Source organism: Saccoglossus kowalevskii, chromosome 12 (assembly GCF_978046115.1).
Source record: "Saccoglossus kowalevskii chromosome 12, keSacKowa6.1, whole genome shotgun sequence".
Taxonomy (NCBI): Eukaryota; Metazoa; Hemichordata; class Enteropneusta; family Harrimaniidae; genus Saccoglossus; species Saccoglossus kowalevskii.
The window spans coordinates 31,043,938-31,164,677 of NC_140652.1; the positions used below are offsets into that span (position 1 = coordinate 31,043,938).

A 120,740-nucleotide genomic window follows, 5' to 3' on the forward strand; every position below is an offset into this window, starting at 1 on the left:
GTCGTGTATGCACTCCATCAATATAATATGTAACTTTATCACGTTTTATAGTCTGCGAACGCCCTGGCCAAAAACAGTTTTTAAGTCCTGTGAAATTAGGATTAAGTGATAACTGATCAACACAACGAATTAAATATCGATGGAAGGTCAGCATTCCACTTGACTTTCGTCTACAGATTTTTGTCAGATTTGAAAGTATATGATCTGAATACTGTGAATAATAGTTATGGTAATCACTATGGTAACTAAAATAATAATTAACCAATTTACATGTATGATATATAAAAATGATATCCCAGCGATGTTTTGTAATTTACTAATACATTCAGAAGCCACAAATCACTCCAATAACAAGAAACCCAACGTACACGAGTTAAATGTGTTGATTATAAAAGTCTGCAACTACTGTTTGAGAATATTTATTTATTCAATGTAAAACCGAAGGAAGGTTAACAAAAACATTAGATATAAATAAATATATATTGCCATTGATTGATACAATATATTACAATCCAAAATTTGATTCAAATAAATTCAAATAATATAGTTTATTCTTATATAATTGAACTATGTACATCAAACAAATCAGTGATGATGAATGGGACATTTTCAACAAAAGAAACTCAATAAAGATAGAATGTGAATTTCACATTTGACATTTCCCACATATTAAGTCCATGAATGGTATTATTTTTCTGTATATAGACATGACTTATATATTAGCAATCCTTGATTTGGAAATAAGTGACCTCTAACATCAGTGTACTAGTATGTGGGATCGCGACCTTTATATCACAACTGTTAAATCTTTACTGTGATACTTTCTATGGCTATATGTTATTTTCTGTCTGTTCGGAGAGATATAACAGTCAACAATTCTATTAATGATTTATATAGCTGGTATCAAAGATACAATTTGCTGTGCCTCGTTGCTCATTTCATGGCGACAATTTTATTGGTTATTACATTAGCATGCTTAGCTACCTTTGTAGAATGTCTGAATCAGAAATCATAAAAAAATACAGGTTAACAAGTAATACTTACTATAATTTGCGACTACATAATTCCATGTTTAAAAAGGCAATTTCCAACTAGAAAACCGTCACATGGGTTAGCGACATTATTTATACATTTATCATTTGTCAGAATATGAGATATATGCTTACCATATATAAAAGTGTCTGATAACTTGAATGCTGGAGCTGTCCGGATATTTCCATGCATAATGTCCTCATGTATACTTTCAAAATCAGTTTTTTCAGTACTTATGCCTAACAGTGTGGTGACATGAAGAATGTTATAACATTATATAATTGTTTCCACTTCGTGCATCATACATGTCGCAATGTTTGTTTAACAAGTACATACGCACATGCACTGTATAAAATGTGTTTCACCATTGCGTACTATATTCGTGGTAAGACACTGAGAATACAATGTTACACATCATATCATCCAGTGTCTCATCAATCAGGGTATGACAATATACAGGTATATATCATGGTAGCATGACAGGGTGAATACTCGGTTAAATCATCATATGCGGTGTATTGTTTACATGTTATATGCATGTTATAGTTTACTACAACATTTTCATGATAATCACATGACTGAATTGAAATGTTTTAGTAACTTTTCACTATATGAATATGCGATATAGATTGCAACACCAAGTTGTAATACCATGTTCAAGAAAATAATAATATTAAATAGCATGAAATACATATTCTCTGGCACGGTTTCAAAATGTGCAGAATACCTCTGCAGACACGTCAATTCTTTTTAACAAAATTATATTAAGTGTAGGTATTTGAAATGCCATATCTCATTTCACTATGCCAAAAATTAAAAATGTTCAATAGCAAACCTATTTGAGTTCAAATTTCACAACATAGTAACATAATGTAAAGTGTGAACTTCAATCAAAAGGTGCATAGATATGTACATCCTTATTAAACTTCATTATCATTAAAGATAGGAATACAAGATTTACTTACGTGCTTTACGTTCTTTTATCCACTGACTACATAATTGTATTGCTAAACACGCATTACTTTTCTGATGATCCCCTGCTTTCCAAGTTCCATAGGTTCTCCCTGCCAATCGTAGTCCTTCAAGTCAGATACAAGCTCAAGTTGTGCCTGTACAGATATTTAAGTATGAAACACCATTTTATTGATCAGTGAACGTTTTGAACACCTCAACAATACATTAAAAATTGTGAAATGAAAAACAAATGTATCTCATATATCTCAATGTTGGGTTGTTCAATCCGTGTCAATATTCTCAACATAATCACTCACAGGCTTTGATATTCTATGATAGATAAGATATCGTTATGTACTCATCTCGTGACTCGGTAATTTCAATTCCTACTGATTATGTCATATTGTATTGGTGCATAAGTAATATCGATCGGACACCAATACACATTTTTAATTGTGTGTAATATCGCCACTTGCATTAATACGTATTATAGGTGCACACATAGTGTATTTCATTGGCTCTAGCAACCACGGTCTCCATGGCTATCTTTGCTTGTTGAATTGTTAAAGCTGGTCGACCAGGCTGAAAAAATACAGATATTTGTTGCAAATTGTACTCATTTTTTTTCTGTGTGTGATATAGTGAACAAGAATACGGATGGTTCTGTGAAGTACGAATACACGTATGTAAAGATAGTTGTCAATAATAATTTCATTTACATGATAAATTGCATATTAAAAAACAAATATGTTCGTAAAATATATCTCCAAAAAGGTTATATATCAACGGATTTTCTTGGATTGTAATTTATGTTTCCACCTTAAATATACCAGCTTTATGGCATGCTATTTTATCGAGCGTATCTCCCAACAAGTCTGTATGATCAATATCCAACAAGCTGATACCGGTCACTGTATGACATCGCAAGACATTAGTAGCGTCATAAGCACCACCAGCGCCTACTTCAAGAATAAGAACATCGACCTACAAGAGAAGTTGAAGTGTACCTTTTATATACCATTATTTACACTGTATATTGTTATATTTCAACGAAAACAAAAATAATGACAAAATGCTAATAAACACGTGGATTACGATTCTTTGCAAGTATTTTCTGAATTCGGGCAGACCCTTATTATTATACCACGATTTATCATCAGATAGATTATTATATTGCATACATTTGTTCAGTATTTCTTCAACTTCCTGTTAAACAAAAATATGCTACAAATATTATAATGAACAGACAAGAGAGTCAGCTGCACGAAATTTTGCATGGGGGGGGGGTCTGCTCACTAACCTTGCGTCCAAGGCATGCTCCTCTTTAACATTTTTTAAATAAAGATCCTCTGAAACGCTATTTCCCGCATTTTGAGGAGCAAATTTTGTTGACACAAAAGGTTTCAGCTTGATTTTGGAGGGGCGACCGAACAAACAACGCAAGTTAGTCCCACTCGCCCGTCACACCGAACAAGGATAGTAGATTAAGGTGAACATTTCGCTGTTAAAGACATATTTTTGTAGAAATAATAGAGAGTTCGTTATCAGAGTAATTTATTTCAGACAAGGTCACCCCGTGATACAACGCACCTCAGGTAACTCATAGTAATAAAGACTTTACAATGCGACAATACAGAGACATTGAGACATAATGACATTTATATGTGCATACAATCAAATTAATTAAAAATATCTGAGTAATTTGAATTGTTTACATATTGAATCATTTTACTCATTGTAGGAGTGGGCCACGTGGATAAATGAATATTTTGTATTTCAATATAATCTGACAATGGACAAATATTCATGTACAACTGTCCTACAATGACAAATGGTGAAACAATCAATACAAGTTTCACTGGTTACTGGCAGTTGTAAAGGGCGGCCTGATATGGACACAATCAGCATTTGACGTACATTTTCTGTTGTATTGGGCAGTCTGAAACGAACACAACCCCAATATTGTGGTATGCATCTGACACATATATTCAGCTGTCTGTAATGTACACACTCATTGACTGCTGGCAAACATTTGACATTTGTAGTGGTCGGTCTAAAATGTACACAATTACAAATCGGTGGTATAAATTGCACTGACCAATCTGAAATTGTCATAATCACTGAATGATTACGTATGCACATTATATTTGCAGTAGGCAGTCGTATACATATTGCATTGCAGTGAACAATAGGAAATGTACAAAACCACTGAGTGATGGTTTCTCACAGTAGTTCAGCTTTATTACTAACGAACCTTCTGTCTCTATCGTCGGGTTGCCTACACGTCCAATCAACAACCACTCGTCTCTGGCCGAGTTGCAAACTAACTTCTTTCTTTTATAATTCGACCCAAAATACAATTATTATGACGGCGGGCAAACCCATTGACCAATATACATTATACATATTTATATATTTATAGACATATATTTCTGAGTCTTTTATTAAAAATTAATATATATTGGTTATATACATTACGGAATTCATTGCTTTATTGTTATCTACTGAATATGTAACGTACATTAATAAACTTATGTAACGTTCATTTCAAAGGTTAAGAAAATTAAGCTATAATTAAAAAAAAAGTAAATGACGCAATGCTAAACATGTATGTCGACCATGTTAACAAATTTACCTGGAGCATAGTTAACTGGATATTAATAATAATATGTACATTATAGACAGGATTTTGTGCAATGTATAATTTAGTACTGGCTTAGGCTTCTCGCGTCCTTTGGTAAAGACCTAATGTGCAAGCATTGAGGTACGCTGGTATATAAAGATGGTTTGCACGAAATAGATTATACGGGGTTCCAGTGACTGTAAAATCCACTTGCTTTTTTTTGGACCTTGCTATTGGACTAAATCTCCAGCCAAGGGCGTCTCATTCTTTGTTTATTTTTTATTAGTGCGACATTGAGGGATGGATCAATCGATCAGCCAAGAAAGGTGGCTGCCTAGCAATCCTGGGTTCCCCAAGTTGTTGTTGGGTTCCTCTGAAATACTCGCCGTGGAGCCACGACATCCAAGTCAAATCGGGCAGCCCGAGGCTAGTTCATGTCTCACGATTATTATTCTGCTCAGGACTAGATAGCATTGTAATGGCTGGTCCAATCCGAAGATCTCACTCCGGTCCAGACTGCCTGCTGGGAAATTCAAGTCATTGAATTTCACCTAATATGTCAGTACACTAAGTGAGAATTCGGAGGTCTTATCTAGATGTGCTATTACTTATTAAGGGGTTCCAGTACCAAAGATTTTTCAAATGTATCGTCATCTGCGGAAAATCTAACACAAACACTACTGCATAACACCCGAGCAGTTCATATCTGGCATACAAAGACCTGGTGACCCTATGCTATTACAATAGAATGTCTGATAACCATTATACTTTGAGGCTTTAGGTGCGAACAATTCAGGACAAAAAATAAAAAAAGATAATTTAATAATCATTTTCCTCAAATAATGACACATGTTATTAATTTCGATGTTTCATCTAGAATAATAGCATGATTTCTACAAATATTCCCAATATAATAATAAAATAATAAATACAACATACCGGTTAACAGAATTTAACTGAATGTATCTACATGCCAAATCATTCTAAGCATACTTAAGCAAACATCTAGGTCTCATTACCAACTTGGTTGGTATATAAACTTTGGTAATTATATGTTTTTCAAAACACTGTTTGAGGGAATGTTACTTGCAAAAATGTACGAAATTGATAACTGAAATCATCATACAGCTTAGTGTGTGAACCATTAGATTCAATTTGGAGGATCAGATCAATGTATGAATCTGAATCTGCTGTTAGTTGTATCCTTAATGACAAGTTCTTCAAGATTAATCAAGTGAAAACAAATCGACAAATCCTTGTTGTGTAAACTCAAGAGATCATCACAATGTATCTGTCATTGATGTTGCAGCCTTTAGCAAGCTTTTCTTTGACTCATCATTTCATATAAATTCAGCCTCATACGAATTCAAGAATAATTCTGCTGGGAGTGGTGCACAATTCGTGCCAATTAGAATGCCAATAGTCTGTCTAAAAACTAATCAATCGAACAAATCAATCAACTTCAACATCAGCAAATTCATGTTTTGCATACATATTTTTGCTCAAATATCCAGGGTTATGTGTTATGGCAGTTTATTTATTTGTTTACCATTTTTGTAATAGAAGCTTAACCATTGAAGCTAGTCTAGATTTAAGTTTATTGTGTGGTATATATGAATGTAAAATACAAATAAAAAAGTAATATTATTGAAATCATTAATACTTTGTTCAAAAATAGTATCTATAAAATGTTTGGAATTTTTATTAATCCAAACTAGATCCAACTAGTTTCACAACCAATCAAAAGCATTCTTAATAGTATGAGGTTAGGGAATCACCAGTTAATCTGGCCTGGGGGTGCCGGGCAATTCTAAGGGGGGCTTTCCATTTTCTGTATATGAAAAGGGGGGCTAACAATTCTTCCGAGAGTGAAGGAGGGGGGGTTATAATTTTCTGGGTTTATTCACATATATTGTATAGACGACGGCTGCTGTGATGATCATACTGCAATGAGAAAGAGTTATTGTTTGTTTGTTTTATTGCACAACAATAACTTAATCAAATTAGTATAAAACATGAAACTTCATTTGTAAACAACAGAATAAACCTCTGTAAATAGCATAAAAAAACTTACTGCACTTTCCACTGTATGAAGAAAAACAAACCTTTTAAACAAGTTTGTGAAAAGCAAACACACCAATATAACACAAAATATAAAGATAAAATATATTTATATAGTGTAATATTTTGTATGTAAATAAATAAAATATATATAAAAAAGTGTTCATATTTTTTAATAAAACACAACTTTCTGAGGAACTGTAGATATTGAACCTAGGCATCTATTTTTGATCCTCTCCATTCCTATCAATCTCTATTCTCATCGCAAAGAATGTCAGTATTGGCACTATCACCAGGATCATTAGAACCACTTTCACCATCCTCATAACTATCTCCACTGGAACTATCAGACAGGCAATCATATTTTAACTTCAGTTCTTCATACAGCTTCATCATCTGCTGCTTAGCTGCAGCACAGAAGACATTGCGATGAATGAGGTATTGCAAATATACTGCATCCATCTTTGACAACTTCAAATTGGCTTCAGTTTGATCTGAGATTTCAAAATCTACTGAACCATGTATACAATCAGGGAAAAATCTTTGTACAACCTCAGTGGATGTTATCCTTTGTAACAAAGCTGTAACTTCTCTTGCAAAACGATCTCGTTTTCGCTTCTTCACTTTTCTCTACTTATTCTTCTTTTACTTACATCTGACAGTCCATGAAATACATTTCTTGACCAAGTCAGTGTTTTATCAAGATCTGCCATGAACTCAGTAGATTGACTGCAGTTCACTCACCATGCTGTCATTGTAAGCCGTCTGTTCACTAGCCCACTGTTTTAGGTGTCTTCCATAACTGGTAAAAAGGTCAGAGTAACTTTCCCCAACCAGTGACAAACAGTGAGAGGCCGTACCACTTCTTAAGCTTGCATGAGACCCCATGTGTGAATAGTAATAGTGAAAAAAGACAGCCAGATGATTGGCAGCCGCGTTTCAACATCAAAAATGAGCTTTTATCTTTGAAGAATACTGAGAGCATCAAAGAATTTTCTTCTAAGTATGCAGTGGAAGAGCAATATGTCATAGACTATTTACAACACCTTACCACACTAAAGCAAATGAAAACCATTAGGGAAAAAGGTAGAAAGAAACAACAAAAAAAGAAGCAGGATTATGACTGGATTTCTTTGGTGTTGAATGGAACACTAAAAACATTGACAGCAGCTGAGTTGGATAAGTACCTGGACCATAATAAGCTACCAAAAAAAGAAGACAAAATGAAAGCAATTACCAATGATGTAATCAGAAAATCATATAAAGATCAAGCAAAAACACATAAAATCACTGAACATTTACAAACTGTAAACACCAGAATGTACAACACTGACGAACTGACTCAGAGGACTCTGATGGTGATGATCTCGTTGACAGTGCAGAGGAAATAGAGACTGATGACTTAATAGTTCCTTAAACTGTAGTGACAAGGTCAGGGAGAAGAGCTGGAACCTAGAAGCATGCAACGATGCATTAATGTAAATCTTTATTGTTTAAAAAAAATTCATGGGGGAGGGGCTATCATATTTTGTCTTTTTCTAAGGGGGGACAGCCCAATTTTTAATATACACCTAGGGGGGACTTGTGATTATTTAACAATATCATGTAAAATTCACCGGCACCCCCTCGGTCAAATTAACTGGTGATTCCCTTATTACGAGGATACATCAGTACAACAGAAGTATCGGTCGATGTGACGTGTACTGAGTGCATACTTTTCGGTGTCCTCGCAATAACGTTATTATTATACACCTTTTCCTATCAAGGATACATCATGGGAATGCCAATATCGAACAAAATCGGACAAGTTTAGAACAGATTTAGTGAACTTCTTTGTATGGAGCCCGGTCAAACCCTGGGGGCTGCTAGTTTTGTTTTTATTATTAAGAGAACGCTCACGCGCGTAATCGCTCCATATTTAAAATTTGCATTTCCTAATATGGTAGGATGAAAATACCCAGTGCAATACCGCAAAATTATGGCACGCTGTAACTCACAGGAGCTCGTCGACTGACCGAGAAAGCCTCTAGGCGAAAACGTTCTCGAGCCCCTGAGCTGTAACTTATGGTTTTACGTTGACAGAAGTATGATATTTGCTTATATTATTGTTAATAATTGAGATAACTGACTGGTTGTACGTCGACTCAACCCTGCTAAAAAGTTTTACGTTTTTACAGGAAATAAAAATGAAAGTTCCATTTACAGTAAAAAAAAAATACTAGTAGGTTTTCACACTTTACAGATAAAGCAAATTTCTAATTACATTTTCATAATATATTTGATAATTTCTGTTTAAGAATCCAAATTGAAATTTGTGTATGATTTACGACATTTAATGTAGATATAGTGAAGTCGTTTTAAGTTCAAAATGGACCTTACTGGGAATAAATTTGTACCAAGTTGAGTTTGGTATCATGGGAAGCGCAATTTTAAGCTGAGTAACATATCCAAAATCCACCGAAATCCACCCATGGGAAAAATTGTTTTGTCAATTTTACCAATGGCACTCGTTTTGCCTAAAATTAAATACTGGGTACTGCATTTAAGGTAGCGGGACTATTATTTGCATACTTGTTTTCATCTTCTAATTGTGACTAAATGACTACAAATAGACCCGGGAAAGTATATATTTTTAGAATCGCCAGACTTCAAGCTTTTCAAAAGTGTATTTTGCATGCCCGTATCTGCATTCTACGACGCGTTACTCAATCAAAGGTGAAAAATTACTTTTTCTGTAAAAAAAAAAAAAAATACGCATTTATGCTGGCGATAAGAAGTATTTTTTTCACTTTTCTTAGTTGTTCAATAGTCTGGTAAATTGAATGTGTCTGGTTAGTTTTATTCAAGCAACGCGTTTTAAAAAATAGTGTCCTGAATTTCAATTACTGGTTTAGTCGCATTGCCCCCAACTCAAACCACAGCTCGTTGGTAAATAATCGATGAAATAGTTTGTCTGGACACATTCAAGTTCCTCTCATTGTCACCTTAAAGCTGTGAAAATTTGGTGTTAATCCGACGACAATAAGTATACGTTATTTTTTGTTAAAGACCTTGTATTTTGAAAAACATAAACTCCTAGAAAACGTCCATGAAGTAACAGCAAAGATTTTTAAGCTTGTTTATCGGCACAATCAATTTGTTTTCCCATCAAGGTCTGCTTTAACATGTGTAGGGACATCCAAATGTGTAAGGCTATTGGAAACCAAAAATATAAAGGAATGGGATAGCTATAATTGGATAAATTCGGCATATGAAAACACCAAAATCAATGATTTTTTTTCAGTGGCTGTGTGACCTTGTGTCTGAAACATTCATATGCAAATGACTAATCTGTGAAACAAACAGGGGCGGAGACAAACCACTCAAATGATTGGAAACACTCAATGTGTGTCAGATAGCTACTGATAACACATCCTAACATTGCTTTGTCTTGAGTTTATCTTTGAAACTTATAGGCACACAGATTAAACCTGTGTTGTTGATTTTGGAAAACACTACTGAGGCTGCCTTGCTTCCCTTCAGAAAATCTACATTTTAACCAACTTACATGACATTCTATGTTATATTGACTTTATCATATGAAAGTTTATGGTGCATTTCATCAATTAATAAATAAATGTGAAAATCGTAATTTTCAACACAAATAATAGTCTCGCTACCTTAATGTAGATATAATGGAAAATACGCTTACAAAAAAATCTTTGTACAAATTACGGACAAATAAAATAGCTGATTACATGTTACAGCTTGCACATGTCTACGAATTTACGTTTTTTTATTCATTTAAATTACATTATCACGAAAATAAAAACAATGTATTACAAACAGCTTACGAAAATGTCCCTTGCCGACCCTAAATATATAGCAGAGTATGGAATAAATCTGTTTACCCTAAGATTTTGAAAATCGTACACTTCCGGGTAATAGGCGGCGCCATTTTGTTTTTTCACATTGTGCAAAGAGAAATAGCTCATTCATGATAAAGCATCATGTTGTTAAATGGTAAGTAAATTGTTTTCTGGCAATGGAATGAAAATAATACATTGAATGATGGTAACACATAAATGTGCGTGTGGCGTTGTCTTGAATAACGCTCAATTCACACATAAACTAATAACTTCCCACAGCTAGTTCATTTGCTTCAACATGTTATGGTTACGCCATTTCTATATTCAGTAAATCAATAAACTATTCGAACGCGTCTTCTCACAAGGCACTGCCTTCTGCATATTATATTATCCAAATTTGAAAGAATTGAATAACAAAACCCATTACAAGAACAAGCGACCTTGTGGTCGGTAAAGCTCCACTAAAATAATTGAGAGAGAAATTTCTAAATTTCAAAGCAATCTGACAAGCTGTAGTGGAAAAAATCATTTTTAACCATAAGTGACAAAAATATTCCCAAAAAGAGAGGTTTACATGTGATATCATGAAATGAACAAGTCTGACAGAGGACCATCCCAGATAGGTGCAGTATGAATAGCAAGGCAATCCAGCTGACAGGTTTGGAGAAGAAGTCATTTGAATGAAAAAAGTTGACGTACGACACATGACGTACAACGAACAGACGATAACAGGCGTGTCAAACCATGATTCCTGCTTGGTCATCTTCAATGACAGTAGAGCTAAACATAGTTGAACTCTGGTGACCTTGCCCTTTGCTATATAATATTATTCCTATTATCATAGTTTGTTTCAATATGAATATGCATTGTCATAATTAATTTTGAATACAAACAAGTTTTGAGGTTGAAACAACAGTGGGGAATCAGTTTACCGAATGTCCTTGATAGATGTAAATATCTTACAAAAACATTGGTGCCTTATTTGTTTAATTATTTTAAGGGACATAATTTCAAGCTTTATTCAAAGTAATTCAGATATCTTAATTAGTATAAAAACAAATGTTTCATCTCAGTGCATTTAGACGTGAATAGATTCATAAAACATGCAAAATAATAGGAAATCTTAGCTGGCTATTGTCCAAGTATTTTCTACAGGTAATGATTCACTAAGACAAATATGAACTGCCTTATTGTATTCATTGTGTGACTACTGTATTATTTGAAAAGTAAAAAAATAGGCCAAAGGCCTGTTGCTCAACGGCTATTGTACAAAAGATTAGTGCTGTATATGCCACAACTTTTCGTTTAAATTTGTACTTTTGAATGAAATATCGCCAAACAACCACACAAAGTTGTCAATGGAATAATAAACACATGTATGCCAAAGCATTGGAAATAGTGGTTCGTTGAAATTCCATTTTTAACCAAAAATGACAAAAATATTTGCCAAAATTAGAGAATTAAAGATATGGCCATGGGATGAACAAATCTAGTAGATGTCAACACAAGGTACATACACACCAAGTATCAAAGCATTCAGGCTACCGGTTTTGAAAAAGAAGTCGAAAATAGAATTTTTGACCAAAAATGACCATTTTAAAATATTCGGCAAAATTAGGAAATTGAAAATTTCCTTACCAATTTAACAAAACTGATAGATGACAACCCAAGGCGCATGCACTATCAATATCAGCACTGTAGACCACTTAGTGTCATAGTAGTGTAAGCTACACACACAGTAACTGTAGGATACAAGTAATATATCGGGGCAGTGGGCTAAATGTTGAGCCAAAAAACGCCCTCTATGAATAGCTATCATGTTGAGGGCTCTGCTTTGTAAGCAAATCAACTTAAATTGTTAGTTGGTGTCCATTAGAGAGAGAAGTCAACAGTACTGTTACCTCCCGAGAATCTACATCTTCAAACACTGCAATCTTTGTTTTTGAAGTGTGTCATTAAATTAGTATTATAAAAACTATCATTCTGTTCTAATAGTCAACAAATTTCTGTGAATTTTCATTTGTCGAATGAACTATTTGTCAAATACAGGATACATATTTTTGAGTATAATTTTCTTTTCAAAATGTGGATGCAACATTTTGCTTTTCATGTATTTGTTATGTATTGCATGTTTTTGATTTGATAACTTTGAACTAAACAGATTTTCTATTAACTTCAGATCTTGATCAAAGTTTGGCACACAATTCATAGGAGTGTTTATATTGATTATCTGACTTCTTGTTTTCTGTGAAGATTTTATTGGTAGGTTTGCAAATGTGTATCAGACTGTGCAAAAACTTTCTCTATGAGTTGGTTTTGAAACCTAGTCGAGTATTTCCATGGGATTTGGGAAATACATTACGGAGGATATTATTACAAGATAAATGATTTGCTTCATTGAACACATATAACAATGCATATTTCCACTGAGATCAGTGACTTTTGAATGTCTATCACCAGTGATCAGTCAAGTGGAAACAGTCAAAATATTTTATCAGATTTTCTCAATATTAGCATGATATTTTCATGCAGGACAACTGTTGTTCATACTCAGGGAAGACTTTATATTGATGAATATAAAGGTGACCAAGTTTGATAAAGTTTGGAATAGAATTGGTAAAGTTATTGTGCACACAATAACAACAACAACAACAACGACGACGACGACGACAACAACGCCGGACAAAAATCTTTCCCTTAAATATACCTTTCCTTTCCATCTTTGATGGTACGGGCAAGGTAAAAATACTAGTGTAATCAAAGTATGAGCAACAGGAGGCTGATATGGGGTAGCATAACCACGAGGATGATAACAATAACCACCTTTGTCTTATATCATGTCAACCAGTTCTACGAAGAATATTCACAGATAATTCTATCATGATTACACATTTGCTTGAATATATAATTAAGAAAAACAACATCAATTGAAAGAGAATAAATTTATTAATTATTTCAGTAAATGAAAATTAATATTAAGGTGTAAAATCAATAAACATATTCAAATTCTAAATATGTCATGATTAATCTGTATAGTGATAGTTCAATGAATTTTAAAATATCATAATTATTACATTCTGAAAGCAGTCATTAATAGTGATACACTGGTTGAGACTACCTATGAAGTAGTCATGGTTACCTGACCATCACTATAGAAACTGTACAATATGATTCATATTAAGGTTTGAGGAGATAAGGGCAGGCAACAGATGTGATATGAGAAAATTTGAAGACATACGTTTGTAGCAATATTAAAGCAGGGGAGTCATCCCCTGCACATGCGTCAGATGACCATAGTGTGTCATTATTGATAAACAGGGGTCTACACCCATGAGCCCATTTTTAGCACGAGTTATCGTTCACGTACGTTTTTTCTGTTTTTGCAATGTTATTGTAATATTATGCCTTTATAGTGATAATCATATTAATTTCTGTCAACACAATGGAACCATTTTATCTGTCCACTGCATTCTGTCATGTAATTGGTGAGAACTGTGTTGATTGCATGCACTTACGTGGAATGAGATATCATCACTTATCACCATAAATGGATATCTCATTTGCATACCCTTATCATAAATCAAGGATCATATTTATATATATATATATATATATATAGGATACACAAACACTAACTGATAAGTAAAATTATATTGTCAGCAAAATATATTGAAAGCCCTTTCAATTTTGAGTACTTTGGCCGAAAATCAAATCAGAAAGTTGACTTCTGGTTTGTACTAATCAAACAATTTATCTAATAACTTATTTATTGTCTTTACTACAATAAATCCCATCATGCATTGCTGTTTGAATTCTGCTTTGGGAGCATACTAAACTCAACTATAGTGTAAAATGTTTGTTGTTCATTTGGACATTGTCATGACATCAGTGATATGGTCGTCATATTAACACGAAGGGACATAATGAATATTCAGTATACAACTCGTATTGTTTTGTACAGTAGTTAAAAATGCTTTAAATTGAATATTGACTTTGCAGTAAAGTTTCTTTTATTGTTGAACAGAGAATCCGGATGATAAATTATTTGTTTAAAATATTAAAAAAAGTTCGACTTCAATAAAACCCATATATACATCTATGTGTGATCAAATAAAGTCGACGGTGACAGACTACAAAATGTACATACTTAACTAATTCAAAATAGGTCAGATCAACGACACTACAAAATACAGAGATCAAAAATATTCTCTGATGTAATGTCTTTTGGGTTCTGAATGTAACAATGAATGTACAAAATGAGAAATTAACGTCAAATATTCTTAGTGAAGTTACACATGTATCCCACATAAAACAATATTTATGATTGTGTTAATTTTTTGCTGAAATAATTTCACAACAGAAACAACCCTATTTTAACACATGCTGTAAAAAGTTATGGTCTTTGATATAACATGTTTCTGAAAAATGTATACTTTTAGAGGACTCAATCGAAAAAATGACATACTACAAATGGGAAATTAAATGATAACATGATTTTAATATTTTTTGTATTAAGATTATTTAATACCACAACAAGATTAACATGTATGTTCGATGTTTACCATTTATTGCATGTTTTTGAACATATGCATTAAAGGGTGCTACTTGAAAAAAAAAACATTCTCTGAAACAGAAAACATTTCCCAATTTTCACTTTAATTATTGGCAAAATTGTACAAAAAATGTGCAAGACATAGGTTACATGTGCAATGACAAGAATCAAAACCTACTTTATTTTCTTTAAGAATAGTTGAATTCAAACTAGCAGGTTACAAATTTACATGTGCAATGACAAGAATCAAAACCTGCTTTGTTTTCTTTATGAACAGTTGAATTCAAACTAGCAGGTTACAAATTTACATGTGCAATGACAAGAATCAAAACCTGCTTTGTTTTCTTTATGAACAGTTGAATTCAAACTAGCAGGTTACAAATTTACATGTGCAATGACAAGAATCAAAACCTGCTTTGTTTTCTTTATGAACAGTTGAATTCAAACTAGCAAGTTACAAATTTACATGTGCAATGACAAGAATCAAAACCTGCTTTGTTTTCTTTATGAACAGTTGAATTCAAACTAGCAGGTTACAAATTTACATGTGCAATGACAAGAATCAAAACCTGCTTTGTTTTCTTTAAGAACAGTTGAATTCAAACTAGCAGGTTACAAATTTACATGTGCAATGACAAGAATCAAAACCTGCTTTGTTTTCTTTATGAACAGTTGAATTCAAACTAGCAGGTTACAAACTTACATGTGCAATGACAAGAATCAAAACCTGCTTTGTTTTCTTTAAGAACAGTTGAATTCAAACTAGCAGGTTACAAATTTACATGTGCAATGACAAGAATCAAAACCTGCTTTGTTTTCTTTAAGAACAGTTGAATTCAAACTAGCAGGTTATAAATTTACATGTGCAATGACAAGAATCAAAACCTGCTTTGTTTTCTTTAAGAACAGTTGAATTCAAACTAGCAGGTTACAAATTTACATGTGCAATGACAAGAATCAAAACCTGCTTTGTTTTCTTTAAGAACAGTTGAATTCAAACTAGCAGGTTACAAATTTACATGTGCAATGACAAGAATCAAAACCTGCTTTGTTTTCTTTAAGAACAGTTGAATTCAAACTAGCAGGTTACAAATTTACATGTGCAATGACAAGAATCAAAACCTACTTTATTTTCTTTAACAACAGTTGAATTCAAACTAGCAGGTTACAAATTTACATGTGCAATGACAAGAATCAAAACCTGCTTTGTTTTCTTTAAGAACAGTTGAATTCAAACTAGCAGGTTACAAATTTACATGTGCAATGACAAGAATCAAAACCTGCTTTGTTTTCTTTAAGAACAGTTGAATTCAAACTAGCAGGTTACAAATTTACATGTGCAATGACAAGAATCAAAACCTGCTTTGTTTTCTTTAAGAACAGTTGAATTCAAACTAGCAGGTTACAAATTTACATGTGCAATGACAAGAATCAAAACCTGCTTTGTTTTCTTTAAGAACAGTTGAATTCAAACTAGCAGGTTACAAATTTACATGTGCAATGACAAGAATCAAAACCTACTTTATTTTCTTTAACAACAGTTGAATTCAAACTAGCAGGTTACAAATTTACATGTGCAATGACAAGAATCAAAACCTGCTTTGTTTTCTTTAAGAACAGTTGAATTCAAACTAGCAGGTTACAAATTTACATGTGCAATGACAAGAATCAAAACCTGCTTTGTTTTCTTTAAGAACAGTTGAATTCAAACTAGCAGGTTACAAATTTACATGTGCAATGACAAGAATCAAAACCTGCTTTGTTTTCTTTAAGAACAGTTGAATTCAAACTAGCAGGTTACAAATTTACATGTGCAATGACAAGAATCAAAACCTGCTTTGTTTTCTTTAACAACAGTTGAATTCAAACTAGCAGGTTACAAATTTACATGTGCAATGACAAGAATCAAAAACTGCTTTGTTTTCTTTAAGAACAGTTGAATTCAAACTAGCAGGTTACAAATTTACATGTGCAATGACAAGAATCAAAACCTGCTTTGTTTTCTTTAAGAACAGTTGAATTCAAACTAGCAGGTTACAAATTTACATGTGCAATGACAAGAATCAAAACCTACTTTATTTTCTTTAAGAACAGTTGAATTCAAACTAGCAGGTTACAAATTTACATGTGCAATGACAAGAATCAAAACCTACTTTATTTTCTTTAAGAACAGTTGAATTCAAACTAGCATGATTAAATATATGTGATAGAGAAAATGAATGACATTGTCTACAATTTTCTTAAGTCATTAGGTTGAAAAAAAATATATATCAAAATTTGAAAACCATTCAGGATTAGCAAGATTGTACATAATAAATAAAAAAATTAACCACGCTGACATTGTGTACTGGTGACAATTCTTCATAATTCATCTTACAATGCATGCATGTCCTACATCTGCATTTAATAAAAGAATGGCTTTTTAATTGTTATCAGGCCAAATGAAACAAGTTTTGCGTTTACGGTAAAGATCTTAAAAAATTCCAGCAGCATGTTTTAATTTTACTTTTATTAGAACATCATGTTTTAACTAAAGATGTGAAAAATGAAATCCAAGACACTTTCAGAATATATATCTTCATTTACTACATAGAACAAAGTACATAAACACACAAAATATGCCGGTAACATACCTGATTTGCATTTAAAAAAATAATTTGGAACTCATTTGCATTTTCAAAAAAATGGGGATGTGGGGTAACTGGAAACACAGAATTTAATTTAATTTGGCCTATGTCTGGATCAGTGACATTCTGTGTAGTTGAAATTCACCAATGTTTGTTTTACAATATACAACAATACATACTTATTCATGCAAGACACACCAATACAAAACTTGAAGAATGGAAGGTAACTAATAGTATAATAAACATTCACTAAATATGACTTACATAATAATGACAAAAATGACAAAATGGTTTTCATTCTTATTATTTATGCATGTACCAAACACAGAAACATTCCGTCTATAATTTACACCCTGAACATCAGAGGTACGAAAATAAATTTATCAGTAATACTATCTTTAATATCCCACTACATTATTAATAAACAATATCTAAAATACTAAGAGTACATTAATTTAAAAAAATGTTTAAATGAAATAGTATTTTTAAAATGTACAGTTATGAAACATCAAAATTGTTGTAGTAATTTTTAAAAAAAATCTCCTTAATAATAGTTTAAAAGTATATTTCCTAGTTTATTTTTAAAAATATACATCAAAAGTGTAAATTTGTGAGTAAAAACCACCACAAATTTACACTGATTTACAATTTCTTCCTGACAAGAATCAAGATGAGTTTAATACTGGCAACAATGTACAGTGATCAGAAAGTTTTTTTTTTTGATTTACAATATAAAAATTCAAACCCTTTAAATTTATTTCTACTGTGATTTACAATATTCATAATTCAACAATACAATCCTACTAAAAATATGTTTGTTAAAATTTAGAAAAACGTGTTAATTTATTATATAAAAAACCAATGGTAGTATGCTTTCCCATGTTTACACAGAGACTGTAGCAGCATTGCCATTACCACCACCATCTTTTAATTCTTTTATTTTGCTTTGATTTAGCTGGGCTCGGTAAAATGCTTCTTTTGCTAGGTAGTTCTCACGTTTTATTTCATCTTTCACTTTTGTGGGGACGTCAGGGATGAGGTAATCAATGAACCACTTCAAGAAAAACACAACATGCTGCAAAAAATAGAGAATAAATGGTAACAATAAGCATGCACATTGTCAGAGTTCCTTGATTCAAATGTGACATTGGGTATTAAATTGTAAGTTATTAAGAAATATTACTGAAAACAAGTCATGAATGTCACAGTCTCCGTTATTGAATTATAAAATAATCATGTTAAAATAATACATGGAACATCTGCAAACAATTGAATTAATATGTACTCTATGTGGATACAACTCATCATAAAGTTATTTCCCTTAATCTGAAAAAGGGGGGGTTGACGGAAGGAAATAAGGCTACGCCTGAGCAGGGACTAATTAGACTGATGTAATCACACGATGTCATTCAGCATATAAATCATATCAAATATGGACAATATGCGCAGATAATTTGCCTCACCATTTGCATTACTTTGCTGAAGCTTTTCAGTGATTTATTGTGAATTTCAAGGAAGTTCATTCCCTGAATGAAGAAGCCTATGCTAACACGACAATTACAAAACTTAGAATTCTCACCTCAAAGACGACAACAAAAGCCAGCCTTGCAGCTAAGACATGCCAATGTTGTAAAGTACGTGCATATGGCTCCATACCCCATGGTGGTTGCCGATAATCTTTATATCTGAAAACAGATAAAAATTACATTGGAAAAAAAAAAAATTCCACATTTTTGTCATTTAATTTTAGAAGACAGGGAACCTACTAACAATATTGTAGTCTTAGAGGAACCAAATTATGAAGATGAACTAATCCACATCATTAAAATCTGGTTGTGTGGAATATTACTGTATCTCTCATACCATTCATATGTTTCCAACACAATACCATATTTCTCTATTGGTAGTGCATGTGCTAACAAACATATGTGTGTAAATTATAGATACATGTACTGGAAAATCTAAATTAGAAGCTGCATCGTTAATAAAAGCCCTACCAATTTTGTTTTTAAGAATTTACAACCAAAAATTCACCATTTCTTATAAGTGTAGATGCTTTAATAGAAACTACATTCCCTCTGTTACATTGTATCATTTTTACTACAGATTTGACAGTAATAATTATAATTTATAATTTTATTATATAGATAATAATTAAAAAATATAGAAATGAACAATCAAATCAGTATTACATACCTGCAGATAGGACAATCTCCTACATCTGTCCATGGACAACTTGTGTCTTCTGGTGCAGTTCCTTCTTCGAAATCATTTGTGTCAAAATAAGACAAAGAATTGTTGACATATCCTGTCAATGAACCATCCATTGAGTATCTAAATATGTACACTAATCTTGGAACGAATTCCGATGTTATGGCAATCACAAAGGCCTGTCAATATAAATGAAACATCAATGTTAAAGTAGCAAGCTTAATGCTGTAATGCAGATTTAGGATATTAATATTCATAATTTCATTATGATAGAAAGATGGTCAGACAGTCTTCATGTAATTCCTAACATGAAATGTGGCTTCTGTGGCAAGAAGCAGATGCAATTTTCACATAAAAAATCAAGAAGAAACAACATTAACACTTAATGTACAGAACTGCTACCTTGCACACAAAAACTAAAAATTAATAAATTATGTTGTTTTTTTGAAATTGAGCTGTACTCCATTGCAAAATCAATATTTTGGCAAATGTTCACTTACATTTGTAACCACCGACAATTTACCAACACCATCCAAGATACCATACCATATACCTAGAAAGATAAAATGTCATGACAGAGATGAAAGTTACAAGCATGGATATGAGATATGGAGGTTAGGAGATATGGCACCCTGGAAAACTGAACAACAGCATGGGAATCCTTGCATTGCAAAAATGATCACTCTGATTTTCATTGCCAGTATATAACCCACTATGCACGAGTGTGCATAATAGCATGTTCTACACATGTATGCGTGATACAACAATAAAACTCCCCATAGAGGATAAATATATAATATAATTATAACTTTAAAAAAAACAGATATTATACACTTGCAACTAAAGAGTCAAGCACTCATTTAATAGGTCTAATTCAGCTACAGTGGTAATGGCAATGTTAAAAATGTTGGAACATCAGACTACTCGCAATAAATGTATCAGACTGCTATTTCTAAAACCAGTTGTTTTTTTGGCTAAAATTCAATTACATGGCTCGCTCATTCTGATACAATACAAAAGGAAACAGTTTGAAATGCAAGGTGAAATAGAGAAATTTATTTTCAAGAGTGACTGAATGCTCCAGTGCCTTGGTACAATTATTTGTGTTGTGAAATGGCATGTCATTTTATAAGCTTCACAAATCACACATATTGATTCTGAATACCTACCAATATCTTGAGCTCTGGCTGCTCTTGGTCGTCTGAACTGAGTTGTGAATTTGTAAGCGTCTAATCGGATTTCAATAATGTTATTTATCAAAGCAAACAAAGGAGCCAATGAGAATGCAGCAACAAACAGCGTGACAAATCCAAACTGTAGTACTGAAATGAAAGTTCATCCAAGTAAATAACACAACTCAATAATCTCTTCAATGAATAGATATTTTGTGTTTTTATTCAGGTAATGGACATAAAGCCCATATAACCAGAATACAGAAAATTACATTCCAAAATGTCATGAAATAAAGTTAGAAATTAACAACATATACATATCATGATTAGAAGTTTGCTGTCATTGAACATGTACATTCGTACATGTAGTGGTTTAGAACAGTTATGTAGAGAACAAAACAAAACACAAGTTTTAATTTCCCTGGGAAGTTGCTACATTATTATAAACTTGTGACAGAAAAGGGGCATGTTTGAATAAACATGCGTGTATTTTGTTCCTCGACAAATGTACATATAGATTCCAACTTCATTGCATGTGTATGAATGAAAACAGATTTACCAGATTTTACGAACTATCAAATGTAATGCTGATGCATACAACACAGAACCAACATGGCTGAACGTGGCTGAAACATAGTAAAATTTCTGCAGAAAATTTAGTAATTCTGTGATCAGAAATTAATGAATGTCAACACTACACACCCCACCCCCACCTGGATATGGTAATAACGCCGTTATGTCCCCGGAATTGGTCTAAAACTTGGTTTAAATCATTATAACAATCAAAAGATTGTGTTCACACCACCAACTCACGTGAGAATTCATGTGATTTGTAGAAAATTAAAAGAAAATTTCAAAACTCACCCATTTCTAAATACTCATCAAACAAACCATGTTTGTTAGGAAGTCTAAGGTCATAATCTTGTTCCCATCTTGAATACACATCACCCTCTTCCTTTTCCTTCTTCTTGGCACTGCGAGCGCTACACCAATTCATGAATTTACTGAAACGTCAACAAACATGTAATCAAAATTAAGCTATTTTTTTTATTATGCAGACAGTTCAGGTAGGAACGAAACGTTTTACTATCGAACTGTGGCACTTTGTTTGGGTTTGTTTGCGAAGTCAATGTTTCTCAAGGGAGTCTTTTACAATCAAACTAATAAGGTAGGGTTCGGGTAAGCTTAGGGAGGTAATCTTTCTCCTTCCCAGAGTTCCTTGCGGTTAGATTTTGTGGTGAAACACCACAAGACTTTTACTACGCGTGTCATTTGCGTATTTTTGTTATTAGAGGGCTCTCGTGTTGATTTATTCCTACTGGAAAACAAGTTTTAAAATATTTTATCGATAGCTGATAACGATTTTTCCGTAAATCCACTGTCAAGGGTGAAATTGTTATAATTTACAAAAGAAAATAATTTCATCGCGGGATAACGGTTACTAAGGTGTTACTTGGTTCATCAAACTGACCGTCCTGTCGTTTGCCAGACAAAGAAATATAAAGAAACGATTGCACTTAGGGGTATTGACGGCTAAATCGTCCTACTGTCACACAGAAAGAAAAAAAAAGCTTCTAACTTTGAAAACGGCCAGTATATGCAAACATCGCGTACACATTCGTCGGGTTCGAAAATCGAACACTTGCATGGCAATGTTTTGGTGAGCATCTTTGAAAGTAGTTCCACTGTGATGCATCGACCAATCAACGACAAGCATAAGATCGCGTGGTGGCAGAGATATATTCATAATAGAACTCTGCCTGGGAGATTGGGAGGTAATGTCATACATGGGAATGTTTTACTATCAAACTAAGGGGTCAGGAGTAAGAGCCAATATCTAAAATAAACTTCAGGATTCTCATGAACTGTTCAATATTCAAGGTCCTCATGCAGGAGTCAGTGAGAGGTTTTACTATAAGTCATACAAAGTGGGAATACAACTTAATTATACTTACGGAACCAGAAGTTCCTGACAATTATTGTAGGCTTGTTTACCAACCATAATAATAGCTAACTGAAGACAGAGTTCAGGTAAGCAACCACCTGGATCACACTGTAATGAAAATATGAGAGATGAGAACTGAGATGACACAGGAAATATAACTGCGATGACACAAGAGTTATAAATGACATAATACAGAAGTTATAACTGAAATAAAACAAGTTATAACCAAGATTATATAGGAGTTATAAATGAGATGACACAGGGGTAATAACAGAGATGATACAGGAGTTAGAAATGAGATGACAGAATATAATTTAAAGTAAACATAATTACCTCTTCAACTCTAAATCCAAAAATAGTGTCATACTCTCCAGGGTAACCTGTCAATCTGAAGATAACAATAATTACAATCACCTTAAGTAGACTTTAAAGACTGTGTGTTGGGTGCACAGGAGGTGTAGGTGTGTGTAGAAGAGATGGGGCAATGTAGTGCTATAACAGGTGAGTCTCTTTAGAACAAGTCTTTTTTTTTTTTAAGTTTTTTTGTGCCCGGCGACAGTTCCGGACATTGAATGACACTGTTGTCTCTCCTGACTTTTTTTTTGTATGTACAAATTGCAAGTGCTAGTGCTGCCGCAGAAGTCATATTCATGTTTAGGACTACATGACAGGGCTGTGCGGCCATCTTCCTATCAAATGGCAATTTAATGTGCTATTCTGGCGTCAACCAGGCTCGTTCGAACACAAGCACCTGCGGACCAAAGTCGCATTCGTTAGTGAATGAATCTCAGCCAGTGGAATTGGCCTTCTCATTGAGTCTGTGGCACACTAACCCAGGGTAAGGGTTGACTCTTTTGATGTTCAGCCTAAGGTAGGATTTGAACTTGGCTCTACCTATCATGAGTCTGATGCAACAACCACTATGCTACCATGCAGTGACCGGTCTCATTAGAACATGTCTGTATAACATTTTTTAGACAAATGAATTCAATTGCAACAATCTAGCTCAATGTACTGTATAATGTACTATAAGGGAATTACCAGTATGTCATTGACTACAAACACTGGCACAGGCAGGACTGTTTGCTGGTATTTTACTGAATCATTGCTATCAATTACTGTTATGATGTTAAGGTAAATGTTACTCTTCAATTGTCTGACATTTGAAACATACAAATTTTACTTACTGTCCTTTGAAAAATGCAATGTAAAAGATAGAGCTATAGTAGTTAACAAAACTGAAGAGATACATCTTGAAAGTAAAACTGTCTTCCCACTCAGTTTCAGTTCGATGCATTTCTGTGGAAGTTAAATAAATGTGATCATTAACAATAGCCCTGTATTTTAAGCACACTCGCTGATCTTCTGTTTTCATATATGTATATGCAAATAAATAGATAATATTTTATTTTCAAGGGCTATCATTGTTGGCTAAGACAGATCATGGGTATTGGGGCATGTTTGGCCATAAGATCTGGTATTAAAAGTGTCATAATAAGGGTTTTCAATAGTTTTTAACAGTTGATTTTAAATGATACACAGTCCCTGTTATATAACTGAGATGACATACAAGTTATTTGTACAAGGCCAGACTTTTTTTATTCCTTGTTTCTCGAGGAGGGCGAAAAAAAAAAAAAATTAATTATTTTTTCCATTAGATTTGTGTGATTCTCAAAGAATTGTAAGTAAGATCATTGATTGGAGAGAAGAAATGAAATAAATTTTTATTCCATGTATAACCTGGTTGGCAATGTCGCCAATTGGGGCACAATTTTCAGCATTAATGAGGGATTTCTCGGTTTTTGACGACAGAGTTTCACAGCATGTCATCACAACCCACGCCGCCGTCATATTCGCCTAGTAGTCTCAAGTAGCACGCAGAGAGGTCAATACCTGAGATTCACCGTCAGCCAACTCGCATAAAGTATATATCTGCGCGAGACTTCGGTACTTTGATCATGATACTCCCATGAAAATGCAACTTGGATTTGTTAGGCGGCGGGCGAAAAAAAAAATGAAGATTAAAATAATTTTTTTAGCAATTTTTTGCACTCACAAGTTGGAGGGCGCAAGAAGTTACGCTGAAATGAAATTTTATTTTTATTTCATTTTTGGCTCCTTTTCATTCGGCGGGTTCGCGAAACAAGGGATAATAAAAATCCGGCCTTAAGAATTCAAAGAAATATGAAACTTCAAAAAAATGAATAAAATAAAATAAAACCAGAACAATTTTAATGACAATTTTAAATACAATTATAAATAAAAAATAAAATTCAGCAGTGACTACTCACCCATATCTGTCAACCAAACAGCAATCTTTTCATAAATCTGAAATTAAAAACAAATATAGTGCATACGTATTCTCTATGACTTATTATCTACTACAATTAAGCTATTAACCATGGTCTTAATATGATAAATTAAACATAGTGCAACTATTGTGACCTTGCCTTATCAGCCCAAGGAAAAACTGTTAAGCCACAGCAATCTGTTTCATGATATCTTAAACTTTTATAAAAATTAGGATAACAATCACTGTAAAATCTGTATTAGAAACCACATCTTTTTATTAAAATGGTAAAATGCAAATGAGGGGATGCAGCTTCTATTGGAACATCTACACATATGAGAAATTGTAAATTTTTGTTTTGACAATTTTTCAAAAAAGTATGGATGCGACTTCTATTAGGGATGTGGTAATGAAAAACAACAACAATAATAAAAACAGACATTTCTGTATCAATTGCTTCTCCCTTATAAGTAATAAATATAGAAAATTGTTTTATTGAATCATAAAAAACATACATAGTATTTGTATCTGCAGCCTAGTGGTTACCTTGCTCCAATTATGATTCAGCAATCTGCTAATGTATTAATTCATTTCACTTACTTCTCAGAATTACAATATTTTCGGATCACAAAATGTTGCAAATCATTTGAACTGATGACACAAGTATTGTACATACCTTATTAAGAATCATAATAAGTACTAAGTTGATGACTGAGGCAGTACAGGTGGTAATGATTGAAGAATAAGAGCTGACAAATCCACTGGCAGTGGCTGCAATGGCAGATGATACGGCAATACGGTATACAATCACACCTAATACACATGCCAATACAAGACATAGCTAGAATACAGAGAAAATAATTCAAATAATCAGAAATATGACATTGTTAATAAACACATAAATGTAATTACAGATGTAGACAAGACAAGTAGTATGATCTTCATATGGAACATTGTTATCCTAATATGGAACATTGTTATCCTAATATGGAAAACTGTCATCCTAATATGGAACATTGTTATCCTAATATGGAAAACTTATCTTCATATGGAACATTGTTATCCTAATATGGAACATTATTATCCTAATATAGAAAACTGTTACCCTAATATGGAACATTGTTATCCTAGTATGGAACATCGCCATCCTTATATGGCACAATGTTATCTTAAAGTTAGACAATGTTATCCTAATATGGAACATTTTTATCCTAATATGGAACATTGTAATGCCAGTATGTAATATGAATAAACATTATGCGTTTCTCCTGGTAAGATGTTAGAATACACAATGAGATGTTGTCTTACCATAAACAAGATACCAGTAATTGCTGCTAGAAGTCTGGGAAATCTTTTATACCATACAATCCAACGTTCTTCCATCTAATCCATATATGGTACACGTAGTGATAACGGACAAATTGAAATGATGATTCACATGTGAATATGATATGAATGATTTAACACCATAATGACAAGTATTTTCCCATTTCCTCAAAGAGCTTTGTATCATTTTTTATGCTGAATTTGCATACTTTTACATCACAAATTTTGTGGAAACATTAAAAAAGCACTACTCAGTATAACACTTGATATCAATGGGAAAATACTTGCTTACCCAATCACCAACCCCTGTTGAATGGAAAATACTTTATTTAACAGGAATTAATTTCTGCTAAAAACACATTTTGGATGTTTTGTAAGAAATTTATTTTCACTGCTTTTTGATAAGTTGAATGTAAAATATAGAAAAAAAAAGTATTTTAATTGAATTTCATTCTCAGTGATTTGACGTGAAAATAAAGTATTTACAGTAATATAAATCAACATGGGTCTGGCTTATGATTATAATTTGACTGTCTGTGAACTCATATTTTCTGTGATCAGCATAAAACAGTGCTTTCAACTGCCGAAATTATGAGTGATTCGGAGACAGTCAACTAAGTTTGCGACTCTCACCATAAATAAAATAACCAGTGCAGTTGCACAAAAGCGTGGAAATCTTGCCCTAAATGAGACATAGGGCTCTTCTTCCTGTTTCGTAATTGATATATTATTCAGGAAACAAGAAAATCGAGAAGAAAAGGTTTGTATTGGTTAGTGTTAGTATGAGTTAGTTAGTCAGTATGTATTGGTTATTTGCCAGTGTTGGTATGTAATTGTTAGTTGGTCAGTGTTGGTATTTATTGGGTAATAGGTTGGTCAGTGTTGGTATGTATTGGTTAGTTGTCAATGCTCGTATGTATTAGTTAGTTGGTTAGTGTTGGTATGTATTAGTTGGTTAGTGTTGGTATGTATTGGTTAGTTGGTCAGTGTTGGTATGTATTGGTTAGTTGGTCAGTGTTAATATGTATTGGTTAGTTGGTCAGTGTCATTGAAATAAATAAAGGATCCATTCCAATGTATGTTAATACATCTGCAGTACATGTTTACATGCTACACATTAATAAGAGGTGATTGTAATCATTCAAAGTACTAGGCTAGATGTGTTCAGGCATATCACAGATGCAGACAGACTTAAGTTAAATTATAAGTCCCCTTTTTCGGACTTTATGGGAACGGGTCTAGGACTTAACAGGACGCTAAGGCAATTATATTGGTTCCCCTCAATGAAATATAGGTACCGTATTTACTCTATTAGAGAGTATGTGCTAATAAATTACAGATAATATTTGGATAATTCAAGTCATATTTAAATAATTCAATATATAACAAATATGATTTTTGGTATTTTTCTGCTTCCATAAGAGCAAATATGGTACATCCCGAGAGAGGTATTGGTTCTTGTTATGCAAATTAATAACACCTAGTTTAATAGCTTTTAGAAAATGTACAACCCATCATGTCTTAAAATACCAAGAATTCACTGACAATAATGCATCACTGAGCAGTGTATCAAATTTACAGCTACAGATTTGATTTTGTTTAATTAGTTGGAAGTTTTATACACACAATTATCTTTTGCATTAATACTGAATATTAACAATGTAAAACTACTATAATTAGAGTTCATTTTAGGAAATATTGAAGAATATTAGAAAAACACACATACACACATACAGACAGGGTAACTGCAAAGACTCCCATTGTGTGCTTCACACACAGGAGTAAAAAAACTTTGGGCGAGAAAGTCTAGTGGTGAAAAAGTTTGTAAAGGTTTTCAGCAAGATTATATACAGCCTCCTAAACAAAATAATGATGTTTCTCTCATGGCAACTCAATTTAAACAGTGTATCAATAGTATAAACTTTTACTAAAACATGAAGTTAAATAACCTGGAGCATGCTCTTTGGTGGGCAAATATTTGTCTTTTTCTTTTTTCTATAATTTTTCTTTGACATAACTGAGTTTCTTTTTCTCATGCATATAAGAATTGTTTTGCAGATACGAGTGTTATCAATCATTTTCAAAGGTATCTACAATACCCAGTTTTGAAAAACTGGCACAATTTTGTGGCATTTTTTCAAATAATGGCCAAATAATTTTAGGGTCAGACAGTAAAAATAGTAGATTTGGTTATAGGAAACATACAAATTGTTTTCTTTATGTCTAGGTGCAAGACTATAAAGTAAAGTATAACAAATAACCAGTTTGTTATTATAATGTTACCAAATATGGATATGTGTTACCTTAGTTACAGGATTGATCCTTGTATCAGGTGCTTTTGCTTCAAATTCTGGACGAGTGTTTTCCTGAAGACCAAACAAAAAAACATTGATAAAGTTGCTGTAGTTTGAACAGCAAAATGAGTGGTACCAACAAAAAATAGTTGAACGCGTATAGATGAATTTGTTATAAAAGGAATTACAAAAAATTTCATTTCAGATATCACAAGCATGATTTCATAAAAACCATTTTTGAACTTCACCTGAGTCATTGAATGCTACCCAATCATTGAATGTATCTCGGGTCAATGAACAATCATTGAATCAGTCTAAACGTATAAGTGGCCGTTGGAGGCGCTGTTCACATCTGAAAGAGAGGCTCTAGAACACCATGATTGTTGTTTACATGGGACCCTTCGTTTGGACTAGAATGACACACAGGTCAATGACACACATTGAATACCACCTGTGTTCATTGTGGCGAGCCTCCAGGTCTTTTATGTTTTCTGGGTTAAACTTCAATCATGTCATTAAATGTCACCTAGATCACTAGATGGTACCCCGGTCATTGAAGGCTATGTGATTGAAGTTCAGCCAGGGTACAAATGCTTGTTGGGTGTGACTTTGGTGATTGAATGTCATCAAGATCAGTGAACGTTACCGAAGCATTGAATGTCAGTGGGTCGCAATGAAAACACTGTATAATAATTTAAAGAAAAAGCTCCACAAATGTAGGAGAATGCAATTTAAAGTCTTTTTATATCACTTTTCATTCCTTAGATATTCAACTTTACATCAGTATTATGTAGTCAGCCATCTTGATTCTCATGCAAAGGATTATGGGTAAAGTATGACATCATAAATCATGTATATTTGCTATCACATGACACAAATGTACTTTATTTGGAATATATTCTCACCTCATGGTCTTCAAAACCAAACAGATCCCAGTCATACTGAATTCCAAACTGTTTTCTTTTCCAGAACTCCATGAATAAAGTTGCTGTAAGTATAGACAACATCAAAAAGAACCATTTCAAAAACTAATCCTTTATTTTCATAACGAAAATATGAAGCAGTATTACCCATAGAAGTAATAACTGGTAATTATGATATAATTTTAGAAATTTCTCTCATTTGATTTACTAGAGTGGTACATAAACTAAATCTCTCCATAAATGACTTGATTGGCACATGCAATGGAAATACGTATAAATATGCTAGTGTTGTCACTATTGTTGTTAAAGTTGTATCATCAGGAAATATTGTCTTTTGCATGTGTATTTCAATAAATAAAACAACTATGGTATATGTCCAAGATATCTACATCAGTATTTTATAGTCAATAGCCATACTGAGCATTTTTGGGAATCGGTTGTGACTGAATTTTTTTAAGGGTTTCATTAAGTGACAGAATCACACACAAGATTATCTGTTTGATGGTGCATATTACAAAATAATATTCTATAGGAAACATTATCCATTTAGATTATAGCCCAAGACCTGATGTAAGCCCTGAAGTCCCTCTAATTTGAATTCATAGGATGACTACCGGTATTTTATTCAGACATGCTACCACTGTATTTGAATGAATTTTGAGCATTACATACTTTCTAAATTACTTGTGTTTAGCACACACCTAAAGCCAAATAGGAAATACAAATATCTCATTCAATGAACAATGCAATATGCCAGGATTCAATCACTATAACTTGCGAATACCATAACATTCAGATTTGATTTAAGGCAGCTCAAAATTAGAAGGTTTTCAATGTTTTGCTGTCAATACAACTTTATTTTGCCTTATTTTGAATAAATTGCAATGAAAAATGCATTTTTTATAGAGAATAATGAGTCAAGCTTCATATAAATAAATCTATCAACACAATATAAACGCAGAATAATGTTTGTATAACACATTGCAGTAACAAAAAGGTTTGAACTTCAGAGGGCATCAATTTTCAATGCAAAATTTGATTACCCTGGTATGGGAATAGTAAAGAAAAAATCTGTATTTTCCAAAAAGCACAATTATTTGGACATTAATGCCTTCCTGAAGTTCAAGCCTTGTAATGTGTGAAGCACTTTCTCAATACACATGGTATGATTAAGTAGAAAGATGTTACAGAACGTTTTCTGATTACAAGCAGTGAGATGTGTTATAATTAAGTTTAACTGAATTCTATATTCTACATAACACTCAAACACACGTGTGTAATGTTGAATAAAAGAGGCGATGTCTGAAGATTGACTATTAGTGTTCAATAAGTAATGAACAAATAAGTTGTAAACAATGAGCATTGAAGATAGACAAGTAGTAATTAAATGCATGTGAGATTCAATGAGTAATTATCAATGAGTGATGGTTCAATTATACCCAATGTAATCAATAAACACATATTCAATGAATATTTTGATCCAATGAAAATGTATCAATGTGTGTGATTGTTCAATGAGACCACAATGTAATCAATAAATACATATCAAATGAGTAATTTGACTCAATGAGTACTTGTCAATGAATGTTGATGATTAAATAAGACCCGGTGTAGTTCTGAAGCACTGAGTGTCATGATTCAATGAGTACTGATGTACAGACAGCCATAGTTCAATGAGCATGCATGGTTCAATGACTAATGATGTGTAGTCATTCAAAGACGATTATTCAATGATTGCTGATTCAATGTATTCAATGCAAACTAATGTAATAAATGAGTGCTGGTGCAATGAGTAATGATACAACAGGAGCAATGCTTCAATGAGTACTGATCAAATGTGTTTTATGGTTAAATGAGTACTGATCCTATGGGAGCTGTGGTTCAATGAACCAATGAGTGTGGATGTTATACAACAAAAACCGGTAAATTGCAGTTTTTGACATCATAAAATGCAAATATATTATAAAACATACATCAAAACAGGACAAATCAAATGGGATGAACTGAATGAAAGTGAAATGTTAACATTGACAGTTATATATTTCAATGTTAAACATTACAAATGATAAGCTTACCCCAAATTGCCATTATAAGAGCCCAAAAACTAGTAGACTCATTATCAAATATACAAGCAATCTGAACAGATCATGCAATGCATGCAAACAGGAATTAAAGAGAAAAACACGCATATTAGCAAGCAAACAATAAGGAAAATATTATTGAGGATTAAAGGCAGGTTGTGTAAGTGTAAGACAACCATGCTGGACAGAATCAAAGAAAGCTAGGTCAAAGGTCAATTAAAGGTACATTTGATGCATATGTATATCAGCTATATTGCTGGTAAGTTGTAATGGTGTACTTGTAATGGTGTGTGTTAATGTGTGCAAACGGTTCCACTTTCTATACAATGAGGAAACAGATAAAGAAGAAATGAAATCCTGGAGAAAAGAGAGAAATGTTAGGTAGCAAATTGTGTTTTTTGTTTTGACTTGCATCATGTTGGTGTACTAAAGACTACCCTCCTTATGAAATACTCGCCTACTCACCCCAGGATGTCATGAAAAAGGCATTAAGGAGGGTCATCTCATTCTCAAATATAGCTATGAACTGACGTCACATAAATTAATAAAACATAAAATAAAATAGACTCTTAAAGTGAATTAGTAAAAATAAAATAAATGTAATAAAGACAAGTTAAAGACACGCTATAAAAGCATGCAAAAGTCAAAGGTCAGGGGTCACCATAGCTACTCACCCCACAACGAAGACACTAAAGCGAAGAAAACTGAAGCATAATTATCGAAGAGCAAAACTATCTGTAAATGTAACAATATAATTCTGTAGTGTTAGTACTGCAGGTTAGTACCAGTAGAGTTCAGTCTAGTCTCACATTGTGTTTGAACCATCGCCAGTGTGCCTTCAAACAAAACTGATTTTGTACGAATCCTGAGTCAAAATAGAATCCAAAAAAATCAAGAAAAAATAAATATTGTATATGACTGCAGGAGTTTAACGAAAAAAAACTAAACTGTAGCAGCGCCTTTTGTTTTACATCTATTTTGTTTTAATATCTTAATTTTTTTTTTAAATTACAAATTCTAAAAATAGAAGTAGTTTTTCAAGGAGATTTATTACAGTATTAGTGTACAAGGAAATGAGCAGTAATAATTGCATCACAAAAAATATCAGTGAGTCAGTAATGCAATCAATTTGATTTAAAATCAGATCTTTTTTCTTCCTTTTATTATTCTTTTAATTGTTCATTTTTTGTTTTTTTTTTAATTTAAATTTATTCTCTTACCGGCAATTCTATTTTTTAATTTTCTGACTGCGTAAGCCCAATGATCTGAACAACCATCATATTATCATTTGTGAGATCTCAAATTTACTAGATTAGTCAACCAATCAAAGAAGGTCTTGTATACAGAGAATATGCCATTATGTCCAACCATTGCCTTCTCTGTCTATTTATTGAAGTGTAGAACAAGATCTTTTACATGTAAGGAGATTGTTTAGATTTTTGGGTTTTCGCAATTAAACAATTACTAAAAAAAAAAAATTATGGAAATAAAAAAAAAGTCATACACCAGAAAAAATGAACAATTAAGCCCAATTACAGTAGATCTGCAATTTGTAAAACTAACACCATAGAGGGCACACTGATAATCACTACACATTTTTGCTGTGCTCTAGTAGTAATAATCTGAGTCCAAGATAACGGTATGTCCTAAGATGAAAGTTATCCTATCCATGAAAGGAAGCAATGTGTTAAAGATATTTTAAACTGTCAATATAAAGTTTATTTACTAGGTTTAACTAACTTTCACCCCAACATGGAAGGCGAGGTTAACTGAAATCCATTACTCCAGGTCCCGTACCTGACATCGTACTTGGATTAAAAAGACCAGCCATGGTCTGGGGTTTGTTTCAGGTGATTATCATTACAAGTATATGAGGGGAAAAAGTGAATACAGGATTGATTTAAACTGCTGATGACTGTAATAGAAATTGTAACTGAAAAATGCCAGCAGGAATTAATTCTTAAGAGTTTTACTGCAGTAGTGTTACTCCAACATAGTACAGATAAGAGTCTGAAACAGAGCAGCAGTAAAAGCTAACAATAAAGATGTCACAGTTCTGCAATGAATAAGAGTTACTATACTTATTTATGAAGGAAAAGATAAAGACATGGTTAGTAAATTCAGCTGGACCAGCATTCTGCCACACTGACTGCAATTGAAGCATGGTTAGTTGATTTGAGACCTGACTTTAAAAAGCATCTGTATATTATACAAGACCTAACTGTAGGTTGGCCATCTGGACATTATAGCAGTGCTGACTTTTGGGTAGCATCCATATGTAAGAAGAATCTTATCACTACTGGTACCTTTACCAATCCACATAACGGATGAATTGGGCTGAGATGAATGACAGAGTAATGTTGAGACAAGAGGTGAATATGAAGATTACAGCAGACAATGGTCTTCCCAAACATACGGACAAGTGTAGGTATAAACAAAAGTATGGAAGTGATATCCCACAACAGAAACACCCATAACATGAAGTACAATTGTCAGACAACATGTACATATCACAAGGACTGTCCTCCAGACTTGTTACATGAGAAACAAAAACAGAGTCAGCTGTGAAACTCAGCAATGTGAAAATTAGTTACCATGCAATTGCAAGAAAAAGCACAAACTTGTCGCAATCATGCAAACGCAGAAACAAGCAGTTGCATGAAATCAATGTTTACTCACCCCATAAAGACATTAGAATTGCTAGCAATGATGAAAGTTCATTGTCAAATATTTGAAGAAACTGAAATGAGAGTGTAATGAAATGAAGTAGGTAGTTACCAGTCATTTTATATATGGACAGGTTGTGACTAGATATTCCATATATGGAAAAACTAGTATCCAAAATAGCCATATATGGAAAAACTAGTACTCAAAATAGCCATATATGGAAAGACTAATATCCAAAATAGCCATATATGGAAAGACTAGTATCCAAAATAGCCATATATGGAAAGACTAATATCCAAAATAGCCATATATGGAAAGACTAATATCCAAAATAGCCATATATGGAAAGACTAGTATTAGCCAAAATAGCCATATATGGAAAGACTAGTATCCAAAATAGCCATATATGGAATGACTAGTATTAGCCAAAATAGCCATATTTAGAAAGACTAGTATCCAAAATAGCCATATATGGAAAGACTAGTATCCAAAATAGCCATATATGGAAAGACTAGTAACCAAAATAGCCATATATGGAAAGACTAATATCCAAAATAGCCATATATGGAAAGACTAGTATCCAAAATAGCCATATATGGAAAGACTAGTATCCAAAATAGCCATATATGGAAAGACTAGTATCCAAAATAGCCATATATGGAAAGACTAGTATCCAAAATAGCCATATATGGAAAAACTAGTACTCAAAATAGCCATATATGGAAAGACTAATATCCAAAATAGCCATATATGGAAAGACTAGTATCCAAAATAGCCATATATGGAAAGACTAGTATCCAAAATAGGCATATATGGAAAAACTAGTATTAGCCAAAATAGCCATATATGGAAAGACTAGTATCCAAAATAGCCATATATGGAAAGACTAGTATTAGCCAAAATAGCCATATATGGAAAGACTAGTATCCAAAATAGCCATATATGGAAAGACTAGTATCCAAAATAGCCATATATGGAAAAACTAGTACTCAAAATAGCCATATATGGAAAGACTAATATCCAAAATAGCCATATATGGAAAGACTAGTATCCAAAATAGCCATATATGGAAAGACTAATATCCAAAATAGCCATATATGGAAAGACTAGTAACCAAAATAGCCATATATGGAAAGACTAATATCCAAAATAGCCATATATGGAAAGACTAGTATCCAAAATAGCCATATATGGAAAGACTAGTATCCAAAATAGCCATATATGGAAAGACTAGTATCCAAAATAGCCATATATGGAAAGACTAGTATCCAAAATAGCCATATATGGAAAGACTAGTATCCAAAATAGCCATATATGGAAAGACTAGTATTAGCCAAAATAGCCATATATGGAAAGACTAGTATCCAAAATAGCCATATATGGAAAGACTAGTATTAGCCAAAATAGCCATATATGGAAAGACTAGTATCCAAAATAGCCATATATGGAAAGACTAGTATTAGCCAAAATAGCCATATATGGAAAGACTAGTATCCAAAATAGCCATATGTGGAGGTAAGAAAAGAGTGGCTCAGGTCAGCCTGGAATAAATGAAATGAGATGTTAATTTTTAAGGTTTGACAGCTGCTTATAATGAAATAAATGAAAAATAATTACAAGTTGTTTAAATAAAAATGATTGTATTGTGAAATGTTGATTGTGGCATTTTCAGTCAAGCTAACAATGAGACATTGATTTACAACATGTACAGGTTAGAGAGACCATGCTGCTGATAGCAGATAATGAGTGGCAGGAGAGTAGAACTGAAAAAGAGATCGGTAAACTTCTCAAAAACTAACTATTGATTTTATCACTTGTAAGAGTGAATTACACACAGTCTTAGACTAGTATTTTGTATATTTGTTAATAATGTCCAGTTTCAAAAACTGTACAATGTTAGTTGTGCTGGGGGGAGGGGGGTTATAAGTTAATACTGATTGAAGAAAGGAGAAAATATTAGTAGCGCCTCCACCTGTGCAATTCACCAGTTATCTAGAGTCTTAGAATAAAGAAAAGAATAAAAGTGAGTTGTCCACACACACGTTAGACTGCAACTAGACCTGCAAACTACACTGTTGAAAGAAGCAGTTTTCAAAGCCCTTTTAATCAGTGCAATAGAAAATATCCTGAAAAAAAAGTTCTTGATGAAGTGCCATCATACGTACCCCACACAGACATCAAAATACTAAGACCTAGAGTGGTATAATTGTCCATAACCAACGAAATCTGAAAATGTTTATAAAAAGAAATTTGAATACATCACACCCCAAACTGCCACCAAGACATTTACAAGTTGGAAAGCTACGTTATCCATAAAAGATGAAATTTGAAATGCAATCATAAATGTATAATTTTACAATAAAAAATCTATTATTATGCAGTAGTAAAAATAATTATTCGCTATATGGCTAAGGAATCGGCAAATTAACAAGGCAACAAATAGATTATTTTAAATTTAGAATTTTTTTCAGCATAAAATAATTTTTGGTCAATTCAATTAACAGTGATTTTGTTTTTTGGATGAAAATAGATACAGACAGATGTAACATTTTCATTGATATGATACAGCAACGGCAGGTTTAGCAAAATATTTCAAGCAAACAACATTGGTCATTCTGATGGAGCATTGTAGAATGTAGATACAATCAGGAATGCCAAATTGGACAACAAAGCTGGAGTGCTTTTACTGACACAGGGTCAGGCAGTCATCCAATCCAAGATCTGATTTTCATGCATCATGTCATCCATATATGGTATTGACATTCCAAAAACATGGTGTCAAAGTCGTTCAAGCTGACAGAGTGATGCTAAAAAATCTATCCATTTTGACTGAGGAAATGTTACAATACATTGCTATAAAGCATTTTTTTCTCGCCATACGTCAGTAGTTAAGTTTATATCATGAGTAAAATAAATTGAAATTCACATTTTGTTGAAATCAACATTGGTATAATGTGTTGGGATCACCAGAGATCTAATGTGATGCACAATACCATCAAGTATTGCAGCAGTAACTATTTAAAAAATTTGCTTGATAATAATGATTTCCGTGCTATGTTTTGCATACAAATTTAAATGAAGTAAAATACATTTAATAATTAGTCTATTAAAATGAATTGGATGCACAAATTAATAAAGACCACATATTAATAGAGTTTTTAAAGTAAACTTGATTCTTAGGACAACTATGACTACATCAAACTGGATTTTACAAAGATAAAATGCAGAGACTTCTAATAATCTTTGCTGTAACTAAAATAAGAACAAATATTATAGTCGTTAAAATGGAAACTTCATATCCTCGGGGGCGGACATCCGGGCATTTTCTACCGCCTGGCAAACCTCGCGGTGAAAACAAAGACCAAAAACTCGCAGAAAACGGTACTTTGCGATGGTTGTTGAGAGTCCCCTGAACAGTGTAACAAAATTAGTCCTACATGTGTAACATATATGAATTTGGTTGTTCAGGATTACTTCAAAGTTGAGTTTGTGCTGTTTTCTTGAGTTTTCACCGGCTCCACCGGCGTTCCACAGCAGCGCACATAAAGAGGATACAGTATGTACAGTAAATGCATAATAATAATAATCATATTCATAATCATAATAACATCAGCTGGTAGCTGTTTAGACATACAACTGACAATATCAAAGATCGCATCTGGGTTTCTTTGCTGCTTTCATCAAATTACTACTTAACACTTTGAGCACCAAAGACAACTTCCGGAATCATCCAGTAAATAGTTTCATTTATAGTCTGCTTTTTTTCACATGAAATGTTACAAAAAATTTCTAATTTTTTTGATCAAAAACTAAAACCAATATCACATTTTATCTGTTTGGTCTAAAAATAAGATTGAATTTAGTGAAAATTACAGTAAATGTGAGCTATTCACTCAATTTTAAGCTAAAAATAAAGTTTAGCACTCAAAGGGTTACGCTGACACTTTGAGATCATTCCTAAGATATAGTAGGGGTCATGTGACTAGTATGTGAAATACTCAATAGTATCAATGCCTGTGAATTGCAGGAAATATTCAAAGAATCCTGAATTATAAGTTAAAGCTTTGTGAATCCAAGCATGTCAGGTGATTTTCAAATATTTTCAAAGAAAATTAGAACACACATTCGTACAAGATGCCTAGAACGACTGTCATCATGATGGTGAAAATTTAAAATTGCATAGACACATTCTGACCATCACAAAATTATCATAATTGTCTGAACACTCCAATAAAATCTTAGAAATGCTCTTGCATATTCAGACTATCAAATATTTCACATAATAGTCTCAAACCCCAATACAGCTCAAGGAATGATCTCAGAATGCATATTCAGACCATCAATACAGCTTTACAAATGACGACTGCAATAATTATAAATGTTGCTAATAATTTATTACAAGATATAATTTTGTAAGAATTTACCTGGGTATAGAGACAGCTTTCATAAAGTAACCAGTAGTCACACTTCTCATTACATAATGGACACATGGTTGTGTTACCCATGCCATTTTTGTCACAGGTTTCCTGAAATGATCAAGAGTGAACTGTTTGTAGACTGTAGAATAGAATAGAGTTTAGAATAGAATAGAATAGAATATCTATAGAAGCAGAACAGAACAGAACAGAACAGAACACAATAGAATAGAATAGAATAGAATAGAATAGAATAGAATAGAGTTTAGAATAGAGTTTAGAATAGAATAGAATAGAATAGAATAGAATAGAATAGAATAGAATAGAATAGAATAGAATAGAATAGAATAGAATAGAATAGAAGCAGAACAGAACAGAACAGAACAGAACAGAACAGAACAGAACAGAACAGAACAGAATAGAATAGAATAGAATAGAATAGAATAGAATAGAACAGAACAGAACAGAACACAATATAATAGAATAGAATAGAATAGAATAGAATAGAATAGATAAATACCAATTGTACAGGGTTGGTTGACATGGCGATGCAGCCATAGATGAAACAAAGTAGGCCAATGATAGCAGCTGGAAACAGTGCACACGTATAATAACCCAGCCATGCAAAATATATACCAATCTTTTCTCCAAAATATTTCCTATAATATAAAATTTAATCAGGTCAGAGGTAAAATCTTCAATTTTCAGTTAAAAGAACGTCATTATTAGTAACAATTTTGAAACTAGATCAAAAAATTTACAATTTATACTTTTTTTGCTGATATTGGCGCTTCCTTAAAGAAAATAAAAATTCTCACAAATTGTTTTTTGGCAAGACAGATTTTATGATGAGGATTTAAATTTATTGTCAATACTTCAAAATTCTCATCACTTTGGGGAGAGGGGTGAATATTTTATTGGTAAGAGTTCAAACTCTCCCCGATTTGGAGGGTGGCGGTGAACAATTTATTTGCAAGAGTTCAAACTTTGGGGGGTGGCGGTGAACAATTTATTTGCAAGAGTTCAAACTTTGGGGGGTGGCGGTGAACAATTTATTTGCAAGAGTTCAAACTTTGGGGGGTGGCGGTGAACAATTTATTTGCAAGAGTTCAAACTTTGGGGGGTGGCGGTGAACAATTTATTTGCAAGAGTTCAAACTTTGGGGGGTGGCGGTGAACAATTTATTTGCAAGAGTTCAAACTTTGGGGGGTGGCGGTGAACAATTTATTTGCAAGAGTTCAAACTTTGGGGGGTGGCGGTGAACAATTTATTTGCAAGAGTTCAAACTTTGGGGGGTGGCGGTGAACAATTTATTTGCAAGAGTTCAAACTTTGGGGGGTGGCGGTGAACAATTTATTTGCAAGAGTTCAAACTTTGGGGGGTGGCGGTGAACAATTTATTTGCAAGAGTTCAAACTTTGGGGGGTGGCGGTGAACAATTTATTTGCAAGAGTTCAAACTTTGGGGGGTGGCGGTGAACAATTTATTTGCAAGAGTTCAAACTTTGGGGGGTGGCGGTGAACAATTTATTTGCAAGAGTTCAAACTTTGGGGGGTGGCGGTGAACAATTTATTTGCAAGAGTTCAAACTTTGGGGGGTGGCGGTGAACAATTTATTTGCAAGAGTTCAAACTTTGGGGGGTGGCGGTGAACAATTTATTTGCAAGAGTTCAAACTTTGGGGGGTGGCGGTGAACAATTTATTTGCAAGAGTTCAAACTTTGGGGGGTGGCGGTGAACAATTTATTTGCAAGAGTTCAAACTTTGGGGGGTGGCGGTGAACAATTTATTTGCAAGAGTTCAAACTTTGGGGGGTGGCGGTGAACAATTTATTTGCAAGAGTTCAAACTTTGGGGGGTGGCGGTGAACAATTTATTTGCAAGAGTTCAAACTTTGGGGGGTGGCGGTGAACAATTTATTTGCAAGAGTTCAAACTCTCCCCGATTTGGGGGGTGGCGGTGAACAATTTATTTGCAAGAGTTCAAACTTTGGGGGGTGGCGGTGAACAATTTATTTGCAAGAGTTCAAACTCTCCCCGATTTGGGGGGTGGCGGTGAACAATTTATTTGCAAGAGTTCAAACTTTGGGGGGTGGCGGTGAACAATTTATTTGCAAGAGTTCAAACTTTGGGGGGTGGCGGTGAACAATTTATTGGTAAGAGTTCAAACTTTGGGGGGTGGCGGTGAACAATTTATTTGCAAGAGTTCAAACTTTGGGGGGTGGCGGTGAACAATTTATTGGTAAGAGTTCAAACTTTGGGGGGTGGCGGTGAACAATTTATTTGCAAGAGTTCAAACTTTGGGGGGTGGCGGTGAACAATTTATTTGCAAGAGTTCAAACTTTGGGGGGTGGCGGTGAACAATTTATTTGCAAGAGTTCAAACTTTGGGGGGTGGCGGTGAACAATTTATTTGCAAGAGTTCAAACTTTGGGGGGTGGCGGTGAACAATTTATTTGCAAGAGTTCAAACTTTGGGGGGTGGCGGTGAACAATTTATTTGCAAGAGTTCAAACTTTGGGGGGTGGCGGTGAACAATTTATTTGCAAGAGTTCAAACTTTGGGGGGTGGCGGTGAACAATTTATTTGCAAGAGTTCAAACTTTGGGGGGTGGCGGTGAACAATTTATTTGCAAGAGTTCAAACTTTGGGGGGTGGCGGTGAACAATTTATTTGCAAGAGTTCAAACTTTGGGGGGTGGCGGTGAACAATTTATTTGCAAGAGTTCAAACTTTGGGGGGTGGCGGTGAACAATTTATTTGCAAGAGTTCAAACTTTGGGGGGTGGCGGTGAACAATTTATTTGCAAGAGTTCAAACTTTGGGGGGTGGCGGTGAACAATTTATTTGCAAGAGTTCAAACTTTGGGGGGTGGCGGTGAACAATTTATTTGCAAGAGTTCAAACTTTGGGGGGTGGCGGTGAACAATTTATTTGCAAGAGTTCAAACTTTGGGGGGTGGCGGTGAACAATTTATTTGCAAGAGTTCAAACTTTGGGGGGTGGCGGTGAACAATTTATTTGCAAGAGTTCAAACTTTGGGGGGTGGCGGTGAACAATTTATTTGCAAGAGTTCAAACTTTGGGGGGTGGCGGTGAACAATTTATTTGCAAGAGTTCAAACTTTGGGGGGTGGCGGTGAACAATTTATTTGCAAGAGTTCAAACTCTCCCCGATTTGGGGGGTGGCGGTGAACAATTTATTTGCAAGAGTTCAAACTTTGGGGGGTGGCGGTGAACAATTTATTTGCAAGAGTTCAAACTCTCCCCGATTTGGGGGGTGGCGGTGAACAATTTATTTGCAAGAGTTCAAACTTTGGGGGGTGGCGGTGAACAATTTATTTGCAAGAGTTCAAACTTTGGGGGGTGGCGGTGAACAATTTATTGGTAAGAGTTCAAACTTTGGGGGGTGGCGGTGAACAATTTATTTGCAAGAGTTCAAACTTTGGGGGGTGGCGGTGAACAATTTATTGGTAAGAGTTCAAACTTTGGGGGGTGGCGGTGAACAATTTATTTGCAAGAGTTCAAACTTTGGGGGGTGGCGGTGAACAATTTATTTGCAAGAGTTCAAACTTTGGGGGGTGGCGGTGAACAATTTATTTGCAAGAGTTCAAACTTTGGGGGGTGGCGGTGAACAATTTATTTGCAAGAGTTCAAACTTTGGGGGGTGGCGGTGAACAATTTATTTGCAAGAGTTCAAACTTTGGGGGGTGGCGGTGAACAATTTATTTGCAAGAGTTCAAACTTTGGGGGGTGGCGGTGAACAATTTATTTGCAAGAGTTCAAACTTTGGGGGGTGGCGGTGAACAATTTATTTGCAAGAGTTCAAACTTTGGGGGGTGGCGGTGAACAATTTATTTGCAAGAGTTCAAACTTTGGGGGGTGGCGGTGAACAATTTATTTGCAAGAGTTCAAACTTTGGGGGGTGGCGGTGAACAATTTATTTGCAAGAGTTCAAACTTTGGGGGGTGGCGGTGAACAATTTATTTGCAAGAGTTCAAACTTTGGGGGGTGGCGGTGAACAATTTATTTGCAAGAGTTCAAACTTTGGGGGGTGGCGGTGAACAATTTATTTGCAAGAGTTCAAATTCACACTAACGAAGTGGTGAGTATTTGGATTTGTCCCATTGAACAATGAGAATATAAAAACTCTAACCGATACCGCTAAGTTATCAAGTTTTGCGTATCATCAGGAATTGTCAGTTATTCACTCTTATAATGTTAGGCTGAGAAAAAAAATATCTCTGTTTCTCATTTCCGTGCGCATCATTTTGAACTATGCGCCTCGAACGTTTTTTCCTTCTAAAGCATTCCAAAATGCGCTTGTACTCGCACTTGTCTCAGATTTCTCCTATTTTAGCTCAGCATTCAAAAAAAAAAAAAAAAAAAAAATCGCCTCGCTTTCAAAATTTCTATGAAACGAGAAACAGAGAATTTTTTTTCCTGGCCTTAGTAAATATATTTTTATTTCAAGTTACCTAACAAGATCCAGTGGTTGATATTTATACCATCTTCCAGGTCTAGCCCATTCCTCATAGAGTAACTGAAAACAAGAATTATATGAAGCTTAAAAAAAAGTCTGGCGTGCTCACAAATACTCACCGTTAGGATATAGAAATAACAATTAGTAAATAAAATAAAACATACCATAAAATTACATTACAAAATTGCCCATTGAGAATTTTGGTGAAAAGGATACTTGAGAACTCTTGGGGGTGGGGGGTTATGCTAACATGTACATGATGAAAACAACTTATCTAGTTGCAACATTATCTAAGAGATCCTACAGAGACATTTATCAATATTACTATAAACACAATTCATGACATTAGCAGGCCAGTCATCCATTTTTTATTTTAATCTTTTCACCACCAGTTCCGTCTTGTCTTCACAAATTCACAAAATAGTCCTGTTTATAGTCTGCACTTTCCTTCAGAGGATTGGGACAAAAATAGCCACATTTTTTAAGTAAAAACTGAAAATCAAATCAAATTTTGTCAGTTGACTTCAAAATTAGGGTTTCCAGAAATATTGAAGAATATAAGAAAAAAGTACAGAAAATTTGAACGAGAAAGTCTGGTTGAATGTGATACTTCCAAGAGGTTCTGCTTTTGGTTAAAAATATTAATAAGAAGTGTTTATTCAACTACTCATTGTTTACATTTCCCAGTAATGCAGTACATTTTGTATTTGCTATTTCTAATATATACACTTTATTTTATTAACTTTGCCTTGACAATACCTACAGACTTTGTATATATAGTTTGTTACGTATTGTGCCATTCTGCACATCTTGACCAATTGTACTAAAATTATCAAATCAAAGAGCATTTTACAAACTCATTTCTTGTAAGAACATGAATACAAATGTACAAAGTTTAAGATTGTTTTGCTGTCCTGTTGGTTTTCTAACAATCACTGTGGCCAGGAATGCAAGACATAACTGTTCTACCAGCATGCATCTACTTACTCTTCTATCATTTTCTGCACCATGTGTTAGCATGGAATGTTCACTTGTGTAGTTTCCTTCATGTAACGGAAACGCTGCTGTATACGAACCATTACCAACCATATGCTCAATGCCTACAAACAAAAACATAGACATCCAATGCAATAAAATCCCATTAATGTTTATGATTATTTCTTTATGGTAGAGGCCTCCATGGCATTGCAGATGAACTAATTCTTGATAAATACAAGTAATAACAAGTAACTAAGACCAATTATGAATTTGAATATTTAGCAATTTCTGAAAGACAGATGAATTAATATGGACTGTTTGATATACAAGTTCTAGTGTGTTGTTATTATTAGATATTATTATAGATCTGTCACCATAATGCTATAAGTTACAGCGTACCGTAATTTTGCGGTATTGCACTGAGTATTTTCATCCTACCATATAAGGAAATGCGAATTCCAAATATGGAACGATTACGTGCATATTAAGCGTTCTCTAATAATAAAAACAAACATGGCTGCCACCAGGGTTTGACTGGACTTCACACAACGAAGTTCGCTGATTTTGTTCTAAACTTTTGGGGTTTTAGCATTCCCATGATGTATTCTTGGGAGGTAAAGACGAATAAAAATAAGGTTATTCTGAGGATACCTCAAAGTATGTACGCCATGCATCAACCTCCACTGCGCGTCGGTCGATACTCCAGCTGTACTGTCTCCATGCATACTTTGAGGTGTCCTCGTAATAACCTCATAATCTCTGATAAACAGATGAATTAATAGACAGTGTCTGATTTCCTTTTATCAAATGAATCAGTGTCAATGTGTCTTCTTGTGTTCAGTCAAAATAAGTTTCATTCTTGTGGCTGAAGATGTCATGCATGCCCAATTATGATAATAAGGGATTTGAGCAGTATCACAGCATTACACATCACTGATTCTCTCAGGCAATATCAATTCATAGTTATACAGACACCATAGAAGACGCAAAACTTACCAAATTTACTGTTTTCTGCATCATATTTACACCTTTCCAGTATTTCATAAACCTGAAAAAAAATTAGGAATGTCAATTTATTAATTTTAAATAGTAAATTTATTAAATTTCCAAGCTGCTCAATTTAGGGTCAAACACTGGGATTATTAACAATTACTACATAGATACAGTGTACAGGATTATATACATTACATGTGTAATTCTAGGGAGGAAATGTCAAACTGTGAAATACTTTATTTTCGCTTGGAATAAATTTTCGCTATTTTCGCTGAAAGAATGATTCAGTGAAAATAAAATCCAGGGAATATACCTTTTCTCCTATATATGTATTTCCCATTCAACTCGTCAGAAATAGTGAAAATAAAATCCATCCATATCACCCAAAAAGTCTTTTCAGCGAAAATTAATTCCAGCGAAAATAAATTATTTTACAGTACTTTAATTATTCAGTAAACGCAAAATGTTTATATTCACTACTTTATGAGATGCGCTTAGATTGGAAGAGATGACACTTACAATTCTACTTCTTTCAGCTGGTGTAAAAAACTTATCATGATCTTCATGTCCAATGTATCTGCAATACAAACAGATTGAATTCAACGCAAATACAGTGACATGTTCTATGGAATCTGATAATGGGTTCTGTTGCTCAGGGCAATACCCACCATACCATATATGGTATAATGGGGTCTGTTGCTCTGGGCAATGCCCACCATACCATATATGGTATAATTGATTATGTTGCTCTGGGCAATGCCCACCATACCATATATGATATAATGGATTATGTTGCTCTGGGCAATGCCCACCATACCATATATGGTATAATTGATTATGTTGCTCTGGGCAATGCCCACCATACCATATATGGTATATTGCCTTCTGTTGCTCAGGGCAATCCCCATCATACCATATATGGTATAATGGGATACGAGGAGTACTCACTCAGTTTGTCTGGACTGAACAAACACACATGTAAAAACGTCTTTCTCTTCAGGAATGAACTCATTGCTCAACTCAAACGGGTTAGGGATACGTCTACAGCATTCCTCCATGTCATTGTTTTCAATGTCATTCTCCTAGAAGGAATGAAACAATTACCTTCAATATCAAATTATTTTTAAATTTACAGAGCACCATTTTATTTACAATTCAGCTATGTACATGTAACTACCAGTCAATAAAAGTTTCTATATTAGACTGTCAATGGAAGTCTATATATCAGTCAATGAAAGTTTATATATTAGACTGTCAATGGAAGTCTATATATCAGTCAATGAAAGTTTATATATTAGACTGTCAATGGAAGTCTATATATCAGTCAATGAAAGTTTATATATTAGACTGTCAATGGAAGTCTATATATCAGTCAATGAAAGTTTATATATTAGACTGTCAATTGAAGTCTGTATATCAGTCAATAAAATTTTGTATATTAGACTGTCAATGGAAGTCTGTATATCAGTCAATAAAAGTTTGTATATTAGACTGTCAATGGAAGTCTATATCAGTCAATAAAAGTTTATACATTAGACTGTCAATGGAAGTCTGTATATCAGATAATAAAAGTTTGTATATTAGAATGTCAATGGAAGTCTATATATCAGTCAATGAAAGTTTATATATTAGACTGTCAATGAAAGTCTGTATATCAGTCAATAAAAGTTTGTATATTAGACTGTCAATGGAAGTCTGTATATCAGTCAATAAAAGTTTGTATATTAGACTGTCAATGGAAGTCTATATATCAGTCAATAAAAGTTTATATATTAGACTGTCAATGGAAGTCTGTATATCAGATAATAAACGTTTGTATATTAGACTGTCAATGGAAGTCTATATATCAGTCAATGAAAGTTTATATATTAGACTGTCAATGGAAGTCTGTATATCAGTCAATGAAAAATATATATATTAGACTGTCCATGGAAGTCTGTATAACAGTCAATAAAAGTTTGTATATTAGACTGTCAATGGAAGTCTATATATCAGTCAATAAAAGTTTATATATTAGACTGTCAATGGAAGTCTGTATATCAGTCAATAAAAGTTTATATATTAGACTGTCAATGGAAGTCTATATATCAGTCAATAAAAGTTTGTATATTAGACTCAATGGAAGTCTATATATCAGTCAATGAAAAATATATATATTAGACTGTCAATGGAAGTCTATATATCAGTCAATGAAAAATATATATATTAGACTGTTCATGGAAGTCTATATATCAGTCAATGAAAGTTTATATATCAGTCAATGAAATATATATATATATATATATATATATATATATATTAGACTATCAATGGAAGTCTGTATATCAGTCAATGAAAAATATATATTAGACTGTCAATGGAAGACTATATATCAGTCAATGAAAAATATATGTATATATTAGACTGTCAATGAAAAAAATATATATATATATTAGACTGTCAATGGAAGTCTATATATCAGTCAATGAAAGTTTATATATCAGTCAATGAAAAATATATATATTAGACTGTCAATGGAAGTCTATATATCAGTCAATGAAAGTTTATATATTAGGCTGTCAATGGTAGTCTATATATCAGTTAATGAAAGTTTATATATAAGACTGTAAATGGAAGTCTATATATCAGTCAATGAAAGTTTATATATTAGACTGTCAATGGAAGTCTATATATCAGTCAATAAAAGTATATATATTAGACTGTCAATGGAAGCCTGTATAACAGTCAATAAAAGTTTGTATATTAGACTGTCAATGGAAGTCTATATATCAGTCAATAAAAGTTTATATATTAGACTGTCAATGGAAGTCTGTATATCAGTCAATGAAAAATATATATATTAGACTGTCCATGGAAGTCTGTATAACAGTCAATAAAAGTTTGTATATTAGAGTGTCAATGGAAGTCTATATATCAGTCAATAAAAGTTTATATATTAGACTGTCAATGGAAGTCTATATATCAGTCAATGAAAAATATATATATTAGACTGTTCATGGAAGTCTATATATCAGTCAATGAAAGTTTATATATCAGTCAATGATATATATATATATATATATATATATATATATATTAGACTATCAATGGAAGTCTGTATATCAGTCAATGAAAAATATATATTAGACTGTCAATGGAAGACTATATATCAGTCAATGAAAAATATATGTATATATTAGACTGTCAATGAAAAATATATATATATATTAGACTGTCAATGGAAGTCTATATATCAGTCAATGAAAGTTTATATATCAGTCAATGAAAAATATATATATTAGACTGTCAATGGAAGTCTATATATCAGTCAATGAAAGTTTATATATTAGGCTGTCAATGGTAGTCTATATATCAGTTAATGAAAGTTTATATATAAGACTGTAAATGGAAGTCTATATATCAGTCAATGAAAGTTTATATATTTGACTGTCAATGGTAGTCTATATATCAGTCAATGAAAGTTTATATATTAGACTGTCAATGGAAGTCTGTATATCAGTCAATGAAAATATATATATATATTAGACTGTCAATGCAAGTCTATATATCAGTCAATGAAATATATATATATTAGACTGTCAATGCAAGTCTATATATCAGTCAATGCAAGTTTATATATTAGACTGTCAATGGAAGTCTGTATATCAGTCAATAAAAGTTTATATATTAGACTGTCAATGGTAGTCTAGATATCAGTTAATGAAAGTGTATATATTAGACTGTCAATGGAAGTCTATATATCAGTCAATGAAAGTTTATATATTAGACTGTCAATGGAAGTCTGTATATTAGTCAATAAAAGTTTGTATATTAGACTGTCAATGGAAGTCTATATATCAGTCAATAAAAGTTTATATATTAGACTGTCAATGGAAGTCTATATATCAGTCAATAAAAGTTTATATATTAGACTGTCAATGGAAGTCTATATATCAGTCAATGAAAGTTTATATATTAGACTGTCAATGGAAGTCTAAATATCAGTCAATAAAAGTTTATATATTAGACTGTCAATGGAAGTCTATATATCAGTCAATGAAAGTTTATATATTAGACTGTCAATGGAAGTCTATATATCAGTCAATGAAAAATATAATATATTAGACCGTCAATAAAAGTCTATATATCAGTCAATGACAGTTTATAAATCAAACTGTCAATGAAAGTCTATATATTCAGGTTGCCATCAAACCCAATCTAATTATAATAATACTAACAATGCACTTACCTGTATAGGCATCTTAACTTTCATGCCTTCAGCAACTTCTGTTAACTTTTGCCATGGAGCATGAACTTTAATGAAACATGTTTTACCATCGGCACTCATCTAGGAAAAAGAGATCAGACAATTTAGATTTATGTAGATGTTGCTATGGTTACATTCTATGGTACTTCATGATTCCAGAATTTATTCCCAGCGTATACACTTTGAAAGTGATATCAACCCTGTTCAAATGTAATACTGTGTGGATCACCAGAAGCAGGGTTCAATGATAACAGTCACTTGCAACACTTTGAAAATTCACATTACATTAGGCTGTATGAAAACATTGAAAAAAAATCAACAGTACATTATGTTTACTCCATGATATTTTGCATGATTGATATGTACACAATTGTACATGATAGAACATACAATGTAGTATTCTCAACATAGATGTATATGTACAGCCAATCAAAGTGTTACTATCAACAAATTGATGCCATATTACATTACTGCAAAGTAAAATTACTGACACAGGACATATATCCTTGGATTTTTCAATGAACACATAATACCCATAAACCCCTCAAATAAGAGCCACTTTTTTTTTCCTAAACTAAATAATTGAAACCTGTTCTTCTCTTCTACATGCAATTTTCAACATTAAATCCATTTTTGTAAAAAAAATGTACATGTAGCTGGGCGCTACAAAATACAATGAGTCAACTTTCTTTAATTTGGTTGTCACTTTGTTTAGATTGTCCACTTTTTTTTACTGACGTTCTTAGCAAGTTTGTTGCTCCAAGGTTAACACATCAACGGCCGAGGTAATTGTTTCCCATCTATTCTGGCTATTCATGAAGTCTTTCAGTAAGTGATGTGTTACAAATCACTAGATACAAAAATGTTAATTAATAAAAGTAGTTCTTATTTGTGGGGTTTCACTGTAATGGACCCTTATGCCACAGCCCACACCACATCAAATATGGGTAAATCTGGTAAGTATGTTTCGATTTTATTACACGAGGAAATTACCTTCAATATAAGACTACATTCCAACGATCAAATTTGGATTATATTTCTTCAGGTTTTTGTTTTAAAAGTGGCCATTTTACATTCAATGCAAGTATTAAGAATGAACAACAATGATGTAATGAAAATCTTTGAGCATGACACATCCAATGGCATAATGCTGTGAATCACCCTTATAGATACATTTGTAGAATGTGAATGAATCCATGGTTGGTAGAGAGACCTCAATTTTGACGTTACGTTAATTACTTACTGACTGGAACTGTGATTCCAAAGATCATGCAGAGATAAACATAGGAAGACATGAAAAGAATTACATTAAGAGAAAATAAAGAAATAAGGAATTAAACATGATAAACTTATATCAACTATGTAGATGATGAACAAAATCTTTTACCCACTTGATGAACAAATTATTGAAAATTGTTAGAAAAATTAATTACTTATTAATAAAAGATTCCATATGCTGTGTATTTACTTATACAATCCTTCACAGAATCTCAGGACATGCACAAAACCTACAAACGGAATGGACAGACACTTATAACAGCCTCCAAAATCCATTCCATTTGATGTTTGTAAAAACTTGTTTATAATCATTCTTATTTATAAGGGCTGATTGTATCAATTTAAATCACCTCGGTATAAAAGTACATGCATTACAATTCATTGTCGAAAAAAAAAAAGTTTTTAGACAAAGTCATTATTTCACTCCAATTCTCAAACTAGTTTGAAGGCAGGTTTCAAAGTGAGGCTAAATGTTGCTACAGCCGAAGATTTGGTAACATTATTCATTGATGAAGAATTAGTGGAAGCCCAGTCAGTGGCACATGGTGTGGAGCTAGAAGAAGCCCAGGAAAGAAGGAATTCCCAGTATACACCTGTCATACATGACAAAATGACAACATGTAAGATAAACAATTTTCATGCAGTCGCTAAAAAATATAGATAGTGCACACATGATATTTTTCTTTATACATGTGAGGGCGCCCTCTACCTAAAATAAGCATATTGATATACAGGTGAGGGCGTCCTCTACCTATAATAAGCATACTGACAAACATATTTAACGACAGAAAATTAGCACATAGCATAGTAAATAACTGAAGTAAAAAATAAACCAAATTTGGCAAAAAGCATTCTCGATCTACAAAATATCTATATTGTTTATTCTATCAAAAGCTTTAAGTATTTTTTAGAAATTAAGAATCATCTTGCAATGAACATGTACTTTAGAATCTGTATTAGAAACCGCACCCATTCTTTTTGAACAATTGGGAACTAAATATTCACCATTTTTAACATGTGTAGATGCTCTAACAGAAGCACCATCCCCTCTGTTGCATTGCATCATTTTAATAGAAGTCACGTTTTCTAATACAGATTTTACAGTAACATCAGCTGCATTGCACCCCACATCTTATAAATCCTTAATTACAGATGTTTGGTAGACAACTAACAAGATTTACAGATTAGTAGATGAAAACCGCAGTAGAATAACAGCTTCATCCAAACTTTAATAGTTGTAACCAATACACTGGGAGAAGATACAATTGACTGTATGACCCAGTAGGGGAGGAAATACATTTTAACAATCACGCCTCTTTGCAGGAAACTGTGTTTTAAACAATATTTCACAAGTTTTAACAATAAACTTTATTTTGTTCAATATTCAAAAAGAAGTGGTACATGTAGATCACTTTATAATCAAAAATGTTCCTCTAAGAAAAACACACTTATTTCAGTTCAATTTCAATAAAAAAAATATAAAGGTTGGAAAGGTAAAGGGAGGTGATCACTCCCATCCTCCAACTAGGAGAGAACCTCACTCCCACTTACCAACAAAGAGAGGGTGACCCCTCCACTCATGCACACAAGTTGAAAGAAAGCCTTTGTAGATGAGTTCAGTAAATAGATTCATCCCATTTCACCAATAAAAAATATTTTCAATACTATAATCAATAAATATAAAACCTTCACCTGTCCCAACCACCATAATACCAAACAGTAAGTTGGCCACAATTCCCTTTCTAAATCACCAATAGCAACCATATTTAAGCATTGCAAACCATATTGATTACATAAACACCAGCAGCAAACACATGACCAAGCAAAATATTAAAGATTACCATGGATGCACACTGAGATCTGGATCACATGTATGTATGAACAGTGTGTGTGACTGTGTGAGACAAGTCAATGTGACAAGTCAATGTGACAAGTCTGTGTGACAAGTCTGTTTGATCAGTCAATGTGACAAGTCTGTGTGATAAGTTAGTGTGACAAGTTAGTGTGACAAGTTAGTGTGACAAGTCAATGTGTCAAGTCTGTGACAAGTCTGTGACAAGTCTGTGACAAGTCTGTGACAAGTTTGTGACAAGTCTGACAAGTCAATGCGTCAAGTATGTGTGACAAGTCAATGTGTCAAGTCAATGTGTCAAGTTAGTGTGACAAGTCAATGTGTCAAGTCTGTGTGACAAGTCAATTTGTCAAGTCAATGTGTCAAGTCAATGTGACAAGTCAATGTGTCAAGTCAATTTGACAAGTCAATGTGACAAGTCAACGTGTCAAATCTGTGTGACAAGTCAGTGTGACAAGTCAGTGTGACAAGTCAATGTGTCAAGTCTGTGTGACAAGTCTGTGTGACAAGTCTGTGTGACAAGTCTGTGAGGCAAGTCAATGTGTCAAGTCTGACAAGTCAATGTGTCAAGTTAGTGTGACAAGTCAATGTGACAAGTCTCTGTGACAAGTTTCTGCGACATGTCAGTGCAACAAATCAATGTGTCAAGTCTATGTGTCAAGTCTATGTGACAAGTTTCTGCAACATGTCAGTGCAACAAGTCAATGTGTCAAGTCTGTGTGACAAGTCAATGTGTCAAGTCTGTGCGACAAGTCTGTGCGACAAGTCTGTGCGACAAGTCTGTGTGACAAGTCTGTGTGACAAGTCTGTGTGACAAGTCTGTGTGACAAGTCAATGTGTCAAATCAATGTGTCAAGTCTGCGTGACAAGTCAATGTGTCAAGTCGATTTGACAAGTCGATTTGACAAGTCAATGTGAAAATTCAGTGTGACAAGTCAGTGTGTCAAGTCTGTGTGACAAGTCTGTGTGACAAGTCTGTGTGACAAGTATGTGTGACAAGTCTGTGTGACAAGTCTGTGTGACAAGTCTGTGTGACAAGTCTGTGTGACAAGTCTGTGACAAGTCAATGAATCCAGAAAGTGTGCATCTAAATGTAGTTGGTTTCCAATTCCACTTACCCTCTCATCTTCATACTCTAGTTCTAATCCATGTTCATCTCTCAGATTTGCTTCAAATTCTTTTCTTTTTGCCTTCTTTTTACTCTCTCCATCACCTTCGTCTGCATTTTTCTCCTTTTTACCATATTCATACACCAATACATAATCTATCCTTCGGACACCATCACGAAAATATAATGTCTTTAATGTGTCAACATCTCTTGTCTTGGGTTCTTCTTCAGTCTACAAAAAAAACATCAATGTTAGCATCATAGATGTAGTCTCTGTTATCCTCACCTGTCAAGATCTCTTTATCCAGTCACTGTCTCACCACTATTAACCTTGGTAGATCCTGTTCTGTAAATGTATATTCAGATGAACTATCTATGACAAGTTGGCATCCATAATGCTTTATCACATCTCACTGTTATTACGCATGCCGTGATTGGTTGAGACTCGGTCACATGACATTGAATAAAAATGGATATTACATGGTATTTTGCCCGCCAAGTGGGTGTGATTGATGTATGGTAGATGTAATTGTCTATGATGGATGTCTGGTCGATGTGATAAAATAAATAACACATGGTCACTCGGGCAATCTGACGATTTGTTGTCTGCCCTTGGGCTGTTGGTCATATTATGGTCATGAACACCATCCCTTGGGCAGGTAACAAATCGTGATAATACCCTCACAAACATGTGTTACATGTATTATTTAAATGTTCACTCTGATTCCATGCATGTTACTGAGTACTTCTAATTAGGCCAAGAAAAAAAAAGAATATGTGGTTTCTATAACCCAGCCTACTGCCCATTTTTATTGCCTGACTCTAAAGTTTATTTTGGTCTTATTTTGGAGATTTTACAGAAAATCAAAACTGCAAATACAAAACTGAGTAACATAAACAACTTGATGTGCATATGTCATGTATTGTACCAAAACTTGAACAAAATCTTTCCTCTTCTCTGCAAAGAAAATTAAGTTGGACAAACAAAAGGAGACATTAATAAACAGAACCTAGATCACAATTCCCTGTTTTGACTTGCATTCGATGGAGACTAAAAATTGGGTCTTATACACCTCCTCGGAAAAGTGCCAATAACCAAATCTATGAAAAACCTCAATTTAATTGAATTCTTTGCTGAGCATGTGGTTCATGGTGTGATGACAAAAATCTAGATGGGTAAATGATTACCATCAAGATAACTAAACTTGTTTTAAGTCAGACACATTGCTATGTGTTATTTATGTAACTCATTATCAGGTTTATTTATATAGATTTCTTAACTTTCTGAGCGTCAGATTCAAATGTAGTCATCTGTTCTCAAAATAAAACACACATAATTTTACTAATATTTTTTCCAAAATGTTGATCAAAATTGTAGCCAATTAGAAAATTTGGTCAAAAATATCGAAAACCATTTAAAGGGTTGAACTAAAGATAGGCTCCACAGTATGGCCTAGACTCAGGTGTGTATGGGAAGAATCTACATTTAGTATGGGCTAAGATGACCAAACTCAAAAAATTTACAAATCTCCAGTCTTTTTAACTTTTATTATATTAAGTAGCCGAGAAGTATACTTTTTAGTCCTATTATTATAAAACAATAACAATGCAGATGCCAAAAGTGCAGGAAATATGTATTACAGAATCTCATTGTCAGTTAACTCTATTCTTTAAAAACAAAGTCCTTGGATGCACTCATGACATGTCATGTAGGAAAAGAATAGTCATGAATGTAATACTATTAAATCTTTCAGATGGACAACAAACACAATGGTATCCTATTGACACAGGTCATCCAAGAGGGTGCTTAGTCTAAGTAAGCCATTCACACACATTTTTTAGTACGCAAGCTTTTAAACTCCTAACCTAAAGAGCCTTATATGAAAGTAAATAGAGAAATTTGGAGTATGTTTACATACTTTTGACACATGATGTAGGTTATAATTTATCATAAAATAAGTGTTGTTTAAATTAATTCATTAATTAATTAATTGTTTCATTAAATAAAATAATGAAACACTTTTATGCATGCACCATAGAATAGTCAAGCTGTGTTTGTTGCCGTAACAACATTTATATTTACAGTACATAATGTACACTACTATTTTCATCAAGATGAAATATCAAACAAAATTATTTAATAATAATATTTATAGACAATCCTGATTCAGGACAATACTGCAGTAGTAACAACTTTGATAAAAGAATATCCACTTAAAAAAATTAAACGATACATGGACATTGGAGGGATGTTTGCACAAAATACCTGTTTCGTATGAATTAAGTAACTGGGGAATTCCTAAACACTGAAAATTTACAAAATTGGTATGTTGGGAAGAATATAAATTTGTTAATAGTTAAAAGTGCTTAAGGATGTAGTAGAGGTCTTTGCTATTGCAGTTGCATAGCACATTTCTGAAGTAACAAACTCTTTGAATCCCATCACGTTATATATTTTTAGAAAGCTTATTTTTCAAATAATATGAAATAAATATTCCAACAAAAAAATGAAGCTGTGCAATCATTTGATCATTGTGCAAATAGAGAAGTTTTATTTCCGAAGAAAACGAAATAAGGCCACAGAAATGATGTTCGCGGTACTTAGAGACGCTATAAAAGGTTTGAATTCACATTGTTTTGAAATATGACACCCCGTGTCAGAGTTCACAAACGGGAGAGTTGTGTGGTATTTTCTAAAGTGAAAGTGGGAGACAAACTATTTCTGCCAGATTTCATTAGCAGCTATCAGAGAATACTTATGCCAAAAATCACCATCGTGAAGCAGCTGGGAGTCGAGATCAACTATCTAGACTAACCCCAAGTACCGATGTTTTCTTTGGCGTGAAAAATCGCAAAAAACATAAAACACACTGTATCTCAGATTTACTCAAAATGTATTACCCTCTTAAACCATCGCTACAATTGTTTTTTCTAGTTGAATGCATGCTTTATATATTCTTACAAGAGAATGAGAATAAAAAAAGTAAATTTGATATTTTCAAAAGAAAAGAAAAAAACCTCTACTACATCCTTAATATATTAAAATAAAACTTGCAAATTCATCCAGGATGTAGGAAGTCCACTTTATTTTTAGATATTAGTTACTGAAATTTACATATTTGTTTACGCAATTTACATTTTATGTATTCAATTAAAAATTTCCAAATCATGCTCAAAAAAACCTCAAAATTGTCCAAAACTGATAGAAGCACTGTATTTGGTATTTTTGTACTTGTAATGACTGTGATAATAATTTACTTTTTTTATGTTCAGTCTCGGTCACTTCCCACATCACGGCAATAAACTCTAACAACCGGACATTGACATACTTGGAATAGTGTTAATTGTATGCACCTAGTTTTACCATCGCCACCTCCTCAATGCATCTTATATAGTACAGTCTGAGCAGAACTTAACATTTAACTGGCTTTAAGCTAATGCTGTACTGACTCATGCACACATAGGTGTCCATATACATGTGCTACATGTTGTTGAAATTCATGCAATTTTTAAAGATCAAACTTCAGGCTGCAAACTAGACCAAAAAAGACACAATGTCCTCAATGGAAGCTTAATTTTGAATGAGATGAATCACCATAAACACCATTGCACAGAACAATGAACAGCTTCCAATCAGCATAATTTGCACATCGCAAGAATATCCTTTGTCCATGATATGTTTATAAATAGAAGTCAGGTCCTAGTAAACCCCGCACATCGAGTCACATCAGTTGGATTAGGTATTAACACAGAATATTTTATTTTTACTGACTCTGACTTAAACATCAGTATTATAGGTGTGATAGGGGAGAGTCTTAAATATTTAAAATAAAAACCCACAGAGCTATTAAAGATGAAGCGAGCCCAATAGAGCTATAAATATACAGGATGAACTCAAGGCAACTTCTGATGAATTTTGTGACAGAATTTGGATCAGGGTGTGTGTTTCCATCAAAAAGAGGAAGTTTTGGACAGTGAAACAGCAAACATGCAGTGTGGGAGTGTTGTACATGTACATGGTTCCAGGGTGTGTCTTCCACTACAATCTACTAAAACACAAACTACATGTATCATCTAATAATAACTTGCCTCAATGACCTCCACATCTATATCAACATCAAGGGTTGGCTCTAAGGGTATCAATTCGTAACTCTTTCTATCAGCAGTCTGTGTACCAATTGATGCCATGCTCCGAACATACAGTGTTTATCTCAGGCCTGATTATCAACATCTACCTAGTTCACACTAATGATTTCAGGGGTCATGGGTCAGTAAACAAAAGGGTGAGTCATTGAAAGGTGTGTATTTGTGACATCATCAAGTATTGCGGGTAGTTTTAATGATGTCATATAATGTACATGTAGGGCAGTCCATAAAAGAAACAGGGCAAGCAGAAACAGTTCTGCTCTAAATATATTTATAGGTTACAAAATAAAATAAAATAAAATAAAATAAAAAAAAATAAAATAAAATAAAATAAAATAAAATAAAATAAAATAAAATAAAATAAAATAAAATAAAATAAAATAAAATAAAATAAAATAAAATAAAATAAAATAAAATAAAATAAAATAAATAGAATGTCAAAATAAACATGTCTTGTAACAGCTGCTCTGTAATCTTTCAATAAAATTGTAAATTTAAAATTTTTCTGGATTAGACAAAAAAATGATTACAGTTGGTATTCATTTAAAAGTTTTGTTTTGTGGAAACTGTTCTTAATTTTGGTTGTGGTATTGTTATGTTATTCAAGCAGTCTTCAGGGTCAATTCAAGTTGTCATAGTTACAGCCCAGTGTAGCTGCTGTTCCTCAAGCCTCTATGAGCTTAGGCTGAAATGTTTTCTCAGTGATTACAGTTACAGTCGTAAATGTTTCTGATACTGGTAATTAGTGGCCATCCAAGTTTCATCTAACAAGCAGCCATAATCTTCTAGGATAAAATATTTCATGTAATGTTTCTCAAGCAATTTAACCATCTAACTGGAAAAGTCAAATGGTTGGAAAAAATTCCTTTTGTACTCCCCATCCCTAATCCTAACCCTACCCTCCAGCACTCCCCAATTAATTGTACATTCCCCTCCTAAGGAAATCTATAGTTATCTAGAGGGGGCATTTACAAATGAATTGGGTAACTGTGAGTCAGTGTTAGAGTTAGGGTTAGGAATTGGGGCTACAAAAAGAACTCTTGCCAAATGGTTATTGTGGTCTGTGAGAAAACAATACACGATACATGTATGTACTGCTCAGATCTGTTGACCAATTATTCATAGGTAATTGTCAGTTCAAATAAACATGGTAACCCTTAAAGCATCATAATTTGTTTCATCAACATTTTTGTGCAACATTTTGCCTGTTTGGATCAAATGGACATAATTTTCTATTGGCTACATGTCTTGATTAAAATGTGGGAAAAATTTACGAAAAAATTATATGGGTTTGGGAATGATGATAAAAGTAGACTTTGGTAATCAAAGGGTTAAAAAGAATCCCTAGACGTAACAATGGCGCAGATGAGAAACAAGGTTATACATGGAATAACATTTTATTTCATTTCTTCTCTCTGCTCAATGATCTCACTTACAATTCTTTGAGAATCACACAAATCTAATGAAAAAAAAGAATTAATTTTATTTTTTTTCCAACCTCCTCAAAAAAATTGCCTTATAAAAACTCGAGAAACAAGGAAAAAAAAAGTCTGGCCTAATAAATATAAATTGTTTCAGACTGTATAATAGTGAATTAAATTGTAGGTAGAACCAACACTGACAACTACTAGCTTTATATACAGGCTCAATGTTACTGAGCATGATCATGAATTCTAACAGCTTTTACGATAACTTGTTCAGTTACACCCATTTACGTCAACACTCAACAGAACTACTTTTAACACAGCTTGTTTACAGTGAAACATGCAGTTCTATAGCCACACTAAAATGGACCGTCTTTATTGGGTGACTGCGCTCAAACACTTGACATGTATCGGTAATCTAATCCACAGTATAACAAAATTGATACTGAAAACAAAATGTATAATCTAACAAAAGCAATGTGGGCAGGTTTAACTAAATAAATATTACAAAAGCAGAGAATCAATTAAATCATGTGTAAAAAAAACAGATGTAAGTTTTGTTTTAAATTCTGTAAGTTTCACATAACAAGACAATGGAAGATGGATCCCAAAGATACAACAGATGTTGAACAGAGCAGGCACTTATGCATTGTATCTACCCAAAATTATGTCACTCACTTAAAAAACAAGCCATGCATGGCACAGTCCCCGTTAGTTATCAAATTTAAGATATATAGTTTTGTTTATAGTAATATAGCTGGAATATAACCATGTCAGGAATATGATTTTTTAACATTAAAATGATTGACATTTGTATCTGATCATCAAACAAGTACTTGACCATATTGAGAGATATTGCTCTGGAACAGCATTCAAAATCAGCCATTTTGAATACATGTATATATATAACATGATGTATAATGAATATATGAAATTTAAATATAATAAGTCAAAGCATTTAAGAGATATGGCTCTAGAAGCCCAATCATTAAAACAAAATGGCTGCCAGTCAGCCATTTTGAATCCAATCTGAAAAATAAAATGACGAGCATCAGGAACCCATAATGTCTAATGTATGTACCAAGTTTGAACGAAATCCACCCATAAATGCTTGATATTTGATGATTTTTTAGCACAAAAATGACCAACATTTGGAATAGGATCGTCAAACCAAGATATCTGTTTATCTATGACATGATGTATAATGAATATTTAAAATTTGAATATAATCAGTGAAAGCAAGTCAGAGATATGGGTCGAGAAGCCCATTCATTAAAACAAAATGGCCACCAGACAGTCATTTTGAATCCGATCTGAAAAATAAATGATGTGCATCAGGAACCTGTAATGTCTAATATATGCACCAAGTTTGAACGAAATCCATCCATAAATGCCAGAAATGCTTGATATTTGATGATTGTTTAGCACAAAAAAGGCCACCATTTGGCCATTTTGAATAGGATCGTCAAACCAATATATCTGTCTATCTATGACATGATGTATAATGAATATTTAAAATTTGAACATAATCAGTGAAAGCAAGTCAGAGATATGGCACGAGAACCACATTCATTAATACAAAATGGTCGCCAGTCGGCCATTTTGAATCTTATCTGAAAAACAAAATTATTTGCATCAAGGTCCCATAATGTCTAATGTATATATCAAGTTTGAACAAAACCCATCTGTAAACAGCCAAGAAATGGTTGATTTTTTAGCACAAAAATGGCCGCCATTCGGCCATCTTGAATCAGATCGTGAAACAAAATGATGTGCATCAAGGTACTATAATGTCTAATGTATATACCAAGTGTGAACAAGTCATTGTCAATGACACGTCCCCGTTCCGTTCATATTTGAGTGACATATACATTCAAAGCAGATCATGACCGAAATGCACCTGCATATGTACAACACATTGTGCTAAATCTGAACAAAATCCATCCATGCATGACTGAGATCCGGTTCTGGAATTGTGAAAATACGTGATTTTGATGCATTTTCGGCCTTAAAATGGCCATCATTCCACTATTGTTAATTTGTGACATGATGTACCATGTGTGTGTGAAGTTTGAACTTGATCAATCCAGACATGTCTTGGATACGGATCCAGAACTGAATTCTTTAACAAAATGGCCGCCAGTCGGCCATTTCGAACTTGATCCGAAAAAAAAAAAGACGTGCATCAAGGTCCTATTATGTTTAATGTATGTACCAAATTTGAACAAAATCCATCCATGCATAACTGAGATACGGGTCCGGAATGGTGAAAATGTGCGATTTCAATGCATTTTCGGCCTTAAAGCGGCCCCCGTTTGGCTATCGTTAATGAGATCATGAAACAAATGCACATACATATTTGTGACATGATGTACCTTGTGTGTGTGAAGTTTGAACTTGATCAATCCAGACATGTCTCGGATACGGATCCAGAACTGAATTCTTTAAAACAAAATGGCCGCCAGTCGGCTATTTCGAACTTGATCCGAAAAAAAAAAATGACGTGCATCAAGGTCCTATTATGTTTAATGTATGTACCAAATTTGAATGAAATCCGTCCATGCATAACTGAGATCCGGGTCCGGAATGGTGAAAATGTGCGATTTCAATGCATTTTCGGCCTTAAAGCGGCCGCCATTTGGCTATCGTTAATGAGATCATGAAACAAATGCACATACATATTTGTGACATGATGTACCTTGTGTGTGTGAAGTTTGAACTCGATCAATCCAAGCATGTCTCAGATACGGATCCAGAACTGAATTCTTTAAAACAAAATGGCCGCCAGTCGGCCATTTTGAACCCGATCCAAAAAAAAAATGACGTGCATCAAGGTCCTATTATGTTTAATGTATGTACCAAATTTGAACAAAATCCGTCCATGCATAACTGAGATCCGGGTCCGGAATGGTGAAAATGTGCGAGTTTGATGCATTTTCGGCCTTAAAATGGCCACTATTCGGCTATCGTTAATCGGATCATGAAAAAAATGCATGTCCATATGTCCCATATAATGTGTGATGTATGAGTGAAGTTTGAACTTAATCGGTCCATGCATGTTCGAGATACAGGTGATCACGGACGGACGGACGCACGGACGTACGGACGGACGGACGCACACAGGGCAAAACATAAGTCCCCGTTTTTGGACTGCGTCCGAACGGGGACTAACAAAATCTATCTGTAAACAGCCGAGAAATGCTTGATTTTGATGATTTTTAGCACAAAAATGGCCGCCATTCGGCCATCTTAAATCAGATCGGGAAACAAATTGACGTGCATATGTATAATATCATGTATGATGTATGTGGGAAGTTTGATTGTGATTGGTCCAGGCATTTCTAAGATACAGGTACGAACGCACACACAGACGCACACACACACACACACACACGCACGCACACACACACACGCATGCACGGACATCAAAACATAAGTCCCCGTTTTCGGACTGTATCCGAATGGGGACTAATAAGAAAGCATAAAATTTTAATAGAGATGAACAATTCTCACTAAAAAAAAAGATCTAATAATATATAATTAATAAAACACTCATAATCATAATATCAAGGTCTGCAGGTGCTTATGTTCGACCAAGCCTGGTTGACGCCAGGATAGCGCATTAAATTGCCATTTGATATAGAGATGGCAGCACAGCCCTGTCATGTAGTCTCAAAACATGAATATGACTTCTGTGGCAAAAATGCACTATATGTCAGCACTTGCAACTTGCACATACAAAAAAAAAGTCAGGAGAGACAACAGTGACATTCAATGTCCAGAACTGTCACCGGACACAAAAACATTTATTTAAAAACAAAAAAAACACAATCATAATCTGAACAAAAATCAATCACCAAAGTTACTTGCATTATAACTATAAAAATATTCTGGCGAACAGATTTTGAAAATATAATTTGGCAACAAATTAGCAAAAATTACAAAATCACATTGTGAACTGAAGTGGGAGCTGACGAATATAGAATTTTTGAATAAAAATTACTGAAATTAGAGAATTGAAGTTATAGCCATGAAACAATCTGAGAAAAAAACACCAAACCTACATGTCCTGGTTTTGTCTGTTCTGTATTACCTTAATATTCGCAAAGAGTTCCATAATTGGGTGGCAACAAACCTGAGATCATGTTTATTCTAAGTGTATTTGACCTTTAGAATATGAAATTGTGACTCAACGCAAATACTGTGTGTTAATTATGTGACTGTGTCAAAATATTTATCATCATTGTAAACAAAACAAAAATACAAAAAATACTTTGGGAGGATTTCTTACCTGCCCTTTTATTTCATCTGAATTACCTCCATCTTTGTTTCCGAGTTCATTGGAGACTTCCTCATTTGGTGCCTCCAGACCAATTTTAACGTTGTCTGGACTCTGTGAATCTGCTACATTGGGATAAAGATTTTGACTTGGTGGAGGAGCTGGCTGTCCATATGCTGGTTGTCCATAAGCTGGCTGTACATAAGGCTGCGGTCCAAAAGCTTCCAAGCCTGCAATAAACAAAACATTAATATGAAAGACGATATTGCTCGTGCTGCTGACATTGTTCAAAGTAAGTCCATAATTGTTAGTTGTTTATTGTTTATTTATTTATTTAGATATCTGGAAGCCATATCATGAGAGTTCAGACAGCTAGGGCTGTTTAACAAACACTGAAAACAGGTGAGGCCCACATGACAGTATCCTCAGTAGTGTATATTGAATGCATACTGTAAAATACTTTATTTTCCCTTGGAATTAATTTTCACTATTTTCGCTGAAGGAATGATTCAGTGAAAATAAAATCCAGCGAATATACTTTTTATTCTATATTTTACATTCAACTCATCAGAAATCAGTGAAAATAAATTCCATACAAAACACCCAAAAAGTCTTTTCAGCAAAAATTAATTCCAGCTAAAATAAAGTATTTTACAGTATTACTTAGATGGCACTACCCGGATATATAATGAATAAAAAATGACTTCCATCTTCATTTTTACAAAAGGTATCATTTTTCACTTAAAACAACACCGCCATTGTTAATTTATTCAAGACAAAAAAAGATAAACGTATATTAGGATGAATGTATAACTATTTTATTTACTCTTTTAAAAATGTTGAAACCCAAAGATTATTGAAGCTCAAGCTTAGACAGATAAATCAAATCGAGGCCTACAGATAACTGTTGATCATTTTGCTGAACGACAGTTCTGAATTATTAATACAAGACCTAACACTGTTGCCAATGTGAATAGCCGACAGGCTGGTTCAATGTAGATACCGGTATTTCATATCAATGTTGCCAACGATGATTTGTGATTTAAAAGAATTAAGCTCTGATTACAAACCTATATCATCCTCTTTTTTCAAATTGTCCATTTCCATGATCGAAGAAGTTTTAGTTATTGACATCTGCAGATGACATTTACAGTTCACTCAATTGAGGTTTGGATAAGCTTTATATTTGAACTGTAGCGGTGACACATGTACCATGCCACAACATATACAAAGTCCAATTTGGAAATGCTAATTGGGTGATAGCAAGGTTTTAGTTACTTAATAATGTAGTAATTAATGGGAGGTCAAAGGTGACGGACATACGGACAAATTAAGAAGGCCATAAACCGATGAGAATACTGCATGATACCGGTACTACCAACATCTTTGCAGTAATGTAGATCACAAAAAAATGCATCACAGAAGTAAATTTCCAAGTACAATTCATTGGTATTCAAAGCTTGGGTTTCAATAAGGCAATTAGCACTTTTTTCAGAGATAAAAGTCGTGTATGTGACAAAGTTTTAACAGCCTTTGTGTACATTGTAGTTAACAAATGAAAAGTATAAGTATTTTACCCATTTACATAAAAAATCTGCAAGTCTTTACCATGGTGCTAACTCTGTCGTATTCAACATTTTTTTTAAAGAGGCAGCATGAATCTTTGCAAATGATCATGTTTTGATGGAAATTTTGTTCTCTCTCAACAAATGAAGCACCATGAATGCTATCTAATATTTTTTTAATCACTTATATTTACTCTAAAAATTCAACCAGTTCAACAAAATTCTAACATAATTTTGTTATCTAAAAAAATGAAACTATTATCAATCAATTGTACAAGTGTTATGCATGTACCAAGTTTCAACCTATTATTATGGTACAGAATAAACAAGCAGAAAATAGTTAATTAGCATGCAAATTAGCTTATTTTTATGTGCATATTAATTAGAAGCTCTTTTAATATTTTGATCAATTCATTTGTGCAAACAGATGCAAATATATAGTGAACATGCTAAAACAGATTATTATGCAAATTACCTCATTAACATGTATAAATTTGATGCCCATGATATAGTAGCTATGTGTAAAAAAAAATTGTTGTAATGCAGAATTATAAAATATTAACTACTTTGACTGTAGAAATAACTGCTATTATTAAGTATGTGCATAACACTATAAATAATTTTGTTTGTTAATTTTCTCATTCTTAACCCTTAATAACTCAAAATCATACAAAACATTTTCTTCACAAAACCTTTTATTTTGAAAACTACATGTATATAAGCAATTTGGATACTACCCTGGTAATTGGTAAATAAGAACACAGAAGAAATTTTGTCCTACTTGGTGTTAGAGGACACCTTTTTGTACCAGTACATGTTGTGGGGAGATTCATTTGAATTATTGATCTTCATTCATAACCATGTTTTCTTCCTATTTCATTTTTTTCATGTAATGCTATGAGAAACTAGCACACCCAGTTTTAATTTGGCCAATATTTGTTTCGAAAGTCAGAGTAAACACCATATTTGTGATCAGGCAATGAGAACGCCTCCCGCCTTACAAATTGTTACTTGACGCGATCTATGGCAACATTGTATGTTTTTGTGCTCTTTTGAGCAGTTGCTTTCCAGCTGTTTACGAGTTAACATCTGTTGAAGAATAAACGAGATTGAGTTCTAGTTTACATGACGTGTTCGTTTCAGTTTTCACTACCGTGACTGAGAAGATCCGAACCTTCCCTTCCCTTCCCCCACATATGTACTACTTCTACACAGTGAACAAAATGTCTATAATGTATACCAGTATGTGGCAACTTTGATTGATGCAAGCACGAGACAATGATATAAAATATGTTCAGGAAGCAAAATCCCCATGGAATATCAGTGTAGAAAGATGTAGTTGGATAGCATGAATTTGAGATACATGTATCTCATCTTGGATATGACCAAGTCAACTTACATCTGTGTGAAAGTAAGGTATGTAACCTTGAAACAAAGTTTACAACTGTAATTAGGAATGAATATTTTAGTCCTGGGACATAATGCATTTGTTGTTATGAATAGCAGCATTCAAATATCTACATGTAACTTATTCTCTAAGAAACTTCCTGTGAAAAGATCAATAACCCCTTTTTTTATACTTCATTTACATCATAGCCCGAGTATTTGTTAGTTATGTCATTAACCTTTTTTTATGCTCAAGTTATGTAGGTTTTACGCCTTGCACAAATCAATTGGTTCACTGGATTATTGTCTAGGGTATAATTTCCTGAAATTAGTATGTGTTTCATACTACGCAAAAACTGGGACTAAAATTACAAGACAATGTTTGCCATTCTCAGGGATAATAATCATTCATTATGCACTAAAGTTCAACCTCATACTGTGATAGCTATGGCTTTTTTTATATCCATTTATTTTGCAAATCAACTTTTTGTTATGAATTATTCAATTGACCATTTTTACGACATCACAGACTTTATCACAGACTGTTTTTGAACTAAATTTCAATGCATAAGAACTGTCTCAGATTAAGCAGTAACCATTGGCAGATTATGTGGTAACCATTGGCAGATTATTAGGTAATCATTGGCAGATTATGTGGTAACCATTGGCAAATTATGTGGTAACCATTGGCAGATTATGTGGTAACCATTGGCAAATTATGTGGTAACCATTGGCAGATTATTAGGTAATCATTGGCAGATTATGTGGTAACCATTGGCAAATTATGTGGTAACCATTGGCAAATTATGTGGTAACCATTGGCAGATTATTTGGTAATCATTGGCAGATTATGTGGTAACCATTGGCAAATTATTAGGTAATCATTGGCAGATTATGTGGTAACCATTGGCAACATATGTGGTAACCATTGGCAGATTATGTGGTAACCGTTGGCAGATTATGTGGTAACCATTGGCAGATTATGTGGTAACCATTGGCAGATTATGTGGTAACCATTGGCAGATTATGTGGTAACCATTGGCGAATTATGTGGTAACCATTGGCAGATTATTAGGTAATCATTGGCAGATTATGTGGTGACCATTGGCAAATTATGTGGTAACCATTGGCAAATTATGTGGTAACCATTGGCAGATTGTGGTAACAATTGGCAAATTATGTGGTAACCATTGGCAGATTATGTGGTAACCATTGGCAGATTATGTGGCAACCATTGGCAAATTATGTGGTGACCATTGGCAGATTATGTGGTAACCATTGGCAGATTATGTGGTAACTATTGGCAAATTATGTGGTAACCATTGGCAAATTATGTGGTGACCACTGACAAATTATGTGGTAACCATTGGCAGATTATGTGGTAATCATTGGCAGATTATGTGGTAACCATTGGCAGATTATGTGGTAACCATTGGTAGATTGTGTGGTAATCATTGGCAGATTATGTGGTAACCATTGGCAAATTTTGTGGTAACCATTGGCAGATTATGTGGTAATCATTAGCAGATTATGTGGTAACTATTGGCAGATTATTAGGTAATCATTGGCAGATTATGTGGTAACCATTGGCAAATTATGTGGTAACCATTGGCAAATTATGTGGTAATCATTGGCAGATTATGTGGTAACCATTGGCAAATTATGTGGTAACCCTTGGCAAATTATTAGGAAATCATTGGCAGATTGTGGTAACCATTGGCAAATTATGTGGTAACCATGTGGCAACCATTGGCAAATTATGTGGTAACCATTGGCAGATTATGTGGTAACCATTGGCAAATTATGTGGCAACCATTGGCAGATTATGTGGTAACCATTGGCAGATTATGTGGTAATCATTGGCAGATTATGTGGTAACCATTGGCAGATTATGTGGTAATCATTAGCAGATTATGTGGTAAGTTAACTATTGGCAGATTATTAGGTAATCATTGGCAGATTATGTGGTAACCATTGGCAAATTATGTGGTAACCATTGGAAAATTATGTGGTAACCATTGGCAAATTATGTGGTAACCATTGGCAAATTATGTGGTAACCATTGGCAAATTATGTGGTAACCATTGGCAAATTATTTGGTAACCATTGGCAAATTATGTGGTAACCATTGGCAGATTATTAGGTAATCATTGGCAGATTATGTGGTAACAATTGGCAAATTATGTGGTAACCATCGGCAGATTATGTGGTAACCATCGGCAGATTATGTGGTAACCATTGGCAGATTATGTGGTAACCATTGGCAAATTATTTGGTAACCATTGGCAAATTATGTGGTAACCATTGGCAAATTATGTGGTAACCATTGGCAAATTATGTGGTAACCATTGGCAGATTATGTGGTAACCATTGGCAAATTATTTGGTAACCATTGGCAAATTATGTGGTAACTATTGGCAGATTATTAGGTAATCATTGGCAAATTATTTGGTAACCATTGGCAAATTATGTGGTAACCATTGGCAGATTATGTGGTAACCATTGGCAGATTATGTAGTAACCATTGGCAGATTATGTAGTAACCATTGGCAAATTATGTGGTAACCATCGGCAGATTATTAGGTAATCATTGTCAGATTATGTGGTAACCATTGGCACATTATGTGGTAACCATCGGCAGATTATTAGGTAATCATTGGCAGATTATGTGGTAACCACTGGCAAATTATGTGGTAACCATTGGCAAATTATGTGGTAACCATTGGCAAATTATGTGGTAACCATTGGCAGATTATTAGGTAATCATTGGCAGATTATGTGGTAACCATTGGCAAATTATGTGGTAACCATCGGCAGATTATGTGGTAATCATTGGCAAATTATGTGGTAACCATTGGCTGATTATGTGGTAACCATTGGCAGATTATGTGGTAACCATTGGCAAATTATTAGGTAATCATTAGCAGATTATGTGGTAACCATTGGCAAATTATGTGGTAACCATTGGCAGATTATGTGGTAACCATTGGCAGATTATGTGGTAACCATTGGCAGATTATGTGGTAACCATTGGCAAATTATTTGGTAACCATTGGCAAATTATGTGGTAACCATTGGCAGATTATTAGGTAATCATTGGCAAATTATTTGGTAACCATTGGCAAATTATGTGGTAACCATTGGCAGATTATTAGGTAATCATTGGCAGATTATGTAGTAACCATTGGCAAATTATGTGGTAATCATCGGCAGATTATTAGGTAATCATTGGCAGATTATGTGGTAACCATTGGCACATTATGTGGTAACCATCGGCAGATTATTAGGTAATCATTGGCAGATTATGTGGTAACCATTGGCAAATTATGTGGTAACCATTGGCAGATTATGTGGTAACCATTGGCAAATTATGTGGTAACCATTGGCAAATTATGTGGTAACCATTGGCAGATTATGTGGTAACCATTGGCAAATTATTTGGTAACCATTGGCAAATTATGTGGTAACCATTGGCAGGTTATTAGGTAATCATTTGCAGATTATGTGGTAACCATTGGCAAATTATGTGGTAACCATTGGCAGATTATTAGGTAATCATTGGCAGATTATGTGGTAACCATTGGCAAATTATTTGGTAACCATTGGCAGATTATGTGGTAACCATTGGCAGATTATGTGGTAACCATTGGCAAATTATGTGGTAACCATTGGCAGATTATGTGGTAACCATTGGCAAATTATGTGGTAACCATTGGCAGATTATTAGGTAATCATTGGCAGATTATGTGGTAACCATTGGCAAATTATGTGGTAACCATTGGCAAACTATGTGGTAACCATTGGCAAACTATGTGGTAACCATTGGCAAATTATTTGGTAACCATTGGCAAATTATGTGGTAACCATTGGCAGATTATTACCGTAGGTAATCATTGGCAGATTATGTGGTAACCATTGGCAAATTATGTGGTAACCATTGGCAGATTATGTGGTAATCATTGGCAGATTATGTGGTAACCATTGGCAAATTATGTGGTAACCATTGGCAGATTATGTGGTAACCATTGGCAAATTATTTGGTAACCATACATTGTACCAAGATAGAAAACATCACTTTTTACCAAAAATTAGAAAAATATTCATTAAAATTGAGAATTGAAGATATCATCACGAAACGAACAAATCCAAGAGAGGTCCACCTGTATTACCTATATATGTAATATCAAAGCAATAAGACTTGTGGTTTATAACAAGAAGTCGAACATATCACTTTTTACCAAAAATTACAAAAATATTCACCAAAATTAAAGAATTAAAGATATCATCATGAAATGAACAAATCTAAGAGAGGTATACCCAAGGTACGTACACACTAAGTATCAAAGCATTCAGGCTTGTAGTTTTCAAGAAGAAGGCAAAAACGTAACAAGCGACCTAATGGTCGAAAATGCTCCGCTGTCCTTATCATCATGGAACAAGAATCAGTAAAGTGGCATTGTGGTTTACGGTTTCGGACTACCAGGTAGTTGTCGAAAATAAATTTTTTTTACTAAAAATGACAAAAATATTCACTAAAAATCTAAATTTGCATATTTTGACACAAATTTGACATAAATTTAACAAATCTGACAGAGGACCACCCCAAGTACCATTGCTGCAAATATCAAAGCATTAGGACTTACGGTTTCGGACTAGTTGTCGAAAATAACATTTTTTACCAAAAATATTCACTAAAAATCCAAATTTGCATATTTTGAGACGAATTTAACAAATCTGACAGAGGAACAGCCCACGTATCCTTGCTGCAAATATGAAAGCAATTGGACTTGCGGTTTAAGACTAGTTGTCGAAAATAATTGTTTACCAAAAATATTCATTAAAAATCCAAATTTGCATATTTTGACACAAATTTGACAAATCAGACAGAGGAGCACCCCAAGTACCATTGGTACAAATATGAATGTAATTGGTCAAGTACTTTTGAAGAAGAAGTCGTTTAAAGGAAAACTTCACGCTGGACACGGGACGCACGACTCCGGAGAGACCCCCATACCGCTGGGTCATCTGCGATGACAGTGGACCTAAAAAGTTGACACTGACGACGGACAATCACTCATATGATAAGCTCTGCTCGACTAAGTCAAGAACAGAGCTTAAAAACATTGACAGAGAATATTGTCAGCTGTTTACATTTGTGTTCAGGTCAGTTTCATTCACCAAAAAGACTTTCATGTAAAACCTTTGCTATGCCCACTCACTATTGGATAAAAAGTGCGAGACTAGAGCGAGAAAGTGACAGCTTTTCACACTTTGGCAATATGTGTTTCTATTCTCACCACTTCACCGGCAAGAATACAAATTCTCACCAATTCTTGGGGAGGACATCCTGGCATTTTCACTGCTTGGCAACCATCATGGTGAAAACAAATGCAAAAAAACTCTTAGAAAACTGTACTTTGGGATAGTTGTTGAGACTCTCCTGAACAGTGTAACAAAACTACATCTACATTTGCAACATATAAATTTGGTTGCTCATGATTACATGTACCTAAACATTGATTTTGTTCTGTATTCTCGTCTATAGCTGTGTTCACTGACTCCTTCACCTGAGTTCCACAAAGAAATACATGCACATCATGGTACAGTGCCGTGCATCCAAATTTTAAACATAGAACATTCTGTGATGTAGCATAGCCCCGAGAATAGTAACTGTAACAGCTGTACGAGTTTATCATAATTACTATATTATGCAAATTATTCTCCAGACACAGGGTTTTACCTCTAATATTCAGTAAGGATTTTTCAAAAACTTGGCACCCAAAATGTATTGTTAAACATCATAATTCGTTTCTGCTAAAACTTAGGTGTAACAATTTGCAGATTTTTATATGTTTTTGTATAAATTATTCTTTAACTTTGAACAAAATGAAAAAAAAAACCATTGTCATTAAGTCTTGGTCAAAATTTGTGAGAAATTATGGATAAAAATCAGCATATTTATTTTGAGAAAGGTGACACAGGTTGACTTTGATGTTCAAAGTTTGAACACACAGAGTTTGGATAAGGATGATGTGGAATATGAATGTAGCGAGCTCAGTCAGTTGTCTGTCAGGAAAACACAGCAGACATTAATATGGTAGACACATACCTATACCAGTACTTCCATAATCTGAATTAATCTCATTAGAAAGTAATCTTGAAGCCAGTACATTGTCATCATCAGTTTTACGATAGGAGCCTTGCATGGTGCTCTGCCAGTAATGAACTGTATTCGGTTAATCATTAACTAGCTCCATTTAAATATGATTAGATAAACCATACTCCACCAGACACGCCTCTCTCTAGGTTTGTTATGTTTATTATCAATTAACAATATGGTGTCTCAGTTGTATGGCTATATTAGAATCAGATATTCAATTGAGGTGTATGTATGTAAAAATAATGCATTGTTTGGTGTTAGTGGTTCTACCAGTACATGTACCTACATCTTCACAAATCGATATAGTTAAATATTTCAAAAGCACATTCATGATAATACTGATGCAATTTCCTTTAATACTGTGCCAGGTACATGTGGCAGACCCTGAATGTTATTGTGTTTATTTTTGTAGCTCTCCTGAACAGTGGGTGATTCAGGGGCTGTGAAAACGATAATTAGCTCCCTTGGGTCTTGAAATGGACAAGTGATCACTTTCCTCAGAAAGTAACGTCTTACACAAGCAGTGCATTTTTCCACAGAAACTATATTTCTTGTTTGTGACTAAAAGTGACAGAGGTTATTTGACCATCTTCCTATCATAATGGCAATTAAATGCACTGTTCAGTAGCAAACAAGGGATGGTCAAACACAAGCACCTTTGAACCTTAACCAAGGGTTCCCTTGATGTCACAACCATTAGTCAACAAATCACCAGAGTGATGTAACTACCGGTGATTGGTACGGTAATTAAAATCAATTCAACTCAATTTGCATAAATTATCTTGGTTGTTATCTTAACTATTTTAATAGCAGTATGATGATAAAAAGCATGTATATCTTGCAATGCATGCTTGCTGCATAGGAAACCAACTTATATAGATTTTAGAATGGTGGTGCATGGGAAACAGACTGAGTGCTGAGGTATGTGTCAATACAAAAGATGTAAAATAAACTTCATCGCCTGCCTTAAAGTTCAGATTGGTGGCAATATAAAAATCCCCATGACAACAATCAAATTAAAAGATTACACAAAAGTTTGTTATTTTAAGCTTGCATAATCTCAGATTATGCTAAGCTTTTTTCCACCCAATATTCGTAGACATTGTTGCCAATATTCTGAATAGAAATCTGAATTTTTGGACAAGTGATCAGACCACTACATTGTATGACAAAAAATCCATGCATTTAACCAGACACATCCAATATGTAGTCCTTGAGAACATGACCTCATGACCTGTGACCTGGCAATGTCAAAACTCTTGGATAGTAGAAGTTTCTTGTTTTTAATCATCGAGAAAATAGACGAATAGTGTCATAGCATATATTAATTATTGATGGACATACTAGGGTGAAAGCATCTACATTATATACCACTAGAGGGCGCTCTTTGTATGCTTGGCACTTCTCTGGAGATCAATCCCTCAACCATACAACATGATTGTTCAATGTGACAGATACATGTAACACTTGTTATTATATTCAAGTCATTGATGCAGATTGCTCAGTTCATTATAATCATAAAACTATACAGAGACACACTGGATCAATAAAATATAAATTCTCACGCTTATCCTCAGGGCGGAGCTACGTCACAGAATGTTCCACATTGCTAAGACGTGCACCACTGTACCATGTATTTCTGCGTAAGCTGCTGTGGAACGCCGGTCAAAGAGCCGGTGAAAATAGCTAAATTCGGGAAAACAGCACAATTTTGAAGTAATCTTGGACAACCAATTTGTATATGTTGGACGTACAGGTGTGATCTTGTTACACTGTTCAGGGGAGTCTCAACAACCATCCCAAAGTACAGTTTTCTGATAGTTTTCGACCTTTGTTTTCACCGTGATGGTTGCCAGGCGGTGAAAATGCCTGGATGTCCACCCCCGAGAAAATCCAGAGCTTCCATCACTAAGAAGCGTCTCTGCCAATTCTTTTGTTTTTATTTTCCCCTCATCAATTCACCATTTTTATCACAAGACGGAATGGAAAATTTTTATCTATTATTTAATTTATTTCATTACAATATATATAGCTCATGCATAGTTTATACTTATTATTTTCTAGACTCTCTAACAAGTGAAATGATACCTTTTTTCACCACCAGTTCCCTCTTTTCATCATAAATTCACAAAATAGTTCTGTTTATAATCTGCACTTTTATTCAGAACATTGGGATAAACATAACCAAATCGTTATATGTTGGTTCCAAAAATAGGGTTCATTTCGAGAAGAATATAAAAAAAAAAGTGCAGAAAAATTTGGGTGAGAATGTCTAGTGGTGTAATAATTTAAATAAGTACATGTACTGGTACTATCAGATACATGGTTTTGGAATCTCTTACTCTTTTTCACATGAAATGAACATCCCACGATTAGCATTCACACATATACACAGTATTGTAATTTAATTAAAAAAAAAAAGTTACAAAGCAATAATGAGTGAATAAGTTAGCAGATTTCATGATAGGCAAAATTTGTTAAAGGGTGGTGGTCATTGTGCCACACATGTGCAATACTATCGAGTACAAGCTGAGACATTACCAAGCTTTAACACGGTAATTTGTTTGATGATTGGAAGGTATCAATGGAGTAATTAGTGCACTTCGCACCCAGGTTAATTAAAACTCATAATCATGATTTCCATTAGAAGAGCGCATTGGATTGTGGGAAAATCAATGTTTATCAACAAAAATGTCGCACATGCGCCGTGCATCGACCACTGCCCTTTAATTTTTATTAGCCTTTATTTATGAAAATTCGCTGTGACCATATTAGCATGTTAATGTCTCATATTTAGAAGGTCATGCAACTACATGTACACGAAATAAAATGTAAGTATGCTAATCATTCATTTCATTTCTCCATTTTTCAAATTTTATATCTGCACAGATCAAAATGTCTTCATACCAATTGAACTAACACTTAAGGCCAAATAAATTCTGTGTTTCTGATAACACTAACTACCCCGTTTGGGAAGAAAATCAAGAAGTTAATGCAAATAAGCTAAAAATTATTTATGTCTATGCAATGTAGCGAAACCTGACAGACAAAATAGTTCCTTTGTTTCAGCAAATGAGAATCTTGCTTCTTTTAATTTTTCAAAAATCCATTTGAGTAACAAGCCATTATAACTTAGAATTTTTTTTTAGCTGAGGTGATTACTGTAAAATCTGTAGAAGCTGTGACTTCTATTAAAATGGTACAATGTAACGGATAGGATGTAGCTTCTATTAGAGCATCTACACATATGAAAAATGGTGAATTTTTGGGTCTCAATTGTTTAACAAGAATAGGTGCGTATTCTATGAGGGATGCGGCTTCTAATACGAATTTTATGGTAGTTAAGAAAAAACAATCATGCGTTTTATAAATAAAAGAAAAAACTGTCACTCCATTTATCTTACTAGAGATTGTTATCAAGAGCTGCTTGTCAATTTATTCGCTATTCTTCAGCACATGTGTTGAAAACAACACAACAGTTTTTAATTAATTAATTAACTTTTACGGCATCATATACGAAGCAAGCTGCACAGAAGTAAAAATAACTCGACCACATTTTGTAAATTCAAATTAGAATTTTTTTTGTCTACATGCTGACAGATACATCATTTTTGGTTTTGCCAAATATGTATGCGGACTTGTAAGAAGTTTTAAGATCACATAAATCTTCGGCTGCACAGTAAATAGGGTGTGGTGGTTAAGGGATAAACACTCATCAATGATTTGACTCAACAAAATAAATTTAGTGAGATGTAAATACATTTTTTTTGAGCATGATAAATGAAATTATGAATCATACTTCAATGAGTGGATCTACAAATAAATCATACACTGTACGCTGCTTAACAAATAAATCAACAAATGTCCAAATATTGCAAGTCACTGTACAAGTTTGTGAAAATATTCAGGTAGCAATCTTGTTTACTTATCATATCACCTGACGACTTTAGTTTTGAATGAGGTGATCACCACACTTGAAATCTGAGAGAGCTGCAGAAATTAGATTTTTGGCAAATATTTTATTTGCAAGACAAAATTTATTTATTATTCTACAGATCTTGATATATTTTGAACAGCTATATTGTAATTATCTGCATGTCCAGTGTGATTGTTTTTGAGTCTCTGTGATTTTTGCCAAGGTGTTAGTGATTTTAGGTTGGCCATTGTTATGTTAATTTTACATTTCATTTTCTACTGTAGTTTTGTTTGTTTTTTGTTCTTTTTATTTGTTTTTGTGTAACCTAATCTAATTCCTTTCAAGAAATTTTGTGTTTCAATAAAAAATTTTTTTTTTTTTATTTACATTTTCATTTTAAGGTAGCGAGAAGGGTTATGTGACGGTTTTAAATAAAACATTCTCTGTCTGTTGTCTCGTTCAGAACAGTAATATAGGTTATAAATATCAAAAGACTAAGTATAGAGGTACAAGTTCGCACAAACTGGACAGTCATTGTTTACATAATTATCACGTGACATCAAAAATGGCGAACCTTGTAAAAATGACTAAGTACGCGATTGCGAGAGCACACTGCGGAATTTCCTGGTGAAATTTACGTCATGCATTGTCCGTAATCAAGCCCATTGAAATGCGTCTCCGATAATCAAAAGAGCTATTATTCCGATTTCTATGCAGGTTTGTTTTTTTGTCCTTAAATTATTTCATACTTGGCACCTTTAACAGACTATTATTCTGTGACAAAGCATTTTCTTTAAAAACCCAGACATATTTCGCACCATCATTATCTTTTGAACGATAACTGCGAGTTTGAATGTCCTAGTCCGAACGCACTTGATTTGGCGGCGGTCCCAATGAGTCGTACTCGATCAAAACTTCAACTCGAGAAAAACGCGAAAAACAGTTTTGGTTAATAAAACACTGTAAATTTGCTGCATTATTATAAATATACACTTAAAATGGCCAAACATATTAACCACTGATATCATAGAACTCATAAAGAGTGTCAGATAATGAATAATTTCAAGCTCGAGCATGAAAAATGAAGAAAACTGCTGGCATTTGAGTCCGTACTCAGGAACGTTCGGGTTTTCCATTGTTATGCAAACGAACAACGAAGGATAATCCTCTGACAAACATTACTGTCCCACTGTACACGCTGACAGTTTACAAACAAGCTAATCCTTCAAGTGTCTCTGATAAGACATCTAATAAAACGGTTTTCATGGTGAAACAAAATGGCCGATGTTTGAAAAAAATTGCTGTGTCAGAGCGCGACACTGAGTGGCAGATTTTTCTTTGCCTCGTCTGTCAACGCTTTCTTTCTTTTCTTCGCCATTGCGTTAGAAAAAAAATGTATTAGTAAAATAGAATATTGACTTGGAAAATAAAACGATTTAAAAGAAAGTTGTGCAAAGTTACAGTACTCCTTTCGCACAACCTCCCGCCCGCTTCCGCTTTCCAATCACCTTTTTCTCTCGCTTTTGCGACCGCTTGTTGAATTCGACCAGACAATTTCCGCTTTATTTTCGACCGCGCAAACCCTGAAATATCACCGCCCACCTGCTCGCTCGCGCGCATTTAAAATTCGGACTAACAGAATAATTTCCGAGGTTCACATTGTCTTATAATTGTCTTTCTGTTTTTTATAGATGTTGAACACCTGACAAAAGTTCAAATACTTTTTGGTTTTAACTATATATAATTATATGCACGCAACATGACCCTTTGACTTCGATTTGGCTTGGACTGAATATTTTATTTTAAACAATATTCTGATGTAAAATACAAAATGTATTTCAACACAAGTACGACATGGTTGTCTGGGGTTTCTTTCCTGATTGTTGAGTTGTCGCAATGTGTTTTGTATAATTATTGTTGTTTTCCCCCGATGCTGAAGGACCGTAAAGCTAAATGGCAGTTACATGCATGGGCTGAGTAAAAGAAAATATTTCTAAGCCTAAAATAAAACCTAATATTACACCTCTTTGTGTATTTGTTAATTTTACATATGTTTGTCATGACAGTATGTTTGTAAATATCTAGAAAAATCTCGTCTTTCGTTGATAATTTCGATTGTTTGTTTGGAATGTCGATCCCCGTTGGTTTCTCCATACTGAGTTTAGGAAGGGCGTCGATCAACACCGTGACAATCAGCCGACAGAAGACAAACATTGACCGTAATTCATGGAGAGCATGTCCGTAATTTGTGGGCTGAAACCCCAAATAATTAATCAAGTATTATTATTTTAATATATATATTATTTTACATCGCAAACTAAACCATGCCCAAAACAGAGCTAGAGTTGTTCGCGGTGAAACAACCGCATTGAAGATGATGCAACTTCAACTAGCCATTTCTTACCTTGAAATAAAAAAAATAAAAATTCAAAGAGCATCGAGGAAAATATTAATAATCATCCTTATCAATCGCTTGCTTTATTTTATTCGAATCCATGATATTCACGATTTTTTTTACATTTGTTGGCAACTTCCGCGCTAAAAAAGATTGAAAATGTGGGTGTGGTTATTTTGCAAAGTCCTGTTGATAATACGGACAAATATGGTTCTGTGACCCAGTTCGTGCTCCGCTCAGGTGACTCTCAGCCAGTCAATGATGTTGTAACAAAGCATATTTGACGCTAATTGAAGGGTCGTCGTACAATCCAATCACCGGCGTCGATTCACATAGTTTTTTGTGCTGTGACAGGCTTCAAAATTATTCGCTGAAAAACATATATTTTGACAAACTGGTGGAATTTGACCTTAGTTCAAAAAGAAAATACTAGGCTAAGATACATTAAAGCTCACGCGAATCAGTTTTCTCTGCAAGTTGTGAAATAAAGTAAACCAGAGTAGCGTCGATGATTTTCAGCCCTGAAGGACTTCCGTGTGAATCCTGAGTTTTGAATTGTTTATCGACTGGCCACCAAATAGTTATGGCTATAACTAAATTTGACACGTTTTTCTTTTAAGCCCAATAAATTATTCATACATGTCAAGCTCTGTTCGATTTTTTCAGGACATGTGGCCGTTTTTAGTCGAAAATATTTTTTGTGGGAACACTTTTGCGGTACGTATACGGTATTGACCGAGCTCATTCAATGATCGTGACTTAATTTTAAAAATTGAATGTCAAATTTTACCAGACGTGGACCGATGTGGATTCGATATCGTTATTTTTGGAATTAATCACTAACATTTCCTCGTTTCTCTGCTCTGTCAAAAGGAGTTACCTAGGCTTTTTTCACGTAACTGTCTCATTAAAATAAAAAATAAATAAATATTACATCTAGAACAAGCACCCAAAACACGTAACAAGAGGTCCCAGTTCAGTTGCTTTCACGATACAAGTGTAATACAACTATTAGATTTGAAGTGTCGTTCAGAATGTAATAATAGTTAATACTAGTTGTATGTTCACACTTTACTATCAAAACCACCATTTCGACCACCCATGTGCCAGTTTTCAGTGTTTGGGCGAGCGGTCAATGTTTTCAATGAGCGAGCGAGCGAAAAAAAAAAAACGCGATTAAAATGCGGTCGGTTTCCGGTCGGACAAGACCGCGTGGTCGGAAATTAAGCGATAAGCGGTCGATGTAAAAGCGGAAGGTTGGGCGAAATGAGTACTGTATGACCATGTTTCAGTCTCCGACGAAGTCTCGACTGACAACAATGCTGACAATGGACGTTAATTAAAACACGCATTGTTTGCAACTGGAAGCTTACCACCCGTTATATCAGAATCGTCAACAACAGAGTATACAGATAAGATGTTATCATTTAATTCCTTCCAAAGATAAACACTATGCAAATATCCACCAAACGGCAGTTGTAGTCTTTTCTGCTAGTGTTTTAAAACACTAATTTGAGCAACGTTATTTCGCAATTTCGATCTTTTGTAAACCTGGGGTGATGTATCAAGGTCTAAAGTAACCGTTTTATCAATTTTTGAAAAATCAAGAAAAAAGTGACAATTTCCCTTCTCGCTACCTTAAGTCTTTTAGATTATGCAGTTATTATACAAAATTGTCTTCACCTTTTTCAAAAAACAAAATCCTTCAAATCAATAAAACACAGTTACACTGTATTCTGTTTCATTGCGTCTAGTTATGTATTTTCATTTTATTATATTATTTATTTTGAACAATAAACTGTACATTGATTAACTGTATAGGCAGATGAAGGAAATGAAGTGATTCCAAAAAGTGGTCAATTTTGGTCTTAAGGTAGCGGGACTATTATTTGCATACTTGTTTTCATCTTCTAATTGTGACTAAATGACTACAAATAGACCCAGGAAAGTATATATTTTTAGAATCGCCAGACTTCAAGCTTTTCAAAGATGTGTTTGTCATGCCCGTATCTGCATTCTATGACGCATTACTCAATCAAAGGTGAAAAATTACTTTTTCTGTAAAAAAAATAATTACGCATTTATGCTGGTGATAAGAAGTATTTTTTTCACTTTTCCTAGTTGTTCAATAGTCTGGTAAATTGAATGTGTCTGGTCAGTTTTATTCAAGCAACGCATTTTAAAAAATAGTGTGCTGAATTTCAATTACTGTTTTAGTCGCATTGCCCCCTACTCAAACCACAACTCGTTGGTAAATAATCGATGAAATAGTTTGTCTGGACACATTCAAGTTCCTCTCACAGTCACCTTAAAGCTGTGAAAATTTGGTGTTAATCCGAAGACAATAAGTATACGTTATTTTTTGTTAAAGACCTTGTATTTTGAAAAACATAAACTCCTAGAAAACGTCCATGAAGTAACAGCAAAGATTTTCAAGCTTGTTTATCGGCACAATCAATTTGTTTTCCCATCAAGGTCTGTTTTAACATGTGTAGGGGCATCCAAATGTGTAAGGCTATTGGAAACAAAAAAATAAAGGAATGGGATAGCTATAATTCGATAAAATCGGCAGATGAAAACACCAAAATCAATGATTTTTTTCAGTGGCTGTGTGACCTTGTGTCTGACACATTCATATGCAAATGACTAATCTGTGAAACAAACAGAGGCGGAGACAAACCACTCAAATGTTTGGAAACATTCATTGTGTGTCAGATAGCTAACTGATAACACATCCTAACATTGCTTTGTCTTGAGTTTATCTTTGAAACTTATAGGCACACAGATTAAACCTGTGTTGTTGATTTTGGAAAACACTACTGTCGTTGTCATGCTCCCCTTCAGAAAATCTACATTTTAACCAACTTACATGACATTCTATGTTATGTTGACTTTATCACATGAAAGTTTATAATGCATTTCATCAATTAATAAATAAATGTGGAAATCGTAATTTTCAACACAAATAATAGTCTCGCTACCTTAAAATGGCTGTAATTCAACCATCTTGAATTGGATCATCAAACAAATGCATGTGCACATGTCCAGTAAGATGTACGGCATATGTGAATTTGATCAGTCCAGGCATGTAAGATAAATACATGTAGATCCAGAACTGCATTCTCAAAAACAAAATGGCTGCCAGTTAGCCATTTCCAACTTGATCTGAAAAATTGATCTGATAAACTGAATATAAACATTATGAACAGCAAAGGCAGATAAAAGAAATGAAGTTTTTCCAGAAAGTGGTCAGAAATCAACTACAGTGGCTTTATGCTGAATGATTGTACTTTACAACATGACAGCAACTCACCTTACAGTGTCTGTTATCAAATCATTAAGATACAACAAATTTTAGGAAAAGAGAATTTATTTTTAAGGACTCGTAGGAGGGGAAGACTAATTCTGCATTTGTTGTGATAAAGGGCACAACATGTCGCACAACTGGAGTGCAATCATTCGGAACAACGCATGTTCAGTATCTCTATGATGCATATCATGTCACGTACATTGCCTGTCTTACAATACATCATCTTATACCATCGTATGAGTATACAAAAATGTACATACTGGTCAAACACGTACATTCAACTGATTCCACCATAAATATTTCGGTCCCGTCATGTCAAAAATGAATTAGTAAAAAAATATGGCCACCAGTCTGTCATTTCAAACCTAATCAGCAAAATGAAATGTAGTACATCATTGTCCCATTGTGTTCAACGTATGTACCATATTTGAACAAAATTCATCCATGCACATCTGAGATTCAGTTAAGGGGAATATGCGTTATTTTGACACATTTTTGGTCTTAAAATAGTTGTAATTCATCCATCTTGAATTGGATCATCAAACAAATACATGTGCACATGTCCGGTATGACGTATGGCGTATGTGTTAAGTTTGAATTTGATCAGTCCAGGTATATAAATCCAGAACAGCATTCTGTAAAACAAAATGGCTGCCAGTTAGCCGTTTCCAACTTGATCTGAAAAATTATGTGCATCAAGACCCCATTGTGTTCAATGTATAGTATGTATCAAGTTTAAGCCAAATTCCTCAACACACGACATGTATTAGAAATACAGAAGACATACACGCGCCCAACTGAAAAAAAAAACTTGGAAAACACAACCTGTAAGAAATCAAAACTGATAATGAAGAACATTTCATCATGGAATGTATGAGGTGCCAAAAGGAAAGACAAAAGTTACCGGTAATGTTCCAGAAATATTAAAAAGTGATGTCAGATATTTAAATATAACAATAAGCCGAGCTGGTAATACTAAATTAAAACTTAGTGCCTATCTCTCACTATTAAATCTACTAAAATTAAACACAGTGAATATTTTCTTCTTCAGTATTAGCTCTTTAACAAATTGTCTTGATGGTGCCCATTATTGTTGGTATGTCTGTATGTCTGTGCAGGCTTTCAGCATTTGATGCGTTAAGAAGACATTTTTATGCTAAAAATAAATTTCAAAAAATAAAAGAAAATAATGACAAATGGTCAAAATGATAGCTTGTTTCCATAGCAACCATACTAGACATTTTAAAATGAGTCTTAAAGTACAAGCCTAGTAATAATTTTGACAAATTGGTCATAAATCGCATGACAATGTTCATTAGTTTATTATGTACAATCATGAAGCTATTGTCCCATGGTAAATTGAAATAGCATTATTTTGTGTTACAGTTAAGCTTTTTGAGAAACGTGTCCAAATATTTCTTGAAAATTGCTATTTTTAGAACAATTCCATAGAACACAATGTTAAAAAAAAAAATTGCATTTTTTTACACTTTTTAAAACCCAGAATTTTTAAATAATTCAGAACAAATAGTACCCCATTATTAACAATATACGATTTTATTCAGGTATGTCACCAGGCTAGATTTTGAGATAATGCATAATATCTCTGCTATAGAAACCTGTAGAACAAGTGTTACAAAAGTGTCAAAATGGCGACTTTCCACTAAAATACATCCATCAATTTCTCGAAAAAAAATCTGGTGATCCCCAACTTTTTTTAGGTCAATATCCTTATATTACCTTGGAGTACAGTTTATTGCAAAATGAATAAATTCGGGGTATTTTAATTTATGAGTATACTTCTACTTTAAGTGTGCAGTGTTTTATAGTTGCATGATTTACTAGTTCATGCTCATGTACTGTGTAATGGGAATTTGTTCACGGTGAACTTTGACCTTAAACATAATACATAAGCATGTACTGTGGGAGGGACAGTAGTAAAATCTGATTACCAATTTGGTACTACAACAATACAGAAAAGGTAGTCATAGATAATTAGAAAACAATTACAACGGTGTCTGGGGAAAAATTGGAAAAAGTGTCTATGACAGATAATATCATCATCAATTGAAAATATGATTGGCAGTAAAGACAAGGTATTTTCACATGAAATATTCATGTCAAGTCAAGACATTTGCATTATGGAACAATTTAAACCAACCCCAATACCTATTAATAAAATATTTTTGATTCATTCTGAGACTGTATAATTAGTCTGAATATATCACTTCATGGAATTCAGACTATTCCATGAATAATTAAATATGCAATAATTTAATACTGAGAAATAACAGCATCATTAAATGCTTTGAATACCATACGCCATTTTAAATATTCAGTATACCCGATAATTTATTTCTATTACCTTCCATACAGCCATATCTTATGCTTAGATGCTAAATATGTATCAGACTCAAATGGCCATCATGAATTATTAAGAATTAAACAGAAGATTGAAAATATTCACAAAAAACTGTATTTGCTCTATTATTTGCACATACATGTACGCTTACGGAGCGTAATAATGGGATACCTATGGTAAAAATATTTTTCATTAATAAACCTGGATACATTAAATGCAATTTTTGTTTTACCAGTGCTTCTATTGGAGACGCACTTCTAACACAGTATTATAGTTCATTATATTCAAGGATATGTAAGATAAGGGTAAGCAACTTTTTTTTTTTTTTTTGTGCCTGGCGACAGTTCTGGACATTGAATGTCACTGTTGTCTCTCCTGAATTTTGTTTGTATGTGCAAGTTGCAAGTGCTGACATATAGTGCATTTTTGCCACAGAAGTCATATTCATGTTTTGGGACTACACACATGACAGGGCTGTGCGACCATTTCTCTATCAAATGGCAATTTAATGCGCTATCTTGGCATCAACCAGGCTCGGTCGAACACAAGCACCTGCGGACATTAACCATGATTACCCCAAAAGTCGCATTCTTTAGTGAATGAATCTTGGCCAGTGGAATTGGCCTTCCCATTGAGTCTGTGGCACACTCTCCCAGGGTAGGGGTCGACCATTTTTGGTGTTCAGCTTAAGGTAGGATTTGAACTTGGGTAAGCAACTTAGATAACTATTTGTACGGGATGAATAATGCATTGCATGTCAGTTCCATACATGCATCAAAGCAAAATACACTAACCCAATTGCCCTGGACACTTTAAAAGGTTTGATAACATAAACAGAAATGAGTATAATTATCACTATACCCAGAACTCAGAACTATTGATGAAAACGCCAGTGCAAGAAACCTACATGTATTTGATGAATAAATTTCAATTATTTCACATTTCGACAGTAAAACATTATTCACTTTGGGAAACCATGAGCTTACATTGTACATGTATTGTGTTTGAATACGTTGTGATGTCTGCAATGTTCCTACACCTGCTATACTCTAATGAAACTAGAAAAATAAATAATTTGAAAGACAGTTTAATTCAAAAAACATCTCTATAGCATCAAAATGACTGTAAATACTTGTTGTTAATTACAAATGTTTTATTTTGTTGTTATTTTGTAATTAACTGGTACGGGGGGGGGGGGTTAATATATATATATATTTAGCTTGTCAAATAAAATTTTCTACTTGTCATGTGACAGGCAGACATGCATTCATAGTACTGTATGTCCTAACAAGTATGCCTTTCATTTTGTACAAGGTGTATCACAGTTTTGACAAAGGATGTATAAATGTAGTGCAAGATTCTGCCTCAATTACGAGTAAATAACAAAACTCCATCAAATTGGTACCGTAGTGTAATTTTATTTTTATATTGAATTAGATTACTAAATTGACAAAATCCCCAAATAACTTTTATGTTTCTTGATTTTAATTAATATGGTTGGAGAATATGCACAAATACAATGTACAAAGATCTGTCGTGATATGCACACAAATATTGGATCACGTTACCAATGCTACACTATACATTGTCACTTTCACAATACTTATCGGAAAAAGTCAACGGTTTATTTACCCGCTACAAGCATTGGTACAATAGATCTCACAGAAAGATCTCGTTTGCATTAGTATTTCTAGAAATTTACATTATTTTGCAATTTTGAGATTATCAAACAATTTGTGTGATTTCAAGTTGAGATTTTACCAGTTGAAACTCTTATAGGCCGTCCTATTTGTTTACATATGTATGCGCAGTGACTGGCACCTGAGGATACAACGTTGTGCACTATGGTTGTTATAAAATATACATGCACGTGTTGCTGTGGTAAAACAATTATAGACAATGTTGTCACAACCGATCAAGAGCTGGTTGCAAAAATGTAAACATATGACGTCACAGTTCATCTCACTACAACAATGTTGTCAATTTCAACATTAAACTAAGCTATGCTGTTTAAAAGATACCAAATTGGTAATTTCCAATACCCCTAGAGATATGGCCACATTTCACTGACCATACTTCCTTTGACATGTACTAGTAATAGTATTTTCAAACCACTGGGCTGTAAAAACTATCATTACCATTTCAACCGACAAGGCAGGAACCTTGTGCGATAAACTTTTACTTTCGGCTCACTAATTAAATCATTTCCGAAGAATGCCGAAGCGAAGTTCAAACAGAGTCGGCGAAAATTTGTTTTGGCTTGCTAGATTGCACATTTTTGATCAATCAAATGTATTTTGATTATATTATATTATATGGAAGCTCTATTAGAAGCACATCATCAATTGAAACGCATCAATTGAAACGTAAACCAACAGTTGTATTTACTACAAAAAATGTGTTACTAATATTTAAAGCATATATGGCATATTGTTCTCAAAACCAGATACTAGTAATTTATGTTTCCCTTACTCTGATAATCGCATCAAATGAAAACAGTTTACCATCAATTAACAAGTCATGCCAAGAATGCCAACTAGGAACATGAATTTCAAACATTTCCAACGTTTTCTTTGAGGATGTGATAACTTTGTATCTATATTTAGTATGCTAGATGTTCTTTTGTTAGTGGTCACATGACCACTTTTGAGTTTTGTAATGGCGGCAAAGCTTTTAAGTTGTAGTTTGCAGTTCCACAAATAAACTTTTAACGTGTTAATTGCTGTTTTTCTGTGTGGGTCATTACGGTAGTGGTTAGACGAACACTCGGTTACCACAGAGAAGCAAGTGACTAATAGTTAAACACACACCTAAAGTATGTAACCCACACCCAAGGTATGTAACCCACACCCAAGGTATGTACCCCACCTCCCACTCAAACATTAACAGAAGGACATACATACATACATGCATATGGGATGGTATAGTAGCAGCAATGTCAGGGCTGCAAATTTCTGACTTCATAGATAATTAATATGTATATTGATTCGTTATAAATCATATCAGGTACATGCAAGTTTGTGACATCATAATTACACCAAATAAAACAAATTTTGTGTTTCTACTATCCCTACCTACATGTACCAATATTTTGAGAGATATCTAAAAGTTAATTTTATGTGACATAAAATTATTTATGGCTATGTAAATTAGCTACGATCATTCTATACTAATGTTTTTTATTTCATTTACTTCCATGTAGTGAATGAATTGTATGAATGGCAGCAACAACCAACACTAACTACCAAAATCTGACAAAAATTTGTGAATCAGATCAGAACCAGGGTTTTTTCTAGAAAAAAACTGCAAGAGGGAGCACTGCAATTCAGCAGTGCTACCAAGTGGGGGAGATAGGGTTCTCCCTACAAGGGTGTGGAGTTTTTGATAATTCTAAGTTAAAATGGAGCATTCTATGGCTTCCTTGGGGCCAAAATTACAGACAGGTCACAGTTGAAGACTGTGGCCACATGTGATCTCTTCTATGGTTGCTAGATGATCTGCTCCCCAGGGTAATGAGGTGCATGGCCATGGCATGAGGGCGCTGCGCTCCTGTTCCTTTGTTTACAAAGATCCCTGAGAACATAATAATATTGACATCACCAAGGTGAAAATAAAAGCCATGCTTGAAGTGCGAATAAAACATGCTTTTCTAAAAATTGGAAAAATCGCAAGAATTACTTTCTTATTTCAAAAATGTTGACGTATTAAACGTCTTATGAAAAATTTTAAGAACAACTGGAATATTTTGCTCATAAATTGTCAGTTATGACATTGCTAAAAACAGATATAGAATATATACATGTACATTTGTAAACTCTTAATCATTTGATAGCATGTAAACTATGATTATGAATCAGCCTATAACCTTTTAACAGTAAAACACTGTGCTATAAATAACACATATAAGTGTGCAAATTCAAATAGGTTTATTTTCCTCATTTATTTCCCAATTTCTGAAACTCTGGAAATCTTATTATTCCCTTAAATAAATTTTTCCTTTAATTCTAAATTTTTTGTTCTGTACAATTCAGAATAGAATAAGCTTCCAATTTCAATTGAATTATAAAGATGACAGGTACAGTGATCAATTGAAGTTTTATAGTTACATGTATATATTTTGGATAAATTTGTTTATCTGGGTATTTGTCATTTATACCGAGGTAAGTGACTTTACAGTATTATTTTTAATCATATTGTCCATCAAGGTCATCTCATACTTCACTACATAAAAAAAAAATTGGTTTTAAAGAACTGTCAAAATAGTGGTATGATTTCCATGCTTTGTAATTTCAATGTCAAAGTTTGAAAACTTGTCAACAATTTGACTATTTTCCAACATTATGGACTACTGTAAAATGACTAATTTTCACTGGGTTTGAATTTCGCTAATTTACCATTTCAGGCATATTCAGTGTGTTATCAATTCACGGTTTTATCATTTAGATAATGTGTTCTATGCTAAATTTTACAAATTCACTGGGTTTTAATTTTTCAGTCAGCGAAATAAATGAAATAAAACCCAGTGAATAATTAACCCTTTTTACATTAGTGAATAATAAATTTCACTAGTTCAAGAACCAGTAGACTTTTAAAACAAATTTTAAGTCAAATAAATATTTTTATTTTGGTGTATAATAATATTAAATAGTATAATATTTGATTTAATAATATATTATTGTAGACGTGTGTAGCAATTTGAATACGACCAGCAACAAAAACAAGGCCTGTTATTATGATCGAATTATTATTATTATGATGGTGGTGTTCCCTGACCAGTCGACGGCTACTAGTATTTGCTGTCCACTGTCAGAAACAGGGGCATGTGGGTTTGTTTGTGTTTACATCCTAGCACAGACCATCTGTATACAGTAACAGTTCAGTATGTTATGTATCGAGTAAAGATATACAAGATATTTGTGTATCGAGTTATGATATTTAGAATATATAATATTCGTAAACATAGTATTCAAAAATTAGTTCACTTCATGGCCATTCCTATTTACTCATTATAAAGGCGGCCATACGAGAAATGTACACACCCAAGCCAGTCATTGACACCGTGAGAAGAAATGCGAGACACGGCACATTGTATGCAATCTGAGTTTACTTACCGACAGGCGGTGGATGCACCCCTCCCCCTGACATGTCTTGCATGTGATAGTCGCTATATCCTGCCATTTTCGCAATGTCCTCGTCACTAAACCCACCGAAACCAGCATAGGACACTGGACGATCAGCGGAATCACTCTCCGACCTTAGCAATCCTTTTGACGAGTTTGCGTCTGCGCCGACTCTGTTTGAACTTCGCTTCGGCATTCTTCGGAAATAATTAATTGGTGAGCCGAAAGTAAAAGTTTATCGCAGAAGGTTCCTGCCTTGTCGGCCGCGTGAATACTGAAGCAACGTTTTGGTGTATCATATGGTCTCTTCACAACTAAACTGTTGCCCCGTTCATGAAAGTTAATAATTAAACATATTGGTATCTATGTTTCAACACCAATGTCAAACAACAGAGTACACACTACGGCTTCAGTGCCATTCATACAATGTCGCGCTGAACACTGCCGTATTTGTTTGTATAAATTTGTCAAAATAGATGACATTTATGAAATATTATTCAATATTTCATGAAGATTTAACTAATCGTCTACTGACTCGATGTTGCCATAGTAACTCACTCAGGGTCATATTAGTAAACTATTCGATTCCATGGCAACATATATGTATACGGGTCAAATGTTTTGTTTATTGTATTATTATAAATATTAGTTCAGTTGAGATTAGTTTAGTTGGATAAATCATCTAGGAGCTTCCTTCAAAACAAGTGACAAAAGCAGCAGTAAAGAAAGGAACACTGATATTTGTAGCCATGTAGTCATCGTGAAGTTAGGGTGGCCACGGCGCCGGATAAATTACTACAATTTAAATACTACAACAATCCAACTTTGGTATTCGAATGAAACCAACATCACACAAAGACAGATTCCAATTTATGATCAATTATTTTCCCGTTATTCAAATTAGTTCATACTAATTCACAACATGAATATGGATAAAAAGTTGGTACGAAATTATACTCTTCCCAGACGGAACAGATGCTGTTATTGAGACCTTTTAGGTGTTTCGTTCTGTACATCGTATTCCGCGGAGTGTTCGGTGTATACCAATCCACATTGACAGTGAGGGCCTATGTATTTTTACTTGTTTATACAAGTTTTATATTATTTACGATTCAAGTGCATGAAAACCACACTTGACGAAACCTGCGCTACAATAAGTATTGAAGTGTTCATAATATGTGAAACAAAATCTAACTTTTCACGTGTGTTCCTTATTTGCGTTTTCATGTGTCGGTTTTGATAATTCGGCTACTTTTTAAGAGACCGAATTTGAATTTCTCTGTGAAGGGGTTTGGATAGTTGTTGTCGTGGTCGTTCACGTTACGAGTTCCGTACATACATCATTCCCAAGCCGCGACTGAATACTGCCGTTGGTGGCGTGCTTGAATCACTTACGAGTTCGGCGCACTCATTGCCCAGTCGATGCATTGATAAAGCACACGTGGGTCAATTTATTTACAAAATTCGATATGCGGCATTTTGTAATCAATTAAAACGTACGCGTTTTGTATTTGTCTTCTGCGTTTATAATGTCTACGCGTTTTACGACAACTATCGACTCGTTTTACAATAACAAATGAGGTACGTACTTTATAATAAACACTCGAGGACTATACTGTTTATGATTACGCCAGCAACACGATGTATACCGTTAATAATTCCTATTAAATATGTAATATGGAAAAAACATATATATTTTAGTATTGTTTTTTGATTCTCCATCCTGTAAACTAAATCGGTCGATGATTTATCATAAACGAAAGGTGTTGCATCTGCATGGCACACACCAGTATTCGTTGAATAGGAATTCAAAACAAATAATACGCATGTGCAAAAAATGCACAAAATAACCAGTCCACATGCTTATTAGATTATTTTATCCAATGAAAACTCCGTTGTGTGCTACAAGAACAACATTTTCAATATTTATGCAGACGTATCTCTACTTTCTAGGGGACTTATGCCGAATTCTTTTCTCCTCGATGGACTCACCGAAAACATGAGTATGTATGTGAGTTCAGGGAATCTTGATTCTGGTCATATTTTGCTCCAAATAATTCTGTTACTGTGACAGTCTGCAAACGTATCGTCCGTTTCAGGTTTTAAGTTGGCCAGGGATCCGGGGTCTTGGTTCGTTTAACTTAAATTTTACTCTGTATTGAAGGCGGTTCCGAGTGTCAAGGCTTTATTTTATTTACTAATTTAATCAAAATAAATAGTTTTTGTTTGTTTTTTATTTGAGGTTTGAGAAACATGTTGGCTCGAGCTATTCTTACGAGGTCTTGAAATCTTGGCTATTCAGTTGATGCATATGTGTTGGGACGAGATTCAGTTGTGTTGCGTTGTGCAGTATAGTAATCGGACAATGTTTCAACACATTTTCTTCATATTATTTCAGTTGTTTTGATTTTTAAAATTCTAGATTTTAAACAGCTGTAAGAACAACAACTGATTCTAATATGATAAAACCCCTCAGACAAGCACAAAGCGGTACACTGAGTACATGACACGGGAAGTGTAAAAGTTAACGTACTACCAAAGAGCTACACGACATGGCGTGTCTTTAACTCGGCCACTGTGAACGGTCCCCAAACACTACCTACACCGACCGATCCAAATCACAGCATAGTTTCCAAGATAGAAGTTATTAGGTCAACTGTGTTCATTGGTGAATCAAGCATACCCAACGCATATGAGTCGCGTCAAGTACAAAGCATCAACGGTTACCACGCCCTCTTGTGATAACTACTAATTGTCTTCATAACTTGTATCGGGCCATTGGAAAACATTTTACGATCCGAGAGAATCAGGCATGCGGGATTTGCTCACCAGGCGCGACCTTACTAGCATGCCCCCTTAAAAATGTTGAAATCTAGACCCTCTGAAACACTATTTCCTGCATTTTGAGAGGCAAATTTTGTTGACACAAAGGTTTCAGATCGATGATTTTGGAGGGGCGACAACTCCAACATTTTTTTCGAGGCCACCCCCTCACACACACACCCACCTTTGCCGCCGCCGCTGACGATTTATGGTTTCGGTCATGCATGGTTTACACAACAAGTATTCAGAAGACCCGATATTTTCTAGGACTAGAACTAGGACATATAAATTCAAATTTAATTCTTCAAGATGGGGTTTAACTCAACATTTGAGAATCCGAAGAGCATCTCTACTCATTCCAGAATACAGTCCAAAATCAAACTGAAACCTATTGTCAGCAAAATTCGCCCCTCAAAATGCAGGAAATAGCGTTTCAGAGGGTCGAGATTTCAACATTTTTAAGGGGTAGCATTCCCCCGAAGCCTCGCATGGTGTACACATCATCGCAAACCACGCCCTCTTTCGGCAACTGGGGCGGAAAAAATACTCTGGCGGGCGAGAATGGGTTAACACAACAAGTAGTAAGAAGACCTAGGACATGATTCAAATTTAATTCTTAAAGATGGGGTTTAACTCAACACTTGAAAATCCGAAGAACATCTCTACTCATTCAAAAATACAGTCTAGCTAATAAAGGTTTTACAGTATGAGATATCACGTTATGGAACCGGTACATTTCATAATACTAGTAGTCGCCATACAAACACATCTGGTATGTTGTTACATTGTATGTGTGTCTCGGTTTTCATAAGTGTTCATCTCTCAAGCAATTTTATTCGATAATCTGGACTCGTGCGACTTTCTACTTTTTTTTTTCAGGTTGACATTTTTCCTAAATACTAGTATGTGTTAAAAATACACATAATGTTATTTCAATGTAGCCAGGTCAGTTTGTGATAATAATTCTACCAATCCAAGTGTTGTCACTATAGTTACAGTTAGGTCAAATGTTATTTTGAATCCCTCTGCAAAACCTCATATAACAATAAAAAGATTGTTATTATTATCTGAGACAAATACAGCCGCACAAACATTTTCATGAGTAAGTTTTACAATCCGTTTTACTTGTATATTCTCTGAAAGTAAATATTATTATGCCAATAACTGTGATCGAAAATCACTAAAAAAAATCAATTTCCCAAGGTTTATAACATGTATTTAGACGAATTTCTTCAATCAAGGCTCAGGAAATCTAATTTATTTTCCATGTGAATAAGTATAGATATTTGTGGAACAAGAAACTTGTATTACTGCTGAATCTGCATGTAACAAAATAGATAAATTAGTTATATACTTTATGATACGAAGCGTGAAGAGGTATCCACATCAAGTGTTGTTTATTTTGTATTCAAATTTACTTATTTGATTTTTGATTTATGAATGTATTTAGTAAAATAAAGTGACACAAAAATTAATGGGGATGGGAAGAAATAACGAAATTACCTCACGCAGTTCTTATTTTAATCAACAGGAATTCAGTAGCCAGGAAATAACGACCGCCCTCCGGCGTCAATTGTGTACCGAACATAAATCCTCTCTTCTCCCGACATCCTTTGCGTACATATTTGGTGGTTCAAAGATGGCGGAGACAGCACCTATGGACCCGGAAAACGCCAAGATAGACAGGGAAAATTCTGTGAAAATCATATGTTTAGGAGATTCTGCTGTAGGAAAATCGAAGTAAGTATATACTTTTTGTATACAGGCGAAATTTGGTTGACGTATGGTATGTGGTTTAGTTATGGTCAGTGTGTTGTCGGCTAACGGTTTGTCTTTACCGGTGAGATCTGAATGAAAACAGACATGTACTTTGGGAATGCTGTGAACGTTGCCACTGTACTTCCGTTCATGCAATGTCTTCACAAAACAATGCAAATGGCTATTTAGCCGGATATTTGTGATCTCATGTCCGGGATGTCTTATAGAGACTACAATTGCCGCAGATATGAAGAGTTTCGCAATTTTGTTCTTCATGTTCACGCTCTGTTGTTCATGACAACGACGACGCTCCGTTTAGCGAGCTGCGTCATGGAATCAACACAGTAATACATTTATTTTTATGTTACGCCAGTGCCTTGAAATGACATTTTCCTCTGTTATCCTGTTCACTGTATTGTCTTTTACACGAGTCAATCAGTGAACATGCCATCACTAACAGGGTATTGATTGATTCGTGGTGTTTTGTCAAAAACAACAACAATCGTAATCGGCTTACCTGTTGTGTTTTGTTACGTGGTGTAACAGTCACCACATTACATTGTAGCTGACGTTGATATAAACTTGTGTAGTCAAGTAAATTACTTGATATAATAATTTCCTTATTTGTTGTAAACATGGCATGGCATAAATGTGGCATTGTACATTTTGTAATATGTTTGAATAATGAGAGTACTGGTACATGTTTTTAATCAATGCCTTAAACTAAATATGAAATATGAAGTGAACTATGAAATTGATATTTTCAGTGATATTTTACTTTTCTGTAATAAATATTTGTTAAATTGTAGAACAAATTGTTGTTGTTAGTTTACTAGCTGGGCAAGTTTTAAGCATAATTTTCATAAAAATTGACAAGGTACATACTTATATATATGTATAAATATATACATAATGTATATATTTCAAATAGCCATGCAAGTCTTTAAAATGACTGTCTTAGGTTTATCTAATTCACCACGTAGTGAAGATATGCTGTTTCAAGGCAGACAATATGATATTTCCTTTATGCGAATAAACACTGTTGTAATTTTTTGTTTTATTTACTTCAATGGTGACTTCTACAAAGGAAATCTGACATGAGAATTAGTCAATTTGCATGTCTGTTTTCATATCTGTAGATCATGATATGTTCTAACAATAACCTGAGTACTGCACATTTGGGAATATAAAAATAAAATTTACTTACCTATTCTGTGTTTTTTATTTACCATTTTATCGAACACAGCAAATTTCTTTTATTTGGCCTAATAAACTTTTATGTTTTCTATATTATTATCTTTATATCTGAACATTTCTATTATTTATAGCGCAATTAACTAGATTTTGTCAGTAGTCGGCTCTGGGAAAGTAAATGGCACAACTCAAAGTAATCAGATAATCACCCTTGGGCGAACAGATTTGTTAACGTTATCTACTGAAGAGTGTGTTGAATTAGTTTCAGACAATTGCTTGTCTCAATTAAATTATTTTGAAAAGCTACAAGCCTGCACTAAATAGAGTAAAACAAACATTCTGTTCAGACAATTTTGGAAGTATGAATGTTCGGTTCTCTTAAAATAGATAATAATAATAGGTTTATTTTGGAAGCTACATGATGTATACCGGTACTCGGTAATATCATATATGCTATTTTAGTAGCATATGTGCTTACATAAATTACAGAAATGTTTTTATTGTAAAAATAATTTATGTCTAAATGATTCAAATTTTTTATTTGTATGGGTTTCTATTGCAGATTTTCTTGTAATAGATCAATCACAGTACTCTGAATAATGTGTTGGAAATCCCACACTCATTGTATGTGAATTGTTTTTCTGACATATACATGATACTGTAGAATACTTTATTTTCGCTTGGAATTTATTTTCGCTATTTTCAGTGAAGGAATGAATCAATGAAAATAAAATCCAACGAATATACTTTTTTTCCTATATTTCACATTAAACTCATTAAAAATCAGTGAAAATAAATTCCATACAAAACCCCCTAAAATACCTTTTCAGCGAAAATTAATTCCAGCGAAAATAAAGTATTCCACAGTATTGTGACTGAGATAGGAAATGTTTGTCTGGGTGAAATAGTGTGTCTGCTGCAGGGCTCAAAACTCGTGATGAAAATTGCTTGGTTGAAACCTTTCATAATTTCAATTTTCTCTGCTGCTGTGATCTCTTCATATTGATATTTTGATTTTTTTAGAGCCTGGCCTGTTTTTACATGCTATAGAGTAAATTACAATGCCTGTGTCACAATTGCACGTCTTTTCATACATCACAGTGGTTCAAGTTTAACCCAGCATTGTTACTCAATTCAAATGATTCAAAGCTGATGGACTGAAATTATTAAGTCATTGGCAGCTTTCCTATTTTATTTTACACAGTTTTGGAAATGTGCTTCTAACAGTAAATATAGCATTGTCATTCATTGTATTCAACATGTATTTTCCGGCAATATGAGAGGTAAAGAACATTGGAATATTTTTATGTTTTATGCATCATTTTTTTTTAAATGATTTATCTACATGTTTGGTGCCTTGGGTGTACATGTAGTGTAGCCTTTTCATTTCAAACTAACCTATATCACTGTCGGGTAGTCCGTGTTTTTTGATAAGGATTGCACACTACAGGAACTCTGGATTTTACCTGTATTTTTTGTACAAGTAAGAACATCATATTCTTATAATCTGCTGTGAATTCCTAATATTACTATATAATTTGCATACTCTTTTTGTTACAATAGATAAAAATTACGTAGTGTGAAATCATTTATTTTTAATTTCACAAATTTGACAAAGAAACAATGAGTTTTATTGTTATTTTACATGTTTTTATATAATAGATGGATTTAATTCCAGAAAAAATTGCAAAATTTAAAATAAGTGAATAGTTAATGCACTTACAGTATCAATATTTAACCTTTTCACCACCAGTCTTTCTCAACCAAATTTTTCTGCACTTTTTTTCTTATATTTTTCAATATTTCTGGAAATGAACCTGAAATGAGCCAACAAACACAATTTGAGTCAATTTGAAACAGTTTCACTCAAAAAAAAAGGGCTATTTTTGTTTAATCTTCTGAAGGAAAATGCACACTATCAACAGGACTATATTGTAAACTGGTGGTAAAAAGGTTTATGTGTCTTGTAAATTATGGCATGGTTTTCAGTGGACAACCCTGGTACAACATTAATCTGAGGAAATATGAATTTAAATTGTGTGTATGTGAAAGTTACAAATACATCTTATGTTACATGTAACTGATCTGTTAATAGTTTCTAGGAAAGTCAGTTACCGGTACTCTTTATTAGATACTAGTTTCTTTTAAGAAATGACAATAATACCCTGTTAGAAATGATCTAGGTACAGAAGTCATGATATTTGAAATTTGGTTTATTAATGAGGACTGCGGATCTGCGGAGGTTAGGATTATTTTCTCATTACAATTGGCGAGCACATGTAAAGTTGATTTTCCACATGGATCAACTCTCATCTCTGTTTCTTAGAGGGTAAAACCTGTAAATTACGTTACCAAGGTATTGATGCCAAAGTCTGAAATATATTGTCCTCCCCGTAAATGTACATAATGTACATTGTAGTTCTAGTACTCAACATGTACATTTCATGGGACTCACAGTTTTTAATTATCAATAGTCAATGTGTTTGCTATATAGTGTAATCAAAGAAACAAGAAAACACGGGGAAAGATGAATCAAGTATTTGATATATGGTAATGTTTCTCAAACATTCACCATGTGAGATTGCTTTCACATATTCCAAAACAAGTTTCATCACTTACAAAATTAAAAAAAAACATTAATTCGGTTTTCAGTGAATAAATTTCAAAACACAAATATCCTTGCACAGCACTTGTTGAGCAGGAAGGAAACGATAATAAGATATCTTTTAAAAAAAAACCAGTCTTGTCTAATCTTGTCTGCTGTGAACATATTTGATAAAGCATGTTTTAACAACAGGTTACATATAACTACTGATTGCTTGTGATATACATGGTTGGCAGGGCACTCCAAACAATCACTATACAAATGTAGAGTAGGGCCTTCTACTCTGGAATTTTCGATAAACAATGGACCTCATTTGGCATGATGTTGAATACAATAAAAGTAATTAACGTGTTGTATTGTCATGTAAATTAGTCATGGGAATGTATTCGATTGGGTATTTTTTAATATTGAACGCATCATGACACTAACATAATAGAGCAATTATGACGCACCAAGAGACGTCACACGGAACATCGTTCTGTCATGTTAATGTTTGACACAGTTTCCCGTCCTCTAATGTATGTGGTACAATGTAGCATAATGATCATTTGTCTGTGCTCTTGTTCAGTTTTAAAGCCAGGAAAAAATATTTTTTTATCATCTAATATTAAGCAGTAATTAAACCAAGCTGCATTCTTCAGTTTTTTTTTATTAAATCATATACATGTTTAAAATTTATTATTATGATCCTGACCAGTGTTTTTCCAGGTAAATCTCCAAGCATGTCAAGTAATTTAATAACACTATTCATTTTGTTACATTCATATTTTGTAATAATTACTAATAACATATTAATACCTTTTATTATATTTTGGAAGTTCAAAACCTGGCATTTCAGTCACAACGCATGGTGAAACTGTTCACACTTAACTAAAAGGCCTAGGGAATGTATACTGCTTGCCTATGCATGTAAAATACGACAGAATTCAATGTGTTATAGCATTTGGGTAAATAATCGTTATCTGTCATGTTTAATTGGTTCTGTATTTGCGTAGTGTTGGGAATAAATCGAATAAATATGCATATTTTAAAAGTTAACTGAATTAAGAAGTAAAACTAAAAATTTAATAATGCGAGTGAACTGAAGCATTAATATGACCGTATCATTCCTGTATAAATAAAAAATGTTTCAGTACTTGTACATGTATATGTTCATGTAACCATGACAACAACTCACTTATTGGTATATCATAAAGATGTATTGTCGGCATTTTGTGTTTGAAGCCTTTGACATGCCAAGCAATATTGTGGATTGTAATTATTGCAACATTTATGGTATTCATAAAGTATTCACATCAGTAGTTTTTTGCCAATATCCATACACCACTGAGCATTTCTCTGGGTTCAGTTGTAATTGAGTTTACAATCTCTTAGAGTGTCTTCAAGTCACAGAATCGCACCAGGATTCTCTATTCATTAGTCGAACATGGACTGTTATTTCAAAATCAATATTTTGTGTGAAGCATATTCCATTAAGATGCAAACCAGTCTCTTGACTGTATAACCTTTAGGTTTCTTCCTTTTGAATTCATATATGTATGACAACTATTTTACATGTACTCGCATAACCATCGCTATGTTTGAGTAAACTTTGAACACCACATACTTAAATTAGTTGTGTATTATCACGTAATGTGAAAAAAATTCAAGCTGCAATTTATGTTGAGATTTATTGTAGTTGAGACAAAAATCTAAATGTGACATTTGTTGATTTATTTGTTGACAAATACTGCAAATATAGGTATGTTGCTTAGCGCTGGAATTCCCAAGCAACAGCATACATGTATCCTCGGGGGCGGAGCTACGTCACAGACGTTCTACGTTGCTAAGGCACCACTGTACCACGTATTTCTATGGGCTTTGTGTGCGCTGCTGTGGAACGCCGGTGGGGCCGGTAAAAACTCGAGAAAACAACACAAACTCAACTTTGAAGTAATCCTGAACAACCAAATTCATATATGTTACACACGTAGGGCTAATCTTGTTACACTGTTCAGGGGACTCTCATCAACCATCGCAAAGTACCGTTTTCTGTGAGTTTTTGGTCTTTGTTTTCACCGCGAGGATTGCCAGGCGATAGAAAATGCCCGGATGTCCGCCCCCGAGGATATGTCATTTATCTTTTCTCAAATCAGCTATGACAGTCAAGAGTATTGTCCACTACTTGAAGTACATTACTGTTTCCTTCCACATTATTGTGAATTACTGTTCAACAATATTGCAGCCGAGTGCATTACTGACTCTCATGACACTCAAGTATTTCATCAATTAGCGATAATATGCATGCACAGTGAAAGTATCCAACGCTCTCATGGCTTTGTAAAAAAAAAACGTTAGTTGCACCTTGAAAGTAAATTTTGCAGTACTCTCAGACTAACTGTCATTGTGCTCCATTGTGTTGTGGTATGGGCTTCATGAATAAGTAATGGTACCATTTGTTTGTTTATATTACATGTACATGTGAATGTTCGCTATACGACAAGGACGCTATTCTCTACCAAGAAATATATCTACAATGTAGCTATTATGCTTTATTTTAAGAACTAACAGTCATCCCAATCAACTTGTTGACAGTTTTTTTAGATATATTGCCTTGTATTGTTCAAAACCTAACATGTATATGTAACTACTAGATAATGCTCTCCTCTACTGGGAAAACTTGATCAAAACTCCATTATTTAGAGCAATATGTTCAGACACAGAATGATCTCTTATCGGTATTTGGTCTAAATTACAATCGTCAGTACATTTTACACCAAATTACTTTATCTGAGATAAATTAATGATATTAATGGAAAAACATGGTTTATTATTACCCGGTACTACTTGACATGAGTTAAGACGTGATTAATTGGAGCACATTGCACATATGTTATATGTAGTTACTTTGAAACCTGTTGCATTGTGGGATGCATCACAGGAGGAGGTGGGGCTCTAACATAATAATTATGGCAGTTGTCATCCTATGTGCGTTTGATATAGGTCCCATGCTACACGTAGCAGCATGTACAGATGTGGGTCAAAGGTCGTGTTCAGTTAAACATAATTAGAATACCGGTACACCCAAACACATGCATAAATTTGATTCAAAGTGGCTGTTTGACGGCTATTTTGTTTTCAATAATGCCTAATTTTATTATACATATGTACATTGTGGCTGATGGGTTCTTGAAATTCAGCTTGTGTCAACATTTAAATTATAGCCTATGCTACATTTTGTTTGTGTTTAGCCATGGTGTTTCTGAAATATGGCCATTAAACTTTGAACATTAGAGTTTGACTTTTTAGTTTTTAGTGAAACCCCTGATAGGAGCTGACGTTGTGTTTTAACCAAGATGACTGTCGTGATATGTTGTGTTAAGTGTACATCTAAACCAATTATTATTGATAATCAACAGCCATGCAACACAAAGTAGCATTCATATTTCATCTTTTGTAAATTATTCTTTCATTTTCTGGTTCATATATTTAATAATTCATTTATCAAAGAGAAATAATAACTGAATTTCATGATAAAATACTGCTATATTACAGTACTGACATGTAATTGGATGCTTGCATGCAGAGAGACAATTTATATGAAAATAACCCTGTGCCCTATGGTGCTGTAATTACATCAAATCCCATCACACTGTTTGTGGTTATAGGCAAATCTTATGTGATATACTTTGTAACTAAAACCTCACATCAGATATTTTTCTTTTGCTATATGGCCTGCATATATAAACAAGTGCAATCAGAATGTTATCCTTGTGTACTCACTACGTCACTCTGGATGAGGAAGCAGGTGCAATTTTCTATCACTAACACTGTATATTACTTGTTAATGGCCATGTTGTCTTTTAAAGGTAACTGTAATGAGGTTATTTATTGCATCTAGTTGCTCCACTTGCTGTTTCATTTTGATATACCTTCACCGGTGCAATCTTGGCTGTCACCGACGCACAAAGATTTTCCCATGATGCAACTCGTTATGCTCAATTTCTGGTGCACCAATGGCGCAACAAAAATCATAGATTGATAGTAACCTTTAAAAATAACCGATCATCGCATCATTTGATGATGCGTTTTTGTTTCCCATTCAGCTAGAGACTTTCTGCTGAGGATGTGTTTAAAGTTGAATAAATTAGTTATATTTCAGGGTTTTTCTAGAAAAAAAAACTGCAAGAAGGGAGCACTGCAATTCAGCGGCGTTATCAAATGGGGGAGATAGGGTTCTCCCTACCAGGGTGTGGAGTTTTGGATAATTCTAAGTTAAAATGGTACCAAAATTACTCTCAGACAGGTCACAGTTGAAAACTGTGGCCACATGTGATCCCTGATCAATCAGAATTTTATGGTTGGCAGAGAATCTGCTCCCCAGGGTAAGGGGGCGCATGGCATGAGGGTGCTTCCCTTTTGTTTAAAAAAATCCCTGATATTTTATAATCAAAATAACTTTAAAAATAAAAAAAATCATGATCAAGTCACAATAGTTTAGTTCATGCCTTCAGAAGTTCTTTAAAGCCACATATCATATTTATTTTTATCTTGAATACATCTCTCCCCAGCAGTCACCAAGGAGACAAAACTTGATTTTTGGAATTTCATTGTGACTTGGTTTTGTTAGAAGTCACACTGACCTACACTATTATTTCTTTACAGCTATCACAGAATATTGTAAACTGATTTTTTTTCACAAGAAAAAATTTTTTGTGTGTCAGACACCAAAAAAGTATGACTTTAAATTCTTCAAGTGCTAAAATTTTTTTCCGCAAAAAATTTGCTTTTATAATTGTTTTGCATAATTTTCGTCAAAATGGACATGATTCATAATTGTCTACAAGTCATGCTCAATATTTTGAAAAAAATGATTGTTTTATTTTATTAATTTAAAAAAAGAAGAAAAATTTACTTTGATGTTGAAAGGTCAACTAAATGTTAGATTATTTTACACGAAATTGATAACATAAAATAAATTAAACAGTTTGCAGTATAGCATTAATCACTAAATGTACATGTAGCCTGTACATACATGTACATGTATATATTATGTCACGCCGTATTGGCAAGATATGACTATATTTTCTAAAACAAGTATCAATTATTTCAACATATTCTTTGTAATATTCGGGATGAGACATATTTAGACAGATCACTCTGCATGGCTTAGATAAGTGACAGAAAGCTAATCTAGCTTATGGCCAGCTTAAAACTAGTTATGCTTAGTCTGTACTGTTTGTTGCTGCTTATTCAAATGTCAAGCTACTAGTAGAGTATTAGGCGAAAACAAATATTCTGGTCAATTAAATTTGTTTACTAAAATCAACACGTGCAGGTTGTCTTGTTTTTTAATTTGTCATTACATGTACATTTATAATTTTTCATGAAGACTGATTTTTTCTAAAATTCTGGGAAAAAAATGTGATGCGCATGTTTTTAACTGTCACCTATGATATAAACATGAATATTTTGGGGCCATAGATGTATTTGGATTTCATTAATGGTTTACATTCTCTGTTTCCACAATTAATAAATACATACCTGTTTCATGGCTTGATAAAAATTCTGTTCTTCTGAGCTACTGTTGTGTTTTAGTTCTGTGCAATAATCACCACAATGACATTATTATTGGAGAAACATGTGTGATTGTTGGTTGAATTTATTTACAAATGTATATTAAAATCTACACTTAATAAACATTGTCAAAAAAATGTTGTTTAAGATCCATTTAGGATGTGTTGTAAATAATATAAGGTTATTGGGAGAATAATATAAGTATACAGTGTATGTAGTAAGTGTATTGATTAAAGTAAAGTGGAGGTAAATGCAATTATGGCGTTTTTCTAAAAAATCGAGGCATTATCTCCACAGTGCTTGAAAGGCTGTGAGGGGAGACAAGATATTATTTTTTGTATGTGTCACTAGATTGTTTACAATTTACAACCATGTATAGTTTAGGTCATGTACCAGCATTCTTGGTTAAATGTAAATTTTTTATTTAATTTAGCTGACTTATGATTATTACTTGCACATGTTAGGATTTCATGTTACTTACACTCATAGACCAAATAAATGAATAACGTGCATCTCAAATAGAAACCAAAAATTGCATTTATTGTATTCAGAATCATTAAAATATGATTTATTTTGATCATAGACACTCTTGTGTAATTTATCTAAGAACATGTGCTACTAATAGAGCCAATACAGTCTGAAAGCATTCAAAATAATTAGGATGATTAGAGGCATACTAGTACATCATCTTTTGTAGCTTCTGATTATTACTGTAAAATCTGTATTAAAAGCTGCGGCTACTATTAAAATGAGGGCTTGCGGCTTCTACAAGCATCGACACATATGAGAAATGGTGAATTTTTGGTTCTCAATTGTTCAAAAGGAATGCAGCTTCTAATACAGATTTTACGATGACAACATTGTTGATCTATAATCTTAAATATGGGATTCTTTTTCAAATAAAATTTTCTCAAGACATGAATAATTAGTTCAGCATGCAACTGGAAACAGGAAGTGAATGCCCTCAAGTGGCCACTTTAAAGCTCAGCCATAAAACATTCCAGGCTTGTCGAACAAAATGTAGAATTGGGTTACTGGAAACATACTGACTTTTTTTACCTTTTAGCTTTGGTGATGTCATTATTCAATAGATAACCATCAAACCTTGACCTATTTATAATTTCTTAGTGGTGGTCCCTTTATATTATCGGTATTGTCATTCATTTACCTAATGATGTTAATCTAGCTTGTTCTACTTTTGTTGACATGTGACTTCATGTCTAATTTACTCATCATTTAGTTATTAATATTGTGCGCCATCCACAATGTAGGTCTTTTCTGGTGCTTAAAATTTTCTGGTTCTCTGCCAATACACTGTAGAATGCCTTGGTTTTTGAGAGAAACCATTTAATGTATCAACAATTACTTTGTTATCATGGCTAATACTATCTTGCAGGCATTGCTATTTTTACTGCATGACATTTAAAGGTCTGATACTTAGAAACGATGTCTTGTATATTGTAAAATACTTTATTTTCGCTTGGAATTTATTTTCGCTATTTTCGCTGAAGGAATGATTCAGTGAAAATAAAATCCAGCGAATATACCTTTTACCCTATATTTTACATTCAACTCGTTGAAAATCAGTGAAAATAAATTCCATATAAAACACACAAAAAGTTTTTTCAGCGAAAATTAATTCTAGCTAAAATAAAGGATTTTACAGTACTCAGTTTGCAAGAGGCAATTTTTGAGACAATGCATCCAGCAACAAAAGAGGCAACTCTGTGACAATAACTGTTACACATGGCAACTAATTGTGGTGACAAGCTGGCGGGCGACTAGTTGTCTGAACTATTTTTTTTTTTTTTTTTTTCTTCAGGCGATGTTGCCTGATACATCATGGCAATGTGATTTCTGTGTTTGCTCTTTTAGTAGCGCATACAAATATCTTAATTACTGAGGAGTTTCTAGAGTCAAAATAAATAATGTTTTAATTATTCTGTATAAAACAAATGCGATTTTGAGTTCACCTGTACATGTGCTTTGATTGGGGTACACTTCTAATAGAGCAAATATGGTATATCAGTAAACACATTGATTAAAATTCAGTATATTTTGTCGTTGAATTCAAATATTCAAAACACAGCAAAAACAAACATTGATAAATTTGTAATGTATTATGTAATCTGAAAACTGGTCTTGAATCAAAACAAAAATTTCAAAAATATTGTTTCTCTGAAAAAAAGGAAAAATCTTTCTTGAAAATGTTATTTTGTATAAAACAAATTGTACATGTCATACACTGTACATATGTATTTATATATCACATGAATCTAATGCAGTGTTCTCATCAGATATGAGACACAATAGATTTGCCTCAAGGTTTATTTTCTTAAAGGTTATCTACAAAATGAAAGAAAATACAAGTGGCAATTTATGAATGTATAATGAGAGGTGAATTAGTTTTCATTTTTACTAATTCATCTTTAATCTTTTCACCACCAGACCAAATTTTTCAGCATTTTTTTTTCATGTTCTTTAATATTTTTGGAAATGAACCCTAATTTTGGAGCCAACAGACAAAATTAGAGTCAATTTTCAGTTTTTACTTAAAAAGTTTGGCTATTTTTGTCCTAATCTTGTAAAGAAAAGTGCAGAATATAAACAGAACTATTTTGTGAATTTGTGATGAAAAGTAGGAACTGGTGGTGAAACAGTTAAACAATTCAGGATGTACTTTCCGCTAAGAAGGGTACAACATACTTTATGTCTCTGTCTTATGTTTCACATGGATAGGTAATAGCCTCATACATGTACTTTTTTAAACTGATGAAGCAATTCCACCCCTCGTATTTATTTTCTGTTGAGAACACAGCTGATGAATTTGTCATAAGGGTTGATCTTTCGAAATTGGGAGGGGATTGAAAAAAATGACCTGCTCCAAGGAAATGTTAGAAACAAAATTCTGCAGTGAAAATTATATAAAAAAAAAAAAACTACCCTACACTTATTTAATAGACCATTTTCCGTACACTGCGAGAATCACGCGTTATGCGTGAAATCGAACGTAAAAACAGGACAAACAAAGGTCATAGCGTCGTAGTGGCATCAAACATCGCGTGGGATTCGACAAACGCGAAAGTATTTTGGGGACATTTCCATGCTTAATAATGTGCTGTCCACATTTGATGATAGGCAATTTCGATTAAGTAAGGGTATTCGGAAGCAATATTCCTCTGTCGAAGATCGGCCGGTTGGTGTGAGCTACGAAATAAGGAAATTCGAGTTCAAAATCAAATCGTTCTATTTTTGCGGCAGACGTTCGACGCGCGTCTTTCATGCATCTCGCGAGATCTCGCAATTGTACGGAAAATCCCCTATTGAAAAAATCCAAAAACAATGTTTTATTGCATTATTTTCTGTAATAAAATATATAAATTGTTTTTCTTCCATAAATCTACTTGTAGTTTCTAATGGTATTACTCCTTACAAGAAATTTGTAATGAAATTATTGTACTTGAACTTGTTGCATTGATTAATTGTTACCATGGTAACTGAATAATCCAAGGTTATGATATTGAAAAGATTATAAGATATATACTTGATATTTTTGTGTGTAAAGTGTTGCCATATTGAGTTTTATTTAATCATTTTAATGATGTTGTGTTTTTTTCTTTGTTACAGATTAGTGGAGCGTTTTTTAATGGATGGATAGTATCCTTTTAATTAAAGAACCTGATTGTGTTTGTTATAAATCTCTCACTAATTCATTTACTGCTTGGAACTACTTGGCAGTTGGTTGTTAATATCACAGTAATTTACAAATATAGCATTTACTCTAGTAGGGGCTCATCTCCAATAGAAAAACACATACACCAAAAATTGTATTTTTTTTTATTGTATGCTTAACCATATTAACTTGTTTTGATCTGTCTTTCATGGAAGCATATGCACTACTGAAGAATTGCCCCCCCCCCCCTATGGTCTTGTTTCTCATCCAAGGGAACATTGACAAATGAATCAGTGATGCAGTAATTTGTTGTTATATTAAGATTATTCATAACCACGAGAAGAAGATATATATGTTCAACAATTATTATTAAATACTAGTAGTGCTTTTGAATAAAATCATTAAAGGTTTATTTGAATCCACAGAACATCTTCTAAAACAAAAACATTTCCCCATTCCACCGTTGTAGTGCACATCACCAATATGCAAAGTTCCAAAAAACAAAAAAAGCATGTGAGGTGCAGATTTCAAACAACATACATGGTGATGAGAAGCCTGATAGCAAATATGATAGTCAAAAGTAAAATGATGCTTAGCATAGTGCTAGTATGAGACTACTATTGTATACTGTTTTCCTTGATGATTTTCTTCAGCCAACCACAACAGTTATCAACATATGCACTGACGTTATTCCGATATAATACAACAGTTAATAGTAAAGAAGTAGTTGTAGGTGAGTATCAATGCTAACACACACTACTGCAGTATTTACTACATACTAAAATATGTTTGGACATTTAGTAACAAATTCTCACTTCCGGTCCGATTAGGCTTAAAATATACCACAAATATTAACATTTGAGATATAATTGTTGATATGTGTGGGTACTTGTTATGAAACAAAAACACTTATTAAATATAACAACCGTGTACTGACTCCAGACAATTTCCTACTAAAAGAACCAGCTCAAGTAAATAAAGAAACAGTGAATGGTTTTTCAAAGTGAAAACTTAACCAACAAAAATAGATCAAACTGTAATGAAAATACTGATAAAATAATTTTGAACGCAAAAGTCAAGGAAATAAATAAGACATGTGACATTGGACATTTACAATGGCAACAAACACTCCACAGGGAAAAAATAAAGAACATCAGATACCTAAAGGAATTAAAAACATCTAATAAATAAGGGTACAGACATTGACAATATTGAACTGTGTGAACAAGATTTATATTTAGATTAGGAAACACCAGTTGAAAAGAGAATATGACCTTCATGTACTGATAACAGAGGAAATTGATGATGAATTCCATTTAATGTCAAGTCCAAAGACAATTTCTAGTTGAGGATATGACTAAATAATTTCAATAGCTTGTTAGTTTACATTTCAATTTATCTCTATAATGAGTTTTTGCAGTACATTGATCAATACAACACAAATGATTAAACATTGCTTTAAAACATTGCCTGTTGAAAGCCTTCACTGTACACAGAAAACCAAATTGCATGGTAAAAGAAAGGACCTCAGTAGACGATGTGTTCAAGTAATACAGCAACACCTCATAGAAGGAGTATAACTATAGAAATATTGTAATGTATTTTCATATGTTTATAAATTGCTGAATCTTGTAAATTTTAAACTTTGTAATTTGTTTCTGTTGTGCAATGTTTTTTATTGTTTTGTAGTAAAATAATGATTTTACTGAATGTACTTTCTAAAAGTCAGTTTTGTGTCACTAAAAATAAATATCCGTCAATGCTAACTATGGTAGTATGTATCACGTAATTCGAATGCATGCATTTATGGTCCAGTTTATGGATTCTATATTGGTTGAAACTCTTCACGCATTGTTAGGCTATAGAATCAGGAAATAGAAACCCACTACTTTACGCTCTAAAGGGTGTACACATTTGCATAAATGAACTTCCCCTCAAACATTTTGCAATTTGCATAACTCTCTAAAATCTGGATTGGAATCTTTGGCTTCTATTAAAATGAGACAGTGCAAAAGAGGAAATGCGGCTTCAAATAGAGCATATACTCATATGAGAAATATTTGGTTATCTATTGTTCAAAATTGGTTATTGTTGGCTGTAGTATTGATAGATAATGCTCACTGGTAACTATGATTTGTATTTCTTGTTAGATTTTTGGGATACAGCCGGACAGGAAAGATTTAGTAGCATGCATCCATCATATTATCATCAAGCACATTGTTGTATACTTGTAAGTATTTTATATTTGTTGAGTTTTTATCTGTCTTTTATTATCACATGCAATTTAATGATAACATATACTGATGGCCGAAATAACAGTGGATTTTATGATAATTGCCTGTCTTTGTTAACCTGACTTGTACTGTACTGAAAACCTGTACTTGACCGACTTTGTGCCCATGCTCAACTAAGTACTTCTCAGTTTTTGGGGATTTTCCTATTTTTGTTTAAGTTTAACTTATCCCCCACCCCTTTCAAAATGCACTTCGTCATTGAACATCATTTTACTTTTCTGAATAATTACAGTGTTCATTGTGACTGTTGTAAATAGGGTGTAAAAGATCATCGCAACAGATCGTAATTTAACATCGGTAATTCACGTCCACATTACATTATAAAAAATGCAGTCAGTACAACACAGGTCAGGTCAGGTCAGGTCAGAGGATGTTGTTGTCAGACAAGTATGTAGGAAAACATCATGTCAAAAATTGTTTTTCATCAAAAGTATTAAGATAAGGATGAAGATCTTATTTTTCCACACACCCTTATATTTGTTTTACATTGTAAATTATGATGGTACATTATTAATATTGCAATAAAATGTGCACATATTTTGTGAACATTTGTATTTCCTCATTGTCAAAGTGTTAATAGATCTATGTGGAAATTATAACACAACTCACTTCATGAAACAAGAATTAACGTAATATTCCCCCCTAAACTGTGATTATGACATACATTGTCCAAATAAGGAAAAAGTGTATAATACTTTCAAACACACCCATTTCACATGCGGCTAAAGTTTGAGGTTTTTCCTGCCAGATATATTTCTTATTTAACTTGACTCGATCATTATTTCCTCCTTCTTTTCCATTCCAGGTATTTGACATAACTAGAAAAATTACGTATAAAAATCTTCCAAACTGGTTTAAAGAATTACGAGAATACAGACCCTCCATTCCGTGTATATGCGCAGCAAATAAAATTGACGTGGATTACAATGTTACAAAGAAAGCTTTCAATTTTGCCAAGAAACACAATATGCCCTTCTATTTTGTATCAGCTTCAGATGGTACTAATGTAGTAAAGGTAAGGTATCAGCTTTCTATTTGCATATTGGGTCAAAATAATTATTAATATTATGTGGTAATTTATCAAAGCAAAGACACTGGAGAATACAGGGACAAGAATGAAATTACGACAAACATTAGAGGGACAAGAAAGTTCCATGTGAAGTCTTGCATGCAATAAGTCCCAACTCATTTGTCGTCATAGGAAGCACTGTCCCAGCACAACCCTGTGTCATTATGACGCCTTATAAGCAGACTTTGGTTAAAATAGCTGCCTTTTTACACTAGTGTTTATACACAGAACTTGATACTTTCAATATCTAAGCTGCTTTTTAATCACATATTTTAGTGAAATATTGTTCAGTGAGTGAAATATTAATGTTATATATAATTCAATCTTTGGAACAGAAGAAACTTACACTTAATAACGATAATAAAATTTGTGTTTGAAGTTTGAAATTTCTCGCATCTACAAATAATTTTGTCATGAATCTTGTCAACCATTTACAACACCAGTATTTTGATAAGATGGTTACATACATTACACACAATCACATTTTCACTGTAAGTACTTGGCCTAATGTAAACCTGATTATCTATTCTACTTTCAGTTATTTAGAAATGCAATTAAATTAGCTACAGAATATAAAGAAAACTCAACAGATTTTATGGATGAAGTTATGAGAGAGTTAGATGTAAGTCCAGTCTACTATTTTATATCTGAAGGTTCTTCGTTTTGTATAATTGTGTGTGATCAATGGATGGATGGGATGGGATGGATGGGATATGATGGGATGAGATGGGATATGATGGATGGGATGGGATGGAATGGGATATGATGGGATGAGATGGGATATGATGGGATGGGGTAGGATGGATGGGATATGATATGATGGGATGGGATATTATGGGATGGGGTGGGATATGATGGAATGGGATATGATGGGATGGGATATGATGGGATGGGATATGATGGGATGAGATGAGTGGATACTGTAAACAGATACAATTTGACTGCTATTTATTTTTTACGAAAACCAACTAATGAAAATTACTGACCAGACACAGTGTTCTAGATGACAGTCATTTTAACTTCACTCTTATTATAGTGTAATAATAAAAAAACATAGCTTTGATTTTACAGCATAATTTGCTTACACAGGTAAAATTAACCTTGCCTAAAGTCCACACAATTCCCAAATTCATAAAAATTAGTTATTCACCAAATTATAGCAGTTTACAATAATTTTCTATATATGCTGGTTCATAGATTTATTTTATCAGGAAAATATTATATGCAATATTTGTGTTTTTTACAGAATTTTGATGAACTAAATTTATCATCAGACAGTGGTCTAGACACAGCACCAAACTCAGAGGAAAAAGATGAAAAAGAAGCATAGGAGATCTGTCCATTTTTATCAACTTAAGTGGTACATTATTTTTTACACAATATTTTCAGGTCAAACCAACAACTATGCTTGTAATTGAATATTTGTACCAAATATGTTTATCTATATTCTCTTGTTTGTTATCTACTGTCTTTTAGTTCTAAGGGTCCCATATGATAAATGATATATATTTTTTTTTCTTGTCAGCTGTGTCTATTTATTAACTGCACCATCTACTTTTTGTAGCATTTTTACCAAGGGCTTATATAATCTTTCACAACAACATACTTTGTATTAATTAGAACTTGCCAAGATTCACTCTAAGTTCTAAGATTTCTAGCTCAGTTAATAGTTTTTAAAAGTTATGCCCCTGTTCTCAGTAAACAGTACTTTTTTTGGTGATTATTTGAGCATGTGTCCAAGGATTTAAGGATTTGTGGTGCATTTGTTTCAGTGAAACAATAAGTTCTATTGTTATTTCACATGGTAATGTGGGGTTAATTTAGCAAATTTCACTTATCATTAAAAATGGCAAAATTAAAACCCAGTGAATAATTAATGTATTCACAGTACTGGTACATTACAGCAAATATTGTCAGTTGCTTTTAGTTTAAGATTCAATACTATAATTTTCGTTTGAGAAAACAAACTTGAGGGAGTTTCACATATAACTGCAAATCAGCCTTCTTGCAGCTTTGTTTGTGAAATTCCATTTTAGAAGCTTGAAAATGTATGTTAATTTGAATAAGCTTAAATATGTTTATTTTTTTCGGCATGATTGGTTGATCCAGTCATATTGAGATATTGTGTATATAAATACTACTATTGGTGAGGTCATGTGATTGAAGTCAGCGAATCAGAATCTTTGATACATAATGTTTTCATGTAAAAAGCAGTATTATTTATTTCAAGCGCTGTAAATTGTAAATAGTGTCCATGCATTATTGCAGGAAAACTCTAAGACCATGTACTTAAGTCAATTGTGAATTCTTGAGAATGTTATCAAGTGTAATTGCGAAGTGGGGGTTATTTCCATTTTTTATCCCATTTTCAGTGTTAATTATAATAGTTGTAAGACAGGCATTTGTTACATTGCATGTGCTGTTTCTGGTATTTTAAACAGGACACATTTCTGTATCACCACTAGAGGGGGCTAAACCTAGATGAGTTGCTATTACTAGTATTCACATCATTTTACAAGGCTTTGTTTCCATATTCAGCTGTTTTAAGAACTGACACTCTGTCCCAATACTAATTTTCAAGTTTGCTGCCACATTTTCCAAATTCTGACTATTTTACACATTGTTTACAAAATATTTACTTAGCCAAAATAATATTAATGAAATTCACATAAATTAACCAAGACTTGTTGAAATTCATCTAAACCCTTATATGTGAACAAATATGAATACTGATTTATAAGTTATCGTGAAGCTTAGAAGTATGTCAGTGTTTTATTCTGCTATGTGTTCTCATTATTACTGAACAGTGTGGTCATTTTAGACTCAGAAAACAATCAAACTACCAGGGAGTCAGTTTACTTTCACCTCAAAGCTGAGTGGTCCATATTTCTATGGTAAAATTGACATCAGATCAATATATGGTGAAAATTGAATAGCTAATTATTTAAATATAGTAAGTTTCATACAAATACATAGCTGTAGATGTTATATAATGAAGTACTAGCTGTTTGATACTTTCAGAAAAAAGTTGTTGATAATGATATGTTTTACAATTATAATCACATGACTTAAGGGGCTCTATTGTTACATGAGTCGTTCTGACTTTTGAGTACCCCTAGCTTACTCTCAGTTGATTTCAAGCCTTAGAATTTAAGTTTGTGCTGTTGTTTTTTTTTGGTTTATTATATATTCCCTACCGTCCATTTCCTGGTCAGTAAAGACTTTCTACGTTGCTCGAGATTACCGGTATACTGTATTTGTTCTATTAGTAGCACTTTCCCAAATTACTGTAAAATACTTTATTTTCGCTTGAAATAAATTTTCGATATTTTTGCTGAAGGAATGATTCAATGAAAATAAAAAACAGTGAATATACCTTTTTTCCTATATTTTACATTCAACTTGTCAAAGATCAGTGAAAATAAATTCCATACAAAACACTAAAAAAGTCTTTTCAGCAAAAATTAATTCCAGCTAAAATAAAGTATTTTACAGTAAGTCATATTTTAATGAGTATACAGTAAATATAATTTCTGGTTCATATGTGCTTCTAATAGAGCAAATACGAGATATAGTTTCCCATATAACATTTTATAATGCAGGTTCACATCCAAATAAAGCATGTATGTAACATAATATAAATGAAAATGCAAAGTAAACTGAAATTATTAATAAAATGTACTTTGTTTTCTTTCATATTTCGTGTCCATCTGTGATGTACAGTATAATGTCTTATGTGACTATAGGTCCTGCATTATTTATTGGTTTGGTTTTAAGGATGGTTGACTGTTTGCTTATGTTTTTTCTGATAAACTCTAATACTGTAGAACTGGAAATTATTAGCACAGTTTTATTGTTGCGTAATTCATGGTAAAAACGATCAGCTCAAAAATAAAAATCTTAAGATCGTATCAAATTTGTGAAAAAATAGGGTGTTAAAATTAATACCCTTCAATAGCGAACAAACTGAATAATCGTTACGATTTTAAGTGTCATTTGATAAATGCTGTTAGATTAAAGTTACATGTGAACCAACAATGTCTACGGGAACACCTTTCACGGATCAGTTCATGGATTTCAAATGGCTGCGTTGTCAAACCATTATTAGTCTTGATTAAACCATCATCAGAGTCATTGTTAATTACATGTACTAATCGATAGTGATAATCTACGGGAACACCTTTCACGGATCAGTTCATGGATTTCAAATGGCTGCGTTGTCAAACCATTATTAGTCTTGATTAAACCATCATCAGAGTCATTGTTAATTACATGTACTAATCAATAGTGATAATCTACGATTGGACACATTGAAAGGTGTATCAGGCTGCAGCTAATCTCTGGTACGATGTTTGTATCTTTTAGACTAACCATACATGTGATAGTAACTCTGTTAAAGTCTAATTCAGAACAACATTCCGTAGCTTGTCTGCCAATAATAGTATTTTTTTTTATATTAAATAATAATATAGTTTAAATGAACAAAAATTCGCAAGTGCAACACTTGCAATTTTCACTTATTTATATTTCTGTTGTACTAGTTTATACAAATATAACAACATCAATTTCTGAGATTTTTCTATAAAGAGACGTGCAAATGACTTGGAAAGGTGTTTCCTGTAAAATGTGCTACTTTTGCATCTTCTGAAAATAAGTTTGTGTGAAATTTTCCAGTTGTACAGTATTTGAATTTTGAGTTTGTATGAGAAGGACTTTAAGTTGTCACAATCAGAAACTCCAGTTCTACATTTTTTGTTATGTGAAACCTATTATAACCCAGCTAACGCGTCATATTATATAAATGCTTACATTCATACATTTGTGCATGCTGAACATATCAAAATAATAGGTTAGCAGAGATATGCTACAATTATATTTATTTTATTTGTTAAATATTACTTATATAATGTTTTTAGTATACTGCAGTATTTATATTCTATTAAAACTAAGGTATTCAAGTTGTGTGATCTCCCAGAGTCATCTAATTATGGTTTAGGCAATCTCTAGGAAAGGTTGGGTGGGGGCTGTTACGCAATAGTATTCTATTCCATGTAGGAAGGTTTAATAAATGGCAGTTCTGACTTTGTGCTGCAAGTTTGAATCCCTAGTTTTTGTATATGTTGAGGGCGCTATACAATAAGTTATTTAAGTGAGGGATAAGCCTAGTTGTAATTGAGTGTGATGCATTGCATGCTGGTACTTGGGAATCTATGATCTATTAGTATCACCGCCTTGCCCCAATTTTCAATCAAGAATGACAAGGTGATAGATAGTCAAAGTATTTCTGTTTATTTTGTAATTTATTTGATGTTTTATAATGATGTACTTTATGAGCAGGGCTCAGAACTTGTTTTATTGGCAGGGGTGATTTACATAAATTGTATTTGTGAAGCTTTGCATGAAACCTGCACTAGATTCACTTCACATTGCATTTAAAGGCAGTTGTGTTGATAGTTTATAAAGAGATTTGATTTTTTTTGTTTCTCTTAAGATATGTAAAATCGAAAAAAAAGTAATAAAACTAATGTAATTACTATACAAATGTGTGTAAATCTTAATAGAAAGATTGTTTTGAGAGCTCCCTCTACATTAATTACTGATGAAATAGGGAGCTTGATAACTTTTCGTTTGTGTGGGAGGGGGTGAGGTCAAGACTGCATCAATAACCCAAACAACTTTTTATGACTGAACATAAAACATGCATACTATGGTGTCACCAGTCAACATGGATACTATGGAGTCATCAGTCAACATGCATACTATGGAGTCATCAGTCAACATGCATACTATGATGTCATCAGTCAACATACATACTATGATGTCATAAGTCAACATGCATACTATGGTGGCATAAGTCAACATGCATACTATGGTGTCATTAGTCAACATACATACTATGATGTCATCAATTAACATATATATTATGATGTCATCAGCCAACATACATACTATGATGTCATGAGTCAACATACATACTATGGTGTCATTAGTCAACATACATACTACGATGTCATCAGTCAACATGTATTACTATGGTGTCATCAATCAACATAATACTATGTCATCAGTCAACATGCATACTATGGTGTCATCAGTCAACCTACATACCATGGTGGTCATAAGTCAACATGCATACTATGGTGTCATCAGTCAACATCAACATGCATACTATGGTGTCATCAGTCAACATACATACTATGATGTCATCAGTCAACATACATACTATGTCATCAGTCAACATATATATTATGATGTCATCAGCCAACATACATACTATGGTGTCATCAGTCAACATACATACTATGATGTCATCAGTCAACATGCATACTATGATGCCATCAGTCAACGTACATACTATGGTGTCATCAGTCAACATACATATTATGATGTCACCAGTCAACATACATACTATGGTGTTATGAGTCAACATGCTACTACAATGTCATCAGTCAACATACTACAATGTCATCAGCCAACATACATACTATGGTGTCATCGGTCAACATGCATACTATGGCATCATCAGTCAACATACATACTATGGTGTCATAAGTCAACATGCATACTATGGTGGCATAAGTCAACATACATACTATGTCATCAGTCAACCTACATACCATGGTGGTCATCAGTCAACATGCATACCATGGTGGTCATCAGTCAACATACATACCATGGTGTCATCAGTCAACATGCATACTATGGTGTCATCAGTCAACATGCATACTATGATGTCATCAGTCAACATACATACTATGATGTCACCAGTCAACGTGCAAACTGCGGTGTCATCAGTCAATATGCATAGTATGGTATCATCTATTGGGTCAACATGCATACTATGGTGTCATCAGTCAACATACATACTATGATGTCATCAGTCAACATGCATACTATGGTGTCATCAGTCAACATGCATACTATGATGTCATCAGTCAACATACATACAATGATGTCACCAGTCAACGTGCAAACTACGGTGTCATCAGTCAACATGCATACTATGATGTCATCAGTCAATATGCATAGTATGGTATCATCTATTGGGTCAACATGCATACTATGGCGTCATCAGTCAACATACATACTATGATGTCATGAGTCAACATACATACTACGATGTCATCAGTCAACATACATACTACGATGTCATCAGCCAACATACGTACTATGGTGTCATGAGTCAACATACATACTATGATGTCATCAGCCAACATGCATACTATGGTGTTATCAGCCAACATGCATATTATGGTGTCATTAGTCAACATAGATACTATGATGTCATCAGCCAACATACATACTATGGTGTTATCAGCCAACATGCTAACTATGGTGGCATAAGTCAACATACATACTATGATGTCATCAGCCAACATACATACTATGTCATCAGTCAACATGCATACTATGGTGTCATCAGCCAACATACATACTATGATGTCATGAGTCAACATACATACTATGGTATCATAAGTCAACATGCATACTATGGTGGCATAAGTCAACATACATACTATGTCATAAGTCAACATGCATACTATGGTGGCATAAGTCAACATACATACTATGTCATCAGTCAACCTACATACCATGGTGGTCATCAGTCAACATGCATACCATGGTGGTCATCAGTCAACATGCATACTATGGTGTCATCAGTCAACATGCATACTATGGTGTCATCAATCAACATACATACTATGTCATCAGTCAACCTACAAACCATGGTGGTCATCAGTCAACATGCATACCATGGTGTCATCAGTCAACATGCATACCATGGTGGTCATCAGTCAACATGCATACTATGATGTCATGAGTCAACATACATACTATGTCATCAGTCAACGTGCATACTACGATGTCATCAGTTAACATGCATACTATGGTGTCATGAGTCAACATACATACTATGTCATCAGTCAACATGCATACTATGGTGTCATGAGTCAACATGCATACTACGATGTCATCAGTTAACATGCATACTATGGTGTCATCAGTCAACATGCATACTATGGTGTCATCAGTCAACATGCATACTATGGTGTCATCAGTCAACATGCATACTACGGTGTCATGAGTCAACATGCATACTATGTCATCAGTCAACATGTATTACTATGGTGTCATCAATCAACATAATACTATGTCATCAGTCAACACGCATACTATGGTGTCATCAGTCAACATGCATACTATGGTGTCATCAGTCAACATGCATACTATGGTGTCATCACTCAACATGCAAACTATGGTGTCATCAGTCAACATGCATACTATGATGTCATCAGTCAACGTGCAAACTACGGTGTCATGAGTCAACATGCATACTATGTCATCAGTCAACATGTATTAATATGGTGTCATCAATCAACATAATACTATGTCATCAGTCAACACGCATACTATGATGTCATCAGTCAACATACATACTATGATGTCATCAGCCAACATGCATACTATGGTGTCATCAGTCAACATGCATACTATGGTGTCATCAGTCAACATGCATACTATGATGTCATCAGTCAACATACATACTATGATGTCACCAGTCAACGTGCAAACTACGGTGTCATCAGTCAACATGCATACTATGATGCCATCAGTCAACATGCATACTATGGCATCATCAGTCAACATGCATACTATGGTGTCATTAGTCAACATACATACCATGGTGGTCATCAGTCAACATGCATACTATGGTGTCATCACTCAACATGCAAACTATGGTGTCATCAGTCAACATGCATACTATGATGTCATCAGTCAACATACATACTATGTCATCAGTCAACATGCATACTACGATGTCATCAGTTAACATGCATACTATGGTGTCATGAGTCGACATACATACTATGTCATCAGTCAACATGCATACTATGGTGTCATGAGTCAACATGCATACTACGATGTCATCAGTTAACATGCATACTATGGTGTCATCAGTCAACATGCATACTATGGTGTCATCAGTCAACATGCATACTACGGTGTCATGAGTCAACATGCATACTATGTCATCAGTCAACATGTATTAATATGGTGTCATCAATCAACATAATACTATGTCATCAGTCAACACGCATACTATGGTGTCATCAGTCAACATGCATACTATGGTGTCATCAGTCAACATGCATACTATGGTGTCATCACTCAACATGCAAACTATGGTGTCATCAGTCAACATGCATACTATGATGTCATCAGTCAACGTGCAAACTACGGTGTCATCAGTCAACATGCATACTATGATGTCATCAGTCAATATGCATAGTATGGTATCATCTATTGGGTCAACATACATACTATGATGTCATCAGTCAACGTGCAAACTACGGTGTCATGAGTCAACATGCATACTATGTCATCAGTCAACATGTATTAATATGGTGTCATCAATCAACATAATACTATGTCATCAGTCAACACGCATACTATGATGTCATCAGTCAATATGCATAGTATGGTATCATCTATTAGGTCAACATGCATACTATGGTGTCATCAGTCAACATACATACTATGATGTCATCAGCCAACATGCATACTATGGTGTCATCAGTCAACATGCATACTATGGTGTCATCAGTCAACATGCATACTATGATGTCATCAGTCAACATACATACTATGATGTCACCAGTCAACGTGCAAACTACGGTGTCATCAGTCAACATGCATACTATGATGCCATCAGTCAACATGCATACTATGGCATCATCAGTCAACATGCATACTATGG

The 120,740-nt window shown here is 33.7% G+C and overlaps 2 protein-coding genes across 4 annotated transcripts; one reads left to right on the plus strand and one right to left on the minus strand.

Moving 5' to 3' along the window:
• Window positions 1–17,560: 17,560 nt before the first annotated feature.
• LOC102808477 (anoctamin-4-like) lies at window positions 17,561–90,219 on the minus strand. 3 transcript variants are annotated; one of them, XM_085506566.1, is made up of 26 exons: window positions 90,000–90,219; window positions 63,807–64,024; window positions 53,956–54,177; window positions 49,690–49,788; window positions 46,410–46,543; window positions 45,981–46,038; window positions 45,465–45,516; window positions 44,478–44,590; window positions 43,486–43,550; window positions 39,542–39,680; window positions 39,031–39,132; window positions 32,405–32,465; window positions 29,841–29,923; window positions 28,945–29,007; window positions 26,624–26,698; window positions 25,992–26,156; window positions 25,317–25,353; window positions 24,213–24,324; window positions 23,359–23,413; window positions 23,036–23,133; window positions 21,945–22,084; window positions 21,078–21,230; window positions 20,409–20,461; window positions 19,894–20,087; window positions 19,277–19,382; window positions 17,561–18,772 (listed from the first exon to the last, which is right to left on the minus strand). In XM_085506566.1, the coding sequence occupies exons 1-26, from the start codon at window positions 90,202–90,204 to the stop codon at window positions 18,581–18,583; spliced, it is 2,994 nt and encodes a 997-aa protein (XP_085362692.1). In that variant the 5' UTR covers window positions 90,205–90,219; the 3' UTR covers window positions 17,561–18,580. The 3 variants fall into 3 exon arrangements, with proteins under 3 accessions (XP_085362692.1, XP_077869741.1, XP_085362691.1); XM_078013615.2 differs by lacking the exon at window positions 32,405–32,465 and adding an exon at window positions 32,614–32,674; XM_085506565.1 differs by lacking the exon at window positions 32,405–32,465 and adding an exon at window positions 36,772–36,832.
• A 4,238-nt stretch (window positions 90,220–94,457) lies between these two features.
• LOC100371074 (rab-like protein 2A) lies at window positions 94,458–112,458 on the plus strand. The gene is made up of 7 exons (XM_002739900.4): window positions 94,458–94,571; window positions 107,572–107,601; window positions 108,271–108,350; window positions 109,768–109,847; window positions 110,717–110,926; window positions 111,519–111,602; window positions 112,227–112,458. The coding sequence occupies exons 1-7, from the start codon at window positions 94,471–94,473 to the stop codon at window positions 112,308–112,310; spliced, it is 669 nt and encodes a 222-aa protein (XP_002739946.1). The 5' UTR covers window positions 94,458–94,470; the 3' UTR covers window positions 112,311–112,458.
• Window positions 112,459–120,740: the final 8,282 nt, after the last annotated feature.

Bases quoted from the DNA above. Each gene is read 5' to 3' on its own strand.
- LOC102808477 (XM_085506566.1), bottom strand. From the start codon at position 90,204: ATGCCGAAGCGAAGTTCAAACAGAGTCGGCGCAGACGCAAACTCGTCA. The intron at 64,025-89,999 runs GTAAGTAAACTC...TGTTTATTGCAG, and splicing joins GGTGCATCCACCGCCTGTCG to GCTTGGAAGCTTTTGGACCG. The intron at 29,924-32,404 runs GTGAGTAGGCGA...CTATACTTACAG, and splicing joins CTTTTTCATGACATCCTGGG to CAACTTTATTCATGGAGTTC.
- LOC100371074 (XM_002739900.4), top strand. From the start codon at position 94,471: ATGGCGGAGACAGCACCTATGGACCCGGAAAACGCCAAGATAGACAGG. The intron at 107,602-108,270 runs GTATCCTTTTAA...GATTTTCTTCAG, and splicing joins CGTTTTTTAATGGATGGATA to CCAACCACAACAGTTATCAA. The intron at 111,603-112,226 runs GTAAGTCCAGTC...TGTTTTTTACAG, and splicing joins AAGTTATGAGAGAGTTAGAT to AATTTTGATGAACTAAATTT.